Genomic DNA, 121,896 nt, shown 5'->3' on the forward strand with positions numbered 1-121,896 from the left:
CCTCCCCTCCCCTCTGCTAAATGCCCCATAGACAGCTGCTTGCTCTGGGTGCACTTGTGCGTGCTCACTCTCGTGCGGCCTCTGTGTGTCAATGAGGAGGCAGAGACCCAGGATAACGTCTGCTCTCATGCACATCACTGGATGGAGATTGGGCTCAGGTGAGTATAAAGGGAGGGGGGAGTTGCATGCTGAAGGTTTTGTACCTTCATGCTTAGAATGCTTGAAAGTAAAAAGCCTTCAGCCTTTAGAACCACTTTAAAGATCTATTTGTTATGCTTAATATATACTCAAAATACTGCATTAAATTGTATAGTCCATAAAAATTATGAATAAATTATGTCTTTTATCCCAATAGTCAAGAGGTCTAATAGTGCTTTTGTGAAACATAAACAGGGTCCATGCAGAGGCAATCACGAATTGCTTCTTCGATAAAATTTGTTTCCTTTCCCAAATGTAAACAGCTCAGTAGCACATACACAATAATCAGCACATACTGTATTGTGTCTAAAAAGAGAAAGGACAGGACAACTGTGTAGATCAATAACGTTTACTTGAAAAAAAGAAATAAAAAACTTCATCTGTCTAATATCAATAGAAAAGCATCTAACCGTATCTGATGTCACAGGTTCCAACTCCGTCCAACACATTTCAGCCTATAGGCCAAAATCAAAGGCTGTAACTTGTTTAAAAGAGTCGCTGCAGCTCCAGAACGCACAGTTCCTGGGTTGTTTTTGGAGCTGTAAAACGCCTATGCCAAGTTTATTGAGTATACAAAAAGGTATAAAGTTTATTGAGTATACAATGCATATAAAAAGGTGATATACATCACAGTAAAATGGAGCAATGAATGAACATACAATATATGAATATAATGCTAAATGCCATCCACATATAGAGGAACCCTACTGGTTTGCAATAAACAAAACCTAACACGTGGTAGGGTTCACAGCAGTTCCCAACATGTTTCAGAATGTATTATTCCTTCGTCATAGGGGAATGGGATGAAAGCATATTAATTCAATAAGGTAAAACAATGCTCACTTATATAGTGCATACACCTGGATAGAAACAAATCTTCTCACATATGAAGCCTCCCAGAGACCAGTGAAGGACTGGAACAGGTGGAATATGGGAAGAAAAGGTAGCATCAAAGTGCACATCATAGCCCACATGAAGGATCTCACAAGGATTCAAAAACGCAGGGATCCATTAGGAGTCAACTGGCCACATGAAAGAGTGTGCACTGGTTCACAGGTAGACTGATCCCAGTCTGAAGTCAATCTACTGCGAGGAGATTTGTTTCTATTCAGGTGTATGCACCATATCAGTGAGCATTGTTTTACCTTATTGAATTAATATGCTTTCATCCCATTCCCCTATGAAGAAGGAATAATACACTTTCCGAAGCATACTGGGAACTGCTGTGAACCCTACCACCTGTTAGGTTTTGTTTATTGCAAACCAGTAGGTTCCTCTAGATGTGGATGGCATTTAGCATTATATTCCTATATTGTATGTTCATTCATTGCTCCATTTTACTGTGATGTCTATCACCTTTATATATGCATTGTATACTCAATAAACTTTATACCTTTTTATATTTCTCTACCTGCCTTAAAAGTACCAAGGGGAAGTTCTATTTTCTTTTTTCTATAGAAATGGACTACAGCTCTGGACCGGCATAGAACCCTGGGGCTACAGTAACTACACATTGCACTTCATACCAAGGTGAAGGCCTAATGCAGGATCCAATGCCCAAAGCAAACCATTACAAGTAGGTTCCACGCAATGGAGTACAGTTACAGTCCCCCCAAGGTACACATCCAGTGTAACTGATCTAGAAGTTGCTAGATAAATAGGGCAATGAGCAGTCAGATCTTCACAGAAGCTTTACAGAAAAATGAATGGTTTAAAAAGTAAAATAAGTCTGTAGAGCAGAAGAGATCCATCACCTAAGGACTCCAGCAAAAAACTGGAGAAACATGGAGGCTGCAGGGTTAAAATGAGTATGCTCTAGGGCCACCTTTTGCATGTTTTTCACCAGTGTCCATTTACTGGAAGGTAGCCTGCATGTCACCCATGGTCTATAAATACAAGTTCTGTGTCCTGTGCTGTACAATTAAGATAAAAATCCCGGCAAAAATAAGATAAAAAATGAATACCCCCTTAAAAGATGAAATAACAAAACCAGCTTTTGTTGCAATAATCACTTTCAATCCAGACATTTCCCCCACAGTAATTTTTCCTGCCACTAGTTGTCCTCAGTTTAGTGGCCATCATTCAACTTTTCCTCTGTGTGCAGGTCATTCTGTAACTGCTCTAACATTTTCCTGGGCAGCCAAAGGAGAAGCAGCGCAGCAATGAGCTCATTCCTTTGTCACTCTGCCTTCTCTTCCCATCAGCATGCTTCTTGTCAACATCTGATCTGATTGGCTCCTTGTTCTTCTTCTTCCTCTGACACTCCAGCTCTGATGTACAGAGGCTGCAAGAGGCTGATACAAGATTCAATTCAGGTACTTACTGTGCATTTGAAAAATGCATTTGATTATGCATTAAAGATTATTGAGCTGCAATAATTTGCATTTACCTAGAATTTAGCTTTAACTGTAATTATTTTGCATATTTTTACTTTCATTTTATACTTTATTTTCAAATGTATATATTGTTAAACAATATAGTCGGTATTCCTGCTGAAGAAAACTACTGAGATTACTGGCTATTCCATAGAGCAGACAGAGAGAAAGAAAGACAATGAAGCCCACTTGCTGTGCAGCACTAAGATAGATAGATAGATAGATAGATAGATAGATAGATAGATAGATAGATAGATAGATAGATAGATAGATAGATAGATAGATAGATAGATAGATAGATAGATAGATAGATAGATAGATAGATAGATAGATAGATAGATAGATAGATAGATAGATAGATGTTTACTGTACACATATAACTACAAAAAAAAAAAATGTAAATGGTCTTCAAAACAATTGCATACTATTTTTATTTTAATTGACTTATATCAGGTCCAAAAACGGTAACATGCAATCCCATTTAATTTAATTGATTTGGAGAAACAATGTATTTTTATTTAAAAATGAAACAGAAGATTAATAAAATAATATTGAAATATTGGGGCAGTGAAATGCTTATACCCTTTAAATCATGGGTGTCCAACCTTTTGGCCTCTCTGGGCCACAATGAGTGTAGAGAAATTTTCTCGGGCCGCATATAAAATATATACTATAGTTAAGGTATATAAGTAATAAAATGCCGCCGCGCCCCCCCACACTAATTTAACACAACTAGAGGATGATCAAATGAAATGGAATCAGTATACATAGGCTTACTTCTTCTGAGAGATAATAAAGGAACACTCTGACCACCATGACCACTATAGTGATTTGGAGTTGTCATGGTGGTAGGAGTCAGAAACACTGCACATGCTCAAATCCCCCCCCCCCCCCTCCCCTCCGAGGCAGCTTCTGCCTACAGTTGAAAGCTGCTGTGGCCATGCCCCTGACCCGACTTCCTTCCTCCCCAGCAAAAAAAAAAAAATTGTCAAGGGGCAGTGGGCCGCATTGCCTGCGGTTCTGGGCCGCATGCGGCCCTCGGGCCGCAGGTTGGACATGCCTGCTTTAAATCATCTATTATTAGCAATTACCAAGAAATAGGATATAGGATACTTACATAAATGGTACCATACACCTATGAAAAAATTATTCTCACTCAATTCCCCGACTTCCCTACCACTGTGGAGAGAATAAAAAGTCACTCTTTTACATCTACTAGTTATGTCCCAAATTCCCACAAAGCTTTTGGCTCAAGGCAGCTAAACCAATAACATAAATTACAGTCATAATTGTGCATACACAGGGGAAGCTGCTGTCTGCTTACTACATTTTATCTCATAGAAGGCAGATCAATAAAAATAATTACCCCTGCCGGATCTTAGATACTATATCTTTGAAAAAAGGGCCACTGTTGCCTCGCTTTAATGATATTCAACGAGACTCAAAATCATATCAACCAAGTCAGGTTTCACCGATTTCTCTACAAAGACATACAGTAATCTTAAACTCAACTCCAGGCAGATATAATATAAGCAATCAACATATAATGTAGGTATTTTTTTCATTTGAAAAGCATTACATTTAGTTAAACACACCTAAGTAGTATTAAACGCACCTAAGTCTTAAAAATCATATAATTATATAGAAAAAATGAAGAACAGCAAAGGAGAATGGGTGAATTCTACCACAGAAATTGCTAGAGTCTTTCAAGAATATTATAAAACTCTATATACAGTAATGTACATCAAAGGGGAAACCAGAAGTAGAACAGCTCAGAAAACGAAAAAAGGTAGAATATATACAGAATTCAAAGCTCCCTAAAATAACAACTGAATGACTACTAACCTTAGAAACATCAATATCCAAGAAAGAAGTCAGAGATGCTTTAAAAAATACCTCCCCTGTAAAGAGCCCAGGCCCAGACGGCTTTGCTACAAGTTATTATAGGAAGTTGGAGGAGATACTGGTCCCGAAACTCAAGTTCATATATGAACGAGATAGGGAAAAAAAAAGAGATGAGAGCTGAATCATTACAGGCACATATTACTGTTATACCTAAAGAAGGAAAGGACGCAACTCTGTGTTCAAGCTATCGACCAATAGCACTGTTAAATACAGATACAAAATAGTATGCTAAAATTTTGGCAGCTAGATTGAAAGATTTGATGTCAGATTGGATATACAGACTGGGTATGTCTCAGGGAGAGAGGGAAGGGATAATGAGGACTCAATTATTGATACATAAATCAGGAAATTGAGAACTTCCAGATCTTCTGTTGTCGGTTGATGCTGAAAAAGCCTTCGATAGAGTAGACTGGGATTTTATGACTGTAACAATAAAAGACCTTGGGGTTGGACCCAAGGTGCTCCAATGGATAGAAGCTCTAAATAGAAATCCAGTAGCAGCGGTAAAAGTAAACGGGAAAATTTCACCCTGGTTTGAAATCGGCAATGGGACGAGACAGGGTTGTCCCCTCTCACCCCTGTTGTTTGTTTTGTCATTGGAACCTTTGTTGGCCTCTAGAAGAACAAATCCAGATATATGGAAGTGAGGATTGAACAAGAAGAACATAAGGTTGCAGCCTATGTAGACGACCTTCTGTTCTATATCAAAAACCCCAGAATAAGTCTCCCAAATATTATTAAAGAACTAAAGCGTTATGGAGAAATGTCAATTTCGGACTAAAAAGGAATTTCGGAATAAAAAGGAAGAACAGAACTTGCAGAAGGAATTTCCTCTTTCCTGGACTAAAAATGGATTAAAATATTTAGGGGTATTTATAACATTCTTATCTGAAAATTGATATAAAGCCAATTTTATCCCATTGTTAGAGGAAATTAAGGTTAATATCAGGAAAATAGCATCCTACCCAACCTCTTGGATGGGTAGAATAAATATGTTTAAAATGGTTTTCCTCCTTAAGATATTATACAGATTGTCAATGCTGCCATTCCGTCAGCGTATTTTAAAATGATAAGAACAATGCTGTTGAAGTATATCTGGCAGGCTAAAAAAGCTAGGGTGCAATACGTGGTCCTCAGCAGAAAAAAGACACGAGGGGGAATAGGGGCACCGGATATAAAAAGATATTACACAGCGGCACCGATATCACGATTGTTAGAATGGACAAAAATAGATTTGGACAAAAGGTGGGTCAGACTGGTCAAGCACAGTTGGACAGGAATATTTGGGTTCCTTCTAAATATAGGACACTACACAAAGATACTGATGATATAACGAGAGTTGCATTGAAGACATGGTACTTGGTTTATAAAGAGGCCTAGTGGAAATACAACTCTCCGTTATTACCATTAGTAGGCACATTATATTTTGCACCAGGAATGGAGAAACAATTTGGAGGAGGGATATGAGATTTTCGATTAAAAGACATCACAAATAAGGGGAAAATTAGATCACATTATGATTTAAACACAAAAGGAAAATGGACATTAAATTATTGGAGTTGTAAGTTGTTTGCCCCAACCAGGTCAGCCAGGCCAATCAGGTCAGAAAAAGAGCTGAATCCTGTAGAAAAACTCAACAACTAAAATAAAACATGGTTTATCCCAGATATATAGCATGTTAACTGACCTGACTGGGTTGAGGAAATCAACTTTTATAGAAAGCTGGGAAGCTGAAATATGATATGGATTGAATGAACACGAGGAAAGTATTGTGCTGAGGGCCCCCACTGCACCGGCAAGGATATTAACACCATTGAGTTGAATTATAAATGCCTTATGAGATGGTATATTACACCGGTAATTTCACAAAGTTATTAACCAGAAAAGTCTAATCTGTGTTGGTGAGGATGTCAGATGGCAGGAACGATGACTCATATCTGATGGGATTGTCCTAAGATCCGGAAATATTGGCTTATAATTCAACAACTTATTTAAAAAATTACAGGAGAGAATGGTACAGACGACCCCTGCCTATGCCTATTCCATAAAACGAGCAAATCCCTAAAATATTATAAAAACTCGATAGCCCCTAGTCTGCTGAACGTAGCGAAGGGGACCCTCCCAAAAAACTGGCTCACAACAGAAGCTCTTGATATAAGGGAATGGCTGGGTAAAGTTGAGTATATATATATATATATATATATATATATATATATATATATATATATATGAGATGGAATTTCCATGTAGTAGGGATGAAGAACACGTAGATGTCTTTCTAGATAAGTGGGAAAAATGGACTGAATTAAAAAAAAAAAACTAGAGAATATACAAATTTGTGGATAAGCACAGGAGAAGTGACCTAAAAGTAAAATTGGATAAATTACTTAGAAGGTGAATGGAACTGCATATTTTTCCTTTTTTGGGATAGGTATAGGTATGTAGGGGTTAGGGGGAGGATTGGGAAAGAAAATTGAGTTTGTAACATATTAATTATTTTACTTTGTGTATTATATGAAGAAATTAAATAAAAATTAAAGTTAAAAAAAAAAAAACACACCTAAGTCTTAGTTTTAGCTTTTTATAAGCCCCTGTGCACAAGTGCTGGCAGTGAGCTAGCAGACAAGTGAGCACGGAATGAGCAGATGAATGACAATACTAGTGTGCTTCTCCTTTATTGCCCAGTCAACAAGCCGGTAAGTTTTCTTGACCAAGCTGATTTGCTGCTGCAGTGGAGGTCAAGAGTCTGGCTGTGGTGTCTGGGTAAGAAAACACGCACAGAACTACACATGCTCTGCCAGGTAAAACTAGTTTCCAAATATGTTATTCAGTTGTGTTCAGCTGCTGGTTTGAAGTTCACCTTTAAAGCAGAGCTAAAGCCAAACAAAAAATGTACGAAGACAGGCTCTTTATTGCAGAATAGACATGCAAATGTCTTTTCTGAAATAAAATAAACTGACCTGCCTGTTTGTAATCCTCTGCAGAATGCACACAGAGCTTTGCATGTTCAGGTCTGTTTACAATTCTGGCATGGTGTCAATGTGGTGGAATAAATGACTCTCACACATTGTCATACCATGCTGGCCCATCAAGGCGGCCAAAGACCAGCACCCAGAAAAAGCGGAGAAGATGACAGCAAGGGACTGTTGGAGCAGAGGTGAGTATTACTGTCTATATAGGTCCACTTTAAATGCTAACCCCACCTTTCTGAGCATCCTTCAGGTTTAGGGTGTAACATGAAACATGGTTAGCGTGCATACACACCTCACTCATAAACGGCCACCCCCCCCCCCCCATCCTTCAAATCCACTTATTTACAAAATCCAGGGGTTCTTCTCGCCATTCACTGGCTTCTGTCAAATTGGAAATCATCACAACTGTGCTGAGATCTGTCTACACAGCCACGTTATTCATTCACAGAAATCCGTGAATGAAAATTCTACAAGTCCCATCTGCTATTACAGCATAGGGACTGTAGTCTTCAATGAAGCATAAGTACACTTGTATTCTTTTAATACTTGCTGCAGCTCTGTAGCTGAAGGTCTGTACCCCTGGAGGAATAGTCTGATCACAGGTGCAATGCTTTGCAGGCTGAAATGCAAAAAAAAAAAAAAATTGTAAATGCTAATTTTTGCTTTTTTAAAAATGGGTGCATTTATTATTATTAATACTATTTTTTTTTTTTGTTTTTAGGTGGAATTCCCCTTTAAAGATGGCCAACGGCAAACAAACAATCCAAACAAACTTAGGAAACCCTCCCTTGCAACAAATTGTTTTTCCCAAAGTGCTAACAAAGAATCCTATATGCCATAACCCACCTTCCCTCCTCCCTTTCTTTATTCCCACTTGGTTTTGTATTTGACATTTTTTTATTTGTATGGGTTACATAATTACAGTCATGCCCCTCTATCAAATAGCAATGTTTGTATATTTATCCTGTAAAAATAAGGGATTAAAACAACACAATTCAGAAATAGAGACACTGGATTACAGAACTCAAAGAAGTAAAGCATTAAAAAGTATTTACTTACCCCCACAAAACATTTCCTGTGGGCATGGTTCTGGGCAAGCCTTTTGTGTTACTGGCAATGAAGACCATTAAATTAGCTGCTATAAAAACTGATATATATATATTTTTTTCCAAAAAGGTATTTTTTTATATGAACGTTCATGTTACTGTGCAGCCTACTCAAGGTTTACCCTTTAAAATGTACTTCTGACCTAAGAAATATCACTGTCACATCTGGTTTACCAAATATGCAGTCAGAATTTTATGAATGTGATAAAATTCAGGGCTAGCTTAAAAGTTTTTATGGAGTTCACTGGTCGAAATGTACAAAATTGATCTGCTTTCTGCTTATTTAGTGGCAGATCTGAAAGCACAGATGTGTATTAGGTTTTGCCAATTCACCTGTAATTACGTTTTATTTTGGCATTGCACATGAATAACCTGCCTGTGTCGGCACAGCTCCTGCTTACAGGCATGACAATGAGGCTCACATTGCTCTACACTTTTGAATCTGCAGACTGTCGTCACAATATGTGTTTGGATTGGTCCCAACACTCCACTACCAAAATAATGTAATCAAAGTGCACAGGATGTGTGTAGCATGTCCAGTCCTGCTCCTCCCACCCCCCCCCCCCCTCCGACCCTTCCCCAACAACCGGCAATTCTCAATTCTGAAAATACAGCTTGCAATTGCTGTGTACATACAGCAGCTCTAGCAGCTGCTGCTGTTAAAAAATATGATCTTGTGTTTGACCTGTTAATTTGTTCTTCTTTATTTCCTGTCTGAACAAAGGGATGGACTTCAATTTGCAGATGTCAGTCAAAGCAATCAGGCAAGGTGAAAAAAAAAACCCTTAGTTAACCCTAATCAGCTCTACTTAACCCCTTCAGTTATTATTTTCCTGTGTTTTCATATTTTATTAATCGTTAATATTTAAACTTTTTTTTTACAATTTTTTTGTTCCATAATAATATTTATTGAATCATTTTCAACAGCAATATACATTACATTATAATGGACAATAGTGATGGACGAACCTCGGCCGGGGTGGTTCGCGAACTTCAGCCGCAAATGTTCTCAAAAGTCCGCAAACCGCAAGTTCGCGGCGGGTCCCATTGACATTTAGGTCATATTTGCAGCCGCAAAAGACGTACTAGCTGTGCACAAATAGCCCCAGCACATGGACAATGTCATAACAGAAGTACTGCAATTGGAAAAGTTGCCCTAAAAAATGTTTTTTTTTCATAAATCAGCCAGAACTGACAGCAGCCGGTAAATACATGTCAAATACATATAGGGTCCATTCACACATCTGTAAAATTGGTCCGCATCCATTCCACAATTTGGCGGAACCTTTACAGACCCATTAATTTTCAATTCCAGTCTGAAAAATTAGGCATTCACAGGATAAAGAAGTAAGTGTCTGCCATTCCAGGCCCCAAAAATTAGCCCACATGCGTTTACCTGACAGCTAAGAACATTGTATTCTGTGGCTGAAGGTACATTAGGCATTCACAGGATACAGAAGTAAGTGTCGGCCAGTATTGGCCCCAAAAATTAGCCCACATGGGTTTACCTGACAGCTAAGAATGTTGTATTCTGTGGCTGAAGGTACATTAGGCATTCACAGGATACAGAAGTAAGTGGCGGCCAGTATTGGCCCCAAAAATTAGCCCACATGTGTTTACTTGACAGCTAAGAACGTAGTATTTGGTGGCTGGAGGTACATTAGGCATTCACAGGATACAGAAGTAAATGTCGGCCAGTATAGGCCCCAAAAATTAGACCACATGGGTTTACCTGACAGCTAAGAATGTAGTATTTGGTGGCTGGAGGGTACATTAGGCATTCACAGGATACAGAATTAAGTGGCGGCCAGTATTGGCCCCTAAATTAGCCCATATGGGTTTACTTGACAGCTAAGAACGTAGTATTTGGTGGCTGGAGGTACATTAGGCATTCACAGGATAAACTAGTAAGTGTCGGCCAGTATATGCACCAAAAATTAGACCACATGGGTTTACCTGACAGCTAAGAACGTAGTATTTTGTGGCTGGGGGTACATTGGTACATTAGGCATTCACAGGATAAACTAGTAAGTGTCGGCCAGTATATGCCCCAAAAATTAGCCCACATGGGTTTACCTGACATCCAAGAACGTTGTATTCTGTGGCTGAAGGTACATTAGGCATTAACAGGATACAGAAGTAAGTGTCGGTCAGTATAGGCCCCAAAAATTAGCCCACATGGGTTTACCTGACAGCAAAGAAAGTTGTATTCTGTGGCTGGAGGTACATTAGGCATTCACATAAAAAATAATTGTCGGCCCTGATTTGGGGCCTTTTATGCCACTGTATTTAGCGAAGACAAGGACCAGGTATTGTTGTGGGTGGATGGCGGTCTAGCGGATATTTGTGGCCTGGCATGAGGAATTTCAATGAAACATGGTTTACTGGTCACATGTGTTGAATTCCTCAGAGATCCATGCCTCAGTGAAACATCTTCTTCCAAGGAGATACCTAAAAAAGAAGGGGAATGAGTACTAGTGATAGCTACTATGAACTTTTTCAAGGGGACATGATGTTGGAGTAGGCTGATTATGACTTAAAATGGTTCTAGCAAGCCCAGGTTTTAATTAATTCAGGAAGTCTGTCCTGGGAAGTGTAAATCAATCTCAAATACTCCGTCCAATCTACCAAATCATTCTTTCATAGATGGCACCTACTTTTTCCGTCAGTGTACTGGAATGCACATTCTAGCAGCATTAACTTCGTGCATGGCCAATGTTTTCAGGTAACTTCTGTCAGAAAGGGAGGTATGATTCAATACATACTGAGCAGGGGAAAAAAATCCAACTTTAAAGTGGTAAGTTCCAGGATGGACTGGTGTACAAGCTGCCAATACAGTTGGAGCATAGGACATTGCCACCAGATATGGAGGAAAGTACCCTCTTATACTATGCAAAGCCAACAACCATTTCATATACAGGAAAATAATTTGTGGAGGAGGGAGGGCATTCTTTACCAATGGGTACAGACTTTGTATCCATTTTCTTAAATATTTACATTTAGAGAGACCTTATGCATAGTAATATGTACAGTCAGGTCCATAAATATTGGGACATCAACACAATTCTAATCTTTTTGGCTCTGTACACCACCACAATGGATTTGAAATGAAACAAACACGATGTGTTATAATTGCAGACTTTCAACTTTAATTTGGGGGTATTTACATCCAAATCAGGTGAAAGGTGTAGGAATTACAACATTTTGTATATGTGCCTCCCACTTTTTAAGGGACCAAAAGTAATGGGACAGATTAACAATCATAAATCAAACTTTCACTTTTTAATACTTGGTTGCAAATCCTTTGCAGTCAATTACAGCCTGAAGTCTGGAACGCATAGACATCACCAGACGCTGGGTTTCATCCCTGGTGATGCTCTGCCAGGCCTCTACTGCAACTGTCTTCAGTTCCTGCTTGTTCTTGGGGCATTTTCCCTTCAGTTTTGTCTTCAGCAAGTGAAATGCATGCTCAATCGGATTCAGGTCAGGTGATTGACTTGACCATTGCATAACATTCCACTTCTTTCCCTTAAAAAACTCTTTGGTTGCTTTCGCAGTATGCTTCGGGTCATTGTCCATCTGCACTGTGAAGCGCCGTCCAATGAGTTCTGAAGCATTTGACTGAATATGAGCAGATAATATTGCCTGAAACACTTCAGAATTCATCCTGCTGCTTTTGTCAGCAGTCACATCATCAATAAATACAAGAGAACCAGTTCCATTGGCAGCCATACATGCCCACGCCATGACACTACCACCACCATGCTTCACTGATGAGGTGGTATGCTTTGGATCATGAGCAGTTCCTTTCCTTCTCCATACTCTTTTCTTCCTATCATTCTGGTACAAGTTGATCTTGGTCTCATCTGTCCATAGGATGTTGTTCCAGAACTGTGAAGGCTTTTTAAGATGTTGTTTGTCAAACTCTAATCTGGCCTTCCTGTTTTTGAGGCTCACCAATGGTTTACATCTTGTGGTGAACCCTCTGTATTCACTCTGGTGAAGTCTTCTCTTGATTGTTGACTTACACACACACACACCTACCTCCTGGAGAGTGTTCTTGATCTGGCTAACTGTTGTGAAGGGTGTTTTCTTCACCAGGGAAAGAATTCTTCGGTCATCCACCACAGTTGTTTTCCATGGTCTTCCGGGTCTTTTGGTGTTGCCGAGATCACCAGTGTGTTCTTTCTTTTTAAGAATGTTCCAAACAGTTGATTTGGCCACACCTAATGTTGTTGCTATCTCTCTGATGGGTTTGTTTTGTTTTTTCGGCCTATTGATGGCTTGCTTCACTGATCGTGACAGCTCTTTGGATCCCATATTGAGAGTTGACAGCAACAGATTCCAAATAAAAATATCACACTTGAAATGAACTCTGGACCTTGTATCTGCTCCTTGTAAAGGGGATAATGAGGGAATAACACACACCTGGCCATGGAACAGCTGAGAAGCCAATTGTCCCATTACTTTTGGTCCCTTAAAAAGTGGGAGGCACATATACAAACTGTTGTAATTCCTACACCTTTCACCTGATTTGGATGTAAATACCCTCAAATTAAATCTGAAAGTCTGTAGTTAAAGCACATCTTGTTTGTTTCATTTCAAACCCATTGTGGTGGTGTATAGAGCCAAAAAGATTAGAATTGTGTTTATGTCCCAATATTTATGGACCTGACTGTATATGTTCCCAATCCTTCTCTGAAAGATGCAGCCCTGATTCTGCCTCACTATGCCTTTGTGGGTTACCTGAAAGGCACTGAGTTTTAAACAGAGATGGATTTTAGTTATACACCTGTCTGGAGGCTGATTCAGAAAGTGTCTGATTTTTTAGGTAAATCCACATAGGGAGCAAACTAAGCGGTATATCCAGTCACAAAAATGTGCTATTTTTGTAGCTTTTTATTTTTGCAAGTGTTCAGCAACTATCATAGGGTGAGGCCATCGGTTTTTCAAGAAGGCTGTAAGGCTTGGGGGAAAGTTGAAATTGCCTCAGACAGGCATCATTGGACAGGAAACCGTTGAAATTGAAATGCATAAGCACACTGTCTGGAAGGTTTGTATAATAGCTCTAATGAGTGGATGGGTATATAGATCCATGAAAGTGGTGTGGGAGGTGAGCCAAGGGGCGGAGTTTAAGGCATGGGGGTAGAGAGCATGTTGCAGTGAAACACAGTCCTTACAAGGTGTATTTACTGTAAATGCCAAACCACCATGTCTGGGAGATGGCTGTGTCAAAAAGGTTAAACTAAGTCTGGGGGTTTTATTTCGCCAGATAAGTGCTCGAAAAGTCTGCACAAAGATTTAAAGAAGGTAGAAGGCAGCCTAATTGGTATTGCCTGTGTAGTATACAAAAATCTTTCATCTTTAAGATAGTGGACCTGCTGAACTTAGGCCACTCTATCGAATGCCTTTGAGTATCAAGAGAGAGAAAAAGCCTTGTGCCAGCCTATCAATAGTCAATGGTGAAAATTAAGGGCTTTTATCGCATTATCACGGGCCTCCTTACCCAAGAGAGGAGAAGAGGAACAAGTCTATTGGAAATTTTGTTTTTTGCATAGAGCTTGACATCGACATTCAACAAAGAAATTGGTCTGTAGTTAACTACTTGCATGGAATCTTTACCCTTTGGTATCACCGTTATATGAGCCTCAAGAGGTATAAAATATATTACAGTGGCTAAGTGGTTAGCACTTTCACCCAGTAGCACTAGAGTTGCTGGTTCGAATCCCAAACACGGCACAACCTGCCTGGATGTTCTCCCCGTGTCTGTATGGGTTTCCTCCCACACGCCAAAGACATGTTAGTAGGTAAATTGGCCCTAGTATGTGAGTTAGGGAGCTTTATCGGGGACTGAATGTGCTATGTCTGTGTAAATTGACGGCGCTATATACAGTGCATCCGGTACGTATTTACAGTGCTTCTCTTTTTCCACTTTTATGTTACAGCCTTATTCCAAAATGGATACAAACAATACCCCATAATAGAAACATGAAAGAAATTTGTTTTAAATATTTCCAAATTTATTAAAAATAAAAAATGAAAAAAAATCAGATATACGTAAGTATTCACAGCCTTTGCCATGACACTCAAAATTGAGCTAAGGTGCATCCTGTTTCCACCAATCATCCTTGAGATGTTTCTACAATTTGATTGGAGTCAACCTGTGGTAAATTCAGTAGATTGAACATGATTTGGAAAGGCACACACCTGTCTATATTAGGTCCCACAGTTAACAGTGCATGTCGGGGCACTAAACAAGCCATTAATTGTCTACAGACCTCTGAGACAAGATTGTTTCAAGGCACAGATCTAGGGAAGGGTATAGAAAAATTTCTGCAGCATTGAAGGTCCCACTGAGCACAGTGGCCTCCATTATCCGTAAATGGAAAAAGTTTGGAAGCACCAGGACTCTTCCTAATGCTAGGCCGCCCGGCCAAACTGAGCGTTCGGGGAAGAAGGGCCTTAGTAAGGAAGGTGACCAAGAACCCAATGGTCACTCTGACAGAGCTCCAGCGTTTCTCAGAGGAGAGAGGAGAACCTTCCAGAAAAACAACCATCTCTGCAGCACTCCACCAATCAGGCCTGTATGGTAGAGTGGCCAGACAGCCACACCTCAGTAAAAGGCACATGACAATCTGCCTGGTGTCTGCCAAAAAGCACCTAAAGGGCTCTCAGACCATAAGAATCAAAAATTCTCTGGTCTGATGAAACAAAGATTGAACATTTTGGCCTGAATGGCAAGTGTCATGTCTGGAGGAAACCAGGCATCGCTCATCACCTGGCTGAAACCATCCCTACAGTGAAGCATGATAGCAGCAGCATCATGCTGTGGGGATTTTTTTCTGCGGCAGGAACTGGGGGGACTAGTCAGGATTGAGGGAAAGATAAATGCAGCAATTTACAGAGACATCCTTCATGAAAACCTGCTCCAGAGTGCCCTGGACTTCAGACTGGGGCGAAGGTACATCTTAAACCAAGACAACGACCATAAGCACACAGCCAAGATAACAAAGGAGTGGCTGTGGGATAACTCTGTAAATTTCCTTGGGTGGCCCAGCCAGAGCCCAGACTTGAACTCAATTGAACATCTGCAAGATCTGAAAACAGCTGTGCACCGATGTTTCCCGTCCAACCTGATGGAGTTTGAGAGGTCCCGCAAAGAAGAATGGTCAGCAAAGTATTGAGCAGGGGCAGTAAATACTAATGTACTAGTGGGATTATATTCCGAAGTGGGCTGCAGCCGATTGACCTTTTTTAGTGCCCTTATCCTACTACCCTGCTCTATCCTAAGCGCGGATCTTTCCATAATAACTAATGTACTAGTGATTTTTTTTTTTTTTTTTGCAAAGATTTTAAAACTTCTTTCACGTTGTCATTATGGGGTATTGTTTGTAGAATTTTGAGGAAAATAATGAATTTAATCCATTTTGGAATAAGGCTGTAACATAACAAAATGTTGTATAAGTGAAGTGCTGTGAATACTTTCCGAATGCACTGTAAGTATCTGTAATAGATATCTTTTGATGTTCTGCATTGAATTAAAGCATTATATGTAAAGTGGCACATTATATAAAGTTCATAATGATGTCCATAAAAGCAATCATTTAGGGGCTATATTTCTTTCAAAATGTTATTACTGAAAGAGTAAAGACAAGCATCATACAAAAGACAAAGATGGGATGCAGTGATGAGTATAGTGAAAAACTTCAGAACTGAATATCCATCAGTATGACTAAATACATTAGGAAACAGAGCAAGGGTACAAATGAGAACAGATCTTTCTGCCAAAGAAGCAATGGATGCAAAATTAGGGGCTATATTTCAAACTACATTCAGATGTTATGCACTCTCCACTTGTTACACAGGGGAGTACCAAATCATTTACAACAAAAAGCATTTAATGTCTGCTCAAGGAAACCTTTTTGTGAAAGTACTATAGAAGCTGCTATTGCTGACTTCTCATTCTGCGATTGCTACTTGTCTAGCAGCCATGCTGACTCCCTGGGTTCAAAACTATGGGGTGTATAAAAAAAAAATAAAATGCAGAGCTCTGTGTCCTGTGAAACTGCAAGTACTTTCATTCTGTGCAAAATAGGGACAAGGTTATTTTCTCTAGCTCAAACTGTTGCTCATTCATATAAATATGTAAATCAGGAAAATACTGCTCTATGCAGTACTATGACCACAAGATAGTGCTGATGGTCAAAGGCAATTAATACTTAACTATTAGGATCACTAAGCTCCATCTAGTGGCTATAATGCATTATTTTATTGATTTAGTCCATTTTTATGAATGAAGAACATCTGATCTGAAGAAATAATAGCCTAATAATATTAATTTAGCCCCCATTCCTACAAAATGAATTTACACGTTTCGCAAGACAAACAGATTTGCAAATTTTTAATGAATACACTCCAATGGGTTACCAACAAAGAGGAAGTATTCTGATTTCTGACTTTTTTCCTTTCTCTGCATGCTTGCACAATGCCAGTAACTGAGGTATTGAAAAAAATGAACCAGCATAATAAAACAGGAACTATAATTTTCAGGAGGTCAACAATGGCAAACCCCATATTTCTCTCAGGAATGGTTTAACTTTAAAGAACAATGTTATTCATAACCTAAGGATCGCCACCGCACCTTCCGTCTGTAAGGAAAGATCAATATTTCTTTAAAGTGGAAATGCAGCAAATCTAAAGTAACCTCTTAAAAAAAAAATTTAAAAACGAGCAAAATCTTTGTAAAAACAGGAAAGCTAACCAGCAGTAAAGCACCGCGTACAGCATATTCCCCACACATGCAGTCCTTGCATACTTCTAGTTCCCTTGAAGTTAGTGTCATCTTTCCAAAGGTTGTTACTGCCCCGCAGAGTAGTCTTGCACATGTGGCCATAGTATATGTAAGCCCAATTGTTGAAATGCAGACATGGACCTTCTCGTGTCAAAAGCGGAGGAAGGGACACTGCCAATTAATGCTTCTCAGTGCCATTGCAAAGAAGAATGGAACAAGTTTAGAAGGCAGTTTGTGACACCAGACTCAATACGTAGCATGCAACAATGTAATTTTGGAACAAAAGCATTAAATATGTGTAACAATACTTCAAGTACATATAAACCCAACAACTAAAAATCACATGTACAGTGCCTTGAAAAAGTATTCATACACCTTGACATTTTCCACATTTTGTCAAGTTACAACTAAAAACTTGAATGGATTGTATTGGGATTTTATGTGGATAGAACAACATAAAGTGGCACATACTGTAATTGTGAAGTGGAAGGAAAATGATAAATGGTTTTCAACATTTTTTACAAATATCTGAAAAGTGTGGCAAGCATTGGTACACAGCCCCCTTTACTCGGATACCCCTAACTAAAATCTAGTGGGACCAATTGCCTTCAGAAGTCACCTAATTAGTAAATAGAGTCCACCTGTGTGCAATTTAATCTCAGGGGTTTGTTAGAGAACCTTAGTGAACAAACAGCATCATGAAGGCCAAGGAACACACCAGAGAGGTCAGGGATAAAGTTGTGGAGAAGTTTAAAGCAGGACAAGATTTAAAAAAAAAAAAAAAATATCCCAAGCTTTGAACATCTCACGGAGCACTGTTCAATCCATCATCTGAAAATGGAAAGAATATGGCACAACTGCAAATCTACCATGACATGGCCGTCCACCTAAACTGACAGGCCGGGCAAGGAGAGCATTAATCAGAGAAGCAGCCAAGAGGCCCGTGGTAATTCTGGAGGAGCTGAAGAGATCCACAGCTCAGGTGGAAGAATCTTTCCGCAGGACAACAATTAGTTGTGCACTCTACAGATTTGGCCTTTAGGGAAGAGTGGCAAGAAGAAAGACATTGTTGAAAGAAAGCCATAAGAAGTCCCGCTTACAGTTTGCGTGAAGCCATGTGGGGAACACAGCAAATATGTGGATGAAGGTGCTTTGGTCAGATGAGACCAAAATTGAACTTTTTGGCCTAAAAGCAAAACGCTATGTGGCAGTATCATATTGTGGGGATGCTTTTCTTCAGCGTGGACAGGGAAGCTGGTCAGAGTTGATAGGAAGATGGATGGAGCCAAATACATAGTTACATAGTTAGTGAGGTTGAAAAAAGACACCAGTATATCCAGTTCAACGTATGATGAGCGTGCGTATAAGTGTTTGTCAATAGTACATTGTATACCCCTGTATGATGTGGTCATTAAGGTGCCCATCTAATAGTTTTTTAAACTATCAATGCTCCCGGCTGACACCAATGGTTGTGGAAGAGAGTTCCATATCCTTACCGCTCTGAGGGTATAGAACCCTTTATGCAATTTAAGGTTAAACCGCATTTCTTCTAATTTTAGCGAATGGCCACGAGTCCTTTTTTATTCCCTTTCACTGAATAGTTTGTTCCCTATGCTAGGGTCGCCAGTACGGTATTTGTACATTTATAGCATATTCCCTCAGTCACAAGTGTCTCTTCTCCAGAGAGAATGAGTTCAATGCTTGTAGTCTTTTTGTAGTCTTTCCTCATAGTGGAGATCCTCCAGTCCCTTTATTAGCTTTGTTGCCCTTCTCTGGACTCTCTCCAGTTCAAGGACATCCTTCCTGAGGACCGCTGCCCAGAACTGGACGGCATACTCGACATGCGGCCGAACCAGAGTCTTGTAAAGTGGGAGAATTATCGTTTTATCTCTGGAGTGAATCCCCTTTTTAAATACAGAATACATTTTATTCAATAATATAAACTAAACCAAAAAACACTAAATTGTGTACAAACAAGGGATGCAATATTACTAGTCACTGTAATCATGGTTTAGTAAACATCTCGGGTATGAAAGATTTTGAAACATGGGACTGCACAAAGTCCGATGTCACAATCGGGACAATAGAAGCTGGTTTCCTTTCTCATTTTACTTCTACTGTCATCTCTCTTCGAGCAACAAACCACACACATCCTTTTGGGTGCTGTCTTTTTCTCAGTTGGTGGGATGTAGTCCATGAAGTGACGACCAGTCAGGCGTTCCGGGTTGACAACGCCAACAGCACGACATCCAGATTTATTCCCAACCATTGATGGTGTTTGGTGATTCAGAAAGATACATTCAGCAACTTTCCAAATGAAGTCCGAATGGATCACAGGCTTGTCACTATTCTTTGAGCAGAATGTAGGCATTCCACAAGCATTTCTCAAGAAGATGTCTGAAGATCTTCTTATAGTACTTCTTTTGCTGCTTCCTCATTGCTGGGTAGAATGTCATTGCTTGGTCGGCTCTGTCTAAACCTCCCATGGTGTTGTTGTAGTCTATCACTACTTGTGGCTTCATGACTTCTTTCCCACCTTTCATGTGTACTATAACAGTGGAGGTATTATGCACTGTACTCATTAGGTACACATCTTACTTGTCCCGCCATCGCAGTGCCATCATTTTGCCTTTCTGCAAGGCAACCATTTCTCCCGTCTTGAGCTTCTTTTTGCCAAACGTTGGTGGCATGTCACGCCGGTTAGCACTTACGGTTCCACAGGCATCAGTTTTGTTTTGCAATAGAACCTCAAAGTTCAGGAGATGTAAAAAAAATTGTCAGTTGTTACACAATAGCCTTGATATAGCAATGGCTCAATTAATGAAAGAGCAGAAGATGTTGCAACTCCATAATTGCTGTATTTTTGATCGAATTGTGTTTCTTTTCCAGTATATATCACTGAATTCCAAATGTAGCCAGTTGACGATTCGCATAGCATGTAGGATTTTACGCCAAATCGTGCCCTCTTTTGATGCAATGAATTGTACACAGCTGAGCCTTCCCTTGTAGGCCATTAGACTTTCATCTATGCGGATGTCTATTTCTGGCACATAGCTCTGTTGGAAATTCTGTAGAATCATTTGATATACTTCCCAAATTTTCTTTAGTTTTGGTGCAGGATGAGTAGTTTCATCAAATTCTTCATGGTTTCCAAAGTGGAGATATTTCATTATGAGGGAGAATCTGTACTCTGGTATGACCGTGCCAAAGAATGGAGTGGCAAGTAATGTATTGGTTGTCCAATACCACTTCTGCAGGGGTTTCCCCACCACTTCCTGAAGAATTATTAGGCCCAGAAATTTCCAAATGTCATCTTTGGTAAGTGGTTCCCACTTTCTGCATCTTGAAACCTTCTGATGCGTAGCCAATTGTTGCTCTTTGTACCGGTTTGTCTCGGTAACTATTTTTTCAATAACCACATCGGTCAGAAATAATTGTAGGTATGCCAAGGGGTTGTCATGGTCAACGTCAACTTTCATACCAGGTTCTCCAGTAAATGGGAATCTTGGGGGTGCTGCCTGATCTGTACCGCAGTCAACAGAGCACCAAGTTCTCACATCGCTGAGCTCAGTCGCAGAATCGACGCTGTTGTCACTTTCAGTACCTGATGACGAATTTTCCCACAAATCACTATCGCTCAGTTCTTCAAACAATTCCGATTCATTGTCGCTGTTTTCCAGTTCGTCTAAAAGCGCTTTTGAGCTAAAGAACACTTTTTGGATGCCATGAACGTGCTCAATTTTCCAGGCACAAAGAACCGCAAAAGCACAGGCAGGGCACTGGAAGAGACACTAGGTGAAAACCTGTGGTAAAATGGCTTGATACAAATTGTAATCCTAGCCGAATACACTGTATCATGTCATTTGCTTTTATTTATTTTTTTAATCTCCTGCCAGTTCCACCCCCTGCGTCGTGGCCCTCACAGGGAAGGGAACCGGAAGATCGGTGCCGGCATCAGCCGGATCACATAGCGGGAGGATGGCTGGAGGACGGCGGGGGATCGCTGTGGAAGGTAAATTTGATTGTGGGGTAATCTCGAGTGTGGTTCCGGGTTACTGCTTTTGGCACTGTATATTAACCCCGAGCCACACTCCGGAATACCACCAGGGAGGTTAAAAAGGATATGGGGGAACTGGAGAAAGTGCAGAGAAGGGCAACCAAACTGATAAGAGGCATGGAGGAGCTCAGCTATGAGAAAAGATTAGAGGAACTGAATTTATTCTCTCTTGAGAAGAGGAGATTAGGGGGGGATATGATCAACATGTATAAATACATAAGGGGTCCATATAGTGAACTTGGTGTTGAGTTATTCACTTTAAAGGTCATCACAGAGGACAAGTGGGCACTCTTTACGTCTAGAGGAAGACAGATTTAGTCTCCAAATATGGAAAGGTTTCTTCACCATAAGAGCTGTGAAAATGTGGAATAGACTCCCTTCAGAGGTGGTTCTGGCTAGCTCACTAGATTACTTTAAAAAAGGCCTGGTTTGGGGGGCGTGGCCTGAAGCGCGATGGAGTAGGACGCACTGCCTGAGAGCTCCGCCGGCATCATCCTGTTATCGAGATCCTGACTATTACTAGACCCGACTTATACCGTCCTCTGACCCGGGTTCCCTCCTGCAGCTGGCCGCAACATGTCTCCTCCGACAAAGAAGTCCGAGGCAGCCGCTAAACTCGAGAAATTCAGGCATTCGACCAAGGGGACTCCGGCGGAAGATGGCGCTGGACAGCCTGGCCCGTCCGAAGTTCCCGCCGCACAACTGGCTCAGATCCTGGATGCGATTTCCACATGCCAGGCGACACTCACCGCCAAGATCGAAGAGGTGAAGGTGGATGTGTCCCTTATCCGTCAAGATCTGCAGCGGGTGCGCGACCGGGTGTCAGAGACCGAGCGCCGCCTGGGACACGTGGAGGATGCGGTTCCCCCCTTGCAAGCTTCCTCGGATCAGGCAGAGCGCCATATTGCCCAGCTCCTCTCCAAGCAGGACGATTTGGAGAACAGGATGCGCCGCAATAATTTGCGGTTCATCGGCCCATCGGCCTCCCTGAAGGGGCTGAGGGCGCCTCCCCGGCTGTTTTTCTGGAGAACCTGCTTGTGGCTACCTACGGCCGGGAACCCTTCTCCCAGTCCTTTGTTGTGGAACGAGCACATCGGGTCCCGGCCAAGCCACCGCCGCCTGGAGCACCTGCTTGGGTGTTCATCGCCAAGTTCCTGAATTATAGGGATCGAGATGTCATTCTACGCTTAGCACGGGAGAAGGGGAATATCCCGCATCTCAACACCCAAGTACTTGCCTTTCCGGATTTTTCGGCGGAGGTCCAGAGGCGCCGGGGCAGATTTACCGAGGTTAAAAGGAAATTGCGCTCCCACAATTTGAAATACGCTATGCTGTTCCCGGCTCGGCTTCGTCTGGTTGGCGCGGATAAGATCCACTTCTTTGAAGATCCTGACGAGGCCTTGCTGTGGCTGGAGAGACTGAGACCTGCCTAGGTGTGAGTACTGATGGTGTCTGCCCCATTCTCCCCCTACCTGAACGCTCCTTCCCTTGTTTCTGATTCCCTGGAGAACTGACCTCTGATGCTGGAACTTGGTGCATTGCAGTATGTGTGGATCCCATGTATTCCCTGACTCCCCTGCCCCCCCTTGTGTCCTGCCGCTTTGATCCTGCTGCCACCGGCTGACCGTACATTGCACTGGCTCTGGATGGGCTATGTGCCTGCTCCGTTCTTCTGTACCCGGGCCCTGTGGAAATCCTTCAGACTGCCGTGCGGCTCTTTTCCTATACCTGCTCGGCTCCTGGATGGTCTACCCCATAGGAGCCGATTGCCGGTTGCGTCACTTGTACTCTGTTTGACCTTCAGAGATTGGTTGCCCCCCTGATACATGGCAACCATGATGTTTCTCCTGGTTCTACTGTTTGATATTTTATGCCTGGTACCCCGGCCATGGCTGAGCTTGGCTGTTAGGCCGCTCTGCCAGGGTTGGAGCATTTGCTTTTATGTTCCTACAAATGTTTGTTTTGGGATGTATGCTCGCACAGGTTGGGGTCAGTGTAGAGCTGGGTGGGTTCGGGTTTTATTTTTTTCTACATTTTTAGTGAGTTTTTTCTTTTGTGTACTGACTACGATATTTGTCTATTGCTGCTGTATTCCCGTACTGTGATATATGGTGCTACTACTGTATCTCCTGCCCACTTGCAATGGGGGGATTTTTGTATTTCTATGTGGGATTCCCCCAGGCTGGGAGGCTCAGCGGGTATGGTCTCCACTATTGATTCTCTCCCCTGTGCTAAGATTTTTTATCTTTTGCTATGGCCCCCCTAAAGTTATTGCTGTGGAATATTCGTGGCTCTAGGGACAAGGTTAAACGCACAGCTCTTTTCACATTTTTAAAAGCCCAAGTTGCTGATATCATAGTGTTGGTTGAAACGCATGCCACGGGCTCCATGGTCCGTGCCCTCAAGAAACCCTGGGTGGGATGGGCGTTTCATGCCACATATAGTTCCCATTCCAGTGGTGTCTCCATTTTGGTGGCCAAGTCCCTCCCCTTTGCCATTTGCTCGGTGGAGACCGACCCGCAGGGTCGCTATGTATTTCTCAGTGTTACTGTGGCTGGGTCCCCTCTTTTGTTGCTGGCCTCTTATGTACCGCCCCCGTTTACGGGTGCAGCGTTGGCGCCGGGTCTGGATTTTTTGGCCCGACATCCCTCGATGCCAGCGGTGTGCCTGGGGGATTTCAACATGACGGTAAATCCTGCTATGGACAGAGTTGGCTCAGATCCCTCCGCCCCTTACGCGGGAGGACTGACCCGCTTTGGTCGGGTTATGGCTCAGTTTTCCCTGATCGACACCTGGCGCCACCTGTACCCTGATCGGAGGGCCTATTCATGCTTTTCCGCTTGCCATGCAACAATGTCCCACATAGATTACGTTTTTGTGTCAGCCTCGCTTGTACCCCGGCTGAGTGCAGCGGGTTTCTGCCCCCGTATCCTCTCGGATCACGCTCCTTACTGGGTGACCCTCAATATCATGTCGAGGCCCCCGCGCAGTAATTGGCGTCTTAACCCATTGTGGCTTACCATAATCCCGGATATGCCGACTATGGAGGTGGAGTGGGAATCCTTCTTTACGACGAATGACGGTACCTCAGATTTGCTTACGGTGTGGGATGCTTTTAAGTCGCATGCTCGTTTACATTTGTCTGACTGCATCTCTAAATTTAAGTGACAGTCTCGGGCCTCCTTCACACAGGTGATGGAGGAGTTGACCAATTTGGAGAATCAATGTGCCCATGCACCGTCCCTGGAGACTTTAGATAGGCTTTGCATGCAGACTCGGGTGGCGGAACAACTTAGTTATGAGAGGGCCCGCCACAAACTATTCTTTGCCAAGCAGAGGATATTCGAGCAGGGGGAGCGCCCGGGCAGACTACTGGCCTACTTGGCGCATTTGGACGCTCGCCCCCCCCCCCCCCCGTTGTGATTGCATTGGCTGCCTCGAATGGCTCTCGGGTCAGCGATGCGGCCACGGTCGCTCGAATGTTCGCTGATTCCTTTCGTGACACATATTCTTCTAAGGTCGCATATGAACCCCCTGAATTGACCGCCCTGCTAGCTGAACTCCTGCTTCCCCAGTTGTCGGAGGAACAGGTGGTGGCCCTGGAGGCCCCCCGTACCGCTGCTGAGGTGCAGGCTGCCATATCCAGCTTTGCTCGTTGTAAGGCTCCTGGCCTAGATGGGCTCCCTACCGAATTCTATCTGCACTTCTCTACTACCATGGTCCCCCGGCTATTGACCCTCTATCAGAAGATTTTTGAGAGAGGGGCTTTACCCGATTCGATGTGTGAAGCTCCCATTGTGCTGTTGCCTAAGCCAGGGAAGGACCTCCTCTATCCTGAATCGTACAGGCCCATCTCACTACTGCAGACGGATGTCAAGATCTTGGCTAAGGTTCTGGCTCTCCGCTTAAACAAAGTAATCCTCACACTGATACACTCTGACCAGACAGGTTTTATGCCCACAAAGAATACAGCGTACAATACTAGGCGACTTTTTATGAATCTCCAGGCCTCCCATGCTAGTATTGGTTCTAGGGCGGTGGTCTCCCTGGATGCGGCAATGGCCTTCGATTCCGTTGAATGGAATTACTTGTGGTGTTGTTTACGTGCCTTTGGATTTGGCCCGCGCTTCATCCGGTGGTTGACCATCCTCTACAATGCCCCACGGGCGCGAGTGTTGGCGAATGGTTGGACCTCGGACGAGTTTCCCCTCCTTAGGGGCACTCGTCAGGGCTGCCCCATTTCCCCCTTGCTGTACGCCCTTGCGGTTGAACCTCTAGCGGTGGCGCTTCGCTCCCATCCTGGGGTGGAGGGCCTCTGTGCTGGCCCCCTGGTGGAGAAAGTCAGTCTTTATGCCGACGACATGCTCCTGTACCTTTCTGATGCTGGTCCTTCCCTGGCTATGGCCCTGCAGGTTATCGAACGTTTTGGGCGGTTTTCCGGTTTGCGCATTAATTGGGATAAGTCTCAGGTTTTACCCATGGACGTTTTTCCCCCTACGTTAGAGCAAGCATCTCTGCCTCTGAATCGGGTGGCCACCATTAAGTATTTGGGTATCTATGTCTCTCAGGTCCCCTCGGATTATATCTCCCTGAACATTGAACCCCTCATCGCCCTGTTTAAAACTAAACTTCAAACTTGGGCCAGGCTCCCCCTGGGGGTGATGGGGCGTATAGGGCTGCTGAAGATGATACTGTTGCCTAAGGTGCTGTATGTGCTGTGGCACTGCCCGACTTACAATCCCCTTCGCTACTTCAAGGTCTTGGAGACTTTTTGGAATTCTTTCATCTGGGGCTCGTCTAGGCGTAAGCTGTCTGCTCGGGTGCTCAGGCTCCCGACTTCCCTGGGGGGCTTGGCTGTCCCTGATCTCCCTTCGTACAACCTGGCGGCTCAGCTCTCCCATTTCTATCACCTAGACAAGCAGGACAATCTGAGGTGCCATCATTTGGTCTGCAGGGACCCTCCGCCCATGGTTCCACACCCGTTCTGCGACATCTTCCGAGGGATGGCGGGGTCCCCCCAGCCACCTCCGCGTGGAGGACTGTTGCATCAGTATAAAAGAGTGTGGGATTTAGCACTGCAGAGGGTGAGAGACGGTGAATTGCATGCTGACACACCACTGTGGTTTAACAGGTCCCTTCCTGAACTCCTACAACTACCTGACCCTGGTGCTTGGATATCTAGGGGTGTCTTCCTGCTCTCCCATGTATTACGTTGGGGCGCTGCGAAGACTTATAGCCAGCTGAAACAGGAATATGACCTCCCGCCTTCCATGTTTTTTCGGTATATGCAGCTTCACCATGTACCGAGTTCTCAATTTAGTGCGGGTTGTCCTTCGGGGGAGCCGTTGGACCTGGCTAGAGTTCTGACACATACTGACCAGAGGCCTCATTACCATGCTATATGACATGTTGGTGACTCCGGCAGCCACCAAACTTGCCTATGCCATGAAGACTAGGTGGGAGCCATTGCTGGGGGAGGTTGCAGATGATGACTGGGGTGATGTGTTACTATGTGCCGAATCTGCTTCCCCCAAAATGTCTGACCGGTTCACTCAAACATGTATCCTCCATCGAGCTTACCTTACTCCTGTACGTCTAGCTCGTTTTTGCCCAAACCGGACGTACCAGTGTCCTCACTGCTCGCAAGAGACTGGCACGTTTGACCACCTTTTGTGGCAATGTCCGCAAGTGCGCGGGTACTGGGCACAGGTGATCCAGTTCCTCCACGATCGGATGGGCGATCCTGTGTCTATGGACCCAAGGATGTGCCTGTTGGGACTTTTTTCTGACGAGGATTTAGACAAACACACGGTTAGATTTTTGCAAGAAACACTTTTTCTGGCCGCAAACTCTTGGCTCGAGTGTGGATGCAGCAGACTGTACCTACTCTGGCGCTGTGGATCAAGGAAGTTAATGCTACCCTACTGTACCAGAAAATTATTTATGTCAATAGAGGGTGTCCTGGTAAATATAAAAAAGTTTGGGATAGGTGGTTGAACTCCTCCTATACTTGTAACTCCTAGCTTTTGGTGTATAATTTGTATGGCAGCCGTGAACTTTTGAGGTTCTTTCAAAATTCGCTTCAGTATGTTGTACTTCTATGTATGTTTGCTTATCCTATGTCCATACATGCCACTGTATATGATGTTGTTATTGCAGTAGAGCAAAAGCAAAAACTTTTTTTTTCAAATGCCTGTACATTGTGTTGGATGTTTTCAGTACACAAATAAAGTTGTTTTGATTTAAAAAAAAAAAAAAAAGGCCTGGTTTCTTTCCTGAGTGTACATAATATAAATGGGTACTAATATTTATAGGTAAAGTTGATCCAGGGAATATCCGATTGCCTTTAGGTGCAGTCCATCCCTACTAAAGAGCCGGTAGCCGACTGAGACGTCAGCCCACTTCTCCAGGAACCCCAACCCCTCCTTACTACATCAGCTCCTCAGCCACTTGTTAACATCCCTAATCTAGCGCTGCCTCTCTGGCGTGGCTGGAGGTACAGGTAGTATTTCGGAGAATACTACCTTGGGAGGTCCTACTCCTTAATTTAGCTCCTCCTCTCCCTGAAATTGTTTTTTAGGACTCTCCATCTCCCTCTAACTTATTCATTGGTACCCACGTGTACCATGACAGCTGGGTCCTCCCCAGCCCCACCCTATCCACCAGATCCATGACATACCGAACACGAGCTCCCAGTAAATAACAAACAGTTTGGCACTTACGGTCTTTTTGACAGATTGCCCTCTCTGTCCTTCTAAGAACTGAGTCACCTAACACCAGAACCTGTCTTTCCTTACCGTTAGACTTGCTACCACCATCACTGGAGGAGTTCTTCCCCTGGCAGCTAGGGGCGTCCCTCTGCTCCAGCAATGCTTGTCCCTGAATGGTTTCCCCAACATCACGCAACAGGGCGTATTTATTGGGATATTCCAACCCAGGACCAGCCTCCTTGACTCTTTCCCCTCTACTCTTCCTGTCACCCATCTACTGCTCTGGTGCCTGCACCCTTGTATTTCCACCCGCCTCTGTGCTGGCACCTGCCGGGTACGCTCCCAGCTCTCCTTAAGTATGGAGATTCTTCCCAGTGTTGCCAGTTTCCCTAGATTCAGGACCTGAGCTTCCAAGAAAGCAGCATGCAGCTGTAATCGCCCTCGATCGGATGATCTTGGAACACATACATGCCACCAGAGGTACATCAAGTCGCATCTCCACACCCGCTGGGCATCGTACCCACTAATTTAATAGGGATTGGGAATTTAAATTCTGTCCGATTAGCTGTTTACTAGCTTCCTGACTAATTTCGCAGCACACAGTTACTCCTCAGTCACACACAGTTACTCAGCAGTATTCAACTCTACACAGTCGCAACACACAGGTACTCACACTACACAAAGTCAGTCTTCACAGTCAGTCTTTTTTTTCTAGTACGTGTCTCTGTGTTCCTGCTCAGCCGCCCCTGTGCACTGACACTTGCAGGGCTTGTCAGCGGATTCCTTCTCCCTCAGTCAGCCTGCATCTCTGCTCCCGCCGCCTTTGCCTATCACAATCCCACACTCCCCCTGCTCAGCAATTTCACAAACTCGCCGCCTCGGTCAGCCTGTCACCTCTTGGTCTCCTGGTCCTGCTGTAACTTCCTTCGTACTTGATCCCCCGGTCGCCTGCCACCGCTCTTGGTAACCTCCCACGCTGCCTCTCGCAATCTGCTTCTTGGCCCCCTGGATCACCAGCCGCTGCCTCTCAGTCTCGGTGAGGGGTCTCAGTGGGGGGGGGGGGGGGGGTCCGGTCAGCACCAGCTCTCACTCCACACCACGCTGTCTCAGTGACAGCACTTCCGTCTTCCTCAGGGCAATCTTAGAAGAAAACCTGTTAGAGTCTGCAAAAGAATTAAGACTAGGGCAGAGGTTCACCTTCCAGCAGGACAACGACCCTAAACATACAGCCAGAACTACAATGGAATAGTTTTGATCAAAGCATAATCATGTGTTAGAATGGCCTAGTCAAAGTCCAGACCTAAAGCCAATTGAGAATCTGTGGCAAGACTTGAAAATTGCTGTTCACAGATCCTCTCCATCCAATTTGACAGAGCTTGAGCTATTTTGCAAGGAAGAATGGGGAAAAAATCACTTTCTAGATGTGCGAAGCTGGGAGAAATAATGACTCAGGGGGGCTGAATAAAAATGCACACCACATGTTCACATATTTATTTGTAAAACATTTTGAAAATAATTTATTATTTTCCTTCAGGGTGGATAAAAATCAATGACTTAAAAAAACAAAACAAAAAAAATGTTTTTTTAATTTTAAATCTGATTTTTTTGATTTTTATAAAATTTTAATAAAAATGTTTTTGGAGTAAAAATCTATCTAAAAAAAGTTTTCTATTAAAGATACATTAATAATTTAGTTTATTTATCATGAAATTTAACTTTTATGTAGCATGAGGCTGTATATTCTGCAAGATTTACATTTTTGGTAAACTCATTCAATGAATTCAAGCTCTGCATAAGAGAACATGCACTGAATTGATGCATTCACACAATTTCACACTATCAGCAAGAATGAGTCCTAAATTTAAAGAGAACCTGTTATTTCAGATCCATCAAGGCAGAGCCTGTTAGCGGGCATCCACTCACCTGCTGCCGCCATGTCCCTCACCTTGTTGTGTCACTGCCGCATCACCAGCCGTCCCATTAAAATGAACGGGACTGTCGGTGACTCAACAGCAGGTAAAAGGAGGAGCCACTGCTAGACAGAAATGACAGTTGCTCTTTAAAAATGATGATTTAAATCAAGTTGATTTAAATGAAGCCTTTTTACTAGTGATTTAAAATCACGATTCACCTGGTTTTCCTTCCACTTCACAATTATGTGCCACTTTGTGTTGGTCTATTACATAAAATCCCAATAAAATACATTTACGTTTTTGGTTGTAACATGAAAAAGTGTGGAAAATTTCAAGGGGGTATGAATCGTTTTTCAAGGCACTGTAAGCTTTGCCATGGTAACGTAATTTCAAAATTAATTTTAAATTTTTTGAAATCTGTGGCTTTTAAAATAACACCATGAATATCCTTGTAAAGTCACATTCTGTTAGGGTGACAACACTGTCCCTGTCTCACAGTTGTGCTCCTCAGTAGTCATCCTGTCACACAGGTTTCTGATGGGGCCATTTCAACACACGTTATGCAGGCAGTGTCCAGTGATGTCACCATGAGAAAACCAACCCTGAGAAATGCCATTGCCATGAAGCCATGTCTGGAGTGCATGAAGAAGGGGGGGGGGGGGGTTGTATTTTAGGAAAGAAAAGGGAAAAGGGAAGAAATTGTATATGATAAACCGGTTTATGAAAACAATGTTTCAGGTTTACATATACTTTAACCTAAGTGCCGGTTCACACTGAAGCAGCACGACTTCGGGGGCGACCTGTGAAGTCGTGTCCAAAGCGACTTCGGCACGACTTGCACGGACTTCATAAAATGAATGTCTATGCAAGTTGCTCCAGGTCGCCCCGAAGTAGTAAAGTACCCTTTTCTAAGTCGGAGCGACTTCTGTCGCTCCTATTAGAATGGTTCCTGTAGCAGTCAATGGACCGCGACGGTGCGTGACTTGTCAGGCTGACCAAGTCGCCTGACAAGTCGTACTAGTGTGAATGGAGACTTAAGGGATACCAAAGTCTTTTATTTTTTGCCCTATAAAACAAAAAACAAGCGACAATTCTGAAAAAAAATTTTTTACTTTCTGCTATAAAACATAGCCAATAAAAAAAAAAAAATTAAAAATCATTTTTTTTCATCATTTTAGGCCAATATGCATTCTGCCACAATATTTTTTAAAAAAATCCCAATAAGTGTATATTGATTGGTTTGCGCAAAAGTTATCCCGTCTACAAACTAGGGGATAGATTTATGGCATTTTTATTTATTTTTTTACCAGTAATGGCAGCGATTAGCGATTTTTAGCAGGACTGCGACATTGCGACAGATCGGACACCTGACACTTTTGCGGGAAACCAGTGAAATTACAAAAGTATTCGGTGCTAAAAATATGCACTGTTACTGTACTAATGACACTGGCAGGAAAGGGGTTAACACCAGGGACGATCAAAAGGGTTAAGTGTGTCTAGGGGATGCTTACTAACTGTGTGGGGGATGGATTCAAGAGATGAACATAGAGATCTATGTTCCTGAATAGCAGGCACACAGTATCCCTGTGTTCATCTGAGACAGAATGGTGGTCTGCCTTGTTTACATAGGCAGACCGCCGTACTGTCTCCATGGGGAGCGATCGCGGGAAGCCGGCTCCACCTCTGGCCAATCAGCGCGTGCCCCCACTGGCTACTGCATGAAATGACGTACAGGTACGTCGTTTCGCGCAATAGACCTGACCTGCTGCAGTATATGTGCGGCAGCTGGTCAGCAAGTGGTTAAAAATAACAAACATGTTCTACTTACCTGCTCTGTGCAGTTGGTTTTGCACAAAGCAGCCCAGATCCTCCTCTTTTTGGGTCCGTCTTCGGGGGTTCCTGGCCCCTCCCTCCTGACGAGTGCCGAGCCGAGCTGCTGCTCTGTGTGTCCATTCACACACAAAACCACGGCCAGCCCCCTCTCTCTCTCTCTTTAATGGCTCACTGACTTTAAATAACAGCAGGAGTCACTGGCCCAGTGCTGCAGTCTCAGCCAAGGAGGAGGGAGAGTCCAGGGCAGCCAAAGCTCTCCTGCAACATCGCTGGATGGAGATGGGCTCAGGTATGTATTAAGGAGGCAGCTGCACACAGAAGGCTTTTTTATCTTAATGCATAGAATGCATAAGGATAAAAAAATTAAAAAAAAATGTAAAAAAAAAAAAAAACCTCCTACCTTTACAATCAGTTTAAAAAAAAAAAAAACATTCAAAACATTCTCTATTTGGTGCTTTAGGTTCACTTTGATCATATCAAGTTTTGCTAACTACTAGTCCAAGATGCTGATAATGTGACTACAAACATTTAGAGGTTGATTTCCTAAAGGCAAACAGACATTACACTCTGCAAGTGTAGTTGCTCCAGAGCTTAGCAAAGGAGGTGAAGCTCTGCTGACTTCTATCATGCAACCAGAAATGCTGTTTTTTTTTTTTCCTTGCATGTGATTGGGTACTCTTTGCAAAGTGAAGCTTCAACTCATTTACTAAGCCCTGGAGCAACTGCACTTGCAAACTGCACAGTCTATTTGCCTATAGTAAATCAAACCCATAGCGTTTTGTCAGCTCAAGAAAACTGCAGATGGTGCTCTGTAAGCAATAGGTAACATACAAAAATATACCATTTTCATTTTAGGTTTTTTTTTTTTTTAATTTTAAAACGAAATACATTTCTCCAAACCACAATTTGATTTCAAAACAGCAGCATCTCAGGCTGGTGCGATGACTGATAGCTGGTGAGCGGCAATACCCCATTATTAAAGCCTTGCATCTTTTCGGTGCGTCAGTAAAGAAAGCAGTTCTAATACAATCTTCATGAGATAAGTCCATGATGGTGCTCCACAATGTAATATCCATGGGCTAAATATAGGTTATACATTTCTGAAAGCTCTTGTAATATCTTGTGGCAATGACACAGAAGAATGCAAAGAAACACCTGGGGCTCCGATACTGGTCTCCCAGCACTGATATCCACAGTCCGTGAGCTGCTGCTTGGCCGCTTCCACCACACTTCGGTCTACATCTAAAAAGAGGAGAACTGCTATTAGGAGTTAGATTTTACAGTATTTTTCTGCTACAAATCACATATCATATAGATGTTCATTTATTTGCTTTTTACTACTTTTATGTGCTTGTGTAACAATTTATTGATAGAGATAAAAACACAATGTAAGATTAATTATTGCATACACACACAGAATTAGCCAATCTAGACTTCATAGTTTAATATAATCTGGGAAATACTGCCACCTAGCAACCATTCCTGGTACTGCCATTACTTGGTATATGTCTAGTCATAATTTCCATATCAAAAGGGAAAATTATTGTTTAATGCACTTCTTTAACGAATTGAAGAATCTTGGATTTAATAGAGATGTCAGACTGCTGGTCATTTAATCAGTGGTCTGTTAATGCTATCCTGAAAAAACGACAGCAGCAAAATCCACAGCACTGCATCTCATCAGGGGGTCAGTGCTGTTATGCGTGTTCTTGGACAATCAGCATCTGACTTGACACATTCCTTGGCGATTAGGTAAATATGACAACTACCTCTGTGGCTATAAATGCTGGAGCATGTTCCTGACACTCATCAGAACAGAGGAGGCTACTTTGATAAGCTGCAAAACGTCTTCAACATTACAGAACTTCAGTTGAAGGTGACCCAACTAATAGCTATACTGATCCTTGAAAAACTACACTGCCCATTCAAAGAAATGTATGCAATATAAAATTCACTACTCCGATCCAAAAAAAAAAAAAGGGATTTTTGACTTACCGTAAAATCTATTTCTCTGATGTTCATTGACGGACACAGCTCCCGATTCTTCTTAACCACAGGGTTATATTTTCCCCTACAGGAGTAGGACAAAAGCTTGACTACACCTATGGGCAGTCCCAGAGGGTATACACGCACTCTCAGCTAAAAGGCACTCCGTTTTTTTTCTGCCTAGTTAGAAGTAAGGACCTCGTTTCTTGCTGGGATCTCTGGTCCTGACAATTTTTTCATTTTAAATTGATTTTTTTTCTCCTCTTTTTATTACTTTGCTCCCGTGAGACCTACAATCAAAGGCCAGACTGGGCAACAAACTGGATAATATAGATCCTTAGAAACCCTTCAGTCCGACCAGCGAGTACGTGCAGACCGCAGCTCCGCGCTAGGACGGCCATGACATAGCTCCACTGGACGGGGGCTGGCCTATGAATCAAACATCTCAGCTATCGGCATCCAGTTTTTTTACCAGCAGTGTCAGAAGAAAGCCACCTCCACAGAGGGGTGGGTGCTGTGTCTTTCAATGAACATCAGGGAAATGGATTTTACAGTAAGAAAAAAATCCAATTTTCTCTTACGTTTATTGACGGACTCCGCTTCTGATTCTCTTTACCATTGGGACATCCCAAAGCAGTGTCAAACATAAGAGTGGGAAACAGCAGAAAAAAATTCCCAAGGCTAACCATAGCCAACCAGGTAACATGGAGCTTAACCATAATCAACTGGGGCTCACCTGAAAAAACAACAATACACCCTCTAAGAGGACCAGGTCCTCTAAACAGCAGCCAGCAAAACCTTGTGGCCAAAAAAAGCATCCGCAGATGCCAACACAATCACTTTAAAAAAACTTTGTAAAAAGTGTGCATCGACTACCAGGTGGCCGCCTTGCAAACCTGCGTCAGACGGAAAGCCTAGGAGACATTAAGCACCCTAGTAGAGTGCACCTAAACAGGGAAAGGAGGAACCTGACCCCTGATGCAATAGGCCTGAACCACTGTCTGTCTGATCCATCTGGAAATGGTTGCAGAAGAAGTGGACAACTCTTTGTGAGGTCCATCCGTGAGAGCAAATGGAGAGTCGGCCTTCCTAAAAGACTCCATAGCTGCCAGGTACACCCTAATTGCCCGGACCACATCCAAGACATGCAAAGCAATTTCCTACAGATGTTTAGGCCTGGGACACAGGGAAGGCAACACAATTTCTTCATTCAAATGACAGTCAGAGACAACCTTAGGAAAGAAAAACAGACCGAGGCAAGGCACCACCTTACCCTTGTGCCATAAGGTGGACAGGATGGCGCCGTCAGTTCCGACACCCTGCATGCAGAGGTGATAGCCACCAAAGAAGGCCACCTTCTGGGGCAACATAAGCAGGGAAACCTCCCGAGAAGCTTCATGAGAGCTGAAAGCCCCACATTAAGATTCCAGGACGGCAACGGAGCCCACACTGAAGGAACCAAATGTCAGACACCCTAAAGAAAAAGGTACGCACATATGTGCTGAGGATGCCTCCCCACCCGGACAGGCTGGCATCTGTAGAGACAACCGTCCAGTACAGGAGGTGAAGGATTTTCCCTGATGAAGTGCCAGAGAGCGAAGCCACCTCTAGAGACCAGAATCTCTTTAGCAAAGATCTTGTGTGGAACTATGAAAACAGACCGCCTGGAGGGTGGACACCATCAGGCCCAGCAAGTGCATGCAAGCCCAGAGGCTGAATTGCCTCCTGCAATATCTGGAGTTTCGCTCGAGGAAGAAACACTCTGGTTGAGGCCGAGTCCAGAGTCAGACCTAGATAGGCCATTTTTTGTGAACAGAACCAAAGCAGACTCCTGAATGTTCAGGATCCTACCGAACTCCCTCAGAGTTCGCAGAGCAATCTCCAGTAGTCCATCAGAGCAGTCGGAGACTCTGCTAACAGAAGATGATCGTCCAAGGTGCTCCAGTACCACAATTGCCCATTGACTCAAAAAATGTCAGCGCCTTAAATTGATAATGCTACTCGCCCACGGCAAAACAGAGGAAGCGCTGGCGACCAGCACATATTAGAATGTGCAGGTAGGCGTCAAAAGAAGTGAGAATAAATCCCCCCAATGTAGGGACCCCACTACCATGTGAATGGACTCCATGCAGAACTTCTGTACTCGCACAAAGCAGCTTAGCGCCTTGAGGTCAAGAATTGGACATACCTTGCATTCCTTCCTGGGGACTGTAAAGAGGTTTGAGTAAAAAATCCTTCAAAATGTTCTGAAGTCGGAACCAGAACAAATCAACCCTTCAAATGACAAGTCTTGCACTGTGCCAAAGAGATCTCATAAGTGATCTGGGGACAAGTGCAGGTTGGAACGGAAACAAAACCTTTCCAGAGGATATGACCGAACTCTATCTCGTAGCCTGACCGAATAACTTTGTGGACCCACTTGACCTATACCAGGGAGGTCCATGAATCCTGAAACCGGCGAAGACGTCCCCTCACCCCAGATACAGTTGAGGGCGCCCCTTCATGCAGAGGCAGCCTTGGCCACAGGTCTGGAAGAGCCCGCTCGTTGCTTGCCAGACCAGGTCCTCTTGGAACTTCTGGTGGAAGCCCTGACTTTTGATCCCTAATCTTGAGATCCTGAGAGACGAAGAGGCCGCTTAGGAGCCGAGGAGAATGGCCCACGTCTACGATGGGGCTCCTTGCCCCTGGTAGTCTGCAGAAGAAGAGTACTCTTCCCCCCGTGAGACCCTTAACAATATCATTCAAAGAAGCTCCAAATAGGTGACCCCCTACAAGAGGCAGATCAGATAAGGCCGTCTTAGAAGTCTAGTCCATAGACCAGCATTCCAGCCAGACAATACACCGAAGGACTACTGCTGATACAGGCAGCCTAGAAATCAAAGGAGCTGCATCCAGAAGAGGCATCACAAACTTTGGCCCCTGGACCAACCGGTCTGCCAGCTCTGCAAAGACAGGGGGGAGATATTCTCCCTCCAGGTCCCACCATAAAAGCTTAGCCCACTCGGTCAGAGTTTGCAACACCAGGGCAATAGTTATTACCGACATAATTGCCGAACCAGCCACAGCGCACATATGGCAGACCAGAGCACCCGCCCTCTTATTAGCTGGACCTGTAAAGGTCGGGAGTCCTCAACCGGGATGAAGGTAACTCAATTTGACCTGGTGGGACTGTCCACCTTTTACGCAGTAAATCCTCATAAGGATACTGCAAGCAAAAATGCCTAGCAACCACTGCGTTTCGGACAACCCCACCGTTTGTGACAATGTTGTCAAAGTGAAAGAGGAACACCCTCGCCGCTTTGGAGGGCCTGTGGGTGCCAAAAGGAACCAGTGCCTCCGACGCGGCAGCAGCCGCAACTCCATTTTTTTAGTTTCACGCACTGACACACACAGTGCATCCACCAGCGCCTATTTAAGCGAGGCTAGAGGAACAGAGGAATCATCCTCACTATGTGAGAACTCTGTGTGTGGACGCAAAAAGGACATACATTTTTTTTTGGGTACAGCATTGCACGTCTGCGCAATTGTCAGTTAAAGTAACGCAGTGCCACATCGCATAAAAATGGCCTGGTCATTAAGGGGGTAAAACCTTTCCGGGGCTGAAGTGCTTAATATGGTTGCGAACACAACATGGGAACCACAATAAAACAACTGTCTAAAACTATATACATCAAACAGTTTTCTGGAGTATTTGAAAAATCTTACAAAAGTGTAAAGTGGGGGCACAAAAATTCCTTTGCAATTGTCCTTTCTGTAAAGAAGAGCTTTGTAATTGTGACAAACTCTCTGTTCTAGTAAGGAGATATCAGTCACATGACACAAGAAAGTGTTCCTTCATCTTTTATTCTTGACTGCCAGGAAAGCTAAAATCCACAGGGAATGTGTTTTCAGGTTTCTTTCATAACAGTTATAACATGACAAATGAGTGTAATACTTACTAGGTCGCAGTAAAGTTATTGCACAGCCACCTCCTCCAGCACCTGTCAGTTTACTGTGCAGACCATGCAAAGCAGTCACCTGACAGAGTCTGTCCAATGAAGGATGCCCAACACCAATCACATTTAGGTGATGTTGATTGATGTCGATCAGTTCCTGTAAGAGCAATACAATATTTCACTAATAATGCAGAATCACATCCAATGATAGGTTTCTATTCTTATGCAAACAAATATATTTTGCATTTGTTTTTGCCTATTACGGAAAATCATTTGACCAGTTCGTATTTTTCCCTGAGCTTGATTTATTAAACAATTTAGATGAGGAATGGTCTACTGTTGCCATATTATTTTCTAGCCTGCACTAGACAGATGAAGAAGGGGACTGGTTTCTGCTGTCAGCGCTATTCTTATTTCAGGCAAGCCATCAGTAAGTACAGTGGCATCTGCTTTATCCAATCTATCATCCACTTGGAAAATTGAAGCATTTTGAGGGTTGACAGATGTCTTTTCAAAATGTCAGGCAGGGAGACCCTCTTCCCAGTCCAGTGATGCTGGGACCTTCCTAGGATTATGGTGCAAGCTTGTCCAATGAGAAAATCTAGTACAGATGCACCTATATGCCTGAAAATGAGTGCTTCCAGCATCAGAAATACTCATCGTTGTCCTCTAGGTGCAAACCTTATGGTCAAAACACCCAATCCTATTGACGCAGTAGGATTTGACCATTTATGCACAGACACTATGCCTAATTATTTACACATTAAATGAGTATGTAGTCTGGGGACAACCAATAAGCACTAGGATAACTGCACTTTCATGGAGAAAAAGAAAAAAGCAAATAAAGAAAAAAAAACAATATAGGGCATACAATTGCGACACAAATCATATTGTAATTGAATGTTATTAAAAATCCCTTTTCCTTTTCAATCTGCAGCGGTTGAAATTTTCTGGAAATGCAATGCAATATGGCCACCTGGAGGTGTTCTGTACACAGAATGTGTACTGACCACACCACAGGAACATCATTTCCTGCTTGTGTGATTGGCTCACCAATTTTCCCAGAAGTCTGCATAAGATACAAGTCAGATTTCTGGCATCCCCTGCAACAAAAATGTCATTTTTGGTGAGATACTCCCAATAGGAACACGTCTAAAGGCATGCAGACCCAGCAGCTTTCCTCATTAGAGCACTGCAGCTGCCACAGCTGATAGATAATTATGAAACCACTCCCATTTGACCCACTCAGCACAGAGGAACAAACAGTGATTTCTTCAGAATAACAAAAAGGTAGAAATCTGCAAAAGTTTGTTAAAATCATTGTAATGTACAGAGATCACCCCAAAGGGAATGTTTTTTTCTCAACAACCGCTCTGACAGTAAAGAACCCTTTATGTAGTTTAAGGTTAATTTACTTCACTTCCAATTTTACTTAATGGCCGTGTGTCTTTTTAAATTCCCTTTGCTGCATTTGCTCTAGATCTGAGGGGAAGCTCTAAATAGAGGGAAGATCTGCTTATTTCTATCATTCAATCATGTGCAAGCAAAAACTGCTGATTTTTTTTTATCTCTTGCATGTGATTGGGTATTCTTTGCATAGTGAAGCTTGACCTCATTTACTAAGCTCTGGAGCAAGTGCACGTGTAGTGCACAGTAGGGATAGACCGATATGGTTTTTCCAGGGCCGATACCGATATTTTGGTCACAACATATCGGTATCGGCCGATATTCTGCACATTCAATTCAATTACACATCCAATGCAAAGTGACCAGTGCCCCCATCCAACGCAGAGTAACCAGTGACCCCATCCAATGCAGAGTGACCAGTGACCCCATCCAATGCAGAGTGACCAGTGACCCCATCCAATGCAGAGTGACCAGTGACCCCATCCAATGCAGAGTAACCAGTGACCCCATCCAATGCAGAGTGACCAGTGACCCCATCCAATGCAGAGTGACCAGTGACCCCATCCAATGCAGAGTGACCAGTGCATGGGGATTAGAGCGCCGCCTGATTACACAGAGCAGGGTTCTTCTGCTTACCCGGTGCGGGCGCTGTTATACGAAGTCCTGCCTCCTGGACCGTCTCCTATGATAGACATCAGCAGTGTACTGTCTATCATAGGTAGGAGCCGGTCCAGGAGGCAGGGCTTCGTATGACAGCGCCCACGCCAGGTAAGCAGAAGAACCATGCTCTGTGTAATCAGGCGGCGCTCTAATCCCCATCCCCCCTCCCCTCCGGAGGCAGCCCTACCTTGAGAAAATATCGGTCATATCGGCCAAGTTTGTGGCCGATACCGATACTTTAAATAAAAAGTGAATATCGGCCACAGATCGGTCGATCCCTAGTGCACAGTATATTTGCCTTTAGTAAATCAACCTACCTCAATGTATCCTGTTGTAGAGTGACTCAAATGTATGTTGCGTTTGAGATGACAGTGATTACAAAAAAAATGTGGATCTTGAGTATTTCAGGAGATGCAGTACTACAGAATGTTTCTATATTTAAAGCGTAACTCCACTTTCTCTTCCACAAACAGTGAGCATTGATAGTTTCAAAAAACTATTAGATGGGCAACTTAACGTCCACAAAATACAGGGGTATACAATGTTCTATTGACATAAACACACACATCATAGGTTGAACTGGATGGACTGGTGTCATGTTTCAACCTCACTATGTAACTGTATATTTGCCTTTAGTAAACCTTTTCTTTCGTAATACAAACAATTCTATGTGCGGTTTTCACTTTGTGCTACAGAAACCTTATTAGATTTGTGCTCCATAAAACACTGCTATTCTCTCAGCTAGATTACCTCTAACACTGAATACTGGTCCATAGACAATCCTGAAGATGAAGCTTCTAGTATGTGCTGGCACTCCTGAGAAATTGCATGTATTGATGACAGGACTGGTTCTATAATGCTTGGATACTGTAAGGAAAACAAAATTGTGCAATGTGACTACCATATAAACATACTAATGATTGACCATTTTATTACAGTATGTGTAACCAAAAAAGGATAAAATGGGATATTTGTACTTCCAGTAAAATCTATTTACTGGAGTACATTGAGTGACACAAAAATTCTGAGTTTTAGGTTACACTGCCGTCTACAGGAGAGATGGAAACTGGCAAACAAAAAAATTGTGGGCCAGCCAAGTATAAGCCCTCCTAGTCCTACACCCAGCATGGCTTGGTTTTGTGGTACAGCAGCACCAAGAGCATGATCATAAACACAGAGAAGTGCAACCTGTGTCCCTCGATAGACTCCAAGAAATGGACTTTACGGTAAATACAAAAATTCTATTTTTCATTCACCCTTTTAGGTGCCAAAAGCAGTTCAACTAAATTAGTGGGCAACAGCAACAAATGACGAATAGGCCCGCAAAACAACAGAACTGGGGACAGCCTGCAGCTTAAAGTGGTTGTAAACTCTTACATATACCCAGCGAAGTGACTGGACTCAGGTGATACACAGAGGTGAAACAAATCCTCCTACAGCGATCATACCTGTTTATCTACAGCAGTCTCTTCCCTACATTCAAAGTGCAGAATTTATACAGGATCTCTCAGCTCTGAAAAGCAGGGGGCGGGGAGCTAAAGTCACATCAGTGAGGAGAGCCGATTGGAGGAAATTGACACCCTCCATTTACACAGCACACAGGAACAGAGTTGAGGCTGTCAATCAGCTGAAGCTCCCTCCCCTGTCACCATTTTTCTCTTGGTGTCAGGAAAACTTGTCAGAAAAAGTGACTCATGCTTAAAGCAGAAGGAATGAGGCAGCTGACAGAAATAACGCTCTGAATTGAGACAAGCACAACTTATAGAGGGACATGCTTTGTTCATATTTCATGTCAGGTTTACAGCCACTTTAAAGAACAGGCCAAAACATCCATCTGGTAAAACATGGAGAACATGTGAACAGAAGACTAAGTAGCAGTCTTACAGGTGCTTGATGTTGAAATTAAGTACTCACAGATCTAGTAGGAGTGCACCTTGGCAGGAACAGTTGGAACCCATTTCATTAAGACCAAAACTGTTAATGATAGGTCTGTCTTAGCCACTGAGAAATGGTGGGACAAGACGCAGGTTCCCCCTTTCAGTGACCCTCAGTAATGACCAAAAAAAAAAAAAGGGAGAAAGTTTTCAAATGGAAGACACAGCTTTAAGGTACAGCGAGAGAATATCTTTAGCACACCAAGGATCTCCAGAATGGGTCCAAAGCTTTATTAAGTGATCACATCGTTACAGCAAATAGCAAAGTTTTGGAGCCTCTAAGGACCCCTTCATCAGGCATGTCATCAGGGTCTCATGCCTGATGATGGGGTCCTGCGAGGCTCCAAAACATTGCTATTTGCTGTAATGATGCGATAGCTGAATAAAGCTTTGGACCCATTCTTAAGATCCATGGTGTGCTGGTGACATTTTCCCGCTCTGACTATTCACAGTTCCAGCCGGTGGTCACTTCAGTACCAACTATGCATAGCCATTTCTATAGGAACGTGTGCATTTGGAATAGTGCGTTGAAATAGCGGCAGGGTAAACACACAGGGCCCAGCACCTTGGTGAACACCCGAGGTGAAAAAGATAGGTCTAATGACAGGGCCACATACTGGAAGGAAAGAGAACCGACAGCAAAGTGAAAGAATTGCTAATGCACTGAAAACTGGGGACATGGAAATATGTGCCCTTGATGTCCAGTTGTCAGAAAGCCTCCTTCATGAATGAAGACTATGAAAAACCTAGTGGATTCATATAGAATTATATGGACTGAATGAAGACATTTAAGGGCCTTAGGATCCAACATGAAGCAGATGCCCCTTTCGGCTTGGGAAGTCCACAAAGACTTGGGCAATGATGGGAGGGGACCGGGAATAGAACTTTAGTTTGTAGGCCCCAGAAACCATCGGCATCCAAGAGGTCAGTTGTCCAAGCATTCACAAAGGCTAACAGACACCCTCCTACTTTGTAAAGTAGGGGGCCCCCTAATGTCAAAGAGGATTTATCTGAGGGTATGGGAAGTTTTGAAAGGATTGGAGAGGACTGGGTGCCAGACTTGGGAATAACCATCCATCTGTCAAGAAGCAAGTTTTCCCACGCTAAGACCTTGGCTTCTTTAAACTGAAGAGGAGTAATCTTGCCACAGATGACATCCAGAATCAAGAAATTTTGGAAGCAGCGCTTCCTGGTTTCTAATAGGCAGTTTGTGAGGTCTTTTAATTAAGTGCAGTACTTTGTTTTCTCTCACACAATAAAGCAGTTTTACACAATAGGAGGTTCTCCTCCCTCTCCTTTATGGCCATACTTGATGCACAATTCTGAACCATATGAAGGAAGACCACAACAAGCTGGATGGAAGATGAAGAAAAGAGGCTGAGTCTATATTAACTTTGACCATATTGTGCACTTATGGACTCCCTTGAAAATAAAAGGGGTCAAACCCATCCAGTGAGTGCATTGCGTACCAGGGAGGGGGGGGGGGCACTACAGGTCTGTTTAGAGGAATTCCCATCGCCGAGCACATTATTTGATGTTTATTATCACCAGTGTTGATGTCGTTTGGAGTAGCACAGAGCACTTTATCACTACTGGAAATTTTAACAATGTGTGGACTTTTTAAATATTCTTTTTTTTGTACTATACGATTTATTTTGTATAAGTAGTAATTTATGCTGTTCCCATTGGGGAAATATTTTTAGAATATAAGGCAGTACAGTTTCCCAATGGAACAATTAACTGCCATGGTGATCAGATCACTACAAATGACCTTAGACCAGTCAGCTAGAGTCTAACACACAAAGGTCGTGGCCAGAACAGGTTTCAGTGTAGGAACAATGGGGTCCTTATACATACAGTAGGTACGTCCTGCACTGGGATGGTAATTGCTTTGTTGAGATGATATATTGATTGAGGGCTGCAGAGGGCGCAGCCCACTTTTTTTTACAAACTCTTCAGTGTGTGCTTATTGGGCTAGTAGCTGCATGGAAGGAACAAAGTGCTTGTCAGAATTTTTCCAGTCTCTAAAAAGGAAGACTGCAAATAGAGGAGGCACCAGAAAACTCTTAGAAGTCTTAGGAGCTAAGAAGCCTAGGCTAGGGACACCACTGGTAGAGGGCAGATGAAAGGCAACTTGCTCTGGGTATGAGGAAAGAACTCCGATAGTCAAAAACTCAGCTGCTGTGAAGCAAGAGTAGGATCAGGCTCCAAAGGTGACTAAGTCATTGTAGACGGGCAGGGACGAACCGCTGACAATGTTTTTACCCGATAGGAAGTAAGGGGAACGCTTCAAAAACAACATTGACAAATAAAAGTGGTTTTCTTTTATTACAGTGGTGGAAGGCTAGAACCCCTGTTTTTTCTGTCTGTGTCCCTGTTGATTGTTCCCTCACTTCCGGTTTTCAACAGGACAGAAGGTGAGGGTAAATTGCTCTAAAATGGAGGCCTGCCTAGCTGTAAAAACCTCCCTGCATACGTGGTTTATTTTCTTTATGGACGTATGGATTTCTTTAAAAGGATTGTAAAGGCAGAAGGTTTTTTTTATCTTAATGCATTTTATGCATTAGGATAAAAACCTTATGTGTGCAGCAGCCCCCCTCAGCCCCCCTAATACTTACCTGAGCCCATCTTTATCCAGCGATGTTGCAGGAGTTTCTCAGCTGCCCGGGAGTCCCCTCCTCATTGGCTGAGACAGCAGCACGGCGCAATTGACTACGGCTGCTGTCATTCAAAGTCAGTCAGTCAGCCAGCCAATCAGCAGAGAGAGGGGACGGGGCCAGGTCACAGCTTCGTGTCTGAATGGATACAACAAGCTGTGACTCGGCTGGGGTGCCCTTATAGCAACCTGCTTGCTGTGGGGGCACTCAACGGAGGGAGGGGCGAGGAGCAAAGACGAGGAACCCGAGAAGAGGAGGATCCAGCCCACTCTGTGAAAAACCAACTGCACAGAGCAGGCAAGTATAACATGTTTGTTATCAAAAAAAAAAAAAAAACCCACGAGAATTTACAATAACTTTAAGCCCCTTTACAATCTGATTAAGCAAAGATAAGTCTAGCCACACTGGTGGTGCAACCTGACCAATGAATTTCGTTTTTTTTTTTCATAATGGGCAGGAGGCAGTTAGTGGTAATGCCAGTCATTCAGGCTGTAAATCTCAACAGGAAAAACAGGAATACTGTAGCTATTGCCTTATATTAAAACAGGTACATGTTTGTATAAAAGGTTTATATATCTACTTTTAAAAGGGAAAAGCCCAAACCTTGAGTAGCTTATCTTTCACTCCTGCCACCAGGATCTTTGTGCTGCGTGGTACTCTGGTGTTGGTGAGCAAAATCTGTAGCAATGGTACCCTGGAAAGAGGCCACAATATATTATACTGGGTCCACTGTAACATTTCACCAACCTGCTGGAAAACAGAAAGAATGTGTCGCTTTTGCCAATAGAAAATGTAAAAGTAAAATTAAACTTCTACAATAGATATATTGTAATATGACCCTACTGATTGCTTTGGGCTTACAGTATTTATACACAACTTTTGATGAACCTTACAGTAGTTTGAACATTGAAATGGCTTAGTATAGGACAAACTTACATATGTTGGCACATATACAATCTTGAATGCCTAATGTTGGTATCTAGGGAGTCTTTCAAAATATACAGTATATTTGAGATGCCTATCAGCCTGCTTAAACAAAAAGTCCATTTTAAAATGTTGACTTGGAATAGAAAGTACAGAGTTACTGAGATGTGTCTGGACCAAGCTCACGTAACCAATCAAAAGCATTCATTTTTTTGCATTTTGTGAAAAAAGCAGTGTAATAGTTCTAAAAAAATGTTTTAAAAAGTGTAACAGAAAAAGAAAATGAACCCTGGGCACTTCCTGGTAGTGTCCGTTTGGCCTGCCCCTTGAACTATATTACCCTGCTGTTGGACACAGGAACCTGCCATTAAAGTAATGGACAAACAGGAAATTACAGAAGGGTTGAGCCAGCCTTTTTACACTGGAAATGTCAAAGATTTCAAATGAGGATGCAATGGGCTTGGGAGCTCTAACAGCACTCTAATAGACTTCTGAAAGTATTAATCAAATACATTTGGGGGTTTGCATTTTATGCAAGTGGCCAGTTCATTTTTAAAATACTTTTTTTAAATACCAGGTCAATTATAAAGTTGAATTCAGACAAATACACGGCTCAAAAAAAAATAAAGGAATACTTTTTAATTGGAGTATAGCATTGAATCAATTTAACTCCTGGAATATATTTCTGGTCAGTTAAGTAGCAGAGGGGGTTGTTAATCAGTTTCAGCTGCTTTGGTGTTAATGAAATTAACAGGTGCACTAGATGGGCAACAATGAGGTGACCCCCCAAAACAGGAATGGTTTTACAGATGAAGGCCACTGACATTTTTCTCATGTCTCAAGAGCATGCAGGAGATTCCATGAGACATGCAGTTACTCTAGAAGAGCAGGACAGGGCCGTAGAAGGTCCTTAATCCATCAGCAGGACCAATATCTGCTCCTTTGTGCAAAGAGGAACAGGATGAGCACTGACAGAGCCCTACAAAATGACCTCCAGCAGTTCGCTGGTGTGAATGTCTCTGACCAAACAATCAGAAACAGACTTCATGAGGGTGGCCTGACTTTCTCTAGTAGGCCCTATGCTCACTGCCTGGCACCATGGAGCTCAACTTGGCATTTGACACTGGTGCTCTGTGCTTTTCACAGAGGAGAGCAGACTCACCCTGAGCACATGTGAAAGACATGAAAGGGTCTGGAGAAGCCGTGGAGAACGTTATGCTGCCTCTAACATCATTCAGCATGACCAGTTTGGTGGTGGGTCAGTGATGGTCTGGGGAGGCATATCCATGGAGGTACGCATAGACCTCTACAGGCTGGACAATGGAACCCTAACTGCCATTAGGTATCAGGATGAAATCCTACGCTGGTGCAGCGGGTCCTGGGTTCCTTCTGGTGCACGACAATGCCCAGCCTCATGTTGCAACAGTATGTAGCCAGTTCCTGGAGGATGAAGGAATTGATACCATTGAATGGCTCCCACGCTCGCCTGACCTAAATCCAATAGAACACCTCTGGGACATTATTTTTCGGTCCATCCGACGCTTCCAGGTGCACCTCAGCCTGTTCAGGAGCTCAGTGATGCCCTGGTCCAGATCTGGAAGAAAATACCCCAAGATACCATCCGTCATCCCATTAGGAGCATGCCCTGACGTTATCAGGAATGCATACAAGCATGTGGGGGCCATACAAACTACTGAGTGCCATTTTGAGTTAATGCAATGAAATTTCAGCAAAATGGACTAGACTGCAGCATAATTTTTTCACCATGATTTCTGGGACGTCTTTGAATTCAGCCTTCTGTAGGTTGATCATTTTAATTTCCATCAAGCGATGTTACATCCTTTATTCCTAACCTATTACCCAGTCTATATCAGTATAGATATCCAGCATGATATTTTTCCCATTGAGATCTGATGTGTTTTTAAAGTGTTCCTTTAAATTTTTTGAGCAGTGTAGAAAAAAAAAAAATACTCATTATTCAAGTTATAACTTGATTACAAAAAGGAAAAAACAAATTTTTAGAAAACTGTTTTAGGTTTCTAAATGTTTTACTCTTTTAAAAATAAAAAAGGAAAACTGCAAAGTGCTTAAATTGGGTGGGTCATCATTAGCTCCCTTGCAATAACTCCAGGCAAATTGTCCAATAAGAAAAATGTATCACCAAGATCCAGAAACTCGTTTATTTAAAAGACAGCAGTTGTTACCTCTGGCAGCGACATATTTAGTGATAAAAACTTTATATCAGAGAGTCTTGCCGTTTTAATAAACAAGAAAAGTTGCTGCAGCTCAGAGAAGGAGGATTCATTTTTTTCTGCATTTCAGGAGGTTGTTGAACATTGATTACAAATATAGCTCTTTTTTTTTTTTCTTTTTGGGGCGGTGAAAGGGGGGGGGGGGAGGGTGGAGATAGTATTTAAGCTTTACACATTCAGTAAGTGTAAATTAAATAAAAATGAACAAAACAAACAGCAAACATTTGTAAGACCTTGTGTTGTCACATTATAGTACCAGTTGAAGATGGATGTACATATTGGATGCAGATATAACAATGGTCATCCCATGATAGACTAGCAAAGTGATCAGACAGTAAAAATGTGTACAGTACTTCCTGAACCCAAGGTCACTATTGGAAGCAGTATCTCTTAATTAGCAAATTTTCAGCAAAAAACTTGTGTGCTTACAACCAACCAATATCGCCTGCAGGGGAAGTAGGTGATCAGATAGCTTTTGCAAATCAAACTTACCGTATATACTCGAGTATAAGCAGACTTTTTTATGCTGAAAAAACCCTCACTCAGCTTATACTCGAGTCACGGTCTCACCTGTTCTCCGGTGCAGTGCGCATGCGCCGCTCCAGAAAGCCTGTACAACGTTAGGCTATTCCCAGGCAGACGGCGCCTGCGCAGTGACGCGCCGTTTTTAAATGCAAGGTGCCTCGCCGAAAGGTAAGTGATACTCCTCCGCAGCCCCTGGAGATGCAGTGCTGTGGGCATGGTACAGGAGATGCCTGTACCATCTCCTGTGCCATGCCTGTACCATCTCCTGTACCAGGCCCACAGCCCTGCATCTCCTGTACCATGCCCGCAGCCTCTGCACCATGCCCGCAGCCCCTGTTTTTTGGGTCTCTTGGTGGTCCAGTTGGGTCCAGTAGCTGCTGCATTTCCCACCCTAGGCTTATACTCGAGTAAATACGTTTTCCCAGTTTTTTGTGGTAAAATTAGGTGCCTCGGCTTATATTCGAGTCAGCTTATACGGTACCTAGTGTGTGCTCCCAGGGTTATAGTGGTACATCAACCTGTAGTTATCAGTAGAGGCTGCCACCCAGGCTATTCTAAATTAGCCTCTGGAGAACTAATGGAATTGGGGCCAGTCCCAGTACTACCAACCATGGATCCCACGGTTTACTAAATTTATTGGGACAACCTTTATTTAAAAAAAAAAAAAAGGATTATCTTTCTCTAGGAAGTGTACTGTTAACATGCTGTAATTACTTCGATTGAAATAACGAGTGTGGGGGAACCCATTTTGATGAAATTTTTTTACGTGAAAGAAAGAATAAACCGTTAATTGGAGCAAAAACATCTGGTAAGAATACTTCTTCATCTAACGCTCCCAGGAGACAGAATCAGGATCTAAGGCAATATTTGCTTGCAAAATACTTTTATAACAGCTATAACTGATCACCAGAAACAGAATAATTTGGGGCCAAATGTATTTTATTATATGAATTAGTGTACTCAAATGTATTAGTACTATTAGGTTGACCTTGCATTGTATACGCTTGTTTTTACTCATCTGTTGCATTCATGAACTGTTTTCTATGACAACATTAAATGAAAAGTATACAAAAATCTTAAAAATAAAAAGGCCAGCACAAAAAATAAATAAATACCTCTTCATTGGGGTTATTTGTCCAGCTTGAAACTGTAAAGCACCACCTAAAGGGAAGCAAATCTAATTACATTATTAAAGCTGTATCAAGCAAAAAGCAAAGTGCAAAAAGCCAAAAATAGATCAGTTATCCAATGATTCAGGGAACCAGAGCTGTAGTCTGCATTATTCGGTTGAGCTACACTTTTTTTTTTCTCAAGCGGTTTTCAAAGCTATTCATATTAGTCCTAGTCCAATAGAGTTCCCAATCTATTGTTCTGACCAGAGCTAAACCCAAAACAGGATGGATGCCAAGTGACATGTTGGTATGTGTTTGGATTGTGAAAAAAAATATAAAAATCAGAGCACCCAGAAAAAATCCATACAGTCATAAGGAGAACATGCAAACGTCATGCAGACAGTGTTTTGGGTGGGAATTGTGTCCAGGACCCTTGAACTACTAACAAGGGTGCTAGCCACATACATACAGTCTGAAATTCCCAATGCACTGAAATATTTATGGACCTACTGTACACTGTGTTTCTGATCCCTTACACGTATACTAAGCATACAGTCACTAAAGAGGTTTAACCTCCTAGGCGGTAATCCCGAGCGTTGATTTTTCATTGCAGGATCGGTAACCCCGAGTCACGCTCGGGGTGGATTGCAGAGAGCGCAGCGGTGTTCTCTTACCTTATCCTGGCGATCCAGCGATGATCTCTCATTGCTGAGATCGCCAGCCGAGAGTCCCGCCGCTCCTCCGTCGGTCTGATCACTTCCTAGTTCCGTTCCCTGCAGCAGCAATGCTGCATGGGAGCGGAACTAGGGAGGGAAATTCAAAAAAAAAAAAAAAAAAACGTTGCACAAAAACATAAAACACATTTTATATTATATATATATATATATATATATATATATATATATATATATATATATATATATATATATACATATACACACATATATATATATATATATATATATAAAATTATATTATTGATTCAATTATAATTAATGCGATATATATATATATATATACACACATATATCTATATATAATATATAATGTATGAATTATAATCTAATCAATAATATAATTTTATTATATATATTATATATTAAATAATAAAATTATATTATTGATTCGATTATAATTCATGCGTTTGTGTTTCAAATTTATCACATCTGGGATGTCTACTAGACTCTTGTTTTGGTCAGGTTTAAGTCAGTAATTACTAAGAATTGTAGGCCTATAATACAGAACGCCAAATTTCCATGAAAAGAATTGTACCGCTTTTGGTATGTAATTCCTGACATAATCATGCCGCCAGGGAGGTTAAACAAATTGTGGTGAACCTACAGTTAATGAGCCACACAGCAAGCACAAAGAACAGCACAGGTATCGCGTTAGACTACTCATGCCACCCTACTGCTTGGATTTTGCGACATTATTACTTACCCAGTGTTGCTACAGCATTGTCCACACCAGATGGATTCCCATGGATGACCTTTTCCCCTTGAAATGCCCAACTATTAATGAGCTTTAACTCAGTCTCTGTCCACCTATCACAAAAATATTACATTTTCATATTTAGGTTACCAAGGTTAAAAAAAATAAATAAAAAAGAATCTTACAGTATGTATATTTTGAAAAAAAAAAATGATCCTGCGAGTGTGAAAACAACAAGATCAATAATCCAAATTCCATGTTATACATTAATATTAGGAGACACATTAAATGTTGTATGAACTGTGGACTAGAAAATGCATAAACATGTCCCAAATAAAACCATACTGGAATAAAGCAATCTTCACACCTGGCATCTTCTGTGCCTTCCTGCACTGGGCATGATATCCTTCCAGAGACAGTTAGCAAGGCAGCAGCCAGGCAAACAGAATAAGCAGCGCTAGACCCCAAACCGGCTCCTGGAGGTAGCTGGGACCAAACCACGATATTCAACCCCTTGATATCTCTAGAACCATTAAAAAAGAAAGCATTTAGTGGTACAGTTTAACAGTTCCCAAACATCTCTTAGGGCTGTTTGGAAGTATCTACTGTCTCAAATTTAAAGGCAGCATTTAGGACAGGACAATGATACTTTATGAGATAAGCACTTAGATCACAGAATAAAAATAAAACAAGGTTTACAGTTATAAGAAAACACATGTAAACTCAAATTAGAGCAGGCCCACTTTATACAATTAAGCACATGTAAAATAAGTATGGTGAAGCAATATCAGATGTATTACTCTGTCCCTAGAGAAATATCACTGAGAATTTATAGGCGTCTTTAAAATTTCAACCAATCCTGGTTAATAAGCAGGCAAGGACCGCTTTAGTTGCACCTTTTAGTATCTAGCTTTGGAGATAGCAGTAATTGTGGAAACGTAGGTAGAAACTAACTTGGTACTATCTGTTTTTTTAAAGGGAATTAACAATTGTTGGGTTATTATAGGTTCCGAATTACACTTGAATTTCTGGCAATAGTAAAATTAAAGAAGTTAGAGGGAGATTCAAATTGCTTCCTTAATTGAAGAAAGGTCTTAAATTCTTGTGTGAAATACAGAATGTTATGCCATGTTAAGGCCAACTCTGAGCATCATAGATAGTCACAGAGAAAGGCATTTGACTGCAGGGGGTTTATGCTAAATTCGTCCACTGTTCAGTCAAAAAACGCTTTTGTATGTAAAGAAATAGAGAGGGAGGTGCTTAGCAGTGCAGGTAAAAAAGATGTGCATTTATTTTCATTTTTTTTTTACTTAGAGCCTGTAAAGCATTGCACCAGTGATCAGCAGGTCATGGGTGCCATGCAGGTCTCCTGCAGACCTGTCAGTGTATCTGCCAGCTCATACAGGCAAGCAGATACACACTGACACACTGACAGGAAGAGACAATGAACTGCTGGAGCACTCATGAACTACTCATGGTAGTTCACAGAGGACTACAAGTCGACAGCCGCTAAGGCAGACAGTATTTGTAGTTTCCCATGTACAGAACCCTGAAAGACAGCGAAGGGGGGAGTAAGATCCACCTCTTGCTGTCACTATAGGCAGCGGCTGCAGGAGTGGGAACATGTTACATGTTCTACCCTAAAATCAGGTGGAACATGCAACATGTTCCCAAAAGGTAAAGGTATACTTTAACTAGTTGCAGACTCTGGGCGTACTAGACATGTCCTTCTTCCCTGCTGATGGGATCCCCCCTGACCTAAACAGAGAAGGTCTGGGCAGCAGGAGCTGTAAAAAAAAAAAAAAAAAAAAAAGCAGTCTGGCAATGTTTATTAACAACATGCTCAGCCATGTATACAGAAAGCTGCAATGAAAACATTGTTTCATTTTGTAACGGTTTCTTCATCTACAAATCAAAAAGGGATGAACTTTGATCTGTAGATGAAGTCAGTTAAGAGCCCATTCACACAGGGGCGACACGACTTGCCGGGGCGACCTGTGAAGTTGCGGTGCACAGCGTGCACCGCGACCTCGGCGCGACATGCACGGACTTCATATCATTGAAGTCAATGCAAGTCGCCTCCAGGTCGCCCCAAAGTAGTACAGGACCCTTTTTCTAAGTCGGAGCGACTTGTGTCGCTCCTATTAGAATGGGTCCTGTGCTAATCAATGGCAGGCGACCCACCGCGACTTGTCAGGCGACCAAGTCGCCTGACAAGTCGCGCTAGTGTGAATGGGGACTTAAGCAACCTGACAAGTAAAACATTTATTTGCAATGAAATGTTTCTTTGTTAAATCCCTTATTACCCTTAGTTTTCTTTAATCAGCCCTAATAACCTCATTCTCCTCCAATCAACTTTTTCCTGGTGATTTTTTTCCTTTTTTTAATTAAAGAAGTCCTAAAGTCAGGTTTTTTTTCTTTATCTTAATGCATTCTGTGTGCAGCAGTCCCCCTAACACTTACCTGAGCTCCCTCTCTGTCCAGCGATGTCCACGAGTGTTTCAGCCATCCAAGATTATCCCTCCCGATTGGCTGACATACAGCAGCAGCGCCAATGACTACTGCTCCTGTCAAAGTGAGCTAGCCAATCAGGAGAGAGAGGGCGGGGCCAGGGCTCCATGTGCTGTGGGGGCACTGGACAGGAGGGAGGGGCCAGGATCACTTAAGAGGGACCCAAGAAGAAGAGGATTGGGGCTGCTCTGTGCAAATCCACTGCACAGGGTAGGTAAGTATAACATGTTTGTTGTTGTTTTTTACACTTATAACCTACTTTACTTTATTTGTAAATAACTTTACAATGCTTTGTACCAGAATCATAATTGTAGTTTGGTTTTAGTGCTGGTTCACACATATATGCGATGTCAGACATCGTATGTGATTGGGAGCACACTACTCTGTAAATCACATGCAATGTCTATGCGTTGCAAATTCAGCCATACAGATTGTTTGGCTGAATTCGCATCACATTTGGACCAAAGTCGCACAGGACCCTTTTTTTTGGTCCCCACCAGAATCAGATCGCATGGGTGTTCACACCTATGCAATCCAATTTATGTCTGAATTGACAGTTCGCACTGCGATATGCAAACTGATATGGGGGTGTCAATAACTTTGTATTGACACCCCCAGCGATTTTCATATGGCAGTGTGAACTGTCTGCGAGTCGAGTGTGATACGGGAACCCGCAGTGGATTTGCAGGGTTTCCACATCGCATATGTGTGAACCGCCACTTAAACAGAACAAATTACAGAATAAAAATGCACACTTTTTATGTGCAGTAACACTATTTTTAAACTAGCACTGCTCAAAAAAAAAAAAAGTGCCTTTTTGATTCGTTTTAATATGTTAAATTGTCCAAGGATTGCAAAATAAATAATTTCTGCAGGACAACATGCACGAAAAAAAAGCTGTGTTTGTCCTTAACAAAACAATATACATATTACATTGTTATCTTATGTAATGACAAAATGGTCAGCGAATAAACAGGCTCATAGCAGAAATCTGAAAATTGTTCTGGTCCATAAGGGGTGAACAGGTGTGAGAGCCAAAGTGGTTAACCAAACCTGCAGTTTAAATCAAGGAAATACACTCCAGGTCCATCAATGTCTAAAGCTGGCCATACATGGATTGAAATTTGGCTAGTTCAGCAGGGACCAGTTGCTGAACCGCCATGGCCACTGCTGTTGAACAGAAATTGACCAGGCTGTTGGGAATAAGCCACTCGATCAGCACATGCAGCCATTAGCAAAGCTGCTAGGAGGTCTGGAGCATGTTACACCCTAAATGTGGGTATAATGTGTAACATGCTTCAAATGTGAACTTACAAACGGCCACTACAACCACCTACAATTGGCCTTCACAGCAAGGAGCACATGAAAGGGCAACGCATGTAAAATAAAAATCAAAGAAAATTCCCAGCTCAACTTGCCAGCCTGCTACCAACCAAATGATCCAGTCTAACAGTTTGCGTTAAAAACAGGGGTTTAGTTAGCACACATTTGCAAATGCATGCGTAAGCTGCAACAAGGCACCCCATTATTATCCGCAGTCCTAACACTATACATTTTTGAGAGCCTCCATAATAGAAGCACATGCATTATAATTTTTTAGCTTGCTTAGAATGAGGCTTGAAATATCTTATATTGTCAGTTTTTGGCAAGGCTGGGATCAAGGCTTGGAGCACATGTCATGTTCTGATTTGGTCTCTGAAAGAGAGGCTTGGCACCATCTTTGATTACGATTTTTGCTGACTCCGATTGGGAGACAGCTGTGGGAGACATCAGATTCAGAATTTCAATTGGTTCTCATATTTTATATAAATGCAATGACCAGAAAGCTCTCTTACCCCCTAATGATGTTAAATATGACGAAACGAGTCGAGTCGAGGTCATGTTTGTGACGTCACTGCATGCCTTTACCCAACTCCTTGGATTACTTTTATGATTGATGTTTGTTATCAGCGCTGTATATCATCTGACTTCTTTGAAAGTGTTCTGTACATTTTGTAATACATTTTTAAGTTATGGTTTTGCACTATGTACGGATGCTTGGTATGTCTTTACATATATCCATGAGATGGGAGGCTGGCCTGTGAATGCCGGGGTTGCCCACATTTGGTTCCCTCTTGGAAGGCCTAGAAATCTTCATATTGGATATATTGTTGGAACGAATCCTTTCATGAGTGATTGGAAATCACATCAGCTCTGTTGACTCATTATCTATAGCAGTGGTCCTCAACTCCGGTCCTCTGGCCCACTAACAGGCCAGATTTTAAGTATTACCTTGGGGAGATGCAGACTAGAATGCTGCAATCACTGAGCAGCAAATGAGATCACCTGTGATGTAATTTAGTTATCTTGCAAACCTGGCCTGTTAGTTGGCCCCGAGGACCGGAGTTGAGACCACTGATCTATAGTATACAGGGCCACATGTTTATATTATATTATATATCATCTCTTCTTAAACTGTGTTAAAGGAAGACCTCCAATTTGCACAATACCCATTTCTTTAGCTGTCATTTTTCTTCATAGAAATGGAGATTATGTTCTTACTCTATACCAGGGGTCTTCAAGCTATGGCCCTCCAGTTGTTCAGGAACTACAATTCCCATCATGCCTAGTCATGTCTGTGAATGTCAGATTTTTATAATGCCTCATGGGATTTGTAGTTCCACAACAGCTGGAGGGCCGTAGTTTGAGGATCCCTGCTCTATATGCACTGCAACGTAACATTAGATAAGAGGGGGATATGTCTGGCAGGACGTTAGCTGCCTGTGTGTGGCCTTATTTTCAGCCATGGCTCCTTTACTGTAATAAAGAAGGGGTGCTGTTTGTCATTTTCCTATACTTCTGAGCAGAGAATATTTTGAACTAAACGAATCTTCAGAAACAATGGGTGCAGTTATCATGCTGATAACTTTAGATATCTTGGTACACAGCCAACATTTTCAAGGAATTTGAGAAATATGTGACAGGGAATTGACACATAAAACACTACTCTTCAGTGGATGTTCATGATAATTCATTAGACCTAGTTTAAATATTTATATGAAGTGTCACTCACCGCCCACAGATGGAAAGGTAGAGGTAGAGAAAAGCCAGGGCAGCAAGTCTTTCAGTGTCTTTAGATCCTTCAGGAAAGCCCACAAATGTGTTCAGTAAATCCAGCTGTTCTGAACTGGGGTTTACAGGATCGTGTCCAGGGTCACCTACAGAGAAAAAATAAATAACAAAATGTGGCATGAATCAAGCGCATGAGTTGTGTACAAATGAAAGCCAAATCCCCACCAAAACTTTTTTTAGGAGCAGAAACATTAGAACTGGATTTTAGAAACATTAGAAGAAATGTTAGAATTGGATTTTTATTACGGTCTACAGGGAGCACACTCCATACTCAAAAAGGGGAGATTTCCCCCTTCACCTTTTAGCTTTATGACCAAAGGGGAAGATTTACTAAAACTGGAGCACACAGGATCTGATGCAGCTGTGCATAGTAATCAATAAGCTTCTAACATCAGCTTGTTTAACCAGTTCTGGACCGGAAGATTTTCCCCCTTAATGACCAGGCCCTATTTTGCAATTCGGCACTGCGTTACTTTAAACGGACAATTGCGCTGTCATGCGACGCTGTACCCAAATAAAATTGATGTCCCTTTTCCCACAAATAGAGATTTCTTTTGGTGGTATTTGATCACCTGTGTGATTTTGATTTTTTGCGCTATAAACAAAAAAAGAGCAACAATTTTGAATTTAAAAAAAAAAAAAAAAAAAAAACACAATATTTTTCACATTCTGCTATAGAACATTCCCAAAAAAATTTAAAAATACATTTTTTTTAACATTTTAGGCCGAATTGGTTTCTGCTACATTTTTTTTTTTTTTTTTTAATAAAAAATAATGTAGCAGAAACCAATTCGGCCTAAAATGTTAAAAAAAATGTATTTTTAATTTTTTTTGGGAATGTTCTATAGCAGAATGTGAAAAATATTGTGTTTTTTTTTTTTTTTATAAAAAATATTGCAATAAGCATATTTTGATTGGTTTGCTCAAAAGTTATAGTGTCTACAAACTACGGGAAAGATGTAATTTATTTTTTACTAGTAATGGCAGCGATCTGAGATTTTTTTGCTGGACTGTTGACATTGCGGCGGACAGATCGGACCCCTAACTGACATTTTTGACACTTTTGGGGGTACCAGTGACATTACTACAGTAATCAGTGCTAAAAATATGCACCGTTACTGTAATAATGACACTGGCAGGGAACGGGTTAACACTGTTGATGATCAAGAGGTTAAATGTAAACCTAGGGGAGCGATTCTAACTGTGGGGGGGGGTTGGGCTTGTGAAATGATCACAGAGACATGCGATCCTATATAGCAGGATCACATTAGCTCTGTGATCATTGCAGGGAGAAGGACGCACGGCTGTGTTTACATCAGCCGCCCGTCCTCCTCTCTCAGCGGGGAGCGATCACGGGTGTCAGGCGGCAATCTGGGCCGCCTGACACACGCGCCGACTTCCCTGCTGACGATCGGGGGCGGGAGCTCGCCCCCTAGCTCCTCCCAGGCAAATGACATACCGATACGTGCTTTTGCCTGGGAGAGCCACACTGCCAACGTATATATACAGTATACGGTCGGCAAGTGGTTAAATAAAGTATAACTAAAGGCAAAACTTTTTTCCGTTTTGGATAGAGTGGAGAGGGATTAGAAAGCTTGTCAGTTTTTATTGCTGCCTGTGCCTCAGTTCGGGAGATTTCTCCTCTTTTTTTGTCCTGTTTACCATTAACATTGAAAGTGAAAGTAAAAGAAAATGACTCACTTTGGGTTTTCCCCAGAAAAGTAATAAAGAGGAAATCTTCTGATGGGGACACTAGTTCTAGTGACCTAGGGGACTCCAACAGATTCCCTCCATTTGCAGGGATTTCCTCTCACTTCCTGTTTTGCATATGGGACAGGAAGTAAAGGTAATGGGACAAAAATGGCAAAAACTGACAGGGGTTATAACCCTTACTTTATCTAAAATGAAAAAAAGTTTTGCTTATAGCTCTACTTTAAGCTTTGACAATAAAACCTGGAAGCTAATTGGTTTCTTTGCCATGCTGCACTGGATTTTGCAATCTCCACTTTAAGTAAATACCCCCCCAAAGACAAGAAATTAGTTTATTGCTTTTTGTGTCTTCCTCTCCCAGTCTAATAAGAGGTTCTACCCTTTCCATATAAAATATGCTGTCTTTAAATTTGCCTTTCCCTCCCACCACCCTATTGGAGCCCACTCTTTGCACGCTATGGGCCCTCCCCGTTGCTTGGCTCTCCACTGCATTTCCTGCTTCCTTCCCCCCCCCCCCCCCCGTCTCTGCCTTCCCTTCTCATTACACATGCTTTTTTTTTTTCCATCGTACGTATTTCGTGGTCCAGTGGCCATGAGCACACCCCTTCAGATTACTGCAGCAAGGAAGGTACAGTTACCCATGCTTTCCTCTACCCACGCACGAACCACGTCTTCTGACGACTCCAACTTTGGGTTTTTCACTCTAGTCATGGTGCATATACTGCGGTTCTGACTCCATCATTACGATTTCTGTATGGCTCTTGCTTAAGCACCGTGTTCTGCTGTATCGTGTGCTTTGTTATGGATTTGGTTATACGCTTTTTGTATTTTTCTATTGTGTTCAATAAAGAAATTTGAAAAAAAAAAAAAAATATGCTGTCTTTGCCCCGATTGGATGGATTTTTCTATTTTCTTCTGTGCCCCAGACACCCTGTGTTGGATCTCACTGAGGAAAGGTTTTTTTATGTTCCAAAATGTTGCGATTCCCACCTCTGCCTGATCCTGAATGTTGCTGAAGGTTTTTTCTGGTATCTATTCTTCCGTATGGATGTTTGATAACTGCTGTATTTTTACCCTGGGTCTCCTCCCTGTTCTAATGAAAATTAATATGTTTGCTTGTAGCTGAGAGTTTGTCTTTGTCTAGATCAAGGATTCCCAAACTACGGCCCTCCAGTTGTTCAGGAACTACAATTCCCATCATGCCTAGTCATGTCTGTGAATGTCAGAGTTTTACAATGCCTTATGGGATGTGTAGTTCTGCAACAGCTACAGGAGCGTAGTTTGGGAATCCCTGGTCTAGATAATGGAACTGTGGGGAGATCTTGTGCATGTACTTTGTTGTACTGTTTTGTTTGTATATGTTGCCTTCTTACAGATATATATGCAAATTTAAAACATTAGCTGCTTGGAGTGCTGCCTATTTACTTCCAGACACCCAGACCAGGAATAAAGTTAAAATCTAACAAATGGGGATGCTGACAGCAATAAAAACCTGACAGAGGATGTGTAAATTGTAACAGTTTAACTGCTTTCCGACCACCCTATAGCAGTTTACTGCTACAGGGCGGCAGCTGTGCGCAGGATCACATACACACACACACACACGATCCTGCACTTCCGGGTGGGGTGGGAAAATGCACGCCGCCGCCGGCTCGCTCCTGCTGTGTTTACACACCGGGAGCCGATCAGTTGGTACCATGGACTTGATGTCCTCCGGCACCCGCCGATCATTAGCCAGAAAGACAGAATGGCAATCTGTCAACAAGGCAGATTACCATTCTGACAGAAGGGAAGGCATGGATCCCGTTTCTCTGCAAAGCAAGGACTAGGATCCATGTCTTCCCCTAGTCAAAGCACCTCCCACAGTTTAGTAAAACACAGGCTAGGTACACATTTAACCTTTGATCACCCCATATGTTAACCCCTTTCCAGCCAATGTCATTAGTACAGGGACAGGAACCAGTGGGACAGGTCAGAATGTCCACAGCAAAAACGCAGTCCCACTATAAGTCACTAATTGCCTCCATTACTACTAAAAAATAAAAATAAATAAATCTATCCCATAGTTTGTAGATGCTATAAATTTTGCACAAACCAATCCATATATGCCTATTAGGATTTTTTTTTTTCCAAAAATATGTAGCAGATTTTTTCAATTTTTTTTAATTGTTTTTTTTTTTTTTTTTTAAACTGTCGGTCTTTAAAAAAAAAAAAAAAAAGAAAAAGCAGGAGGTGATCAATTACCACCAAAAGAAAGCTCTATTTGTGGGGAAAAAAGGACATACATTTTATTTGGGTACAGGGCCGCACGACCACGCAATTGTCAGTTAAAGTAACAGTGCCATATCGCAAAAAATGGCCTGGCCATGAAGGGAGAGGGGGGGGGGGGGGTAAACCTTCCAGTGGTCAATTAATTAATGTGCATGCCACAACCATAGAGATAGAAACACACACACTGGGGAAGTCTGACTGCAAGCAAATTAATCCACTAAATGTAACCCAGGAAAACATGAGATCATATAAATAAAAAAAAAAATAAGTAGTATACCTTCTAACAACCAAACCCAGGACTAAAGAACACAGTTGTGGCCTCTAAGCCACCATGCTGTATATAAATACATAAAAAACAATCACTATTGAGTAACGTTACAGCAATAGGCTTATTTTACAATGCTGTGTGCATAGCAAGTAAACATTCTAACACCCACCGGTCAGCCAGTTGAATGGGAGTTCGGAACCTTTTTGGACATCATCTTCCATTACGAATGAATAAATTATTTAGTATTTTTATTTTAATCCATGACCTGGAAGATGTAAATTCCTGCAGCAATATCTCTTTTGAACCCCCTGGAGCATCGGACTAATGTATCCATTGTACATAGTCTGGTATGATGGAGATAACAGGGATACAGAGGGATATGTAGCGGAATAGAATGTTAATACCCCTATAGGATAGGGTATTTCTATCATATTGTGTGTACGATAGGGACTCTGCAGCTAATACGTGTGCAAGCTTTGACTGCTCTTGCACATGAATATAGCTTATGCAATTCAAAGCTAAATAAACTGCTGACTAACTTAAAAAATACACTGAGTAACATTCTCCAACAATGACAGAAAAAACACCTCTATGACATGGGCTTTGAAGAACAACTCCAGGCCAAACTGTACAACTAAGCACTAAAAGGTATTCATAGACATTATATGACAGTTGTCTGATCTGACATAAAATGGTCAGATCAAGCAACAATTTCATGTCTACAGGAGGCCCTAAACACCTGCTTTGATTGGCCACTGCCAGGGGACTAGTTGACTTGACAAGTTATAAGATCTGATCCCATCACTTTTGATAGACCAACACAGGCCTTCTGCCATTTATATAAACTTGTAAGGATAAGAGATCTTGCAATGAGGCAAGCTGAAACAGTGGATTCCCAAACATGAATTAAACATTGAGTTTAACCTATTACACTATACTAGTGCTGCACCGAAATTTCGGCTGCCAAAAATTATCAGTCAAAAATAGGGTTTTCAGCATTGTGCCAAAAGAAAAAGAAAAAAAAAATGGCGATAATGGCTGCCAAAAACACAATTTTACCTTGGGTGAGGTGTGTTTTTCATAAAATGCAATGCAAATGTTTTTACTCAAAAAATGCAACACGGGGGCATCTTTGATGCGTTCTTGTTGCATTTTGAATACATTTCAACGGGGAGGTGCGTTTTGTGGTGCAGTTAGCCAAATATGCACCAAAAATGCAGCAAGCAAGATTTTTAACACCGCTTCACAAAGGTGCCATTGCTTCAAAAATGTGCCGACAATAGGCAACAATAAATTCATATTCATTTAAAAGCAAAACATAATACAAAGCATTTTATTTATTTTTTTATTTAAACTGTCAATTTTGGTTTTGGCCAAGTGCATCCTGAATTTTTGATGCCGAAATTTTTATTTTGGTGCACCACTACAGTACACTACACCCATAAAAAAGATAAAAACAGAGAATCCTAGAAATAGACAGTCAATTTTCATGCAGTTGCAAACTAAAATTGTTACTATGTATAAAAGCACTATCTATGCTCAAACTCACCTTGAAATCTGGGTAGCAGAGGCTTAAGTTCACTGACATCCCAAGTAAGCCTAGTTCCAATATTTGGCAAGTTTATTAACACAGTACTGTCCGTGTGAGGTTGCACTTTAATAAACGTTCTTAAATTTAAACCCACTGCCAAAGCCACCTGAAAAAAATGAAACACTGACATTAAGTAACAGAGCATAAGCATATGGCAAACACATGAAAGAGTAATTAACTATAGTTAAAAAAATAAAAGTGAAATTAACTCAAATGGCTCAGCTAATTTACCCTGTAAACAGCTATTATTAAAGAGGTTGTAAACCCGATTTTTTTGTTTTTTTCACAATGAAAGAGAAACACATAATGAGCTAGTATGCATTGCATACTAGCTCATTATGAAATACTTACCTTAGAACGAGCCCCCACCGTGCCGCCCGCTCACCTCTATGACGGGCGTCATGTTCAGTCGCCCGTCTTCCGGGATCGAGGCATCCGGCCATCTGATTGGCCGGAGCAGCAGTGACATCTATCCCGCGCACGCGCGCGATAGCCGACGGTCACGGCACGAGGCTCTGAAGGAACGGCACCAGCGGCCGTTCCTTTATAGCGCATGCGCCAGTGACGTCACTGGCTGAATGTAAGGTAAATATCTCCTAAACGGTATATGTTTAGGAGATATTTACAGTACCTATAGGTAAGCCTTATCATAGGCTTACCTATAGCTACAACTTGCAGAGGAGGGTTTACTTCCTCTTTAAGTTGCAAATAACATGATGTGGGCCTCGGATTCACTGATTACCTTAATTCAATTTTGCATAATAAAAAGTCTTTTGGATATGCAAAACTTTAGCTGTCAATGCTGGGGGATCAATGCTGCTAGTTGGCGGAGAGCTCCCAGCAGGGACCAATGAACTACCCCAAGCCCCACACACTAACCATATCTGTATTAACCATTGCTTATGCAAATTGGATGCGGGTTTCCCTGCATCCAATTTGCATGATAGGAGACTGTGGCTGGCTCTCAATGGCACCAGTTCACACAGCTTCGGAGTGGCTGTGGTTCACACTGGAAAAGGGTTCTGTGTATCTATGGCTCAGTTTCAGGTCTGAATTCTGGCAAAAATGTGGACCTGATTCGCACCTCAAAAACGGAGAATGGAGAAGCACTGGACCCCCTGCTGTGAGCCACGGCCACAGCTAGTGTAAACCTGGGCTTATAGTGGATTTGTGATTTTGATGCTAAGCTTTGCAGCATGTTCTTTCTTATCTGTTCTCCTGCCATTCCATATAGCAAGAAGCAGAAGCCCTATGAAGACTCCCAGTTGCAATTTGGAGCTTACACAAAATTATGGATCCCATCCCCCTTCTTGTAACAGTGCAGGGAACCTAAACAGTTAATCATAAACCACCAGTGATGCCACATAGGAGCAATGTCAGTTTGCTTCCGCTGGTGAATGGAGAGGCAGGGTAGCAAAGTGATATGTGCAGTTGTGGAGACAGCAATAAATCAAATCTGTTGCTTTTCCTTTCATGAGCAAAACACAGGTTCACCTTATAGTACTTCTAAAGGCAGAACATTTTTTTAACCTTAAAGCAGAGTTCCACCCTAAAAAAAAAAAAAAGAAAAATTTCCACCGTCCTCTTGCTTTAATTTACCTTAAAAAGAATTGGATAATTAAAATTTTTTTTTGTTTCACTTACCTTGTTTTTAATGAAAATATACCTACCTTCCTTCCTCTTCCTCCCTCTGCGGACACGGCGCCCGACGTCACTTCCTCCCTGCATTGACTCCTGGGAGATGAGCGTCATCGATCCCAGGAGTCAATGCGCCTACACCGGAGTCACTCGTCACTTCCGGGGCAGGCATGCCCAGAAGCTGCGCAGGGATGACGTGCCTGCCCGGAAGTGAGTAGCAGGGCATTCTGGGACTCTGACGTCACGAAGAGGACACAGAAGAGGACGCTCCGGCTTCAGCTGCCCACACCTGAGATGGCAGCGCTGAACAAGACATTTTCAAGGTAAGTATTTCTTCTTACAGGTAAGTGAAACAGGGGACATTTCAGAGGCTATCGTTGCTTAAATGCACTAGCCCTGACTGTCACAGGGGTATTTTTAGGTAAATTTTTTCTTTTCAGGGTGGAACTCCGCTTTAATGCATTCCCTGCATTAAGATAAACAAAAAAAATAGTTTCAGTGAAAATATTGCCCCCTTGCAGCCCCCCCAATCTGAATCCTATCTTGCGCTATGCCCGTCTGCAGCAGTTCTGGTCTCTCCCTCCTCCCAGGACAGAGAGGCAGCAGCAAATCCTGTTAGCAGAAAGCAGGGGAGGGGGTGCTCCGAGCCACACTGTGTGTATATAGTCGTGCACAGGAAACAAAAACAACGAATTCCCAGCTCAATTCACCAACCAGTTTGTTAACCAATCTAATATACCTGTCCAACAGTATGTGTTAAAAATGGGTTTAGTTAGCACATATTTGCACGTGCATGTGTAAGCTGCAGGGCCACTTCACTGCACCCTATATTACCTGCAGTCCTAACTCCTGAAATCTACGAGAGTCTTCACAGTGGAAGCACATGCATTCTAATGAATAGATAGGGGGCAGGCGTGCATAGCCCAGCTCGGGAGCGAGCCCGCAGGTGTGCCACCACTAGAAGTAGCTTCCTATGGTTGCACACAAAGAAGAGTAGGTGCCAGGAACACTGGCAGGGGACCCCAGGAGAGAAGGTTCATGGCTGCTCTGTGTAATCCCATTGCACAGAGCAGGGGAGTATACCACGTTTCATATAAAAAAAAACAAAAAAAAAAAAAACCACACACAAAACCATAGCCTTTTCAAAAGCTTTATGTAAATATAGCCCTCTTTTTGCAAACACACTTCTTTTGTGCTGGTATTTTCTATATCAAAAGTTAATTGTCCTACACTGAAAGACAGCAGTGCCAGAATCTTATGCTTTGGTTAAATAGCATTGATTATTTGTACTATTAAAGGGATTGTAAAGGCAAAAGATTTTTTTATCTTAATGCATTCTATGTATTAAAATTAAAAACATCTTTTGTGTGCAGCAGCCTCCCTCATACTTACCTGAGCTTATTTTTATCCAGCGATGTTGCAGGAGTTTCTCAGCTGCCTGGGACTCCCCTCTTCAGTGGCTGAGACACAAGCGCGGCACAATTGGCTCCTGCTTCTGTCATGGTCAGTCAGCCAGCCAATCAGGAAAGAGAGGGGGCAGGGCTGGGATGCGGCTCCGTGTCTAAATGGACACAGGGAGCTGTGACTCGGCTCGGGTGCCCCATAGCAAGCTGCTTGCTGTGGGGGCACTCAGGGGCCAGGAGCAGTGCAGAGGGACCCGAGAAGAGGAGGATCCAGGCTGCTCTGTACAAAACCAACTGCATGGAGCAGGGAAGTAGAACATGTTAACAAAAAAAAAAAAAAAAAACAAGACTTTAAACAATCATTTAATAGCCTTTATAGAAAGACACCACCTGGACATTAACTGTTAGTAATTTTCCATTCATTACACTTTATAGCCATTTGCATTTAAATTCTATTAGCAGCTAACAGTATGTAAGGATACGCTAACTTGCAAAATGGAGCAAGACGATATAAAACTGAAAATGTTGGAGAAAATCTGAATTGGTCTCTAAACACGCAGAAACATATAGGAGGGGTATGTATGCTACCTCAAATGACAGTGGGCAGACCTGGTGGTTACCCATCATGCATCAAACGCTTCACAGTGGTAAGGTAGAAGTGTCACATGCAAAGCAGGTAGTAAAAAACAGCGCACACAGTAACACATGTTGGCCACACATTTAACACCTTGATCGCCCTAGCTGTTAACCCCTTTCCCTGCCAGTGTCATTAGTACAGTGACAGTGCATATTTTTAGCACTGATCATTGTATTAGTGTCACTGGTTCCCAAAAAATGTCAAAATTGTCAGTTAGGTGTCCACTGCAATGTCGCTAGTCGCCGCCATTACAAGTAAAATAAATAAATAAAAATTCCATAAATATATCCCATAGTTTTTGGACACTATAGCTTTTGCGCAAACCAATCAGTATACGCCTATTGGGATTTTTTTCCCCCCAAAAAAATATGTAGAATAGATTTTGGCCTAAATTGATGAAGAAATTTTATTTTTTACATTTATTTTATTAGATGTGTGTTTAGCAGAAAGGAATATATATATATATATATATATATATATATATATATATATATATATATAATAAATTTTTTTTTTTTTTTTCCAAAATGGTCAGTTTTTTTTTTTTATAGTGCAAAAAAATAAAAACCGCAGAGGTGATCAAATATCACCAAAAGAAAGCTCTATTTGTGGGGGGGGGGGGGGGGAAGGACATACATTTTATTTGGGTACAGTGTCGCACGGCCACGTAACTGTCAGCTAAAATAAACCAGTGCCATATCGCAAAAAATGCCAACTACCCTGTAAAGGAAAGATGTGTATACTTAAGTAATCAAAGGGCGCCCTGGTTTGGTCATGCGATTTGGTCCCAGCACTGTCTTAGGTGTAAAGGTAGAACAGCCAACAGATGCCCCATAGTAAGTCTATGCGTGACGTCAGCGCCCAGGCTCTGCAGCCATTGTTGCAGCTCTCTTCTCTCCCCTGAAAGTAAGTGTAAATTCTTGTTTCTTTAAAAAAAAAAAAAAAATACCAAACATGTTATATTTACCTCCTCTGTGCAGTTGGTTTTGCACAGGGCAGCCCGGATCCTCCTCTTCTCAGGTCCCTCCTCTGTGCTCCTGGTCCCTCCCTTCGGTTGAGTGCCCCCACAGCAAGCATCTTGCTATGGGGGCACCCAAGCCGAGTCACAGCTCCCTGTGTCCATTCAGACACGGAGCCACGACCTGGACCAGCCCCCCTCTCTCTCTCTCTCCTGATTAACTAAATGATTTTGATTGACAGCAGCGGGAGCCAATCGCGCCACTCTGCTATCTCAGCCAATGAGGAGGGGAGTCCCAGGCATCTTAGACACACCTGCAACATCGCTGGATAAAGATGGACTCAGGTAAGTATTAGGGGGGCTGCTGCAGACAAAAGTTTTTAATCTTAATGCATAAAATGTATTAAGAGAAAAAAAAAAAAAAACTTCTGCCTTTACAATCCTTTGAAGCCCATGTGACTGGACCTGAACACCATTAGATCAGATAAGTATACACATTGTTCCTTCACAGGAGAGTTATCATAGGGGCTTAGATCAAGGGTAGGTTTAAGCTTTGTTAGGTTTTGACCGAACATCTACATTAAAATAGCCCTTTTGGACAGAGGACATGCCCAGTGTAATTCACTCAAGGAATTCTGGAAGTCCTGGCAGGGATCCTGAAAGTCCCATAACAGCAAAAATAAAACCCACAGGTTCTAACCCTTGTCCAATTTATTAATAAAAGAAAATGTTTGGATTAGAGTTTCACCTATAAACACCTAATAAAAAACTAGAAGACTACACATGCATTGCACAACATGATAATAAGGAATACTAATAGACATCATATACTCTACCTTCCCATGGACCACCGCATGTTCACCATGTAATATTACTTTTCCAGGCGCAGATATGAATAAGTCTTTGTCCATTGCTACGTAGTTCTGCACAAAGAAAATATTCTTAGTCAAAGAACAGTCTGGAAACTCAAAGCAAAAACTCTGCTGATAAAATTGTCTTTTGGTTGGTAACCCCCCTTCCAAAAGTAAGCTGCAATATACAGTAAGAGGGATAATCAAGTTAATCTCTGCTCCCCCAGCAGTCAGCACTCTCCTCTGCTCCCCCTCTAGTCCTAGAATGTGGGCAGGCCCTGTACATCCTCATGTACAATGCAGTATCACTGACCTTGCTTTGTACATGATGACATCAGTGAGGGGGTGGCCAGAGAAGTAGGGTGGCTTCAAAGGGCTAGAGGATACCTGCATGAGCAAGTAATAGGTCATTCTGTCTAAGAATTACCCCCAAGACTGAATAACAGGAGTAATCAAAAGGAGATTTTTTTATCAGCTGACCAGAGTCTGGAAGGGATTTGGAAATTAACCTTCAAAGCGGTAGTAAAGCACCGTTTTCTTTTTTTTTTTTTTAATCCTGCAAGGCTATGCAATAATGTGCTAGTATGCATGGCATACTAGCACATTACATGAAACTTAACTGAAAAACAAAGCCCTCCAGTGACACGCTGTCACTGCTGAAGGCGCTTCCATGTTCACCCGGTCCTCTTTTCGAGTTCACGGACTCCAGCTGTGTGAATGACCGGAGCCGTGATAATGTCACGTGCATGCATGTAGGAGCCGCTGTTCACGGCACAGGAGCGCATGCATCGGTGATGTCACCAGCTGCATCACAAATAAATATCTCCTAAATGGCGAATGTTTAGGAGATATTAACTGTACCTATAGGTAAGCCTTGCTTTATGCCCCATACACACGTGCAGATTATCTGCAGACTTTTGTCTGCAGACTTACCTTTTCTATGTAGTGCAAGGGCCTGCCGGATTGCATACAAATTGAAAGTGTTTAGGTTTGACCTCATATTATATGATTTTGGTAAGTCTGCAGACAAAAGTCTGCAGATAATCTGCACGTGTGTATGGGGCATTAGGCATACTTCTAGGTAAAAGTCATGCATGTGAGCCAACTCCCACTTTAATTAAGTTATGTCAATGTTCAATTTAACATATATACAGATGATCTACTACATTTTGACTGCCTATCACCCACAAATATTAAAAGCTATTTCTTAGTAAGATACACCGACTGCCATATCTGCTAGTGGTGTGACCCACTGCTTGATCTACACTGCCAGTACCAGTCTGCTATGAATTAGCACCATGAAAATCATATGGGATAGATTGGATGTCGAGCATGTCTTTTTGGTTCCTAATTATTTAGCAATACATTCATTTTTAGGCCTTGTTCATACAGGGGTAATATATTGTGCACCTATATGAGGGTCATGTTTACCTACACAGGTGTTCTGTCCATCCCGGTGCAGGCAAACCCATTCATGTCAATTAGGATGCAGCTACTGCTCCCAATCTGACAGCCATGAGAGTGCATGTCCCCAAACATAGACAGTATGCGATCTAGGCTGTGCATGCACATGGCTGGCAAACTGGGAACAGTGGCTGGATCCCAACAGACATGAATGAGACTACCTGGGAATAAACAGAACATGTGCGGGTAAACATGGCCCTTTTAGCCCGGCTCACACTGTCAAGTTGCATGTGATTCACACAGGAATTACATGCGATTGTGTGCGGTGCAGTTTGAGCTTATTTATTTTGTATCGCCCAAATCTCACTGCCTGCAAATTTTTCTTTGCCGCATTGAAATTGTATGAACACCCATGCGATCCAATTCAGGCAAATGCACTGCGTTTTGCGACCTGCTTTTGGGGTGTCAACTTTTAATCCTTTCTCAATTGTGTTATAGCCGAATGATGGCTACAGCGCGGCCGCATCATATGGCATCCTCCCGTGCTCACGCTGCCTGCGTGCCCCCAGCGGCGCGCATCGGCCGTGATTCAGGTAAGAAGCCAATCACAGTGACTCTTTACGTGATCAGCTGCGTTCAATCAAAGCTGATCACAACGTAAACAGGATTGGATGGTTATCTGCAATCCTCCCCTGACAGTGCATGAGGAGAGGTGAGCCAAAAACGGGCAAATCCACACAGGGACATCTACGCTGACAATCAGGACACTGATCATCAGTGTCCTGATGATCAGTGCAGCCTCAACAGTGCCCACCAGTGCTAGTTCCGTCTATCAGTGCAGCCTTATCAGTGCCCATCAGTGCAGCCTCATCAATGCCTCCTCATCAGTGCAGCCTCATCAATGCCTCCTCATCAGTGCCCATCAGTGCAGCCTCATCAATGCCTCCTCATCAGTGCAGCCTCATCAATGTCTCATCAGTGCAGCCTCATCAATGCCTCCTCATCAGTGCCCATCAGTGCAGCCTCATCAATGCCTCCTCATCAGTGCAGCCTCATCAATGTCTCCTCATCAGTGCAGCCTCATCAATGCCTCCTCATCAATGCCTCCTCATCAGTGCAGCCTCATTAATGCCTCCTCATCGGTGCAGCCTCATTAATGCCTCCTCATCAGTGCCCATAAGTGGAGCCTCATCAGTGAAGGAGAAAAATTACTTATTTCCAACATTTTATAACAGAAACTAAGCAAAACTTTTTTTTCCCCAAATTTTTGTTCTTTCTTTTTAGTTCATTTAGCAAAAAATAAAACCCAGCAGTGATTAAATACCACCAAAAGAAAGCTCCATCTCAAAAAAACGTTAACAGTTTAGTTTGGGTACAGTGTTGCATGACCACCCGATTGCCATTCAAAGTGCAACAACGCTGGAAATTGGCCTGGGTTGGAAGGGGGTGAAAGTGCACAGTAGGTAAGTGGTTAATTGACACCTGCAGCAGATCACATGAACGCAGTAGTGCGATTGCTATGCGGTGCGGGAAATGCTGCCGTTGATGTGTTTCCTGCATCAGATCAGTGTGAACCAGGGCTAAATCTAGTTACATCAGGTTCAGTACTAGGCATGGTTCTGTAGAAATCCACACACAGTACAATCTGATTGTACAATCTCCTTTGGATCTACCAACAAGTGTGCGCAAAGACCTGCCTGATTGGATGCGAAGTGACTGGATGGATAAGGCAGGTTCTAATATTACCTAGTTTTGGTAAATGTAAAGCTGATTGTAACTGGTGACGCTGGCCATACACTAGCCGAAAAATCAATCGAAAATCTGTCATTTGATCCGTTCGTTTTTTTGTCCAGTTAATGGGCACAGATAGCAAATCAGTTTTACCTTTTTAGAGCTGAAAAATTAAAGGAACAGTTTGGAAAAAATTCTGCGGAACGAATGATAAATTGAAAGGTTAATGTATTTCTCGCCCGAACTGTTTGCGTTAGGCATATGTGACAAAATGAACAGAAAACAGATTTATGTGCATTGAACGATTTATCAATCAAAATTCGGTCATTACATGGTGGCACGATCGTCTGCTCTCACCGCCGAGTGTTCGTTTTTGGAAAATGAGTTTGAATGATTTTTCGTATAGTGTATGGCCAGCATTAGACTACATATAAAAGATGTCAAGCATTGAGACTACAAACCATACTGAGTGCTAGAACAAAGATAAAGGAAATAATATACATACATAGACTGCAGACAGGTGACACACACCAGCCACACGCTCTATCAGAAGACCCTGCTGTCACCTCACTTCGGCTTCCATACACTTCCAATGCGATCAATGAACTCTACACATTCCTACACCAATCATCATCAGTGCAGCCCAGCCACTTCTAACCAATCGGATTCAACAGCAGCACTTCCCTACATCCCTCCAATAAGCAGAGACCCCGCCTCATCTGTTCTCCCAACCAGAGAAGACTTCGACCCAACAGGCTGCGTCGCACGGGACCGTACCCAATAAGTGTAGGTTGTGTGACCTAGGCAGAGCAGGAGGGCCAATCAGTTGCCGGGTAGCGTATGAGGCGAGTGGTGGGCGGGTTGTAGTCATGGCGGCGGCCGTAGCCAGGTTGTTATTATGGAGAGCGGTGCCCGGATTGGGGCAGAGCAGGCGCCTGTATAGTGACAGTGTGGCTGAGGGCAGGTGAGAGGTGGCTGTGCTGATGTATACAGGTTACAGTGCTGGGAAGGGATACAGGCTCAGGTACTCCCACGGAATGCTCCTTTCCCAGCATGGCCAGGCTCTAATAACACTGCCATGTTGTTGTTTTATGTTATTATAGTGGAGTTCCACCCAAAAGTGCTAATTCCACTCATCTGCTTCCTCTGGTGCCACATTTGGCACCTCTCAGGGTGGAGGGGGGAACGGTTACCTGTTTTTGACAGGTACCCTTCCCCACTTCTGGGAGACAGCGCCGCGGCCCCCTCCCTCACAAGTTCGGCCCCCCTCCTTCTTCCTCCGCTGAAAGGCCAATTACAAGGCTTTGCGCATGCGCAGTAGGGAATAGTGATCGACCGATATCGGTTTTTCGTTGCCGATACCGATATTTTGGCCATTGCATATGTATTGGCCGATATTTTCGTACATTTGAAACCCTTTTTTTTTTTTTTTTCTATCACTTGACAGGTACTCTTGTGGAGGGATCGGGGGTCTAAAAGACCCCAAACCCCTCCTCTGCACTTAAAAGCATTCAAAACGCCAAGTTTGGCAGTTTTGAATGCTGTAACTTTTTTTTAATCTGGCGCAGAGTACGCGGAAGTGATGTCATGACATCACTTCCAGGTTTTTACATGGAGACCCAATCAGAGCTGAATGCAGGTTTGATCGGGTCTTCGGTGGCCATGCAGGCTGGTTGCCAGGGTCTCCCGGTGGGACAGGAGACCCGGGCGAGCCACGGAAGGGGGAGGGGGAACGTCCCCTCCTGCTCCTTGCAATGTCAGCCGCATCAGTTGTCATTACAAGACAGCCCACCGTCGGCTATGGATGGCGGTACCGGGGTGATGCCTCTAGCTGCAGGTATCACTCCAGTACAAGCACTTTCCCGAAATATCGGTAACATCCCGGCCGATTCCGATTATATCAGAGAAAGTGCGTATCAGCCCTCGATATATCGGCTTTGCTGATAATCAGTCGATCACTGGTAGGGCACAAGCTGTGCAACCCGAAAGGCTTCACTGCCAGGTTCCCTTACCCTAAATGGTGGCGGCAGCACCCAAAAGCCGATACCAAAATCAGCTTCAGGTGCTGACATCGCGGGAAACCCTGGACAGGTAAGTTCTAATATTTAAAAGTCAGCAGCTACAGTACAAAATTTGTAGCTGCTGACTTTTCATTGGGGGGGCGGAACTCCACTTTAAATCCGATAGGCGCAATTCACTGAGCCTTACTCTAGGTTCAAGGCAATCTTTTAAGCCCTACTCTGAGAATTAGACTAAAAGGCTGGATTCATAAAGGTTCGTGCCTGTTAGGGTTGCCACATCATCCCTTTAAGGGCTCTTTCACACGGGCAGTCCGATCAGATCCGCCTGTCAGTTTTTTAGGCGGATCTGATCGAGTCCTCCATGCAGCTCTATGGAGCAGCGGGTGTCAGCGGTGACACCTCCGCTGACACCCGCTGCCATCCGTATCCGATCCTGTCCGTGAAATCCGGACGGATGGAAACCCTATTTTTCCATCCGTTCAGGTATCGGATCGGATGAGAGCGGACAAGTGGTCCGCTCTCATCCGATCCCCCATAGAGAGCAGCGGGAGCTGTGACACCTCCCTCTCCGCTCTGCAAGCGGAGACGGAGCTGTCATCCGCCGGCTCAGCGGGGATCGGCAGATCGATCCTCGCTGAGCAGCACGGATCCGCCTACGGAGGCGGACCGTGTGAAAGAGCCCTAAACCAGGACCCATATTAATTACACAGGTTCTGAGGCTAATATAATGCACATAAGGCACTAATGCTGGCCATACACTATACAAAAAATCATTCAAGCTAATTTTTGAAAAACTAACAATCGGCCGTGAGAGCAGACGATTGTGCCATCATATAATGACCGACTTTTGATCAATAAATCGTTCAATGGACATAAACAAATACGTTTTTTGTTCATTTTGTCACCTATGCCTAGTGCAAACAGTTCAGGCGAGAAACACATTAAGCTATCAATTTATCCATCGTTCGGCAGAATTTTCTAAACTGTTCCTTTGATTTTTCAGTTTTTAAAAGTTAAAACCGATTATCTATCCATGCCCATTAACTGGACGAAAAATGAATGAACTGTCCAAATGACAGATTTTCAAACAGTTTTTCGGCTAGTGTATTGCCAGAGTAAGTGAGTTTAATTACCACCTTAAAGCGGAGTTTCACTCAAAAGTGGAACTTGCGCTTTAAAGCCTCCTGACCACATGACATTCCACTTGTTTTTGGGGGGGGGGGGGGGTAACAGGTACCTAGTTTTGACAGGTGCCTACTCCTACTTCCGCTCGGGCCGCCATTCTCCTCTCCCCTCTCTCCCTGCAATCTTCTGGGACATGTCACAGATCCCAGAAGATTGCCCGTCCGTTCAGGACGTGCAGCACGACTCACAAGTTGTCACATCCAGGTGCCCACACTAGAGATGCCGGCGACACTGGGAGAAGAGTGGGAAAACCAAGGCTCCCGCCAGCCGTATCGCTGGACCATGGTACAGGTGAGTGTGTGTTTAATAAAAGTCAGCAGATACACTGTTTGTAGCTACTTACTTTTAATAAACACAAAAGCAAGTGGAACTCCGCTTTAAGCTGGATACACACTATAGAATTATCTTTAGATTTTTTTCCTTTAGATTTACCAAAACCATATAATATGAGGTCAAACCTAACTTTAAATTTGTATGCAATCAGGCAGGCCCTTGCACTACATAGAAAAGGTAAATCTAAAGGAAATCAAACAACAAAAGTTGTATAGTGTGTATCCAGCCTTAATCAGCCATTGGAACCTGTGTAAATAATGTGTGTCCTGGTCCACTTCTGGACTGCAAGATTTTAATTTAATGACCAGGCCATTTTTTGCGATTCAGCACTGCATTACTTTAACAGACAATTGCGCGGTCATGCGACGCTGTACCCAAATAAAATTGATCTCCTTTTTTCCCCACAAATAGAGCTTTCTTTTGGTGGTATTTGATCACCTCTGCGATTTTTTATTTTTTAAGAAACAACGACAATTCTGAAAAAAAAAAAAAAATATTTTCACTTTCTGCTATATAACATTCAGAATAAAAAAAATGTAAAAATCCAAATTTTTTTCATCATTTTAGGCCAATTTGTATTTTGCTACATATTTTTTATAAAAAAATCCCGATAAGCGTATTTTGATTGGTTAATGCAAAGTTATCGCGTCTGCAAACTAGAGGAAAGCTTTGTCATATCATATTTTTTTTTTTTTTTTTTAATAGTAATGGCGGTGATCAGCAATTTTTAGCGGCGGACAGATCGGACCCCTAACTGACATTTGGGGGTACCAGTGACATTACTACAGTATTCAGTGCTAAAAATATGCACAGTTACTGTAATAATGACACTGGCAGGGAAGGGGTCAACCCAGGGGCGATCAAAGGGTTAAATGTGAGCCTAGGGGGTGTTTTCTAACTGGGGGGGGCTTGTGAAAACAATACAGAGACCTGTGTTCCTAAATAGCTGGAAGAAAGGAGCTCTGTATTGATTCCAGAGAGAACGGTCTACTGTTTACAACAGCAGACTGCCGTTCTCCCTTCACGGGGAGCGATCGTGGGTGTCCGGCAGCAATCGTGACCACCGGCCCCATGGATCGACTTCCCCGCTGGCGAGTGGGCATGCACGCCCCCAGGAGTGCTTCCATGGACCACCGTACAGGTACGGCGATTCGCAGGAACCGGCGGCTGGTCGGCAAGTGGTTAAAGAGATGAGGTGGCAACCCTAGTGCCTGTTCACTGGTCCAGGTGCTATTCAGGTCCAAATTTTAGCCTGAATTCACACCTGAAGCGGACCCAAAAAAGCACAAGGACCATTCTGCAATCCAGACCACAGCCGCCCCGGAGATGCGTGAACCGGCTCCATTGGGAGTCACACTCGCCTGTTATGCTAATTGGTTGCGGGGAAACCCACATCCGATTCACACTACTGTGATCCCAGCCTAAATCTACCCTTGCAATGGTACTCCTCCAAACCACTACAAGGGATTAATGCAAATTCAGTTTAAGGGGTGCAGCAATAAGGACTGTTATCCTAGTCCCTTCTCTGGTAAGGTCCCACCAGCACTGCAACTGGTCCCCTACAGCCTCTCTATCAATGAACTCAGGTGTGTTTGGACATGTCTGTACCCAACCGGGAAGCTGTCAAAGTGGACAGCCAATCATAGGCAATGGAGACATTGCCCCCAACAAAGCCGCATGTATACACGCTCCTTGTATATGTGCAGCTTTGTGGTGGGGGAATGCCTCCACTGCCTATGATTGGCTGTCCACTTCCAAACAAACCCAAGATCATCCTTCCTCTTTTTTAGGCCTCATGCACACAGGACATTTAAAAAAACGCCAATGCTGCTGCCAGGAAAATGCTTTTCTCTTACGTCCTCCGACAGTCGCCGCCATCTTCATATTCGTCACAATGGGGTATTAGACTTTGCTCCGAAGGAGTAGCTAGGCAACAGAATATGTTAACATTAAAGCTTTCAACATATCCCACCCACAGGGGGTGGTCCCCTCAGTCAATACCCTCCTACTTCCTGCAACCATATGTCAGTTTCAATGTCTAGCTTGTCAGGAGTAGCTGGATCTCTCTATGCTGGGGCTTTTTGCCTCAGCCTTTCTCTTCTTTTTTGATTTTTTGTTTGAGTTTTTTCTCTCTCTTTACTTAGCTGTTCTTTTTGTCAGCGTTAGTTAGTTCTTCTGATGAAGAGGATTCATGCGGGCTGGGTCTCGGGCTGATCCCCCTGGTCGCAGGTTGTGGGTCAGTGGCTTCCCAGCCTGCCTCGAGCGTTCAGCCAGGTAACGCTCCTGGCGCAGTGAACGACCCATCCCTGTTCGGTGCAGGGATGCTTGGTGAGGTGGCTACCTCACTGGACGCTGTGCGGTTTCTTAACCCCGATTTTGTGCGTCCTGGATGCGACTCTCCCTGCCTCATGTGCAGCGGCTTGTTCGCCTGTGCGGGTTCCCCACTCCATTAGGAGGTAAGTGTATCTATGTGGGGACCTGTCTGTTGGGGGGGTGTCAGTCTGGGACTGTGTAACCTGCCTCTGTTCACACTGTTTAGCTCCCTATCGCTCTGGCTGCACGCTGTGGGCTGCAAGGGGGGGGCTGTGCGGCACTGTCTGTGTCAGACTGTGGAAGGTGTGACAGGCTGTGGGGCATGTTTTTGTCATGTTTGGGCACAATACAGCGATGTTTTTTGACATGTGTAGTGTATACTGCGGTTCTCACAGTAGTGGGGGAGCGGCGGTTTCGGCGCCAAACGGTGCCATTTTGACTGCGCTTGCTCCGGCCGCATGTTTGCACTGCGGGCGGCCATTTTCTTGTAGCCTTCCATAGGCTTTAATAGAGCGCCCTGATTTCATCACTTCCTCTTTCCTGGGTGCACCGATCGAGGCGGCAGCAGCAGCAGTGGTCTCTTCAGGTTTTATCCTTCTGTTCTTCCTATATCCATTGCCTGTGTTCAGTTCTATCCCTGTGGGGGTCTCATTGTGCTTGTGTGTGTGTGCGGTGGGCTGCGCTCGCCGCGCTTGTTAAAGGGGCAATTAACCCTTTATTCTCCGGCATATTTTTTTGGGGCAATGGATTCTCAGGAGGGCAAATTTCCTGTCACCTTGGTGGGAAGCCAGGGGACTGCTGTTTCCCCCCCAGGGGGGTATTTAGCCGAAGTGGTGGCTAACCTTGCTGCTCAGGTGCAGATGCTGGTGGCTGCTCAATCCACTAAAAGACCCAGAGTTTCTGTTTCCTCTGATTCTGAGGGTGATGGTGATGGGGCTGCTATGGCTGGGGTCTCCTTATCGGGGTCCCGTTCCTCCCTGGATCTCGTGGGGTCCGAGGTGGAGGCTGAGGTTGAGGGGGTTGATAATTCTCCCCCTGGCTCGCCTGAGGAGCTTGCAATCATGGATGAATTGGTTGCTTCTATAAAACAAACGCTGCGTTTGCAGGATGAACTGTGTCCTCCTGCTGCCCTGGCGGCTTATGGGACGCAGAAAAGACGCAAGACATCGCAGGTCTTTCCCTGCACTGATGATTTTCAGCGCGCTGTTAAGGAACAATGGCGCAATTTACGCAAACCTTTTGCTGTGCCAAGAAGGTTCAGGCTGCGTTATCCTTTCACGCCTGCCACTGATGAACGGTGGTGTGTGCCACCCCCGGTGGATCACGCGATTGCGGTTTTGAATAAATCCACTGCGATTCCTGCAGAGGATACTCCGGTGTTCCGCGATGCCACGGATAGGAGAATGGAGTCTCTTGCCCGTCATACTTATTCTGTTACGGGTTCGATGCTGAAAGCTCTGTTTGCCTCTCTTATGGCAGCCCAGGCTGTCGCAAGTTGGACGCAGGTGCTTAGGCGCGTCTTAGTGGCTGATTCGGCCTCACCGGCGACATTGGATATGGTGGATCAAATCCATCAGGGTGTCATGTATCTGTGTGATGCGGACTTGGATTTAGTGCCGTTGGCTGCACATGTACAAAGCGTGGCGGTGTTGTCTCGCCGCCTGGTTTGGTTAAAGTGTTGGTCTGTGGACCAATCTTCGCGCAAGACCTTAGCCAATCTGCCTTATGATGGATCTCGCCTTTTTGGGGAATCCTTGGATACGTTGATAAAGGGGATCACGGGCGGTAAGAGCACTCTCTTGCCCCACTTCCCCAAGGCTAAGGGGGCTCCTGGTAAGAAGCATACTAATTTTCGGCCTCCTCAGGGGTCCTTTCGTGCCTTTCGGTCGCACTACAAGGGCAAACCGTTCAAGGGTCAAGGCTCCCAAAAGAAGCCGTGGTCTGGTAAACAGAAGTCCGGTCAGTCCGGACCCGCTGCCCATAACAATGCGGCCTGAAGGGGCGCCCTCACCCAGTTCTGGGGTGGGGGGACGCTTGCTCGGTTTTCTTCAACCCTGGCTGGCCCGCGTGCGGGACCGGTGGGTTCAGGAAATCGTTCGATCTGGCTACAAGATCGAGTTTCTCTCTCGGCCGGAGAGCAGATTCTTTCCCTCAAATCTTCAACTGTCTCCGGAGCGTTTGCGGGATCTGCACCTAGCGGTGCGGGACCTGAGGGCTCAGGGAGTGGTGGTTCCGGTGCCTCATCGGGACAGATTTCGGGGGTTTTATTCAAATCTGTTCACCGTGCCCAGGAAGGAGGGCAAGGTTCGTCCGATTCTGGACTTGAAGGCTCTGAACCGCTTTGTGCGGGTTCGCAAGTTCCGCATGGAATCCCTGCGGTCGGTGGTGGCTGCCCTGGTTCCGGGGGAATTCATGGCCTCCATCGATTTGAAGGATGCGTACCTTCACATCCCGATTTTCGAGGGTCACCAGAGGTACCTTCGATTCGCCATTGCGGAGGATCATTACCAATTCGTGGCGTTACCTTTTGGTCTCGCCTCGGCTCCACGGGTTTTCCCCAAGGTGCTTGCACCCGTTCTGGCTTTGTTGAGAGCCCAGGGCATCTCTGTCCTGGGGTATCTGGACGACATTCTGGTTCGGTCTGCGACCAGCCAGGGTCTGGAAAAGGACCTGTCCGTCACGATGCAAACTCTGCAGGAGTTTGGTTGGACGATAAATTTTCCAAAGTCGACGCTGTGTCCGTCGGTTCGTCTTCCCTACCTGGGAATGATCCTGGACTCGCTCCAGGCGAAGGTCTTCCTGCCGGAAGACAAACTCAGGACTCTTCAGGAGGAAGTCAGGTCCCTCAGGGACGTTCCGCACTCGTCTCTGCGGACGAGCATGAGATGTCTGGGATTGATGGTCTCGGCCTTCGAGGCGATTCCCTTCGCCCAGTTTCACACGCGGGGTCTCCAAGCGGAGATCCTGTCCAGGTGGGACGGGCGACCTCAATCCCTGTATCTTCAGATCTCGTTGAGCCATCGCACCAGAAGGGATCTTCTGTGGTGGCTCCAGTCCCCGATGGTATCGGGGGGCAAGTCCTTTCGTCCTATCTCATGGACAGTGATCACCACGGATGCCAGCCTGTCGGGCTGGGGTGGTGTTCTGGGCGTTCTGTCCGCCCAGGGAACTTGGTCGGAGGGGGAGTCCTTCCTTCCGATCAACATTCTGGAATTGCGTGCGATAAATCTCTGCCTTCGTCGCTGGACGGACAGGCTGCAGGGCTGTCCGGTTCAGGTGCAGACGGACAATGCCACGGCGGTGGCCTACATCAACCACCAAGGGGGCACCAGGAGTGCCCGAGCGGCTCGGGAAGTGGCTGACATGCTGTCTTGGGCCGAGACTCATGTCCCGGCGATAACGGCAGTTCACATTCCGGGGGTGGAGAACTGGCAGGCGGACTATCTGAGTCGCCAGACCCTGGATCAGGGGGAATGGTCTCTCCACCCAGCTGTCTTCCAGATGTTGTGCGTAAAGTGGGGTCTTCCAGATGTGGACCTGTTCGCGTCTCCTCTGAACAACAAGGTGAGAAGGTTCGTGGCAAGGATGCGCGACCCTCGGGCAGACGCGTTGGTGGTCCCGTGGCATCAGTACAGACTGATGTATGCGTTTCCACCGATTCAATTGCTGTCCAGGTTCCTTCGCAGGTTGCACTCGGAACGCAGCACGGTGATTCTTGTGGCGCCGGACTGGCCTCTCCGGTCCTGGTACGCAGACCTCGTGAATCTGGCGGTCGACGCCCCATGGCGTCTACCTCTTCGAAGCGATCTCCTGTCTCAAGGGCCGATATTCCATCCTGCTTTACAGTCGCTGGCTTTGACGGCCTGGCTGTTGAGACCGAGGTCCTGAAGGATAAGGGTCTCTCCCCTGAGGTCATTCACACTTTGATCAACGCGAGGAAGCCTTCCCCAGGGAAGGTCTATTACCGTACTTGGAAGGCCTATTTTGCCTGGTGTGAGTCCAGGGGGTTTTCACCTCGCACGTACTCGGTTTCTCGAGTGTTGTCCTTCCTTCAAACGGGTGTCGAACAGCGTTTGGCGCTGGCTACGATCAAGGGTCAGGTGTCTGCGCTGGCCGTTCTTTTTCAACGTCCTGTGGCTTCTAACTCCTTGGTTGGCACCTTTTGTTCAAGGGGTGCGGCATCTGGTCCCTCCTAGGAGGGAACCTCTGCCTCCTTGGGACTTGAATCTCATTCTATCTGTGTTACAACGTGCTCCCTTTGAACAGATCAGGGAGGTCTATGTTGTCCAAAAAGGTCGCCTTTTTGGTGGCGATCACTTCGGCTCGCAGAGTGTCGGAGCTGGCGGCTTTGTCCTGCAAGTCTCCGTATCTGGTCATTCACTTGGATAAGGTGGTCTTGCGACCTAATCCTTCTTTTCTTCTGAAGCGAGTTTCGGAATTTCATCTCAATGAGGATATTGTCTTGCCTTCGCTTTGCGCGAAGCCTAAACATCCGAAGGAGGTGAGGTTGCACTCTTTGGATGTTGTTCGGGCGATAAGGGTTTACCTTAAATCGACTGAGTCTTTTCGCAAGACGGATTCTTTGTTTGTTCTTCCGGAAGGTCCTCGGAAGGGCATGGCGGCGTCGGCTTCTACCATCGCCAAATGGATCAGACAGACCATTGAACAGGCATATGCTTTGCAGGGAAAAGTTTCCCCTATGCCTGTGAAGGCGCACTCTACTAGATCTCTGAGTACGTCTTGGGCCTGTCGTCATGGGGCTTCTGTGGCCCAGGTGTGTAAGGCGGCGACCTGGTCGACCGTACACACTTTCACAAAATTCTACAGAGTGGATGTTCAGGCATCGGCAGATGCTTCCTTTGGCCGCAAGGTTCTTAGTGCGGCAGTTCCTTAGGGTCCCTTGTTTTGGACCCCTGGCGTTTTGGGATATGTTTTTTATCCCTGGGTTATTTGCTTTTCCTGGGTTGTTGCTCCTGTTGAGCAAGTTTTTTTTTCATGTTGCCCAGTTGGTTTCCTTCCTTTGGTAAGGTTCCTTTCTTTGATGTGGAGACTGCATTGCCTTACGGCGCGGCTGCGTTTCCCACCCCTCATGTTTGCACTGCTTTGGGACGTCCCCATTGTGACGAATATGAAGATGGCGGCGACTGTCGGAGGACGTAAGAGAAAACAGAATTTTTGTAAAATCTTACCTGTAAAATTCCTTTCTCTGAGTCCTCCGACAGTCGCTGCCCCCGCCCCTCTTTTGGGGTTTGGTTGTATACTCTACTGCTATTCCACTGAAACTGAGATATGGATGCAGGAAGTAGGAGGGTATTGACTGAGGGGACCACCCCCTGGGGGTGGGATATGTTGAAAGCTTTAATGTTAACACATTCTGTTGCCTAGCTACTCCTTCGGAGCAAAGTCTAATACCCCATTGTGACGAATATGAAGATGGCGGCGACTGTCGGAGGACTCAGAGAAAGGAATTTTAAAGGTAAGATTTTACAAAAATTCAGTTTTAGCTGCATTTTTGACTAGCGTTTATACACATTTTTTGCCCTTAGCATTATTGGGCGTTTTTACAGTAAAAAACACTCCCTATAATGTAAAAACGCCAAAAGTGGCTAAAAGCTTGTTACAGGGTTTAGCAGCATTTTTTAGCATTTTGCATTTTTACAGCTCAAAAGCCTCTGCTCCTGGACCCACAGGCTGTCATTTTTTTCTACCGCCTCCAAACGCCTCTGAAAGTTTGTGTGCATGGACTCATAGGCTAACACGGAGGGATGTTTAGAGGCAGTAAAAAAAAGAAAAAAACATCCGATGCCCCTAACAGCAGCTGGAAAAATGTCCTGTGTGCATGAGCCCTTAAAGTGTTACTAAACCCAGGAGCCTGCATTCACTACATCTGGTCTCCCACAGTACACAGAACATGGAAATGCAATTGTTTTAGTAAATATAAACTACTAAATACCTTTTCTCATCATCGGTGTATAGCAGTCTTATGATTTCTATCAGTGTCTGGTTAAAACTTTTAGAAGGAGTTTTCATTTTCCTCTGACTGTCCTTTGAGGCTGCAAGTCCCCTGACTTTCTGTCTGGACAGTGCTGATTGGCCCTGTGCTGATCACATGCACCCTCCCAAGGGAAAAAAAAAACTCTCTAGCAATACACACCAAACTGAGCATGTGCAGAGTCTCCCTAAGGCTATGTACTATCAGAAGAGGGATTGGGGACTGTGGAAGAAGGGGGAGGATTAGAGAAGACAGGATCAAACAACCTTTTTACACAATTAACCCCTTAGGTTCCACAGTGAGCAAAACAAGCATGCTTTACTGCATATACAGACTGATTTTACTGTTGTGGCTTTAGTAACACTTTAAAGCGGAGTTACGGGCACAAAAACAATATTTTTTTTTTTTTTTGTGCCCCTCCGCTAGGTAGACCTCACCTGAAAAGGAATTGGATAGTTATTTTTTTTTTTTTTTTGTTTACTCACCTTTTAATTGAAGATCGTAAATACTCACCTCAGAGTACTTCCTCCCTCAGCGCCGCGGCTCACCCCGTCACTTCCTGTCTCGCTATGATTCCTGGGAGCTGAACGTCATCGCTCCCAGGAATCAATGCGACGGCACCGGCCCCGCTCGTCCTTTCCGGGCTAAACAGCTTCTGGGCATTCCCAGAAGCTGTGGAGGAATGCGGTGCCGCACCGGAAGTGACGAGAGGGGCCGGTGCAGGCGCTTGTCTGGGACAAGAAGACGTGGAAGAAGACACAGAAGAGGACCGCGCCGGCTTCAGCTGCCCACAAGAGAGATGGAAACGCTGTGGAAGAAATTTTATAAGTAAGTATTTCTTCTAAAAGGTAAGTGCGAACCGGGACAGATCAGAGGCTAGTCATTTTGGAATGTGCTAGCCCTGACTGTCCCGGGGCTATGCTTATTTAAAATTGACTTCTGTGCCCGGAACTCCGCTTTAAGGTGCACCCACCTACAGGTACACTCCTGCCTCCTCTATGTACAATGCAAGGTTAATAGCCCTACTCCTGCACCCCCAAACATAATGTGTGTTTAACCCTTACAGTGCAGGTGGGCTCCACTGCAAGTGTAGATTTTGTCTAATTAACAGAGTAGGGTTTTAAAGCAATAATAAAGCCTTGTTTTTAAATAACAAACATTTTACTTACCTGCTCTGTGCAGTGGTTTTGCACACAGCAGCCTGGATACTTCTTTTTTTCAAGTCCCATGCTGGAACTCCTAGCTCCTCCCCTCCCCCCTGGTGGGCACCCCCACAGCAAGCAGCTTGCTCTGGGGGCACCCAGACCTTCACTCTGTGTGTCCATTCAAACACGGAGCCATGGCTCAGCCCCGCCCCCTCTGTCTCCTGATTGGCTCACTGGCTGTGATTGACAGCAGTAGGAGCCAATGGCTCCTGCTGCTGCTAAAAGCCAATTAGGTTTGCGAGTCCCTGGAGATGCAAGGCTCTCGTGGACATCGCTGGATCGAGAGGAGGCTCAGGTAAGTATTAAGGGGGCTGCTGCGCAGAAAAGGTTTTTTTTTACCTTTATGCATAGAATGTATAAAGGTAAAAGAAAAAACAAAACTTGTGCCTTTACAACCACTTTAAGTCTAAATTTGAAAAAGGGGTGACCAGGCAGGCTTTTTATTGCAAAAGAGACATACAATAAGGTAAGTCTCTTCTGCAATAAAGAACCTCTACCTGCCTGATTACCTTCATGGTGACATGTGCAACTGAGTGTACGATTGCAGCACATGCCATGATCAAAAAACACTGAGCGAGAGTTATGTCATCCTGTCATGGCCAACCAAGATGGCCAAAGATCCCAGACCTGGAAGAAGACCAGGTGAAAATTTTTGCTCTGGTGAAAGAGTTTACAGACATTGCATCAGTGAAGGGGAGTTAGGAATAGTTTCTCTTACGTCCTCCGACAGTCGCCGCCACCTCTAAGTCATCACTGTTGGGTATTGACTTCCTATCCGCAGGAATAGCTAGGCATATAGACTTAGTCCAAAGACAAAAGGCATTAGCATATACACACCCATGGGGGCTGTCCCATCTGGTCAATACCCCCCCTGCATAACCACTCCCAACTCAGTTTTAATCTGCCTAGCGTCAGGAATAGTCAGGCTTCCCTTGTGCTGGGGCTTCAGTCTCAGCCTTCCTAATCTTTTATTTGATTTTCTTTGAAAATGTCAGTTTTTTCTCTTACTTTACTAGCTGTTTATTTTGTCAGCTTCTAGTGTTAGTCTTCTCTTCAGATGAAGATGGATCATGCGGTGCTGGGATTCGGAATGGCCGCCCTGGTTCTCCAGAGCAAAAGGGTCAGATGGACCCCCAGCCCGCCATTGAGCGTTCAGCTATGGTTCGCCCTGGCATTACGAACGACCCATCCCTGTTTGCTACAGGGATGCAGCCGTGAGGTGACTACCTCACAGGACTCGTCTGCGGTTCTGCAGCGTCATGTCCCTGGCTCAAGGCACTCCCTGTCAGATGAGGACAGAGGCTTTCCGTGCATAGAGGCTCCCCACGCCATCTGGTACAGGTAAGTACTTCTGTGTGGGGCCTCTGTCTGGGGTGGCAGTCTGTGTTGCTGTGTGCCCCCATGTCTGTGCCTGTGTGACTCCCTGTGCGATCCCTGTGGGGATCGCTTGTGCAGATACTGTGTGTGCCCAGGGGTCCCTGTTCCTGTGTCACCTTAGGTGCATTGTTGGGGGTGCAGACGTTTCTGATGGTGCGGCGATCGCAGCGACGAATTTTCACGCGGTCCGCCATCTTTGCTATGGGCTTACATGTGTAGCTCCTCTGGGGCGATCCTGCATGTTATTTTGGCGCCATTCGCTGCCATTTTTTGTGGGCGGTGGAACGATCGGTCCGGCCGCATGTCGGCGGCCATTTTGGCGTAGCCTCCAATGCATCCCTATGGGGAAGCCATTTTCCCAGGGTCTGGCATATGGTTCAGCTTACTCCAGCAGCGCTTCCTTTCCATCAGCAGCAGGACATCGGTAGCAACGCTCTGCGAGCTCTGCAGGTTATCACTCTGTTTCCCTCTGTGCTATCGCTTCTAGCTCAGTTTTCTTTTCCCCTTTGGGGGTCTTTTATCACTGTTGCAGTCGCGGTGGGCTGCGCACACCGCAACGTTTTCTTAAAGGGGACAGTACTCTGTATTGCACTGTAGTTTGTTCTGATAACTTGAGCAATGGATTCTCAGGAAAGCAAGTTTTCCTCCAGCTTTAGTGGGGGGCCCCAGTTCTCCTGTGGCCGCTGCGTCCCGATCTGGCTGCTGTGGTGGCGACTTTAGTGGTAAATATGGAAATGCTGATGTCTGAACGTGCTGCGAGAAAGAGGCCCAGGTTGTCTCTCTCTTCTGATCAGATGGGGATATGGCTGCTGCTGCGAGCGTGCCCTTTTTAGGGTCCCGCTCATCCTTGGACCCCCCCGGGGTCTGAGGGGGAGGCTGAGATGGAGGGGGTTGATACCTCCTCCCCAGGGTCGCCTAAAGAACGGGCGACCATGGATGAGCTGATTGTGTCTGTAAAGGACACCTTACATTTAGAGGATGAGCCCTGTCCTCCGGGCGTTGTGTCCTCATTTGGGACGCACAGGACCCGCAAGTCTGCGCAGGTTTTCCCCTGCCCAGCGGAATTCCATTACACTGTTAATGAAATGTGGCACACGTTGAAACGTCCATTCCTGGTACCTAGTCGGTTCGAATTGCTTTATCTTTTTGCGCCGGCTACAGAATCACGATGGTGTGTGCCTCCACAGGTAGATCACACTGTGGCCGTGTTGAACGAGGCTACCTTGGCTCCTACTGAGGATACCCCGGTTTTCCGGGATCCCACGGACCGGCGGTTGGAGTCTCTAGCTCGCCATTCCTATGCGGTGGCGGATTCTTTGCTCAAACCCGTTTTCGCGTCCGTTCTGGTGGCTCAGGCGATGGCTAATTGGACTAAGATGCTTAGGAGCAATCTCGTGTCTGATGGTGTTCCGCCTGCCCGGCTGGAAATGGTGGATCAGATCCACCAAGGAGTCATGTACTTGTGTGATGCAGCCTTGAATGAGGCCCCCTTGGTGGCTCGCCTCTCTAGTGTCGCGGTGCTTCACCGGCCACTGATATGGCTGAAGAGCTGGTCGGCCGACCAGTCCTCAAGGAAAACTGTTTGCTGATTTTCCCTATGCTGGCTCTCGCCTTTTTTGGTGAGGCGTTGGACACCCTGGTGAAAGGCGTCATGGGGGGCAAGAGCACTATGCTGCCCCAGAACCCGAAGAACAAGTCTTTTCGAGGCAAGCGGGGTTCTGCGCCTAGATCCAATCAGGGGTCTTTTTCGTGCCTTCCGGAACCAATCCGAGGGCAAGCCCTTCAAGGCCCAGGGCAACCAGAAGAAGCCCTGGGCGGGTAAGCAGAAGTCCGGCAATGCCGGCTCGGCGGGTCAATCCGCCTCTGCCTAAAGGGGCGCCCTCACCCATTTCAGGAGTGGGGGGACGTTGGCGCGGTTTCCTCCAACCTTGGCTGCTCCGGATATCGGACAGGTGGGTTCAGGAAATCATTTGATCGGGTTACAAGATCGAACTCCTTTCCCGGCCGGCGGACAGATTCTTTCCCTCCAATCTTCCTCTGCTTCTGGGGCGTCTGCAGGACTTGCATCGAGCGGTGCAGGACCTGCTTGCTCAGGGAGTGATTGTCCCGGGGCCTCATCGGGACGGGTTTCGGGGGTTTTATTCGAATCTGTTCGCTGTGCCCAGCAAGGAGGGCAAAGTGCGTCCTATTCTGGACCTGAAAGCGCTGAACTGCTTTGTGCCTGTTCGGAAGTTTCGAATGGAGTCTCTCCGTTCGGTGGTGGCCTCCTTGAGTCCAGGTGAATTCCTGGCTTCGATAGATCTGAAGGATGCGTACCTGCACATCCCCGCTTTTCGAGGGTCATCAGCGGTACCTTCGGTTTGCTATCACAGAGGACCACTGCCAGTTTGTGGCGTTACCTTTCGGTCTCGCTTCGGCACCAAGGGTGTTTACCAGAGTGTTGGCACCGGTTCTGGGCCTGCTGAGGGCCCAGGGCATTGCGGTCCTGGGTCACCTGGACGATCTGCTTCTGAGATCACGTGCCAGCCAGGGCCTTTTGCGCAATCTGCCCATCACGGTACAGACGCTCCAGGAGTTCGGATGGACCATCACGTTCACGTTCGAAAATCGGCGTTGTCTCCATCGCTTCGCCTTCCCTACCTGGGAATGGTTCTGGACTCTGCTCAGGCAAAGGTGTTCTTGCCGGAGGACAAACTCCGGACTTTGCTGGACAAGCTCAGGTCCCTCAGGGACAACCCGTCCTCGTCACTCAGGACCTGTATGCGGGGCCTGGGGTTGATGGTTTCGGCCTTCGAGGCGATACCCTTTGCTCAGTTCCACGCGCGGGCTCTCCAGACGGAGTTCCTGGCCAGGTGGGACAGACTGCCTCAGTCCTTGGGTCTGGATGTCTCCTTGAGTCATCAGATCAGATTGGCTCTTCTGTGGTGGCTCCAGTACCCGTCGGTGGCGGAAGGCAAGTCCTTCCGTCCGTTGGTGTGGACGGTGGTTACCATGGACGCCAGCCTATCGGGCTGGGGTGGAGCCCTGGGCAATCTGTCTGCCCAGGGCACTTGGTCGGAGGAGAAATTCTCCCTCCCGATAAATGCGCTGGAAGTTACGAGCGATCGAACTCTGTCTCTTCCAGTGGTCGGACCGTCTCCGGGGCCTGCCTGTCCGCGTACAGATGGACAATGCTACCGCGGTGGCTTACATCAACCACCAGGGGGGCACCAGGAGTGCTCGAGCGGCCCGGGCGGTGACCGACATTCTGTCTTATGGGACTTGAACTTAGTTCTGTCTGTGTTACAGCGTGCTCCCATTCAAAAACATCAGGGAGATATCGTTGCCTCTGCTGTCGAAAAAGGTTGCTTTTCTGGTGGCGATCAGTTCGGCTCGCAGGGTGTCGGAGCTGGCGGCGTTGTCTTGCCGCTCCCCTTACTTGATGATTCACAAAGATAAGGTGGTTTTGTGACCACCCCCATCCTTCCTTCCCAAGGTGATCTCTGAGTTCCACCTTAATGAGGACGTTGTCCTGCTTTCGCTTTGTACGAAGCCTAAGCATCCTAAGGAGATTGCCTTGCATTCCTTGGATGTTGTAAGGGCGATCAGGGTTTACCTGTTGCATACGGAATCCTTTCGGAAGACGGATTCCCTATTTGTCCTTCCTGAGAGATCTCGGAAGGGCATGGCTGCGTCTGCAGCAACTATTGCCTAATGGATCTGACAGACCATTGAGCAGGCGTATGCCTTGAAGGAACGGGTTCCGCCCTTCCCTGTTACAGCGCACTCTACCAGGTTTTTGAGTGCGTCCTGGGCCTATTGGCATCGGGCCTCGATGGCCCTGGTGTGCAAGGCTGCGACTTGGTCGTCGGTGCACACTTTTTCCAAATTCTACAATGTAGATGTTCTGGCATCGGCTGATGCTCTTTTGGCCGCTCAGTTCTCAGTGCGGCAGTGCCATGATGGACCCTCGAATTTTTTTCTGGGTCCCTGGCTGTTGGCATTTGCTTTCCTGGGCTGTTGCTTCTGTTGAGCAGTGTTTTTTTCTGTTGCCCAGTTGGTTCTCTTACAGTGCATGTAAGGTTCCTTTCTCTGATGTGGGTACTGCGTTGCCTTTTCTACGGTTGCGTCTCCCACCCCTCATGTCTATACTGCTTTGGGACATCCCAACAGTGATGACTTAGAGGTGGCGGCGACTGTCGGAGGACGTAAGAGAAAACTGAATTTTTGTAAAATCTTACCTGTAAAATTCCTTTCTCTGAGTCCTCCGACAGTTGCCGCCCCCGCCCCTCTTTTGGGGTTCTTATTACCTACTGCTATGCTACCAAACTGTGTTGGGAGTGGTGATGCAGGGGGGGTATTGACCAGATGGGACAGCCCCCCATGGGTATGTATATGCTAATTATGCTAATGCCTTTTTGTCTTTGGACTAAGTCTATATGGCTAGCTATTCCTGCGGATAGGAAGTCAATACCCAACAGTGATGACTTAGAGGTGGCAGCGACTGTCGGAGGACTCAGAGAAAGGAATTTTACAGGTAAGATTTTACAAAAATTCAGTTTTTACTATAAAGTGCAACTAAACCCTCCTATCCTTTGTGGTTTAAGAGTAGCTCCAGCCTCCCGCCAAAAAATTAAGTCATCGGCTACAAATACTGTAGCTGCTGACTTTTAAAATAAGAACATTTATAAATAAGAACATTCTTCAATCGGCTTTGAGTCCAGGCACGGACATCCTAACTAATGGAAACTGGCAGTGAAGCCTTGTGGCTTTACAGCTTATTTCCCACTATGCATGCATGAGCTGCGCTGTGCTTTGTGAATGGTCCCATGCTCTTCTGGGACCTGTGATGTGTCCCAGAAGGCTGTGAGGAAATGGGGGGTAAGCTTTTGCTCGGATTGCCGCTCTGATTTGACTTGCAGTGGGAGTGGGTAGCTGTCAGAGCTAGGAACCCGCCCCCCAAACCCCCCTCCCCCCCCCCCCCCCCCAAACCAAAAAAAAAAACAAGTGCCAATTGTTTAAGAGAAGGGGGGGAGGATGCAAACAAGTGGAACTTCCCTTTTTGGGTGAAGTGCCTCTTTCAAGAAGCTTGCATTTTAAAGCGGAGTTCCGCCTCCCCTTCCAAAAATGAAAAGTCAGCAGCTACACATACTGTACACATACTGTAGCTGCTGACCTTTAATATTAGGACACTTACCTGTCCTGGAGTCCAGCTAAGTCAGCACAGCAGCCGATGTTTCCATCGGCTGTCGGATGCTGCCGCCGCCATTGCCAGTGGGGGAACCCGGCAGTGAACCCTTACGGCTTCACGGGCAGGTCCTTACTGTGCATGTGCGAAGTGGGACTACGCATTTGGATTGGCTCGGCGATGGGGGGAGGAGGAGGGGGCCAAACTTCTGAGGGACAGCGCTGCGGCGCCGTCTCCCGGAAGTGGGGAAGGGTACCTGTCAAAAACACCCCCCTCCTGAAAGGTGCCAAATGTGGCACCGGAGGGGGAGGAAGCAAATGAGCGGAAGTTCCGCTTTAAAGTGGAACATTGGTCAGAAGTCCTGCTAGATCACTTCAAATCTTCACCTGCTAGATGTACATCAAATAAGATACTGTTTTAAATCCAGTAAAACACTGTTTGACCCTGCTGTGCACATGTTCAGTTTCTCTCCATTTTTAGGCACTGTCAAGTTTGTAGAGGCTGATCTGCTGACAGTGGAATTAAACCCTCCTATCCTTTACAGCCAAGGAAGCTGCTTCTGTTTGATATACACCAGCCATTTGATGGTTTGACAGTTTCATTCCAGAAATTTAACTTTTTTTTTAAACTGTTAAATCAATGGGTTTAGTTCCACTTTATGATTTACTGCTGTTTGGGGGCTCTGGGCTTCAGCAAAATGGCAGCCTCCAGCAAGAAACAAGTTGTTATGGGTAAAATTACGCTTTAATGTGGAATGTATGTTTGTGCTAAAGAACAGTATCTTTTATCAAGTTGTTATGGGTAAAGTTCCGCTAACGTTTGTTTGATGTGCAGTTGCCATGATGCTGCACATGTGATCAGTTATTCTTGCCTTCTATTGGCAGGACGGTGGGGGAAGCTGTCCCCACTGGGGCAAGATAGTGATTATTGCTGGGAAAAATGTGGGGAAAAAAAGGACATCAATTTTATTTGGGTACAGTGTCGCACGACCACACAATTGTCAGTTCAAATAACGCAGTGCTGAATCGCAAAAAAGGGCCTGCTCATTAGGGGGAAAACCTTCTGATCCAGAAGTGGTTAAGCCTACACAAACTTTTAAGATATCTGGTGATGCTTTAATCCGGTAAAATATACAACTAAAAAATAGGACGAAGAGTAAAGGCCCGTACACACGTACCGATTGTCGGCCGTAAATATTCGGCCGATGACCGATCGGCCGATTGTAGGCTTGTTAGAATGATGCTGCCGACAGCGCACTTTCGGCCGAAAATAATCTGATGTGCATGCTTTAAAATTTTTGTGGGCCAACACCAGAACGGCCGATTGTTCGCCAGTCAGTACAGAATTCGGCCGAAAATCAGCAGATTTGCAAGACTGGGCATGCTCAGGAAAAAAAAAACACACGGAAAGTTAACCATCACATGACATCACTTCTGCAGTCGGCTGCTGTTGGCCAACAAAATTCTTGTGCAGTCTTTTGCAGTTTTCAACAGACACGACAGCCCTGGACAAAAGACGGCCGATCGGTACGTGTGTACGGGGCTTATCTCATTAGAAGGGAGAGAAAAAAAAATCTCCTCTGAGATGCACAAAAATGTATCAATTACAAAAAAAAAATATATAAAATTAAAAATGAACAAAAAAAATATATAATTTTTACATTTTTATTTTTTTGTCATTTATACATTTTTGTGTGTCTCAGTGGAGATTTTCTCTCCCTTCTAATGAGTCACTCTTGTCCCTATTTTTTTAGCTGTATATTTTAACCTGCTTAAAGTATCAGATATCTTAAAAGCTTGTGTATACTTAATACTGTATATTGTAAAGGATGGCCGTGAGATGAAGTCAACACTCCAGGTACTTATTTATTTATTTATTTTTAATAAGGGCTATCCAAGATCGGCACAGATGCTGAGCATTTTTAGCTTGTTTTATTATAATGAATTAGATGTCCCCCATATCCTTTGGTTCAAACATGATAACATATTCCAACATAATAACGACTCCAAACACACCTCCAAGATGACCACTGCCTTGCTAAAGAAGCTGATGGTAAAGGCGATGGACTGGCCAAGCATGTCTCCAGACCTAAACCTATTGAGCATCTGTGGGGCTTCCTCAAATGGTAGGTGGAGGAGCGCAAGGTCTCTAACATCCACCAACTCCGTGATGTCATGGGGGAGTGGAAGAGGACTCCAGTGGCAACCTGTGAAGCTCTGGTGAACTCCATGCCCAAGAGGGTTAAGGCAGTGCTGGAAAATAACGGTGGCCACACAAAATATTGACACTTTGGGCCCAATTTGGACATTTTAACTTAGGGGTGTACTCACTTTTAATGCCAGTGGTTTAGACATGAATGGCTGTGTTGAGTTATTTTGAGAGGACAGCACATTTACACTGTTATACAAGCTGTTCACTCACTACTTTACATTGTAGCAAAGTGTCATTTCTTCAGTGTTGTCACATGAAAAGATATAATAAAATATTTACAAAAATGTGAGGGGTATACTCACATTTGTGAGATACTGTATACTTGCAACTTGCCTGGGTCATATGTAAGTTTCCTTTATAAACTGGGGTGCTACATCCTATATTCAAGATATATGAGCCGTTCTATCCTATTTACTGGTATGTTTTTCTCTTAGTGGCACCTTGTACCTTGAATTCTCCTCTCTCTCTGCAATTTGTGTTCCCTGGGGTGCTCCACATGTGAATTGGTTGCTGTTATCAACAATACATAGTTAGGTTGAAAAAGGACAAATCCATCTAGCGCAACCAATATAAAAAAAAAAAAGACAACCATACACTCCCCATATACACAATCCTATACCCGCAGTTGATCCAGAGGAAGGCAAAAAACCCCAGCAAAGTATGATCCAAATTGCTACAGCAGGGGAAAAAATTAATTCTTGATCTCCCGAGCTGCAATCGGATATTCCCTGGATCAACTTTACCTATAAATATTAGTACCTACTTATATTATATACACCTAGAAAAGAATCCAGGCCTGTTTTAAAGCAGTCTACTGAGCTGGCCAGAACCACCTCTGGAGAGTGTCTGTTCCACGTTTTCACAGGTCGGTGAAAAAACCTTTCCGTATTTGGAGACAAAATCTCTTTTCCTCTAGATATAAAGAGTGCCCTCTTGTCCTCTGTGATGACCTTAAAGGGAATAACTCAACACCAAGTTCACTATATGGACCCCTTATGTATTTATACATGTTGATAATATCCCCCTTATCTCCTCTTCTCAAGAGAGAATAAATTCAGTTCCTCTAATCTTTTCTCATAGCTCATAGCTGAGCTCCTCCATGCCTCTTATCAGTTTGGTTGCCCTTCTCTGCACTTTCTCCAGTTCCCCGATATCCTTTTTGAGAACTGGTGCCCAAAACTGAACTGCATATTCCAGATGAGGTCTTACTAATGATTTATACAGGGGCAAAATTATATTCCTCTTTCTGCAGTCCATGCCTCTGTTAGGACAAGAAAAGACTTTGCTTGCTTTAGAAACCGCAGCTTGGCATTGCATGCTATTAATAAGCTTATGATCTACCAGAACACCCAGATCCTTCTCCGCTATGGATTCCCCCAGTTCTACTCCACCTAGTATGTATGATGCATGCATATTCTTAGCCCCCCAGTACATAACTTTATGTTTATCAACATTAAACCTCATTTGCCACATAGTTGCCCAATGAAACAGTGCACTGAGGTCAGATTGTAAGTTGGAGACCTCCTGTAAGGAAGTTATTCCACTGCAAAGCTTGGTGTCATCTGCAAAGACTGAAATGGTACTTTTAATCCCAGACCCTATATAATTTATAAAGATATTAAAAAGTAAGGGTCCCAACACTGAACCTTGGGGTACACCACTGATAACCTTAGACCATTCAGAGTAAGAATCATTAATCACTACTCTCTGAATTCTATCTTGTATTCTATCTATACTGGGAGGTCTATAACAAACTCCAATGATAATCTTTGTATTATGCACACCCATGTACCTTTTCCACCCATACTGCTTCAGACTCATCACACTCTCCATCAACTAGGTCCTCTTTCACACTTACTTTGAGATCACTTCTCACATAAAGACAAACACCACCACCACTCCGTTTTACCATGTCTTTCCGACAAGTTGTTGAGCTACTTTGTATATGTTACTCATTATTTTTCAGTATTTTGGTTCACAATAGTGTATCTATATATCCTATACCGGTAATACTTTGTTATTATGCTGTTTCTTGTAGAACCTAACCTCTTTGTAGTACACTCTGAAGGAAACAATAAACATTGAAACGTGTCGGGGGTTAGACTTCCACTTATGTGGTTCTTTGGAGTAAACTTGTATCCATACATATGACTGATTTGTATGCATTATACCATCATGAGGGATCATAATGTTCTTAATTTTTGTATCTGTTTTTAATCATGATGTATAATTTTTTTTTTTACTCCATATGGTTGTTGTATGCTCTTGGTGTCAATAAAATCCCATCTATTATTTCATGAACCTGTATTAACTTCAGCGATGTGGCATCGTTAGGAAGGGAGCAGGTACTTATTGTCCGATATATGTTTACTGTCACAGTTGCTTATGCTCTCAACTGAACTGTTAAACCATCGAATGGCTGGTGTCATAACTGATCACATGTGCAGCACCATGGCAACTGCAGATCAAGCAGAGGCTATAAAGGAGAAGAGGGTTTAGTTAATCTTTAAAGTTGAAGTAAAGGCTACATATAGGTCTGCCTAAACACAGCCCCCCCCCCCCTACCCTCCTACCTATGCTGTATAATGATAATAAAGGAAATCTGTGTAAATACCTTTATTGTCCCTACCGATGTGATCCTTGTACATTTGCAGCCAAATTCAGAAAGAAAATACTAATATGGAGCAGGATGTATAAGAAGGAAACCCTTTCATCAAATAATTTGTATGATTTTCTGCAGATTGGGCAGGTCTGCATGAATACATATTTTGTTTTCTCTGTGTCCTCTCATTCTTCGTCAGAGTAAATAAAGTCTACAGTGCTGGAGATGAAACACATTGGTGGTTCAATCACCTGCCTCATTCCGCACCTTGTTTGTGCTTGTCCATTGGACAGGTGCCCAATGTAATACAGTGCTTTGCGAAAGTATTCGGCCCCCTTGAACTTTGCAACCTTTTGCCCCATTTCAGGCTTCAAACATGAAGATATAAAACTGTAATTTTTTGTGAAGAATCAACACCAAGTGGGACACAATTATAAAGTGGAATGAAATTTATTGGATATTTCAAACTTTAGCAAATAAAAAACTGAAAAATTGGGTGTACAAAATTATTCAACCCCTTTACTTTCAGTGCAGCAAACTCTCTCCAGAAGTTCAGTGAGGATCTCTGAATTATCCAATGTTGACCTAAATGACTAATGATGATAAATAGAATCCACCTGTGTGTAATCAAGTCTCCGTATAAATGCACCTGCACTGTGATAGCCTCAGAGGTCCGTTTAAAGCGCAGAGAGCATCATGAAGAACAAGGAACACACCAGGCAGGTCCGAGATACTGTTGTGGAGAAGTTTAAAGCTGGATTTGGATACAAAAAGATTTCCCAAGCTTTAAACATTCCAAGGAGCACTGTGCACGCGATAATATTTGTAAATGAAGAAGAAAGTGGCACTTCCAGACCCAGGAACTTGGAAACTTGAGTTTATTTCTTCAAATCATAGGTACAACATCAGAAAAGACAGACTGGACAGCAGACGCGTTTCACACCTTGTGCTTATTCATTGCTGAATGTAAGCAATGAATAAGCACAAGGTGTGAAACGCGTCTGCTGTCCAGTCTGTCTTGTGGTTTTGTCTGATGTTGTACCTATGATTTGAAGAAATAAACTCAAGTTTCCAAGTTCCTGGGTCTGGAAGTGCCACTTTCTTCTTCATTTACATGGATTTCTCAGGTCACGGACCTTGGTGAGCACCCATTCCTACAGGACTGCCACAGCTGCTCGGGATCCATCTGGCTCAGCTGATTTGTTTTCAGAGCGGTGATTTGTTTCATTTTGGTTTCCCACGCGATAATATTGAAATGGAAGGAGTATCAGACCACTGCAAATCTACGAAGATCTGGCTGTCCCTCTAAACTTTCAGCTCATACAAGGAGAAGACTGATCAGAGATGCAGCCAAGAGGCCCATGATCACTCTGGATGAACTGCAGAGATCTACAGCTGAGGTGGGAGACTCTGTCCATAGGACAACAATCAGTCGTATACTGCACAAATCTGGCCTTTATGGAAAAGTGGCAAGAAGAAAGCCATTTCTTAAAGATATCCATAAAAAGTGTAGTTTAAAGTTTGCCACAAGCCACCTGGGAGACACACCAAACATGTGGAAGAAGGTGCTCTGGTCAGATGAAACCAAAATTGACCTTTTTGGCAACAATGCAAAACGTTATGTTTGGCGTAAAAGCAACACAGCTCATCACCCTGAACACACCATCCCCACTGTCAAACATGGTGGTGGCAGCATCATGGTTTGGGCCTGCTTTTCTTCAGCAGTGACAGGGAAGATGGTTAAAATTGATGGGAAGATGGATGGAGCCAAATACAGGACCATTCTGGAAGAAAACCTGATGGAGTCTGCAAAAGACCTGAGACTGGGATGGAGATTTGTCTTCCAACAAGACAATGATCCAAAACATAAAGCAAAATATACAATGGAATGGTTCACAAATAAACATATCCAGGTGTAAGAATGGCCAAGTCAAAGTCCAGACCTGAATCCAATCGAGAATCTGTGGAAAGAACTGAAAACTGCTGTTCGCAAACGCTCTCCATCCAACCTCACTGAGCTCGAGCTGTTTTGCAAGGAGGAATGGGCAAAAATTTCAGTCTCTCGATGTGCAAAACTGATAGAGACATACCCCAAGCGACTTACAGCTGTAATCGCAGCAAAAGGTGGCGCTACAAAATATTAACTTAAGGGGGCTGAATAATTTTGCACGCCCAATTTTTCAGTTTTTTATTTGTTAAAGTTTGAAATATCCAATAAATTTCATTCCACTTCATGATTGTGTCCCACTTGTTGATTCTTCACAAAAAAATTACAGTTTTATATCTTTATGTTTTGAAGCCTGAAATGTGGCAAAAGGTCGCAAAGTTCAAGGGGGCCGAATACTTTCGCAAGGCACTGTACATGCCTGCACACATCCTCTTTCACACCATAGTACCCCACAAGTTGGACCAGGCTAGCACCTATCCTGAATTGCTCAAGGAGTCATTGAATATACTGTATGTCTACAGTGGCATAGGTAACAACACAATAGCTGCCTTCTGTGGCTGGAGATCTATGTAAGTGCAATGGCTTGTTTTCCCTTTTCAAGAGGAGCTCCTAGGATTGTTGCAGCCTTTGCACATGATTACAGCTTTATAAACTCATCTTGGATGTGTTGTGGGTGTTTAGGTTTGGGAACTAGATTCAGTAGAGTATATAGGGAATATTTTAATCCACACGGATAATCAAAACCACATTTGTTTGTCTATAGAATTATTTACAGCAGCAGGGTTGCTTTATTGCCCCCCATTCCACTATCCTATCAGACTGTTTAGCATTCAGGAGCAAGAAAAATATTCACAGGAGAGAATTAATAGGAGTGCCTGAGACGAGTTCTATCTCAACTGGTGCTGTTGCCCATAGCAACCACTCAGCTTATATCTCATTTATTCCACACATTTTGAAAAATAAAAATGTAAAAGATTGGCTGCACTCCAGTTGAGACAAAGCTGAGACCAAGTTTGTCTTGACACTTGTTCCTAATGCTATAACAATAATTCTGGGTTTGGAGGGCATGTGATTCCCTTTCCTTCTGTCATAGCCTGGTAAATGGTCCAGTACTGTCAAATGAAGGGGGAAGGAGAGTTCTCAGCTATGAGTAAGCTCTAGCTAGAGCAGCTTGGGCTTCTTTGCTTCCTTCCTTTTTGTTGGCTGAACCAAACCAGAGGAAAGGTGATTGTGTGATACTGGAGATGGACATTGAAGCATGATCCTTGCAGTGTGTATAATTTACTTGGAGGTAGTTTCACATTCATGACATTGTTTTTGTGTCACAGCTCCCAAACAGAAGCTACAGCAAAGAAGCTCCCAAGAATTTACACGAAAACCGGAGATAAAGGTACTGCTATTAAAGGCATAGAACAGGAACGGTTTCTCCTTTAAATGAAGGCACAGATGGTATAATATACTGTATTCTTCTCTAGGTTTCTCTAGCACTTACACAGGAGAAAGAAGAACTAAGGATGACTTGGTGTTTGAAGCACTGGGAGCTACGGATGAACTGAACTCTGCTATCGGGTATGTTGTGCTAACCTTTTATCTTTGTTTTTATATATATATATATATATATATATATAACCTCTTCATGTGTGAATAAAAATAAAAAATACATACTGGAATTTTAACAGTATAACATGAACCTGTCATGAGAGAAAACTAGACGCTGTGAATGCTGACTTTATTCTAAAAATGTGATCGGCTTAGATTCTGTACCGTTTCTCTGTCTTCAATACTTAAAATCATGTTGAAAAATTATGCAGATCTGAAGAGTAACAGAAAAGCCAGAATTCCTTTAAAGTGTCCCCTTTTTTTGGGTCAGTCAGAAAAGTACCATTTTTAAAAGGACAGTCAGCAATATTAGTTATCCTAGTTGGATACTCACCCGACCCCCCCCATAATAGTTTTGTGTTCCATATTTGGGAGTAGTACATGTAGCGGTTAGGGCCAGATAGCCTAACACAGCTGTATGCAAGTGCCAAAACATGGCTTTGAAGGCTGGTTCACATTAGAAAGCTGTTCGATGGGCGTTCTGTGCGCATTTCGCACACCATGTTCGATTGAACCTTGCGATCTGTATGTGGGTGCCAATGTATTTTAATTGCCCCCAAACGCAGTGCATTTGCTTGCACCAAAAATCGCATGGTACCTCAGTACCATACAATTTGCTGCAGTGCATTTTAAAAGTAGTGCATGCACTACTTTTGCTGTGTTCTGGTGCGATTTGCAGTTCATTCAAATGAATAGGCTGCAAAACCGCACTGCACAGGAGCACGTGGGAACACAACACGCGTTTAATGTGTGAACCAAGCCTAAGTGTATACCTTTTAAATGCTGTGTGATTACAGGTGCTTCTTGGCTAACAGCAACAGGTGCATAAACAATTGATATTTATAACTACACCCACTATGTTCAAAGAAAATCTTTCCTGAGAGAGATATGGAAGACACCACTGATAACTTCTCATTCAACAAATGTGAGTTATTTGGCTTTAATACTGGTCATCTGGCTTCAATACATTTTATCTTCATACTTTTCCAAGTACGTAGGCCAGAGTGCCAATTTTCTCTGACTCTCCTAATCGACATACTTGTTCCAGGTTAGTAAGATCATTAAAGCCAAAGGATCCGAATAGCAGTCGGGCAAGTAGCAATGTCTGTATAAGGTCAGCAATGGCAGAAATGTTCATTCGAAATGAGGAATAAGCATTGTTTTTTGGGATTTATATTGAAAGTGATTATAGTTTTAAAGCTAAACTCCAGACACACCTCCTATTGCACAGATACATACATGTAAAATAGCTGTTTTGCCTGCTAAAGGATTTGCATTTGCACAGCCAGGAGGATGACACTAGTTTCTCTGTACACTGCTCCTGCTGATTGAACAGTGAAGGAGTATCAGGAAACTGATGAAGCCGCCCCCTCTGCTCTTTATGCTTTCTTCTTCGCTCAGTTTGCTTCTTTGTAAAATATTTTCATAAAGCATACCTGATTGACTCTTAGTACTGTCCTAATCGCTCCCTGTCTGAGTGTTGTTGTACAGGAGATTAAAAGAGGATGATATTAAGGCCCCCTTTAGGCACTTACTAGTTTTAAATAAATAATACATTTAGAGCTCATTTGCACCAGCCCGGTCTGCTGTGGTGCCTTTAATACATAATTTGAATGGGCTGCATAATGCACTACAATGGAGCAAAATGTATGAATGCAGCATTTTTGGCAGCACACCACGCACACAGTAACGCATTGCCATGCAGATGCAATGGGGGTTTTCATAATTATTGACACCAATGCATATAATATGCATTACTATCTGTTGCGTCTGTATGTGCGTGCTACCACAGAGTAATGGTGTGCAAGAGCTACTACTTAACTTACCTTAGAACGAGCCCCCGCCGTGCCGCTGACTCACCTCTATGACGGGTGACATGTTCAGTCGCCCGTCTTCTGGGATCGCGGCATCCGGCCATCTGATTGGCCGGAGCCGCGGTGACGTCACTCCCGCGCACGCGCGCGGGAGCCGACAGTCACGGCATGGGACTCTGAAGGAACGGCACGATCGGCCGTTCCATCAGAGCGCATGCGCCAGTGACGTCACTGGCGGCATGTAAGGTAAATATCTCCTAAACGGTACATGTTCAGGAGATATTTACAGTACCTATAGGTAAGCCTTATCATAGGCTTACCTATAGGTACAAGTTGTAGAGGAGGGTTTACTTCCTCTTTAAATCTTTTTCTTGGTTGCCTTTTATAACTATACTCACACTCCCAAAAAATCCAGTGTTGCTTTGCAAGATCACCTGTACTCTGCATCCTGCACCAGCATCCTCTTTTCTTGCATCATCTGGGAGCCGGCTATCTCTTCCTGGTTCTTGCAGCCAGCTCCCTGATGATGTGTATGTGTCAATCGTGTCATTATGATTCAACGCAAGGACCAGGAAAAGACAGCCAGCCCCTTGATGAGGCACCAGGATGTATGCAAGGTAGAGTACCTTGAGGCCTCTTGGGATACATTATGTGGTGTCCCGGGAGGCTGCATGTAACTTAGGACATCATTCTCACCTAAAAGCAAGGGGCAGGCTCCCAAAAAATGTAAACATAAATAAATATGCAGTTGTACTAAAGGGAGGGGGGGTTAGGAGTGAAATCGTGGAAAGTGGGTGAGGAAAGTTACTTTTAATGAAGATATATTGTATTTTTCTATTGTGTGAGATCGAAGTGCTTTTCATTTTCTTTAAGCCCTCCTCAAAAAAAAAAGCTACATAATTTAAAAGTTACATAAGTTATGTGTTCCAAACCTTGCACTAATAAGGCACAAATTGCCAGAAATGGTTCTTTGCAAGTGGAGATAAACAATTCTGTGAATTTAGCCTGTAGTTAAGCTATACAAAAGCGGTTCTGGATGCCCAGTTAGCCTTTTAGGGCATAAAAGACTAAAGCTGGCCATAAACTAATGAATCTGATTATACAATCTCTATACAGTCTTCCCAAGGCTGCATTCACACCTGAGTGTAGCAGAATTGCACATTTCTGCCCATATTTCAGAAACGTGGGGGAAAACGTGCAACATGCTTGCAGTACTATTTTTTCTTAATGTCCCCCCTAAACGCGGATAACAGTTGCACAAGAAAATGTAGAAAATGTCTATCACCAAACATGCTTGGCTTAGTGCCAAAAACACACCAAAAATGCATGATGCGTAACACAATGTGAACATAGCTTTAGCTTTACCTAAACTATATAGGATAAGAATAAACCTAAACCATGAATTCAATATAATAATAATATTAATAATAATAATAATTTATTTAAGCTCAAGATTACTGAATGCTTTAATCATATTTCTCTATAGAAGCTTCAAGTGGTAAAGGTTGTGGTGCTGGTCATTCTGTTCTCATAAGTTTCATCTGCTTTCCAGACTGGCCAGAGAATTCTGTCTGGATGCTAATCTCCAGTTTGTGTCTGAACTTGAGAAGGTAATGACTCATTGTTGCGCATTTACTCTCTTAGAAATAGATTTCTTTCTTTTTTTTCATTATCCATTGAAATCTTTAGCTGTAAGGGTTTTTGTGTTTATATTTTAACTGTATATGGAGATCTGTTTGCCACCTAAATTATATGTAAACCTAATCATCATACCTCACATAAGATTTAACATGGTAATGTAACTTCAAAAGCTATTTAAAGTGGAGTTCCGGCCACAGAATCTTTTTTTTTTTTTATGTCCCCCAAACAGTGACCCTTCGACCTCTATACATCCGCTAATCCTGTTTCATGCAGTTGCGTAATAATATGTTCGCAAGCATGAAATCTTACTTTATAAAAATTATTGTGAGCGCCGCCATCTTTGTCCTGGATCGCCTAGTCCGTTGTGGGGAAATGCCTGCCCTGCTTCCTGGTTGTAGTGGGTGGAGGCCGGTGAATCCAGCGCGAAATCTCGCGCATGCCCAGTACTATGCGATCGGCATAGTGTTTGTTTCCATAGAGACGGCAGTGTCCGCACTGTGCTCCGCCTAACATCGCGTCATTTCCGGTTTGGAAATCACGCTATGAGAGGAGCGGCCGGCCGCCTTCGTCACCGCCCATTGCATCTTGGGAGCCACGAGTAAGAGCTCCCAGGACGCATTGCGGGACAGGAAGTGACAGCGCAGGCCGCGCGGCCGAGGAAGGAAGAAGTGGATGGTAAGGTGAGTATATTATGCTCTCTAATAAGGTAAGTAAAAAAAAAAAAGGCCGGGAATATCCAATTATTGCTCAGGTAAGGAGATAAGGAAGCAGATGCCATAAAATCTACAGGCATGATTTTGTGGCCGGAACTCCGCTTTAATCATTATAAACCTGCAGCTTTTAGCAAAATAATACCCGTTGATCCTGTCATGTAGGTCCTTGTTCGGGCACTTCCTGTTTTAGGTGACAGTGCTCTGTCCTTTACTCCTAATTGTCCTCCTTCACTGTTCCCATCATACGGGCTACCATGTTGGCATCCAAAGGTGACAAGAAGTGGCCATTTCAACACAAATTGCATCGTCAACTGTTGTCAACATCATGAAACCTACCATGTAATGTTTTACAACCCTCGAAAACTGGTATTAAAAAACCGACAGTTGTTTACGATACATAGTGCTTTAGGAAAGGAATAATAGAGTATACGTACACCATGGGCAGTTTCAAAAATGGTGGTTCAGCGGTTGTCCTCAACCTTAAAACTGTTTTAAAATGACACCTGGTTATGGTAGGTACCACCAAGAGGATTTTAGGGATATTTGAAATACTGGATGTTATCCAGCGCAGCTAATATCCAGTGTTCTGAAACAATTCAATTCTTAGACTATAATCCAGGATCAATATAAGCTCATTTGTCAATGGGCAGCTTGCTTTTGGATGTATTCTGTTTGCATTTAAAATCAGTTTGAGATGCTTCTAATATCACGTGCATTTGACCTGCAGTTAAACCAAATGCAGGTCAAAAGGAGGTTAATAGCCCCAGGCTGCCCATGTGGGGGAGGAATCGGGCCCCCAGTATAAACATGGGTGGAGGGATTCAATAAAGCTGCTGGCGTTAATCCCTCTTCTTAATATATTTCACCAACTTCCTGAAGTATTTGCAACACTTTTGGTTTTGACACCGGCTTGTGCACCAAATTCAGGTAGTTCTAAAATGCGCCACTTTTACATTGTATTGCATCAAATGTGCCAACTGTAAAAGTGGAACTAATTAGGAACAACTTTCATGTGGCGTACAGAGAGAAAAACTGGCTCAGACAGATTTTGCGAAAGTGTCTCGCGTGCATTCTAAAAGTGGCGCAGCATGAGCCAAATTCAAGTACAAGTTCTAGACAGGTATATAAATTTGGTGCCGCCTTTACCACTTTTAGAATGTATGAGAGATACTTTCTCAAAGTCTTTATGAATTCCAGGGGATGTTTTTTTTTAAAAAAATTACAGTCCCTTATATCTCCCACTAGTGGTCTCCTTTACCTGCAAGGAGGTCTGGGGCCTGGTCATGCTTTCTGGCATTGGTACCTGGGTCAGAACACTGGCTGAAAAGAATTCCAAATTTTTTTTTACAAACCCTGTTAAGATCTGTGTGTTTGAAAGCAGCAGGAGGAAGCTCCATAGAAGTCTATGGGGTTGTAATGTACATGCTTTGTCAGGATGCAAAACAAACATTGGGGGCCTAGTTGTAGGTATGTATGCATTTGTGGAGGGGGAGGGTGGGTTACTTTAGGTCTGTGTAAAGGGGGTAAATGCAGTAAGTGTACTTTGTCTTAAAGTGTACTTATCCTTTAATCACATTTTAGCACATGTAAGGATTTTTAATTATAATAATATTTTAGTATTCTCAAACAATATATTTTTATATCCTGTACCATTTTATGATAGAGAATAATACATATGCTTGTTTTCAATTGTACATAAGTGTGTGCAAAAGTGATGTATGAAAAATATCCTCACAGATACAGTGCATGCTGCAGGATGTTGGCTCAAACATTGCAACGCCTTTGTCTTCTGCCAGAGAAAGCCACAAAGGTAATGTTGGCATACTTTGTTTAAGAAATGCACTTTTTATCATAAAAGAGAAATGCAGGATTCTAAAAACAAAAAAAAAAAAACATTTATACTCATGTAGATGCAGCATTGACTTAATGCTGCAGCTGTCCCCCACTGGCTCTATATTGAGAACTGAGCGATCAAAGACTGCTAGTCGCTCGGTTCTCGGGCCTGCTCTGAGCATAGAGCAGTGACTAAAAGCATTCTGTACTCTGCCCCTCCAGTTCTCACTGGAGTGCTGGACAAGAGAGGGGGTGGTAGCAGCTAGCTCAGGCTCTCAGCGGCACACTGCGAGGCTAAGCCAGCTGCTGCTCAGGCATCTGGGCAGATTCCAACATCGTCCGCATCCCTGCAGAGCCTGGACCACCTCTGTGACATCAGCCAACAGCAAGCTTTAGCCTACTGTTGGCTGAATCTGGGTCACAGAAGTGCAGATCTAAGTGCACTCCTGTGACTCATAGGAGAAGTAGGGCCAAAAGAGCTTTGGCCTTACTTCTCCTTTTTTTTATATGTTTATTTTTTTATGGCAATCACCTATTTCAAGTGTGGCTTAAAGGAGAAGTACAGCCAAAGCTAGTTTGGCTGTATTTCTCCTGTGGATCACAGGAGTGCAGTTCGTTCTGCACTCCTGTGACCTGTTTACAGCAGACTGAAGCCCACTGTCGGCTGACATCCCAGAGCCAGTCCAGGCATGGGAAAGATGGTTGGGATCCACCCACGTGCCTGAACCAGCACCTGGCTCAGCCTCTCAGGGAGTAACAGAGAAGCTAAGCGGGCCGCTCCACCCCCTCCACAGCCCAGCACTCTCTGCACAGGGAGCTGTCAGAACCGAGCGATTTGCGGTGTTCGATCGCTCGGTTCTCAGTGCAGCGGCGCCGGGGGACAGATGGAGCATCGAACTGATGCTGCATCCACCTAGGTAAGTATGTATATGAAAAAAAAAAACAAAGCCAAACTTTTCTTTTAATTTAGCATATCTTTAATCTGTTTGATGTTTATTTTTCTAATATAAAGTATTATGCAGTGTGCTATAGAAACAACGGAACATCTGCATATGCTACTATTTTTAGAATTTATTTTACACTTTTGTCTTTTATCTTTATTACATTGTTGTAATTTATGTTGCTGGATAACTTTGTATGTTTTGTGTGTCATTTATTTAAATTGGCTAGAACGTAGCTTCACATTCATTTCTTTTGTTTCTATAGTCCGAACATCATTTAGTGCTGATCCTACCCAGGAGCTTGAGCAGTGGATTGATAAATACACTACACAGCTTCCCCCCCTGACCAACTTCATTCTTCCCGTAAGTCTTTTTTAATGAAAACAAAGCAACACATGGTTGTGGTATTTTATACTCCTATAGCTGGAAGTTAAAGACCTAAAGCTGCTTGAGAGCCTGTTCTTAGATACCTTCATTTTCTATGGGCAGGGAGCTGATATTTTATTTCTGACATGGAACACATTTTATTCAGCTGTAATGGTGCTCTGTGGTCTTCATGATATCTGAATAACCAGTCTTAGGGAGCAATACACAACCTGATTTTGTACCCACTAAAACATACCCAGAGAGAGGATTGGGCCATGTGGCAAACTCTACAAACAACAAAACAGATATCAGAAACATACAGTACAGTGCAGTGCAAACATTTTAGGCAGGTGTGGAAAAATACTGTAAATTAAGAAGTGTTAATAGTTTATTTTTATTAATAATTAAAATGGAAAGTAAATGAACAGAAGAGAAATCCAAAACAAATCAATATTTGGAGTGACTACCTTTTGCCTTCAAAACTGCATCAATTCTTCTAGGTACACTTACAAACAGTTTTTGAACAAACTTTACAGGTAGGCTGTTAAGAAAACATCTTGGAGAACTACACACGATAAAAGCAATGTGGGACTTTAAATGAGGTGTGTCCAGCTGGAAAAATAAATTGTAATTGTATAGTAGAAGAAACCAGATAGGCAATAATGTAATCAATAATTTATCAAAAAGTCTAAGGACCAAATATAGGTAGAACCAAAGTATTCACTTTACAAATGTATCCCATGGTAATGGGAAGTACATAAATGATATACATATGGATATAGATGATCTAAAGACAGTGGTACAAAGATAATACAAATTCGTCCTGGTACATTCTGGTATATGGTAAAACATGTAAAGGGGTCAAGAAATAAAGATACATGATAAACATTTGTAGTTGATGGATTGCCTGTATATAACTCAACGCGTTTCGTGAACACATATTCACTTCGTCAGGAGTAGGCAGTAGGAGTAGGCACAGTTCAAAGATCTAAAAAGGATACATAAGGTAAGTAACAGTATATGTCCAATCAACAGATGGGTCCGAGGCACCTATCAGAGGTATAACTTACAATAGAATAACAGTAAACATTTTTATGGGGTAACCAGATTATCCGGGAGTATGTCCAGCCCGGGAGCTGAGGGAGCGAAGCCCGTGTGCATCAAGCAGGTATGTATAGTAAAGAATGTACAAGGCGGCTCTCAAACAGGATCTCAAGGAATAGCCATACCAATAGAGTAAATCTGTAGAAATAATTGGAAGCTATGTAAGCAAACGTCACAGGCAAGGTACATATAATAATATGGGGATAAGTTATGTTGGGACCCCGAGAGAGCCAGAACCACAAAGAAGTGAAATATATGATAGTGACTATAGCCGTGCCAGTGGGTTTCTCAAGAGTAGGTGAACCAAGAAGATAGCCGATTAACTGAAACCATAGTGAACAGGCAAGAAGCTGTGAGAACATCAGGAACCAGCCTGAATTGTGAGAAAAGAGGTGAGGATATAATGTAAACTGGAAATGTGATCTAAGTAGGACAGAGAAAGACTGTGGGTACTTGGATACGAGTAATAGCAAAGGGTGGCCGTGTAAAATATTGAGAGGAGTGAAATATAGTAGAGTGAAGAATAGGACAGCCAAAAAAAGTGCTAACCTGCATAGATCCAGAACGAGATTCGCACCCAGCGTCACACTAATGCTCAATTGTTGGGAAGCTGCCGGGCCAACCGTTAGCCAGGCAGAATCTCCCCCTTATGAGCATAGATGGACAACCCGTGACAGGATGTCGGCGTCAATTCTGACGTCACGTCCTTCGCGGAGATGTGTGGCGCCGATGCGCTGCTGCCGCCAACCAACCCCACGCCGCCAACCCCGCCCACCGAAGTGAGAGGAGGAGGGGAAGGAGAGGGGGAGGAAAGCTGGCGGAGCGCCTCGCAGCTCCCGGGGAGGGACAAAACCACGAACCTCACCGTAACCCCAATAATGGTGGTATGGACATAAGAAATCTTGGAGAACTAACCACAGATCTGTGGATGTAGGCTGACCTAAATTCTTCTGTCTCTTCAAATGATCACAGACAGACTCAATGATGAGATCAGGGCTCTGTGGAGGCCAAACCATCACTTCCAGGACTCCTTGCTCTTCATTACGCTTAAGATAGTTCCTAATGGCATTGCCTGCAGGGCAGCCATCAGAAATTTTGGGGCCCCTTATACAGCTTTAGGCCTGGGCCCCCACCACCAACATTCACCCATAGCCCGCCCACTGGCCCTCCCACCAAATCTGCCCACTGACCATCCCACCTAGTCCTTCGGTGCACCGACTTTTATTTTAACACTCTTAAAACTTAATATATGAAAATGAAAAGCATTATTCCCATCCCCGCCCAGAATTATCCATCCCTTTCCACAATGTATCCCCCATTCCCGTCCAGAATTATCCATCCCTCTCCACAATGTATCCCCCATTCTCGTCCAGAATTATCCATCCCTCTCCACAATGTATCCCCCATTCCCGCCCAGAATCCTGGAGAGGGATGGATACATTGTGCAGAGGGATGGGTGAATCTGGCCTGGGTGGAGGTTAGGATGATGGAGTTGCATTGTGAAAATGGATGATGATGATTCTGAGTGGAGATAAGAGTTACATTGCGGAGAGCCTCTTCACTATGTAACTCTCATCCCCACTCAGAATCATCCTTATCCATTTTCACAATGCAACTCCATCATCCTCATCCCCACCCAGGCCAGATTCATCCATCCCTTTCCACAATGTATCCTCATCCCCACCCAAAATTCCTGCAGAGGGATAGATGATTCTGGGCAGGTTATTAGAATACATTGTGCAAAGGGAAGGAAGAATCTGGCCTGGATGAGGATGATGAAGTTTCATTGTGAAAATGGCTGGGGATGATTCTGGGTGGGGATCTTTTCTCCACCCAGAATCAACCCCAGCCATTTTAACAATGCAACTCCATCATGCCAGCTTGTCTGGTGTCCTTGTCCCATCAGAGGAGTCCAAACAAAAGTATAGGCTGCACAGCAGCAGCATGTCGCTGCACACACATAACTTGGTCAGTTACTTACCCTCCACGCTGCTATCTCAATTCTACTTCATGCACCTGCAAGGCTGGGGCCACTTCCCCTATTGAGCAACTGACTCCATGAGCCACTTCCTCCATTGAGCAACTGACCCCATGCCCGAGTGCTGCCCAATCAGATAATACCTAACTATCTTTGCAGAAGCAGGCTCTGCCTCAGCAGGGAACTAAATGAAGCGGAGCGAATGGCCAGGTTTTACCTGTGGGGAGCAGTGTTGTAATTTGTAGGCAAGCTGGACTGGCAAAAGAAGCTTTTATCTCCTTTGCAATTGCAGGTGCCACACAGGGGAAAGCTGGTGACATCATGTATAATGGTGGCTCTCTCTGTCTCTCCCACAAACCTTGCCAACACAACTCCAAAACAGCAACCCCCCCCCCCCTGGCGCCATGCGAGCAGGGAGGGGGGGCATGGGGGTTGGCCGGTTGTGCTTTCAGTGAAATTAATCAGTGCTGTGCTGCTGACATTTTCAAACTATGTAAGGGAAGCGGGCCCACCGGGCCCCTCTGGAAGCTCAGGCCCCTTACAACTGTACTGCCTGTACCCCCCTGATGGCGGCCCTGATTGCCTGTATGTTTGGGGTTGTCATCCCGCTGTGGAATAATCTGGGTCGAATCAAATGCCTCCTTGATGGTATGGCATGATGAATAAACATCTGCCTGTATTTCTAACATTGATGACACCAATGATCAGGCAATGTTGAGGGCCATAGACATAGTGGTCTGCTAAGGAACTTATTGCCGTAGATGAAAGAAACATAATGCAGCAAGACAACAACCCCAAATATACAGCCAACTAGCATTGTCCCTTCCCTGATTGACAAGAGGGAGCTAGCACTTCATTGTAAGTGCATGTCCCTTCTGGTTTTAAGCCAGGTAAAGTTAGAGTGCAGTGAGTTCCAGCAGTTTTGAGGCCAAGCTCATTGCCCTTATGATGTTCTCATCATTAATAAAATCTGTGATTTATCCCACGCTTGTTAAATCACCAACTGCTAAACTAAAATTGTGTTAGTGTGTGTGTATTTTAAATGAAAAAAAGGAAATTAAAGGAACACTTTGAAAACACATCAGATCTCAATGTTGTATTTCTATATTGATATGGACTGGATAATGTGTTAGGAATGAAAGGATGCCACATTTCCATTGATGGAAATTAAAATTCTCAACTTAGAGAGGACTGAACTCAAAGACACAAAGACATCCCCAAAAAAACAAAGGGGAAAATATGATGCAGCAGACTAGTCCATTTTGCTGAAATTTCATTGCAGCAACTCAAAATGGTACTCAGTAGTTTGTATGGCTCCCACGTACTTGTATGCATGCCTGACAACATGAGGGCATGCCCCTAATGAGACGACGGATGGGGTCCTAAGGTATTTCCTCCCAGATCTGGACCATTGCATCACTGAGCTCCTGAACAGACTGGGGTGGAATCTGGCGGTGTTGGATGGACCGAAACATAATGTCCCAGAGGTGTTCTATTGGATTTAGGTCAGACGAGCGTGGGGTCAATTCAGTGGTATTAACCGCTTGCCGACTGCCGCATGACTATTTACGGCGGCGGTCACTCACTTGTGAGGCTCTAGGGGGAGAGCGCGCCGCCGGAGGTGCGCTCCCACCCCCGCTCGTGCCCTAAGCAGTCCGCGCGAGTGACTGGCGGACTCTCCCCGTGGAGAGGGAGAAAGGCAGGCGGCTAATGTAAACACAGCCGCCTGTCATTCTCCCCTGTGTAATAACAGAGATCATACGGTCCTGCTATGTAGGATCATATGCCTCTGTTACACCACTAGCCACACCCCTTTACAGTTAGAAGCACGCCCTTAGGGACACACTTAACCCCTTGATCACTAATAAAGTTAACCCCTTCCCTGCCAGTGTCATTTTTACAGTAACAGTGCATATGTATAGCACTGATTACTGTAGAAATGTCACTGGTAACCCCAGAAGTGTCAAAAATGTCAGTCAAGGGTCCGATCTGTCCGCCGCCATGTCGCAGTCCCGCAAAAAAAAAAAATGCAGATCGCCGCCATTACTCGTTAAAAAGAAAAACACCAAAAATGACGGAAGTCTTTCCCTTAGTTAGTAAATGCAATAACTTTTGCGCAAACCAATCAAAATACGCTTATTGCGATTTTTTTTTTTTTTTTTTTACTAAACATATGTAGCAGAAGACAAATTGGCCAAAAATGTTTAAAATTTACATTTTTTTTGGGGAATTTCATATAAATAAATGTGAAAAATATTGTTATTTTTTCAAAATTTACGCTCTTTTTTTGTTTATAGCGCAAAAAGTAAAAATCGCACAGGTGATCAAATACCACCAAAGGAAAGCTCTGTTTGTGGGGAAAAAGGACGTCAATTTCATTTGGGTACAGCGTCGCACGACCGCGCAATTGTCCATTAAAGTCACGCAGTGCCGAATCGCGAAATAGGGCCTGGTCAGGAAGGGGGTAAAATCTTCCGGGGCTTAAGTGGTTAATTCCTCCATCCTCCAGGAACTGGCTACATACTCTTGCCACATGAGGCCGGTCATTGTCGTCCACCAGGAGGAACCCAGGACCCACCATCCAGTGTAGGGTTTGACAATGGGTCCAAGGATTTCATCCCGATTCCTAATGGCAGTCAGGGGGCCATTGTCTGGTCTGTGCATCCCTCCATGCATATGCCTCCCCAGGCCATCACTGACCCACCACCAAACTGGTCACACTGAACGATGTTACAGGCAGCATAACATTCTCCATGGCTTCTCCAGACCTTTTACATGTCTTGTCACGTGTGCTCAGGGTAAACCTGCTCTCATCTGTGAGAAGCACAGAGTACCAGTGGTGGACCTGCCAATTCTGGTGTTCAATGGCAAATGCCAATCGAGCTCCACCATGTTGGGCAGTGGGCACAGGGCCCACTAGAGGATGTCGGGCCCTCAGGCCACCCTTATGAAGCCTGTTTCTGATTGTTTGGTCATAGACATTCACACCAGTGGCCTGCTGGAGATCATTTTGTAGGGCTCTGGCAGTGCTCATCCTGTTCTTCTGTGCACAAAGGAACAGATACCAGTCCTGCTGATGGGTTAAGGACCTTCTACGGCCCTGTCCAGCTCTTCTAGAGTAACTGCCTGTCTCCTGGAATCTCCTCCATGCTCTTGAGACTGTGTTGGGAGACACAGCAAACCTTCTGGCAATGGCAAAAATTCCAGGTATCGCCTCATGCTCCCAGTATTGACACTATCTCTAGCCAAATGCAAAACTAGTGAAAAACAGTCAAAAAAGATGAGTAGGGAAAAAAAATTTCAGTGGCCTCCACCTGTAAAGCCATTCCTGTTTTGGGGGTGTCATCATCGCTGGATCATTCATACTCTGGCCGAACCGTTCGCCCAACCCTATTGCGCAATTTTTTATCAAATGAATATTTTTAGGAAAAATTACACTAAGGCCCCTTTCACACAGGCGACCCGATCAGGTCTGCCTGTCAGTTTCAGTTGGACCTGATCGGAGCCTTCGGTCTCTTCTATGGAGCGGCGGATGTCAGTGACACCCAATCCAATCCTGTCTGCCAAAAACAGACGGATAAGGGACCTTTTACCCATCTGTCTGGGGGATTGAATGGAAACTGACAGGTGGTCCGTTTCTATCCGATTGCTCAATAGCCAAGCGCAGGCTGCGTCCGTGTCCGCTCTGCATAGCAGAGCGGACACGGACCTGTCATCCACCTGCTCAGCAGGTATCAGTGGAGAGATCCCCCACTAAGCAAACCGATGCCGCTTCACAGAGGTGCCCGTGTGAAAGGGGCCTTAAACTAATTTTGGTACACACGAACATCATATAACCATTTGTTTGTAAAATAAAAAAAATGGGGTTGCATCCAAACGATAACAAACATGTCAAGTTTTCAGTTCAGAAATGGCAAAAAAAGTTAGTGGGAAAAATTGTCTATATGCAACACTTTAAAAGCTTTTACAGGTTATCAATTTGGAGTTAAGCATGAATTATGTCCTAGAAATATTGCTTTGACTCTGACGTTCATGTGATACCCCGCATGTGGCACAATTGCTGTTTACATACATGCTGGCTTAAAGTAAACAATACCAAGTTCTTGGGTGCAGCAGAAGCCATGAGTTTGTTTTAACAAAGAGTTAAATAAACAGAACACTGTTCATATGTCTGCTTGTATTAACATTTCCCCCTTTTTTTTATTCTCTAGTCAGGAGGAAAAGCTAGTGCATCCTTGCATGTGGCCAGAGCTGTATGCCGAAGAGCTGAGAGAATGTAAGTTCCTCCCACAACTGAACATTTTCTGAGAAAATTACAGGGGGCGTCATTGCCTTCTAAAAACGCTATTGTCTGGCTATCCCTGCCTTCACTACTTTTGGCACCACTGACCCTGAACAAGCATGCAGCAAGTTAGTTCCTTGTGATGCATATATATGTGAAGTGTATACCAGTTCCAGAGTACTGAAGCCATTAGGAAAGGCCATTGATGGCAACACCCTTGTTTCTTTTGCTACAATTTGAATTGTTACAATAATATAGCTAATGTTAAAATTGTATTTCTTGCCAAAACAATAAAAAAACTGTCATTTTTTTCAGCACATTCAAATTGCTTCAAAATGGAGAGGCAGATCCAAACATTGGAAAATACTTAAACAGGTAAAGGAATTCAAACTCTGTGGCTGTCATCAGAGGGATTACATGTAACCATATTGATCAGTGTATATTAAGGAAACGAGTCCTGCTGGATTGTCATTCATACCAGTGGTAGATTCCAAATGTCCTGTTCTTTTAGCATTAGGGAAGTCTGTGTTTTTCACTGTCTATCTCTAGCTTCATTGCTCAGTACAAGGGACCTGTCAGTGACGAGTGAATGACCAACTGCACCGTTATCCAGATGCATTCACTTATTCAGGAGAATTTAAAAAAGGAGTTTTAAAGCGGAGTTCCAGTCGTTTTTGTGTTTTTTCAAAGTCAGCAGCTACAGAAAGTGTAGCTGCTGACTTTTATTATACACACACTCACCTGTCCCACGATTCAGCAATGTGGCCGCCTGAACCCTCAGTTCTCCCCCTCCTCTCTTCCCGGCGTTGGCATCACAAGTGTGGGCACCTGGCTGTGACAGCTTGCGGCTTCACAGCCGAGTGCGCACTACTCATGAGCGAGTCGCGCTGCGCCTCCTCAATGGCCAGACAATCTTCTGGGAACTGTGATGTGTCTCAGAAGGGAGGGGGATAGGAGAATTTCCGCTCTAGTTACCTAGGCGGCCTGAGCGGAAGTGGGAGTCTATATACCTTCTACCAAATGGAAAGCCTGGTAAATCTGCATGAAAATACCTCTGTTAGAAGCATAAATGTCAGACAGACATCTTTTTGAACCATCTGATATTTCAGAGCCTAACCCCAATCAAAGTATGTAGTTTTGAATAGAGTAGGTAGGGAAGGTTTAGAGTCTCTATTTTTCCCACTTCATCCAAAACTAAAAACAAATTGGAGAGCGTTATGCTTTAATTTAGCTAAATGCTGTTTTTATAAAAGGCAGTGTAAGTCAGTTCAAAATCGCAGCACCTTTTTTTATTTAAAATAAAAAATCTGCAGTACAGTGACTAAGGCTGGCCATACATGTTTAATAGTCTTGTACAATTTTCCTTTAGATTTACAAAAAACTATATAATACAAGGGCAAAACTAAACAACTTTCAGTTGCATTCAATTAGGCAGGCCCTTGACCTACACAGTTTAAGTTTAAATCTAAAGGAAAATTGTGCAAGAAGATTGAACATATAGGGCCAGCCTAAGTCTGCCTTTTTCTTAAAAAAAAATTAAACAAAATTGAGGAGGAAATATGCATTTATTATTTTGTTACATTGGAGCCTGCAAAGCATTGCAACCATGATCAGTGTATTGTGGCTCAGGCCCATACTGAGGTACAAGCCTTCAGTTATAGGGTTGAAGAAAGTATCAGTGGAGCAGAAGTGGAATGATGTCACCACACTTGTAATCCATTGATACTTTTCCAGCCCTCTAACTGAAGGTCTGTGCAGCTGAAAGAATAGTCTGCAGGAGCCAGAGCACCGCACCTTCAGTCCACTAATTGTGGTTGTAATGCTTTGCAGGCTCCAATGCAAAAAATATTAAAATGCACATTTTTTTAATAATCGATTTGACTGCATTCATATTTTTTATTTTTTTTTTTGCAAGTGGTTAACTTACTTGTAAAAGTGTATGTCAATCCCAAGAACCTTTTTTTTCTAGGCTTGTTTTGGAAAGTTGCCCTTACTGTCAATCCTGGTTAAAGGGTTGTCAACCGGACTGGAAGTAAGGGTAAATATGTCACTGACGGAACCCTGGATAGCAGTAAAAACCTCCATGGAGGCATTCTATGGAAAATTAAGTAAAAAAGGGTTGGCTGGTTGCTTAACCACTTCAATGCAGGGCAGTTACACTCCCTTCTTGCCAGGCCAATTTTCAGCTTTTAGCGCTGTTGCATTTTGAATGACAATTGCGCGGTCATGCAACACTGTACCTAATCCAAATTTATGTAATTTTTTTCCCCACAAATAGTTTTCTTTTGGTGGTATTTGATCACCGCAATGTTTTTTCTTTTTTGCTACACAAATAAATAAAAAAAAAAACGAAAATTTTGAAAAAAAAAAAGTTTTTTGTTTGTTATAAAATTTAGTAAATAGATATGTTTTTTCCTGCACTGATGAGGCCGCACTGACAGACACTGATGAGGAGGCACTGATGGGGGTGGCACTGATGTAGCAATGATAGCACTGATATGCAGCATTGGTGGGCACTGATAGGTGGCACTGATCGACCCTGATAGGCGGCACTGGTGGGCAATAATGGGCACTGGTGGGCGGCACTGATAGATGACAATGATGGGCACTGGTGGGCAGCACTGATAGATGGCAATGGTGGGCAGCACTGATGGGGAGGGCACTGGCAGGCTCCCTGAGCCCTGATTGCCATCCCTGGTGGCTATAGTGGGCATCCCTGGTGGTCATGGCTGGGCATCCCTGGTGGCAGCCCCCCCCAAGGGTCTGCGCTGTTAATCAATGCTCTGATTACCATAACAGCCCCCCCCCCCCCCCCTGTCAGGAGAGCTGCAGATCGGCTCTCCTCTACTCGTGCCTGTCAATAAATAGGAACAGCCGTTGATTGGCTTTCCTCAGTTCGTGCCTATGGGACCAGCTGTGATTGGTCACAGCTGATCACATGGTAAAGAGCCTACGTCAGAGCGCATTATCCTGCATGATGTCATATGACGGCGGGTCAGGATAATGCAACCATCTTCCCGCTGTCAATTGCCTATAGGGTGGGCAGGAAGTGGTTAAGGCTAGGTTCACATTAATGCAAATTGGATGCAGGTTTCCCTGCATTCCAATTCGCATGACAGGAGAGTGTAACCAGCTCTAATTGAAGCCGGCCCACACATCTCCAAGGCGGCCGCAAAAATGCACTGCAGAAAGGTCCTGTGCGTCTTTGACTCTGTTTCAGGTCCAAATTCAGGCAAAAATTTCGGACCTGAAATGGGGAAGGGGGACGCACCAAACCCCCTGCTGCGAGCCACAGATAGTGTAAACTCCGCCTAAAGGAAAGTTGCTAATATGAAAATAGAGTGAAATCACCTGTTTTTCTGATAACTGCTACACTTTAGATGATAACCTGATGCATTTTTACTTGCAGATTGAGTGATTACCTCTTCACATTGGCAAGATATGCAGCCAAAGCTGAAGGAAGACCTGAGACAATATATACAAAAATGCAGCCATGACAACTCGGAATTTTCTATGGGTTTTGTTCTCCGTGGTAGTCTGCTTTAGTTTGCATATTTTCTGCAGAGAAAAAGCCATTTTTGATTAGTTATGGGCCCAGCTATCATAATAAGATAAACTTTAAGATGGAAGTAAACCCTCCTATCTTTTTCAGCCAAGGAAGCTGCCACCTTGGCCTCTGTTTATTCTTTAATTGCCATGGTGCTGCATATGTGATCAGTTGTGACACCAGCCATTGGATGGTTTGACAGTTTAGTTGAGAGCATAACCAATGTGACAGTTACATTTCCGCCACGTGCCCGGAATTCAACTGTTTTTTTAAACTAATAAATCAATGGGTTTACTTCCGCTTTAGCATCTATAGAACTAAGGAAGTTTGATATTCATTGATATATTAAATCTGTATATGAGTAAAAAACTAAAAGTGATGCTGAATGGTGTGCACTAAATTGTGCAGTGATGAAAAATTCTTTAAAGTGCTGCCCCCGAAAGTACCCCATCTTTTGGGGTACACAAACCTTTTTCCACATCCCCTAATGCAGTGCTCAATGCCTAAGCAACCAGCTTAGAAAAGGTTTGTGATAATTTTGCAGCTACCAAATGATGCCTGCTATGTAATATCACTTAATTTTGTATAGGTTTACTTGTAAATGACTGGAATCCTGTCTGGTTTCTGCAGATTGTCTTCATTTTGGTGCAACACAAATTAATCATATGAGTATGTACAGAGCAATACTTTCTCTTTCATTCATCGACTGACACAGCGCTCCATAAATTATGAATAGTGGGTTATATTGCCTTCTCCAGGAGTAGGACTAGGCAGAAAAAAAACACCTGGCTTACGCCCATGGACCGTCCTCAGCTGGTATATAACCCCGCTCTCTGCTCTAGTTAATCAGTCTTAATCTGTCTAGTCAGGAGTAAGGACCGAGGCTCCTAGCTGGGATCTCTGGTCATAGCAATTTTCTCCTTTCTTACATCTTTTTTGTTTTTTCTCTCGGGAGACCTACAATCAACTGCCGAGCTAGGGGGCGGGCAGGATGGCAGGATAATCTAGATTCAGTGGTCCCCCCAGCCCAGCCAGCAAGGGCATGCAGACAGCAGCATAGCCTCACGGACAGAGGCTGGCCCACAAGTTAAACGTCTCGCAGGGTCGCATACCACGACAGCTCCCCTACTTCGGTGGCGAGGAGTTCTGTCTGGAGCGTTACACGCACCATGGAAGGGTAAGTACAGTCCCCCTTCTTCCTTTTTGGTGGTTTTCTCTGGGGTGGACGCAGGTAACCTCCAAAGCAGAGAATGCAGCAGAGACCCCTTGGGTCTCCCCCACTATCCCCACTCTGTAAGGGTTCTGGGCTAGTGTGTGTCCCACCCTGGTAGTCTGGAGGGGTCCCAGTGTAGGAGACCATTAGGTGCATGCCCTGCTGTGTTCAGTGTGGGTATAGTGCAGGGGGGTCCGAGTGCAGAGACCAGCGCAGAGTGCACAGCAGAGTCTCCCCTAAACGTGTGTCCTACCTTCAGGGGGGGTCCCCTTGCAGAGGATGCAGCGTGCAGGAAAAATCCTGGCAGCATGTTTCAGTGTTTGTAGCTAAAGGTGGTCATTTTCCCTTAGTCTGGCTGACGGCCATGTTTGTGTAGTCGAATGATGTCACGGGGGCCATTTTCCCTTAGTTTAACTGGTCTCCGGCTGGCTGTCATGTTTGTGTAGCCGGATGATGTCACGGGGGCCATTTTCCCTTACTCTGGGAGATGCTGGAGACAACTGAATACTCGTGGGGATGCCGAAGCTCCTCCTCTTCCTCCTTAGCTTCCTGTGCCTGGGACATATGAACAGGGATAGCGCCCATGATGATGCTGGATTCGAATTCTTGGCGCTCCTCCGGTCGGTAGGGTGAGTCTTCCGGGGGTTCCGGTTATCTCTCTCTACTGATAGGTACCCTATCCTTTAATGGTACCAAACGATTGTTTGTTTTTGTACTGCAAGGTCTTCCTTTCCTTGTGGAGCCTCAGGGTCACCTCTTTCCCCCCTCCCCCCCCCCCCCCCCCCCCAACTGACCCACTCATGGAGGTGGCAGGTCCCTCAGAACCCCAGCTTCCCATGGTTGCACTGAACGGCGGTCCTGCAGTCCTTAGTGTCCCAGGTGGAAGTAGCATGTGGGCAAAGGACCAGGAGGAAGTGTTATGTTTATGTTGTGAAGTTTATTTGTGATGCAGCTTTGGATACAGCTCCTGTGCTGTCCAACCTTTTTGTTTCAGCGGTGGTGATTAGGCGCATGCTGTGGCTTAAAAAAATTGGCCCGCAGACCAAGCCTCTAAAAAAGCGCTCATTGATAAGCCCTTTCAAGGCGATTGCTTGTTTGAGGCTACTCTGGATGAGATCATTAAGGGTATCACGGGGGGGCGCGGGGTTGGGAAGAGCACCTTCCTGCCACAGTCAAGGAAAGGGAAGGAGCCTCGCCACAGACAGGGGCCCTCCTTAGCCATATAAAAAATGTTTGTGCTTCTGGGACTGAGAATAAGGGAAATGGATCTTTTAAATATTCCCTGTGGGGGGTTCCAATGGCTTAGGCACTGAGGGATAGAGGTCTGCCTGGATCAGTGATCCCTACTATGGTGAAGACGAGGAAGTAGTCTTCCAGCAAGATATACCGGCGTATGTGGAAAGCATACATTTAATCGACGGACACAACACCCACCCCTTTGTGGAGTTCTAAAACTTCTTGCTACCAAACTGATAACCTAGAGCAGAGAGAGGGTTTTATACCAGCTGAGGATGGCACATGGACATAGCCAGGTGTTTTTTTTGTTCTGCCTAGTCCTACTCCTGGCAGGAGCAATATAACCCACTAGATATGATTTATGGAGCGTTGTGTCCATCGAATTCAGAAATGCATTTTATGGGAAGTACAACATTTCCATTATGTTATACACTTTTCCAACAGCCATGCACTTAGTGCTTAATGTCAAGGATCATCAATGTGTCCAGTCTAACAATACTTCCAAAGTGTAGGTACCTTATGGGGCAGACATTTCTTTCCTTTCATAATACTTGTATTTCTGTACCATGGAACCAGGATATGCTTTGTAGAAAAGGGCCTCAAATACTGTCTGAAGTGGGGCTAATGCCCCATACACACGTGCAGATTATCTGCAGACTTACCAAAACCATATAATATGAGGTCAAACCTAAACACTTTCAATTTGTATGCAATCCGGCAGGCCCTTGCACTACATAGAAAAGGTAAGTCTGCAGATAATCTGCACGTGTGTATGGGGCATTAGCCTTATCAGCTGAAATAACACAGTCCCTATCTTCCCCTAGGCTTTATTGTTGGATTATAGAACGGTGGGGAGAAAGCTTTGCTCCACGTTTGGTAGAAGTCAAAGCCCACAGTTTACAGCACCCTTGAGTCCCATGAGCTAAGTATCAAAGGTACCTAATTGCCTGCACTTCAGTAGTATTGTTAGTTTGGGCACACAGTGATGTACCTAACAGGTTTAACAGTCACACATACCATATTGCTACTGAGTGTGTATAAGCCTTCCTTTCTTTATGTTCTGTATATCTTGTATATTTATTTACTATTCTGTAAAAGTGTATTGAAAAATGAAACACTGAGAAATTGCAATTATACTTGCTTGGTCAAATTCTCAAAACTGTAGTAGCATACATAGTTCAGAATTCAAACCGTGTGCTCCCCCATTGGGCCAGTTCACACCACAATTTTTGCATTTCTGCAAGCGTTTTTTTTTTTTTTTTTCTTTAAAAGCTGGGTCTACGTTTTTGAGAAAAGAAAAAAAAAAAACACATACAAAAAGGAAACCCAAAAAAAAAAACAATTAGGCCATTTCACAGTGTCTCACATATATCAATAAATTTCAAATATGTGCTTTCCCTGTGAATTCTACAACAAATAGAAGTTGCATACTGCATGACTAGGTATGCATTATCCAGAACCATAAAAGGACATCATTTTTTTCAGATCTAGAAAGGTCAAAGTAAGGGAATTAAAAAGTGAAAGTGCATTGCAGTGTTTTTCCCCTTCACTTCAGTTAAGGACATGTACCTTTTTGATGCATTCCATACAGGGAAAAAAAAAAACAGCATGTTCTACTTTTGTTAACTGCACTGGGATCTATTACATACAGAAAGGGAAAGTTGACCTGGGACTTTAAATGAGGCGAATACAGGTGTCCACTCAATGGAGTAGATGTAATCTCAATTTTAATGATTAGTATAAAAAGTTACATCATGTAACATGGTACATAAAATGTTAATCAAGCCAAACAAAGTATAGGCACAAATGTAGTACATGCTTGAAGTTAGTAACTGTGTTGTTGCATGGTTGTAAACAGGCATCTTAATAACTTTGACACATTTCCCGAGCAAACTGCTCGCTTCTTCGGAAATGGAGGCACACATGCAGAAATAGTATTGTAACAACAATCCAAAAATCAGTTATTGCTGATGTTTGCAGGGTACAAAACCCATGAAGGCTCCCGAGTCAGGAACCCATACTTACAAGTTGGCTGTGCCTGGACAGCGAAGAGATGCCGCCACTGGATGTCAGTGTCTTTTCGCTGTCCAGGCCCGGCCAACTTGTAACTTTTATGGTTAACGTTTTATGTACCATGTTACATGATGTAATTTTTTATACCAATTATTAAAATTGAGATTACTTTTACTCCATTGAGTGGCCACCTGTGTTTGCCTCATTTAAAGTCCCAGGGCAACTTTCCTTTTCTGTATGTAAATGATTTAGGGGTGGAGGCGTTATCTCTGTAAGTGTTACCGGACCATTTATTTTTATTGCACTGGTATCTATGTTGAACACTGTACATGCATCTTTGATGCAGAATAAAAATGAACTGGACTACATCTGGTGTGAACCAGCCTTATAATACACCTATGTAAGGTGTGTTGGCAAGGGGAATGACCAAGTGCTAATGCATGAATAAGGATTTTCATGGCAGATTCACCATATATTAAACAAAAGCTAATTAAT

The 121,896-nt window shown here is 43.9% G+C and overlaps 2 protein-coding genes across 6 annotated transcripts; one reads left to right on the forward strand and one right to left on the reverse strand.

Annotated features, from left to right (window-relative positions):
- Positions 1-32,802: 32,802 nt before the first annotated feature.
- MVK (mevalonate kinase) lies at positions 32,803-71,406 on the reverse strand. 5 transcript variants are annotated; one of them, XM_082271049.1, is made up of 11 exons: positions 71,273-71,406; positions 67,618-67,704; positions 62,104-62,251; positions 56,247-56,391; positions 51,051-51,206; positions 50,693-50,796; positions 49,256-49,301; positions 45,043-45,133; positions 40,599-40,715; positions 37,785-37,938; positions 32,803-33,102 (listed from the first exon to the last, which is right to left on the reverse strand). In XM_082271049.1, exons 2-11 carry the CDS (start codon positions 67,690-67,692, stop codon positions 32,951-32,953), a joined length of 1,188 nt encoding a protein of 395 aa, XP_082127175.1. In that variant the 5' UTR covers positions 67,693-67,704; positions 71,273-71,406; the 3' UTR covers positions 32,803-32,950. The 5 variants fall into 5 exon arrangements, with proteins under 5 accessions (XP_082127175.1, XP_082127176.1, XP_082127174.1 ...); XM_082271050.1 differs by having other exon boundaries at positions 67,618-67,707; XM_082271048.1 differs by having other exon boundaries at positions 71,339-71,365.
- A 201-nt stretch (positions 71,407-71,607) lies between these two features.
- On the forward strand, positions 71,608-116,972 carry MMAB (metabolism of cobalamin associated B). Its single transcript, XM_082264136.1, has 9 exons — positions 71,608-71,731; positions 98,450-98,511; positions 98,597-98,690; positions 102,087-102,144; positions 104,626-104,698; positions 105,928-106,025; positions 113,322-113,386; positions 113,708-113,767; positions 116,802-116,972. Exons 1-9 carry the CDS (start codon positions 71,637-71,639, stop codon positions 116,887-116,889), a joined length of 693 nt encoding a protein of 230 aa, XP_082120262.1. The 5' UTR covers positions 71,608-71,636; the 3' UTR covers positions 116,890-116,972.
- The last annotated feature ends 4,924 nt before the right edge of the window (positions 116,973-121,896 follow it).

Source organism: Pelophylax lessonae, assembly GCF_965119305.1.
Source record: "Pelophylax lessonae genome assembly, chromosome: 1".
Classification (NCBI taxonomy): Eukaryota; Metazoa; Chordata; class Amphibia; order Anura; family Ranidae; genus Pelophylax; species Pelophylax lessonae.

Excerpts from the sequence above, each read along its gene's own strand:
- MVK (XM_082271048.1), bottom strand. Across the intron at positions 56,392-62,103 it reads TCTGCTACCCAGATTTCAAG|GTGACCCTGGACACGATCCT; the intron begins GTGAGTTTGAGC and ends TTTTCTCTGTAG. Across the intron at positions 40,716-45,042 it reads TGAAAGATAAGCTACTCAAG|TATCCAAGCATTATAGAACC; the intron begins GTTTGGGCTTTT and ends TTTTCCTTACAG.
- MMAB (XM_082264136.1), top strand. The coding sequence starts at position 71,637 with ATGGCGGCGGCCGTAGCCAGGTTGTTATTATGGAGAGCGGTGCCCGGA. Across the intron at positions 98,691-102,086 it reads GAACTGAACTCTGCTATCGG|ACTGGCCAGAGAATTCTGTC; the intron begins GTATGTTGTGCT and ends TCTGCTTTCCAG. Across the intron at positions 113,768-116,801 it reads ATTGGAAAATACTTAAACAG|ATTGAGTGATTACCTCTTCA; the intron begins GTAAAGGAATTC and ends TTTTACTTGCAG.